Genomic DNA, 144,179 nt, shown 5'->3' on the forward strand with positions numbered 1-144,179 from the left:
AACAATGAAAGGCACCTGAAGGATCCGGGAAACAAAAGGTCCCTTACTGGCGATTTGAAAACACCTTGGGAGAAGCCACAGAAAGGTCCTTCCCTGGCATCAGGGTGGTGAACAGGGAGCCTCTGAGGAAGTCTTAACCCAGCCCCGAGTTGGCCCAAAGCCTCGGCTGCCCCACTGCTCGGTCCTGGGTTGGAAGCTCCTGGCCTCACCATGTCCCAGGGCTGAACAGGAGGGAGCCCGAGGCAGCAGCAGGTGGAAGGTTGGGTGCCGGGTCCGCGCAGTGGGTGTGCAGCCCAAGGGGCCTTGTGCTCATGGTTTAGGGGAGCCCTTGCGGCCCTCCAGGTCTTCTTGCCAAATCATGAAATTCAGCATTTCCAAGGCCATACTTTTGCAAGTACAAAAAGAAATGGAGCTCACTATCCCGATCCCTGATTGGAACAGATGGAGATTACATGAAACAAAGTACAAGATAAATATACAAAAGACAGCTCTTTTTCTTTATGGCCTTTTCCTATATTTGAATTTTAAGAAAGTTGTATATTGGCAAAAGATAGAGACACACAGACATATGGAAGAGCATAGAGAGCCCACAAATATACCTTCGCCAATACATCCAACTGCTTTTTGTCAAAGGGGTAAAGGCAATTAATTCATGGATAAAATCAAAATATGATGATGGACAACCAGGATGACTATATAGAAAAAAAAGGAATAGAGACACAAAATATACAGATTACCAAAAATGTCACTCAAAATATTTCAGCCTTAAATGATAATTAGAACACTATAAAAATTGTTGTGGAAAACATAGGAGAAAAACTATTTGACCTAGAATTTGGTGATGGCCTCTTACATCTAATACTAAAGGCATGACCCATGAAAATAACTAAGGTGGACTTTATTAACATTCACATGTTCTATTCCATGAAAGGCACTGTAAAAAAATAAAAAGACAAGCCACAAATTGGGATAATATATTTGCAAAACACATATCTAAAAATGAAATTGTGTCTAAAATATAAAAAATACCCATAACACTCAATGAGAATTTTTTAAAAAAAGTTGTTTATCTCAACAAGAACTCCTCAACAAGGAAAATATAAAAATGGCAAACCCTGTGTCCCCACTCTTTACCACCACTAATAAGGTGATCTAGAATGGCAGAGGTCCAGATAATGGTATCAACTGGATACAAAATCAAGGAACAGACAGCTCTATGACTAAAACCTAGTTTAAATACTTTAAAATATTAAATGTACAGGGTGCAAAAATGACTATGAGACAAAAACAACTGAAACATAATGGCCCATCCACAGAAAGAGGATAAAAACCCAGAAAACATCAATGGAGAAGACCAAACTGTGGACATACCACATGAAAAATTTAAAATAATGATCCTCTGTAAATTGAAGGAGGTGAAAGAAAATACAGAGAAAGAAGTAAAAGATATCAGGAAAACATATGAGAATTTGAATAAAGATGTAGAAATTTTAAAAAGGAACCAAACAGATGTACTGGAATTAAAGACAAAAAAAAAAACAAGCAAACAAACAAAAAAACTGAAATGAAAAATTCTCTAGAGGATTACAGAAGCAGATAGGAGCTGACAGAAGAAAGAATTAGGGAACTCAAAGACAAGACAATTGAAATGAGTCAGGCTGAAAGCATAAATTGAAAAAAATTAGAAAAAGCATGTAGTGGCCTGATGCCTGGCACCCTTCTAAAAGCCCATAAAAAACCTGCTTTAACCAAGGACACAGGTAGAGAAAGTTAATGCAAAAAATGGGACTGACTATACATTACTGTTAATACTAACTTTAGTAAAGATCACATCTTAGGCTTTTCTAACGATTAAACAGAGACCTGATGCCCTCATACTATATGGAATGTCCTTATTCTGAAATCATATATTGCCTCGGACTCCCCTTGTGGAGCACTAACGTCTGGCTGGCCATCACCGGAAAACATCTCCTCTTCGTAAGTTCCAATAAACCTATGTCCACTTTGGTGCCTGGTGTATTTTTCAGTCTAGCAGCTGCCACCTCCCAGACTGTACAAGCTTGGTCTCTGCCCAAAAGCAAAAACAGCCCAAGAGAGGAGGATCCAAGGTGACTGAGTAGGGAGAGGTTGGGTTCACTTTTCTCCCATAAAAAACTGAGAGACAGGAAGACTCTGTCTGGAACAAGAGTTCTGGGTCTGGAGACTGGAGGGAGGGCTGTGCAACACCCAGCAAAGTGCAGGAAGAAGAGGCAGAGAAGCTGCTCTGAGAGGTCACGATTACCCCTCATCCCTGGCTCCTGCAGCCACAACTCACTCTCAGGGCGGAAAGCTTCAGGGCATCCAGTCCCTGGTAGGTGGGCCACAGCAGACTAAGAGGGCTACGAAGGCTTTTGACCTGACCCTGTCTCCCCAGGGTGCTCTGGAACTGGTGTACGCCCCCTTCACATGCCCCACGCCCTGCCCTGGTTGGGTAATACTGAAAAACAACCGTTAAAGAAGAGCATTAACACAAAGCCAACCAATGACAAAATCTAAAAAAAGGGAGAATTTGGCCTTCACAGTAAACTTACCAAGATAATCCAATGTCCAAACATCAGCAAAAGATTATAAGCCATATTAAGAAAGAGGAAAATATGGCCCAGTCAAAAGAGGAAATTAAAAAGTTAGAGGAGAGGCTGTCATCAACATGGAGACATAAACAACTACAGAAAACTTCAATGAAAAAAGTGACAAATCTGAATTGTTTAAAACTCTGGAGGAGAACATACATTGGAGTAAGACCCTGCAAATGCAGAACTGAAGAAAGAGAAGAAATATCAGGTCCGAATTTTCTGTCCCAGACCAGCCAGTCGTCTTCATTCCCCTTCACTTGGTCTCCCTGAGGGAAAGACACAGAAGCACCTAACGGGACCTCTCCCACCAGGAACACAGATTTTAAAATCTTACAGCAGTGAAAAATACCCTCACTGTTTGAATACCCAGTGGACAGGGGAGGATATTTCAAGGCCCAGATCAGTGAGGGACAAAGAGACTGAGAAAACACAGACAGAGCTGCGTTTTCAGCCTGGGTCCGAAAGCACCTTCCCCCATTCTAGAAAGAAGCGGCAGTCAGCAGCCAAGCTCTGTGCACATTAGCATCTGAGGAGGACTAAGTTACGGAACAGTGCGATCTGCTGGCAGTCCTTTCTTAGGAACACAGAAGCAGGTCTATATGCCCTGTATGGAACCTGGCCCCATTTTGGCTGAGAAATAGGGAAGACCCAACTATTAAAGCAGGGACCCAAATCAAACCCAGTTCTTGCTAGCCAGTGGAAAACAGCACCACTGGAAGCCAGCAGATTTGTATTCCCACACACAGTGAACTTGCTGGGTGTCCAGTGCCTACTTCCCATCCCTGTGGCAGGCCAGAGTGGGTGTCTGATTTGGGGGAGAAGACTGGGAGGCAGAGCCAATCTGACAACTGGCCAGGGAGAGAAACAGAGAAAAGATAGAGATCAGAGTCAACCAACAAGAAAACCTTATGTGAAAGAGAGAAAACAACCTCCAGAATAAACCAATCAAGAAAACCACATGCCAGGACAGCAGAAGATCACAAGTCACATCAGGAAATGGGAAGATATGGCCCAGTCAAAGGAAGAAACTAACATTTCAATGAGATCAGGAGTTGAAACAACTAATTATAGATATTCAAACAAATCTTTTAAATTGAATCAACAAGGTGAGAAAGAATGTGACAAAAGAGATAAAAGATATAAAGAGACACTGGATGATCATAAGGAAGAATTTGCAAGCTTGAGAAAACAAATGGCATAACTTATGGCAATGAAAGGCAAAACAGAAAAGATGAAAAACACAATGGAGACATACAACAACAGACTTCAAGAGGCAGAAAAAAAATCAATGAGATGGAGGGCAGTTCATCTGAAATCCTGAACACAAAAGAACAGATACGGAAAATAATGGAAAAATATGAGCAGGGTCTCAGGGAACTGAAAGATAACATGAAGCACATGAATATATACGTTTTAGCTATCCCAGAAGGAAAAGGGAAAAGTGGCAGAAGGAATAATGGAGAAAATAATCAATGAAAAATTCCCAACTCTCATGAAAGACATAAAATTACAGGTCCAAGAGCCACAGCATATCCCAAACAGAATTGACCCAAATGGACCTACTCCAAGATGCTTACTCATCAGATTTTCAAATGCCAAAGACAAAGAGAGAATTCTGAAAGCAGCAAGAGAAAAGCAATCCATCACATACAAGGGAAGCTCAAAAAGACTAAGTGCAGACCTCTCAACAGAAACCATGGAGGCAAGAAGGCAGCAGTATGACATATTCAACATACTGAAAGAGAAAAACTGCCAACCAAGAATCCTAAATCCAGCAAAACTGTCCTTCAAAAATGAGAGAGAGTTTAAAATATTTACAGATAAATGGACACTGAGAGGGTTTGTGAACAGGAGACCTCTACAGGTAATACTAAAGGGAGTGCTATAGACAGATAGGAAAAGACAGGAGACAGAGGTTTGGAGAAGAGTGTAGAAATGAAGATATCAGGAGATAGAAAGAGGGTAGAGATATGGCATTTGATGTTGAAGTATAGAATGTTCTAGAGGATTGATTGTGTAGATCTAGAAATGGATAGCACAATACAGTGTGACAGTAGCACAATATTGTAAGTACACTGAAAAAAGATAACTGAATACGGTTGAAAGAGAAAGGTTAGGGGTCTGTATGATACCAGAAGGAAAGATAGAAGATAAAGACCGGGGCTGTATAACTTAGTGAAACTTATTGTGGTCAATGTGTGTGGTTAAACGTACAAATATAAGAATGTTTTGCATGAGGAAGCAGCAAGAAAGAATGAAGTTGTGAGGTATGCAGTGAGGTGAATAGGCCGTGAGGACAGTAGGTTGAGTGAAGTAAACCAGAATTGAAAGGATAAACATTGTAAAGCCTCACTGATATGGGCTAATAACTGTGTAAACTCTGAGAATTGAATCTGGGAGCATGGGCTATAAGGGGAAGGCTTGGGTGGAGGTTCCTAGATTCTAAGCTCCTACAGCAGTCACATATATTAACGAGTTGTAACAGTTATTTCTAAATTTTTGAGATTCTGAGGTTTTTGTGTGTGACAGGGTCAGTCTCTGGAGCTCTGGATGTCTGTGTGGCACCCAGAACTTGGGGCCAGGGTTCGCCAGCTGTGAGCATCAGCATTACCTCATGAATCAACTACTAGAGAGGCTGAAAAGGAGATCAGACTTTGAGTGAAGATGTGAACGAAATGGACTTGGTTAGATTGGGGTAGATCAGACTAAACGGTACAAGACGTTACTAACTGTGTTTTGGAACTTTGACTTCTGTGTGGAACCAAGGGAAGAGATGGTTATACGGTGCAAATTCTGTATTTTCTGTTGCACAATATATAATTTGACTAGTATGGTCAGTTTACTCAAATGCCATGATGGCATGAAACCTTGACAAGGGAGTGAGATCTTGTTGTTTGTACAGGTTAGCATGAAGCCTTGATACGACCCAGAGTAACCTGGGCAGAGAATAAAAAGTATTTACATAGCCCCCTTGAAGGACTGTGGAAAAATATGGAAATACTAAACTTCCCCAGCTGGGGAATTCCTGATATTCTCACAAGCATTGGGGACTGCCAGCTTGGTGGGCTGAGCCCTCGATCTTGGGGCTTGCCCTTACAAAGCTTGATACTACAAAGGAAAGGCTAATCCTACTCAGAATTGTGCCTAGGAATCACCCCCAGAGAGCCTCCTTTGTTGCTCAGATGTGGCCTCTCTATCTAAGCCAACTCAGCAGGTAAACTCACTGCCCTCCCTGCTACGTGGGACATGACTCCCAGGGATATAAATCTCCCTGGCAATGTTGAACATGACTCCCGGCAATGAGCCTGGACCCTACGTCGTGTGATTGAGAAAGCCTTTTGAACCAAAAGGGGGAGGAGAATTGAAACAAAATAAAGTTTCAATGACTAAGAGATTTCAAATGGAGTTTAGAGATCATTCTGGAGGTAACTTTTATGTGTTATATAGGTAACCCTTTTTAGTTTTTAGTTTATTAGAATAGTTAGGAGGAAATATATGAAACTGTTGAACTACAATCCAGTATCCTCGATTCTTGAAGGTGATCATGTAACAATATAGCTTTTATTGTGTGACTGTGTGATTGTGAAAACCTTATGGCTCACACTCCTTTTACCCAGTGTATGGAAAAATGAGTAGAAAAATGGTGACATGAAGTAAATGGATAATATGTGGGAGGAGTGGTATGGGACGTTTTGAGTGTCCTTTTTACTTTTATTTTTATTCTTATTTTTATTTTTTGGAGTAATGAAAATGTTCAAAAATTGATTGTGGCGATGAATGCAAAACTATATAATGATACTGTGAACAACTGTTTTACACTTTGGATAACTGTATGGTATGTGACTATATTTCAATTTAAAAAATTAAAAAAAATAAAAGAAAGCTAGAGTGATCCATGTGGTGGTAATGTATTAGGATTGGAGATGTGTATGAACTCATGATTGTCTTAATACAGGGTAGTTCTGTACAGAAATATTTACAGTAGTTACATGAACAAACACAACTTAGTATAACCACGTTAATTTCCCAGCACTACCAGATGAGAGAGTGAAGATTCAATGACAACCCTGGTGAGCTCTAACATCTAGGTTTTTTATAAAAGCAATTTTATTGAGATATATTCAGATATTATACAATTCATCCAAGGTATACAAATCAATGGCTTTTAGTATAATCACATGCATACACTCACACACACATTCACAAATATGTGTAAAAGAGGAGTGCACTAATATCTTCTTGACCAAAAGGGGATGTGAAAGGAAATGAAATAAGCTTCAGTGGCAGAGAGATTCCAAAAGGAGCTGAGAGGACACTCTAGTGGGCACTCTTATACACAATTACACAACCCTTTTAAGGTTCTAATGAATTGGAATAGCTAGCAGTAAATACCTGAAACTATCAAACTACAACCCAGAACCCATGAATCTTGAAGACAATTGTATAAAAATGTAGCTTATGAGGGGTGGCAATGTGATTGAGAAAGTCATATGGACCACACTCCCCTTTGTCTAGTTTATGGATGGATGAGTAGAAAAATGGGGGAAGGAAAAAAGCAAAACAAAACAAAACAAAAAGGCACCCAGTGTTCTTTTTTACTTTAACTGCTCTTTTTCACTTTAATTTTTATTATTATTATTTTTGTGTGTATGGTAATGAAAATGTCAAAAATTATTTTTGGTGATGAATGCACAACTGTATAATGGTACTGCAAACAATTGAATGTACACTTTGTTTTGTATGACTGCATGGCATGTGAATATATCTCAATAAAATGAATTAAGAAAAAAAAAAAGAGGAGCACATTGAAAGGTCTCCCAGGGGACAAAGCTTGAAAAATTTTAGCAACGAAATAAATCATGAGCAACTGCATTACAACACAAAGTACAATATAAATATGCAGCGAACAGACTGACTGAAAAGTTATATTGATGAACACATGGGGAAGAATTAGAAATATCCTATCTATTTGAGTTTTCTAGACTTATTAAGCAGATTCCATGAAACGAGTTGGCTTAACTCACTGGAATTTATAAGCTTATGGTTTTGAGACTAAAAGAAAGTCCTAATTAAAGTGAAATCAAAGCGATCCTTTCTTCCTAAAGACCAGATGCCAACAATCCTTGGCTCCTCTGTCACTCAAGGCACATGGCAGCATCTGATGGCTTCTCCCTTCTCTTCAGGGTTTCAATGATTTCAGCTTCTGACTTCCACGGCTTTCTCTTTCTCTGTATATATTCATTCTGTTTACAGAGACTCCAGCAGGAGGATTCAGACCCATTGAGAATGAGGTGGGTACCGACTCAAATGAAGTTGTCTCATCAAAAGGAACTACTTGCAACAGGTTCACAACAGCAGGAATGGATTAAGTTTAAAAATATGTTTTTCTGGGGTACATACAGCTTCAAACCACAACACCACCCCCAAATTTTCAATTTATTGATATAGATATTGAGCAAGGAGGTGGAACATAACTCCCCAATCCTTAAGGGTAGCTAAGTATGGTGATCTCCTTCCAGAAAGCACATACAGGGGGAAAAGAGTAATTTTGCATAGGAGAAACCTGACAGATAAAACCAAACCCAGGTTATGAAGGTAAAATCAACAGTGATAAGTCATCTTGAGAGTATGAACCCTTCACTTGGAGTGGTGGGAAAGGCACTTTATCACTGTGACCTTCCTCACAAAAAACATCAGAGCATAAACATGAGAAAAAAATCAGCTAAAGCTCAATTGGAGGACATTCCACAAAATTCCTGACCAGTACTCCTGAATATTGTCAAATTCATCATAAACCAGGAAGTTTGAGAAACTGTCACAGAGAGCCTAAGCAGATATCTGGACTAAATGCAAGGTGGAATCCTAGAATGGGATGTGGAATAGAAAGATAAAACTAAGGAAATCTGGAAAAAAAAAGTCTGTATATAATAATATTCGCTTATTAATTGTAACAAATGGAGCATGGTAAGACAAAATGAGACAAAAAACTGGATCTTGGTTACATGATAAATCTGTGCACTGTCTGGAAGATTTTCTCTAAATCTGAAACTATCTGAAGGTAAAAATTTATTAAACAACATTATTACATTTTCCCTAACACATAATTCTTGTACCTACTATTAATTATTAATTCACTCTGTTAACTAGTCCTATTGTTTTATAAATAATATTCATGACAAAAAATAAATAATACTGGATAATACATATTATCAAATAAGTCTATTATACATATTTTATGTTTGAATATCAATACATATGGGTATAATTACTATACATTATAATTGTGTACTTTTGATGTTCTACTTCTTTTACTGTGTCATTTGTCCCTGTCTAAAAATCTCGACATTATAGACCAAATACAAGATTCAGAAATCAAAGAATATATTTCACGTCATTGTTCAACATATTAAAACAACTGGTTGGTTGAAAAAATAAAACAGTATACATCCTTAATGTGTAAAGATGGGAGAGAGGAGTGAGATAAGGAATTACCCATTCAGGAGCCTCTCCTATGCCCGGGTAGCCAGGGACACCAAGTCACACCAAAGGAGAGAATCCCCCATCAAGGAAGAAGTGATGGGAGGGGAAACAGATGAGTCCAAAAAAATACATGGAAATTTAAGATTTGGCCAGTTCCAGTGGACTCCTCCTGAATCTGATGACTGAGATCCAGGTCCATTAGCTGACAGTTTTGGTGGGACCCTGCAGGCTTTTGCCCCTCCCTGCCTTGAATATACACCAAGGAAACCTTCAGTGGAGGGAGACCCCTGCAACCTTTGTATGCAGGATCAGGCTTCCAAAGGTTGAAGGAAACTCAAGTCAGGAGAATAAGCACACCCAGGGATGAGGGCACAGGGGTCCCACCATTACATACTAGCATGCTCCTGTGCAGGGGAGGGGTGAGGGCACCGCACTGTCTGATCTTCTAGGTTTGCTGTAGGCCAGGGTGGGGCACAGAGAGGCCAGAGCTCCTGGGCTTGTCTCCCCTGGCTGCTGTCAGCCACTTCCCCCTTCCTTAATGCACAGCCTAATGAACAGCATGTTCTGTTTCTACAGAGGGAGCAGCAAAGTTAGAGAGTCCTCTTTTAGAGAGCCTTGCTGTCTGCCCACCCCCCTGTCCAACTGACACTGTTCTGGTTGCCAGGCACTTGTCTGCTTTGGAGACGGCACCCTCCACAGCATTCTGGAGAGTCAGTTGTGGCCAGAAGGATACTGGTACTCAGAGGCAGAGCTGTGCTGAGCTCTGGAGCCATGGAGGGCCTGCTTATGGCCACCAAAGCATCTCTCCTGGCGATCCCTGAGAAGCCTTCTCGTGCTTTGTTGTTGATATATAAAAGCATGATACAACTCTCAGGTCTCTTTGGGTTTCCCTAGGAGATCCTGATATGTACTGCTTTGCTGGTTCTTGTAGTAAATTGTCAACATTTTGTGAGGAGGCAAAAACATCTAGCCAAAATTATTTTTTCCCTGTGTTGAAGAACATCAAAAAGACTGAGAGAAGGCTGCTGATGACATGAGCATCCAAAGCCCTTGAGTCCTCTGTGGTGGAGCCTGGTCCTCTGACACACAGACTCTGTGTCTGACAGCACTCAATACACATCTGAACAGTCCTTCACTTAGTAATACAGTAGACCATATGGGCCATCAGGGAAAAGAACAGAAAAGCTGGACCCCTAAATTTTCATCTCATAGAATGATGATGGCTTTCCTTCAAGAATAGTCTCAGTTACACTACAAGGCAGGAGACTTTCTCCAATCTAACAAGACTATTGCAAGAAATATTGTAACAGCATCACAGATAATTAGAGAACAATTTCAAAAGGAAATAATGGATGGTATGTTTGAAAACACTCACCTTCAGGAAAATCTACAAGTGATTGCCCAGGAAACTGTGAGATGGCAGCAAAGAATACGAGAATCGAAGGAAAGAGTAAAAGGAATAAAACTGATTCAACACTTCAATGCAAGACTGGAAGGAGCTATGCAGTATAAAGAGAACCAGATACAATCTCCATATGAAACTTTGTTATCGATCATAAACTTGCCTGATCAATTTAGAGAAGCTGGCATGGATGATGGCATCAGAAAATAGAGATCTCTTAAGTCTATGTATTGGCAACTGATCTGAGGAAACTCGTTGATATGGTGAACTTAAATATTTCCTCTAAAAGGCTGGAAAGAGAAAAAGAAGAAATAGTCAAGAAAGTATGTGAATAAATGCACAAAAGTGAAGAGATCACAGGGCAAATCAAAGGTCTCCACGATGAGAAAGAATCTTTGCAGTCTACAAAATCAAAGCTGGAAAATAAGATTGAAGTTTCAGATGAAACTTCAAAGATTTCCTGAGGTCCTTCAAAAACACATGATGCAACTTGAGAGAAATTCAACTGAGGAAGAATCATACTGCTCAAAAATGGAAAAAAAAAAAAAAACTTCATGAAGTGAATTGAAACATGAACATCTCATATCAGGAGCTCAACTTGTTTAAGAAGATGGCCCAAGACATGGACAAAGAATTAGAGACAGCCACCACCTTCTATTACAACCAAACTAAGTACTATGAGAAGAAAGTAAGCTGAATCTAAAATTTATATAGAAATTCAAAGCACCGTGAATATCAAAGGGAATCTTGATAAAGCGGAGCAAAGTTGGAGGATTCACGTTCTCTGACTTCCAGGCTCATTTTAAAGCTGCAGTAATAAAGTCTGTGGTACTGGCAAAAAGGTTGACAAATTGATCAATGGAACAGAATAGAGATCCCAGAAATAAACTTGACTTGTCAACTGATTTTTAAAAATACGGTTTTATTGAGATATATTCACACACCCTACAACCCTACAACCATCAACAGTGTATAATCTGTTGTTCACAGTACCATCATGGAGTTGTGCATTCATCACCAAATCAACAGAATCAAGTGTGGAACCTTTTCCCTACTCAAATAAATAAATAAATAAATAAATAAATAAAATAAAAATAAAAATAGTAATAAATAAAAGTAAAAAACATTCCACCCCCCCATCGTGCCCTATTTTTCATTTAATTTTTGTCCCCATTTTTCTCATCTGTCCACATTATTCTTGCTTGCCTGGAAAAATACAGTCCCAAACTAAGTAGAGAAAATAGAGGGCGTTGCAGTAAATCTTTGTATACATTCTAATTAGCAATGCTTGGCTTCCATTAACCACACTTCATTGCGGTATCTATAGCAATTAGGATGCTATGTAAAACCTTACGTGTCCTGTTTACGCAATTGATACTTTCATTTAGTGTACCAAATTGTTTTTACCGAGTTTTTATGATATGGTTTTCAGAAATCCTGTCTAACGTGGCATTCTCTAATCATTACTTAAAGGGTTATTGTTTTCAAAGACAAGAGACTGTCTAATTATATCAAACAAAACACTCCTCCCAGGTGGTTTCCCATCGAAGCTCGAACCAGACCAGACCCTGCGTCGCTTCCGCAATCAGACGCGAAGGGACGTGCTCAAGGCTGTGTTCGCGTAGACGCTGCCTGCCGCCGCCTGCAGCCTTCAGAGCCGGTGCTGCGCTTGGATACGCAGCGTCGCCCGGGCAGCTGGAGGGTCTGTGCCCCCAGATGCGGGGCTCCGGGCCGCCGGGCAGACCCACCGCCATCCTCAGGGGTCTGTACTGTCGGCGCAGGACACCCTCTGCACCCGCCCCTGCAGGACCCCTGCTTTCCCCAGTCCCCAAACTGGAACCGTAGCGCCCGCCGCCGGCCCGCGCAGCCCGCAAGGGCCACCTGCCCCTCCCGCCCTTCCTCGCAGGCCCTGCGGACCCGACCGAGCGCGCCAGGCCGGGCCGGAGTGAGCAGGAAGCCCGAGGCCTTCTTGGTGCCCGACGCACGGGAACGTATCTCCCCTAGAGCCGTCCCCTCACCTCGCCTCTGCTCCGGCGGAGTCCCGCCCCCCACCCTGCGCCCGCTTCAGCCCCTGCTGCCCGTGACACTCCTTCCACGGCTGACCTGGGATGGGCACACCTGTCCCTCGGCCCTCAGAGCCACCCGGCAACCGTCTCACTCGGAGGCCGACGCTTGGGGCACGAGGGTCCGGCCTGGCAGGCGGTGCCTTCGTGCCACACACACTCCCTGAGCGGTGGGCGTCAGGTCCCCTGGGCTTTCGGAGCAACACCGCGCCTCGGATCCCATCCGCTCTCGGGGGAACCCCAGGCAGGGCCCGAAACGGAGGCCAGCAGGTCGTGGGCGTGGGGGCATGCTGTCCGCAGGCATCGTCTCCTGGTGGAGGGGCTGCCACTGGTGCGGGCAACTGCGATCAGTCTTGGCCTGGCAGGTGGCGCGGGCTCTTGGAGGGGGGCGAGGCTCCCGAGTCTCGGTGGGTTTCCCTGAGCGGGGCGGGCAGCTGCCGCGCTGGGGTGGGAACTCTTCGGGGCCCGGGGCCGTCTGTGGGCTGGCACCCGAGAAAGGCAATTGCCGCGCAAAGGCGGCAGTGTTGGGGCTTTTGGCCGGGATAAGGGCGGACGCTGCCCCACCTCCCCAGCCCCCCTGTAGCCCTCGCCCGCCGCCTCCCCAGCCCTCGCCCGGCACCGCCCCAGCTAGGCCTCGGGGCCACAGTGGATTCTGACCTAGACAAGACGCGCCCCAGGGCCAGGGGAAGATGATCGGCGTGGTTTCCAAGACTTGGTGAAAGCATCCAGCCCATGGAAGAACCGTCGGGGGTTCATAGTCCTAGTGGGCTATCATTTGGTGGTGGGGCCGAGAGTGCGCCATGCGGATCACTCTGGCAGGGAAACACAACCTCTGCAAACCTCCTCTCTAGAGTGACCCCCTGGTCAGTTTGTTTAGTCCGTCTCAACCCACTCACCTCCAAGTTGCAGGATATCCCGCGACTCATCTTGCTACGCTCTTATTCATCCGGGACAGGAAATCCAGGCACCCGGTAGACCCTCAGCCACCCTGGGCCTTCCCAACCCGAGGTAAGGAAGTCCAGGGGTCCTGCCAGATGTGGTGGGGTCGAAGTCGTCAGACATGGGCTCTCTGTGCTGGTGGGTGACAGTTGCACAAGCAGAGAGCACGCTTGCTCAGAGAGGCTCTGGCAGCCCATAGATGGTGCTGGGCTATTACTCCTTTCTGTTTTGCCAGTGTTTGACTTACATTTTTTCTGGCACCTTGACTTGGAGCATAAATATTTATGATCATTATTTCTTCTTTGTGAATTGCCCCTTTTACTAATAGACAGTGTCCTTCTTTATCTCATATTTTTTTTTTTTTTTTTTGTATTTACAGTCTATATTATCTGATATTAGTATAGCTAGGCCAACTTTTTTTTTTTTGGTTGCTTGCTTGCATGGAGTATCTTTTTCTATTCTTTTGCTTTCAACTTATTTGTATCTTTGGGTCTAAAATGAGTCTCCTGAAAACAGCATGTAGATGGATCATATATGTGTTTTTTAATCCCTTCTGCCAATCTGAGTCTTTTGATTGGGGAGTTTAATCCATTATCACTCAGAGTCATTACTGTAAACACAGTTCTTACTTCAAACATCTTATCCTTTGGTTTTTATTTGTCAGAACTATTTTTTCTTTCTTTTTATCCTTTTAGTTACCCTGATCAATACTCTTCAATTCTGTACCTTCCTCCTGGCCTCTGTCTCCTGTCTTTTCTTTTTAGCTGGCAGAACTCCCTTTAGTAGTTCTATTTGGGCTGGTCTCTCATTAACAAGCTATCTCAGCTTCTATTTATCTGTGAATATTTTAAACTCACCCTCATTTTTGAAGAACTGCTTTGCTGGATAGAAAATTCTTGGCTGGCATTTTTTCTCTTTCAGCATCTTAAATACATTGTACCAGTGCCTTGTTTTCTCCATGGTGTGTGATGAGAAATCAGCACTTAGTCTTATTTGGCTTCCTTTGTATGTGGTAAATTGCTTTTCTCTTGATGCTTTCAGAAATTTCTCCTTCTTTTCATCATTTGACTGTCTCATTAGGATGTGTCTTCAAGGGGGTCTAATGGATTTACTCTGTTTTGAGTATGTTGGGCATCTTTGATTTGCATATTTATGTCTTTTGTAAGGGTTAGGAAATTTTCAGCCATTATTTCTTCAAACATCCTTCCTGGCCCTTTTCCTTTCTTTTCTCCTTCTGGTGCACTCAGAATGAGTTTGTTTTTGCACTTTGTGTTGTCAATCATTTCCCTGAGACCTTGCTCAAATTTTTCTATGTTTTTCTCCATTTGTTCTTTTCTCTGTTCAAATTTGGTTGCTCTGTCTTCTAACTTGCTCATTCTTTTTTTCTGCCTCTTCAGATCTGTTTTGTGTATATCCAGTATATTTTTAATTTCATCTACAGTGTCTTTTATTTCCATAATGTCTGTTATTTTTGTATGTATTCTGTCAAATTCTCCTTTATGCTCTTCTAGTGCCTTCTTAATGGCCTTTATCCCTTTATACACATTTTTCTTTATTTCTTTGAATTTATTCAGGAGATTTTTTTGAACATCTTTGATTAGTTGTCCCAGGTTCTATGTCTCCTCCAACTTTTTGATTTATTCCTTTGACTGAGCCATTTCTTCTTGACATTTAGTGTGCCTTGTGAATTTTTGCTGCTATCTGGTCATCTGATTATCTTCATCTGATTATCTGGGTGTATTCTGAAGGTGGGTTTCTCTCTTGTCTAGGATTTAATTGTTGCCTTGGTTTGTGTTAAGGCATTGCTTTGACAGTTGAGTCTTCAGTATTTCTCACCAAAAACAGGGCTGGGTACCTGTGCAGGAGTTGTAGACCAGGCCCACTCTCCCTGAGTTTGGGTCTGGAAAGGCTCTGCAGAGTCCTGAAGTTTCCCCTGCACTTTCTAGCCTGCCCCGGCTCTTCAGTTACTTAGTCCCCAGAAGATGTTTACCTCCTTAGAGCCCCAGAGAATCTGCGAGTAGGGGCTGAAACTGTGGGGTTCCTGTGCTCTCACTTCACCAGACAAAATGTGGCTCCGTACTTGCAGCAGAGGACCCCCACGGCCACCCTCGTCTGCCGTCATCCCCGAGGAAAGGACTGGGCTGCCCGCTGCTGTTCCCTCAAGGGTGGGGGAAGGGCATCAGGACCCATGGCTGGAATTACAGTCTCTGCCCCCGTTTTCTCAGACTCTTCATCCATCACTGACCTGTGCCTTGAAATGCTGCCCACCCCCCCCCCCCCACCGGTTCCCCAACAGTTGATTCAGCAGTTTCTGCTTGGCTACCTGCTGCTTTGGGGAGAGGACTATTGTGCTGGTTTGAATGTATTATGTCCCCCAGAAAAAGCCATATTCTTTGATGCAATCTTGCAGAATAGTGGGGATTAAGTTGGAATGTTTGAATTAGGTTGTTTGCATGGAGATGCGCCCCACCCAACTGTAGATGATAACTGATGGGATATTTCCGTGGAGGCATGGCCCCACCCATTCGGGGTAGGCCTTGATCAGTGGAGCCATATAAATGAGCTGGCTCAAGGAGAGGAAACGGAGTGCAGCTGTGAGTGACGTTTTGAAGAGGAGCAAGCTTGCTAGAGAAGAACGTCCTGGGAGAAAGCCATTTTGAAACCAGAACTTTGGAGCAGATGCCAGCCACGTGCCTTCCCAGCTAACAGAGGTTTTCTGGACGCCATTGGCCATCCTCCAGTGAAGGTACCCAATTATTGATGTGTTACCTTGGACACTTTATGGCCTTAAGACTGTAACTGTGTAGCCAAATAAAACCCCTTCTTATAAAAGCCAATCCATCTCTGGTGTTTTGCATTCCGCAGCATTAGCAAACTAGAACAACTATGTTCTGCCCTTCCCTCCCTAATCCTACATTTGGAAACTCTTCCTCGCTGCTCTTTTGTATTCCATCATCCCCAGAGGCTTGAGTCTTGCTGTGGGTCCCTCTGGGCTTGCATCTCTGTGTCCAGATATAGATGGGGATCTCTTACTCCTGTGAGAGGTTTTATAGTCTGTGTCCCTGGTAGGAGGTGGGAGGGATCCTGGCTGCTACCTCTGGGAACTTCCTGAGCTGTGTGGTACTGAGTGAGGTGGCAGGGAGAGGACTGGCAGGTCCAGTATGGAAGTTTCCTACCTGATTTTTCTCTTTCTTTGATTTAGTATTTGTGGGATACTTCTCCAGTCTTTACATTCCTCCAGAGTTCTGAACAAGTGAGAATTGCTCCCTTTTCTCTGAGTCCCTGGAGAGAGGTTTCAAGTAACTGTCCTGCATTGCCATGTTCTAGCCAGTATTGACCTTTAAATGATCAATTAAGTTTGTTAACTATTTCTCTGTTTCAAGTGTTTCTTTGTGTTATTGCTGGTTAGTTGGTTTATAATCTACCTTATTCAAAATAATTTAAGGAGGTTTAACAATTCCTTTTGTTATAGTTTTACATCCTTTAAAACTCCATTAATTTGTTTTACTAAAATAACTTTTATTGGACACATCTCCATGAGATGTGCCTGAGAAAATTGCACTGGTTTCAAACGCAAATTCTTGGGTTTTTTAATTTTAAAAAGTTCTAATATTTTTATTGTGGTAACATGCACAACATAATTTTCCCTCCTTTTAGCCACTTTCAAGTATAAAATTCAGTGGTGGTGTTTAAATTCATGAAGTTGTGCTGTCATCACCACCATCCAATACCAGAAGAAATGATTGTTTTATAAAGTGAGGCTGTGTATATTCCAGGAACTCTATAGTTGAACCTAGAAAAATTCTTCTCAAGTATACTCTTCATTTTACTTTTAGATACTGTAATAGACTCATCTATTTTGTGGCTTGAATAATAATTTTAAACAACCTGAACTTGGTTATAAAAGATATTCCAACCTGGCTCAGTCCAAGACTGAAGAACCCACAGGCATGGATTTAGGCATGAGTTTAATCGGACTTACAGACAGGAGAGAGTTCTTCCCGTTGGAAGCCGGTGGGGAAAGATGGAAGTTAGTGCTCCACAAAGAGTGCTAGGAAGTGGTTTATAAGAGTTAGAGCAGAGACATTCTGTGAGGTGCGAGAGCAGAGTTTTGCAGGGTCTTGTGACACAGGGGTGTGATTTGTTATCAACATTGATCAGGGAGGAGATTTTTAATGCTCTGGTTATGGTACAGTTTGTATGCTATCCCCCCGCCCTACCCCTGAGAGGTCTCATGACCTTTAACATCTCTCTGGGTCAAGTCGGCAACTACATGAAATAACTCACTTCCACTATGGAGGGGAGGGGGCATGGACCCTGGGTTCTCACACTGGGTTACCTCTAATCTGTGTTCTGGCCCTATTAATCTGGTTCTTCTAGATATTTCCTATAAGCAGAATCATGCAATATTTGTCCTTCTGCATCTGGCATATTTCACCCAACACAGTGATTTCAAGGTTCATCCATGTTGCAGCATATGCCAAAATGTCATTCGCTTTTACAGAAGAATAACATTCCATGGTATGGATAGACCACATTTTGCTTATCCATTCCTCTGTTGGTGGGCACTTGGGTTGTTTCCAACTTTAGGTTATTGTGCAAAATGCTGCTGTTGAACATTGGTGTGCAAGTATCTATTCAAGTCCCTGTTCTCAATTCTTTTGGAGTGTACACCCAGGAGTGGAATTGCTGGGTCATATGACAATTCTGTGTTTAACTTTTTTGAAGATCTTGCCAAACTGTTTTCCATGGCATCTGCCCCATTTTATACTCCCACCAGGAATGCACAAGGTTTCCAATTTCTCCACATATTTGCCAACACTTATTTCCATTTTTTAAAATAACAGCTACCTTAGTGTGTGTAGTATCTCATTTTGGTTTTGATTTGCATTTTCCTAATGACTACTGATATTGAGCATCGTTTCATGTACTTATTGCCATCTACATATATTCTTTGGAGAAATGTCTTTTGCTGTCCTTTGCCTTTTTTTAAGTTTCAATGCAATTTTATTGAGATGTACTCAAACACCATAAAGTATACAATCAGTGGCACGCAATATCATCATACAGTTGTGCATTCATTGCCATAATCAATTTTTGAGCATTTTCATTACTCCAAAATAAAGAAAAAGAAATATAAAAAATTAAAAACATAAAAAAGAACTCCAAAACTATCCTATACCCCTTGTCTTCCCTATTATTTATATGTTTTTTCATTGTTTTATTATTCATCAGCCCATACACTGGGAAAAGGTAATGTCAGTTACCAGGATTTCACTATCACATGATTACCTGATAAAAGCTATATAGTTATACAATCTTCATCAAGAATCAAGTCAACTGGATTACCATTCAACAGATCTTGGTATTTCCTTCTAGCTATTCCAATACACTAGAAACTAAAAAGGAATATCTACATAATGCATAAGAATAACTTCCAGATTGAAATCTCAACTCGATTTGAGATCTCTCAGACACTGAAATTTTGTTTCATTTCTTTTCCCCCTTTTGGTCAAGATGGTATTCTCAATTCCATGATGCCAGGGCCAGGCTCATCCCCGGGAGTCCCATCCCTCATTGCCAGGGAGACTTATACTCTGGGAGTCATGTTCCATGTAGGGGGGAGGGTCATGTGTTTGTTTGCAGGGTTGGCTGAGAGAAAGGCTTTGCCCATTTTTTTTGAGAGTACAAGAAATCATCAGCTTTTATTTCAGTGCATTTAAGTAGAAGCCTTTCAGATCTTGATAAATGAAATAATCTTAAGTACATTTCCTCTTTCTGATAAACAATACTATGTCCATTTTAGTTTTCTCAGTTGGCATATTTGCAAATCCAAAACAATAAATCTAGACTACTAATACTTATCTGAAAATGACATTAAGAAATAAAACAGACAAGAAAAGGCCATATGAAATGACATAAAATCTGCTTTCACTTGTAGGGAGCCTCCAGAATGAGAATATTATATTGGTATTTTTCCATTCTGTTTTAAAACGGATATCAGTATCTTGTCTGGGAAAGTATAACCAAGTTTTTGGTATATAATTTTGTCTTTACCTAATATTGCAAATAAGGTTTTCTCACTGAACATCTCTTCACAAAATACAAACAGAAATTTAAATTCAGATTTTTTGTAAATATTAAAACCTAGTTTTGGCAAAGGTTTAAATGACTAGCTCTACTGTGAATTAGACAAAATGTATCAGCAAATGTGTGCAATGCTGCCTTTTTTCCTTACAAACAGGCCTATTAACCATTACTTAATTGAAAGGCACTATGTTAACTCTCCCAGGAGTGCCAAAGTGACCTCATAATAGCCATATGTCCTTGTATATAGGTTGATTGACTTTGAAACTAAGAAATATAACAGATACGTTATCAAAGAATGTCTTCATAATTTTAGAAAGGCTTCAATTTCTTTGAGTTGTTTTGTTTAGAAATGAAATAATACTCTTTCCATAGACATACCTAGCATAGCAACTAATACAGAATAGGAAGTCATTACATGGTGATAAATAAATCTACCAAACATAACTATAAAGAATATAGTTTGCATTTGCAGCAGATTTGTTAATTTTTATGAAGCAGATTTATTTTCCTACAATGAAGATAATTGGGCAAAGTTCTGTCATTCTTTGGAAACATATAAAGATCCCTGTTTATAGGCAAAAATAAATTTTAGGTCTGCACTTGAAAAGGAAAAAGCAAACCAAAAACAAAACCAAGCAAACATAAAGCATAAAACAAAAAGCAAACTAGCAAGGAGAATTTCACATGATGACACATACTCAAAACTGAAAAAAGAGACATGTCCAACTCCTAAAGCGAAAATTAATGTCAGACAATCCAAGAAAATAAGGCAGATACCAGTAGTACTTAGTTTTCTTCAGACTGTAAAATGTATTTCAAAATGAAAAGATATCAAAATGTGGGCAGCTCCACATTAAAAATAGAAAACTATGTTTCCCCAACGAGACACAGAAACAACCCTAATTCTCCCCAACTCTAAAATATTTAAGTATTTTTGGGTTAATCTTGCTCCTACACTCCCTACTGCCTTGTAGGAAATCAACAACTGCCTTGGTTAGAGAACAAATGTTACCATTCTCAATCCACTTTTTTCATTTCATCACATTTTAAAACTACGTGGCTATGAGAGGCATAAAATGAACAGATACACAAAGTAGATACAGACATCTTAATTTTAAGAAGGTTTGATTTTTATTATTTTGAGTACAACAAAAAAATGGAAAGATAAATATTTTGGAAAATTTTCTAAGAAATAAATGTGGCAAAATTATTCTTGGTATCCTAAAAGACAGCTGTGTGCTCAGTGTTGTAAGGATTTCAGTTATTTTATGATTTGGTTTGTGATCATATGCATTACCAGTATTGACATAGAAAATAACTTCAGTGTTACCTACAACCTGAAATAAACAGCCACATTCCTGTTTTAGGTGAACAATCCATGAAGCAAATGCTTTCCAAACATCTCTCTCATATACAGATTTCTACCATTCTTTATTGTTGTTAAAGATTCATTTTACAAATTTACAAGTTTTTGTCTTAAATTTGTGAATATATCTTATGATATTGTAAAGAGGTTTTGGTTAATAATTAATTTTCAAAGCTAAGATATTATTTGTTTTCGCAGTGGAAAACTTCATCTAAATTTAAGATAGAGTACATACTTGCATCAGGCAGTAAGATCTATATTCAGAGACATTTTATGTTATATAATGATATCAGTGCATTTAAATAACTGATTTTGGTTTATAACATAATTCTATTCAATTATGCTTTCAATGAGGAAAGTTTAATAACTAACCAGAGAGATAATTTCTCAAAAGTGGAAAAAAAGTTTGAATGAAACTGGCTGACATTAAAAAATCCTTTCTAAACCTTAAGTTCTACGATTCTGAGAAGTAAATGTAAAATTTGTTTATATCTACTAAGATTTATCTTCACAAAAATATTTAATTTCTTATCTAATGCTGTAATTTGTTTGTATATTATAAATATTACTGTGTTTTCCATAGCTCATTCTTTTAAAAAATGTTTTGTTTTTAAAAGAAATACTTTTTTTTTTTTGCCTTTTCTGAACTGGAAGTAATAAAAAGTGCTGCTTACTATGAATTACAAAAAAAAATATACAGCATACAAACACACACACAACCTTGGGGACATTGAGGCACAAAATCCTTGACACACCAGAGGTACATGAAAGACATTTAACTAAAGGGGTTCTTTATATAATGTCACATCACAGCTTTTAAGATTTTCTTGGTAATACTCATGCAATATGCATAAACAATATGGTTGTAATTTGGCAAAATCTGATGAGATTGCAAGCAAGGAAAAATTAGGCAATCCTGTTAGGAAGAAAACTGTATGTCTTTTCTTCTTAACTTTTAAAAACCTATAAAAGCTGTAACTTCTTCCATATAAAAAGGCTGATGACCTAAAGCTCAAAACTAGTATAACAGTTTGCTGTTTTAGTTGGCTGTCAATTATTGACTGTTCCTTCATTTCACATAAGGGTTAACCTTGTTTAGTGACATAAATTTACATTGTTTTTCCATGCAAGTAAAAAAATGTTTATAAAAGTCAAATAAAGGCAGAACCAATTACATGCAAAACTGCAACACATCTTGCTTTTTAATAATTTGAACACATTATTTTGCATCACATATGTATATGTAGAAAATGTTTAAATGGAAATAAAGCATTCCCTTGAATTAAATTACAGAGTTTAGTATAAAAATTATCTCTTTGTAGGGAGCTCTCAACACCCAATATTAAGCAATAGCATCTGGTTTCTGCAGCACTCATCATGGGGGTGCATCTCCAGATAGAGAGGATAGGTGGAAGAAGGCTGTCTGTTTATAGGCCCATGTGTAAACACTGAGGACTACTGTCTCTTCTTCTTGGAGAACAGGCACCCTGGCACATCCATTAATTAACCTCCATTAAGGGTGCACTCCAAGTTTATAATCCAGCACTGTGTTCTATCTTACCACGACAGCTACTTCTTTTAGTAGTCTTTGACGCTGACTCTGGCATGAGGTTTACGGATATATTTGTATACAACCTATCAACCAATATTTTTGGTGTATATAAATTGTTCAATCTATCAATGTACTGGTGTTCTTTTGAATACTTTAATAATTTATACTGCCCTAAAAACTGGACTTCACCTTGATGGTGATGAGGAATAGACCTGTATTTTCCTAAAACCTCCTCTGGTCTTGTCACATTATATCCAGCATAGTGAATTCTATTCCAAAGGTCGTCATTTTCTCCTCCCCATCCCCAGAAGACATTAGGAAAGCAATTGCTCTTTCTAAATTGTTCCACTGTCAGTCCACTTACACCACCAAAAAACCCTTTATGTGGAAGAATATATATGTAAATATCCAGCTTTGCTGAAAAATGACATGGCATTTCTCCACATCCATAATAGTTTTGGTCATTTTCTTGTAGATGATCCACATTATGGAAAATTATGCAGCCCCAGACACTCTTTCATGGCCTCTTTGAAGCCCATGTTGACGAGTATTATGCAGTCAAATGGTTTGTGCCAGTCTGTTCAATGGCATAAAAGCCAAATTCCAACCTCTGTTTCTGGAACATTTGAATCAGGTGCAAGAAAAAAATTGGAAGATATTCATGGCAATTACGGAAAGGAATGAGAACTGCCGCCTTCCAACTGGATTTACAGTCTTTTGGCCTCCAGGGACCTCCTGCCTCAATATCTAAATCGTTGGAGAAGAGGTGATGAATTTCATCAAAACTGACTTTGCTTGCATTGACTTTGAGGAATCCCCACATGTAAGGCAGATTTTATGGGCAAGGGAGGTATGGTGAATATGTGAAATTTTCCAGAAGATACATTGTTCTTTGAACAAGTTAATCACTTGAATTATTGCATTCAGGATAATCTGCACCGTTGGGTGTAGTGTTTTTATTTGTGTACAGCCTGATCATATGTCCTATTGTCTTCACATTTTCTCTCAACATAATACCTCCAGCTTGTACCATAAAGAGGTATGTATCTGCGATGCCCAGAGTCACACAGATGAGCTAAAGACAAGACTGAGGAGAGGGAAAAGAAGGCGGCAAAGAGGGAACCACAGACTCACATCAACCACCACAGCACAGACATCTTCCTCTTCTTGACCAGTGGCTCAGGCTGTGCTCTCAGGTCAGACTCGGGAGCACTGCCCAGGCCCTAAACTTCCATGGATGTGCTAAGAACGCCAAGACTGCAGTGGGGTCCTCGCGGGAGGGCCTGGGGGACAGGTTCTGAGCTGGAAGGAGGCAAGGGGAGGGAGAGGGCAGAATGAATGGGAGGCTGGAGAGTCGGAGGAGGGGAGGTGTGGAAGGACCGAGGGCACGGGAGACAAGAGGTCATTCAGGACAGGGTCCCGGGGAGGGAGGGACATGAGAGGCCCGGGAAGGGCGAGGATGTGTGTTCCATCAGCCAGCCAGAGACGGGAGGACGGGCTGCAGGGGGAAGAGGCGCAGGCTGCTGATGGCCTGGAAGATTATGGGCTTCCAGGGGGTGGAGTCCCAGAAGCTACAGCCCAATGTGCGGATGCAACCAAACATGGAACACAACCACCATATCAGTATAAGCCAAGATTGGAAAAGGAGTTAAGCAGAAAGGATTTGTGGGAAGTCCTATTGTCTCATGGCTTTGACCCCTGTGTGCTTCATGAAAAGCCAATGGAATTTCTGCAAGATCTTTATAGACAGAGCCGTTGCCAGTCTGGACTGGAGGAGACGGACAAGGAACAAACTGAAGGAAAAATTTCTTCAAGGACAGAGCCATGGAGGTTGAGGTCTGGAGTCAAGAGGTCTCAGGCTGGGAGAGCAGAGCAGCCCACATGCATGGAAAGGGTGAGTTTGCCCTGGAGGTTGAGGGCGGGCCTTCTGCCTCGATGCTCAGGGAATGCTTTGCCACCCCAGGTCCCAAAGAGGGTGGAGCACATTCCCAGGGAATTGGGGAGAGCCTGGCTGCCACCACACTGTTCTGAAGGGATTGAGCATGTGCCCTGGAGATGGAAAGGAATCCGGGTGCTACCCCAATGTTTGAGGAGGGTGGGGCTGAGAAGGTGGTCTCCGCAATGTATCGATATGTTGGAGCACTCACCCAAGCATTTGGAGAGGAAAGGGCTGCCGCAAAGGCCCTTAGGAAGGGTTAGACTCCCGCTTTCTCAAGCCCCAAGGATGCAACCTCGCTTTGTTAATGACTCTCAGACTGAAATCTAATGGAGTTTGTCCTGCAGGTTTTAGGAACTGTTTTGGTCCCCTAAACCCTGTTTTCCTTACTGTTTCTCCTTATGGCAATGGGAATGTTTATCCTATGGATGTCCCTCCTTTGTATATTGGAAGCACATAACTTGTTCTACGTTCACAGATCCACAGCTAAAGGAGAAGTATGCGTTAGGACTGCCCACGCCTATAATTGATTTTGATGGGATCTTGTACTTAACTGTTGTTACTGAAATGATTTAAGTATCTGTGATATTGTTGTGGGATGAATGTATTTTCTATATGGAAAGATAATGTCATTTTGGGTTCCAGGGGGTGGAATGTGCCAGTTTGAATGTATTATGTCCCCGAAATGCCATTATCTTTGACGCAGTCTTGTGGGGCAGACATTTTAGTGCTGATTAGATTGGAATTCTTTGAGTGTTTCCATGGTAGGTGCCCCACCCCAACTGTAGGTGATAACTCTGATTAGATATTTCCATGGAGGTGTGGCCCCACCCATTCAGGGTGGGCCTTGATGAGTGGAGCCATATAAATAAGCTGACAGGCAGAGAGAACTCAGTGCAGCTGTGAGTGATGTTTTGAAGAGGAGCTACAGCCAAGAGGGACACTTTGCAGAAAGCACAGGAGCTGCAGATGAGAGAGTTTGGAAACGGCCATTGAAGGCAGACTCTTGCTCCAGAGAAGCTGAGAGAAGACAAATATCCCAAGTGCAACTAAGAGTGACATTTTTGAGGAACTGCAGCCAGAGAGGAATGTCCTGGGAGAAAGCCATTTTGAAACCAGAACTTTGGAGGAGATGCCAGCCACGTGCCTTCCCAGCTGACAGAGGTATTCCAGACACCATTGGCCATCCTCCATGAAGGTACCCGATTGCTAATGTGTTACCTTGGACACTTTATGGCCTTAAGACAGTAAGTGTAACCAAATAAACCCCCTTTTATAAAAGCCAATCCATTTCTGGTGTTTTGCATTCTGGCAGCATTAGCAAACTAGAACAGAAACAGATCAGTAAATATGACTATCCATGAATATATCAGCTGCATGGAATGCACCACACCAATTGTTGTTTTCCCCAGCTTTGGATGCAATGTGGTGAGGTCAACTTTTCCCTCACGTCTCCATTTCCCCCCATTTTCCCTCTTCCATGGGTCTCTGGCTGCCTGTGGCTGCCCAGTTAGGGGTCACATTGGCCACTTCGCCTTAACAGAGATTTGGAGCGGGGTCTGGGGAAGCATAGTGTTTCATTTTCCCAGGGACTTGTATGGAATCTGTGTCCCTGGACATCAGAGGGAATTGCTTCCATCAACACAGCACAGCCCTCCAGAAAACTGTGGAAAATGGCCAGTAGATCCATGTGTCCTCATGGAGATGGCCAAGATGCTTCAAAAGGATAGAGACCAAGTTGCAGAAGGAGACACAGAACAGAGCATAGCCCCATTTTGTTAAATAAGTAATGATAAAAGAACACCTACAACTTTCTCTGTTTCAACATATGCCCATAAATGCATAGAGAAGGGTCTGGAATACTGAACATCAAACTGTTTGTGAAGGGTTGAATCATGTTCCTGCAAAGACTCATTCAAGTTCTAATTCTCAGTCCAATGGGATGTAAGCCCATTTGTAAAATGGGGCCTTTGAAGACCACACTAAGATGAAGCCAAACTGAAGCAGGGTGGGTCTTATTCCAGTATGACTCGAGTCCTTCATGTGAAGAAAATGTGGACAAGGCTGTAGGAGGGAGCCAGAGACAAAAGAAGACAGATGACCACATGCTGGAGGCAGAGGTCGAGCCATCACCAGGGCCACAGACTTTGAAGAAATCATGACCTCTTGAGACCTTGATTTTGGACTTCCAGTCTCCAAAACTTAGACATAAATCCCTGCTCTTTAAGCCAACCATTGTGTGGTATTTGTCACAGCAGTCTTAGCAAACAAAGACACTGATGTTTGCAGTGGCCCCTGGGAGGGGAGTGGGATTGTGGGATGGGTGGGGGGGGGCTTTACCTTTCTGCATTATCGACAGATTTACCCATAACCGTGCATTCAGGGACAACCTGTCCTGGGTGGCCACTTACAGAACAACTTCCCACTCAGCACTGGCCACAAGCTGCAGTTCCCTCATTGTTCTCCTGGGAGAAAGATTGGGAGAAATAAATGAGAGGAAGGAAAATTTTTTGTCAAATATTTAGATTTCCTATTACCAGTATTGCCTGTCAGTTTCCACAGAGATGGTGCTCAAGCCCAGCTGCCAAGTGGTGAGAATCTGCATCTCCTTATCTGTGCCACTCAACACCAGCATCCCCACTGAGATCTGTGCACAAGCCTGCCCTTCTCTGAGAGACCAGCTGAGCAGTCCTCTGGGCCCTCTGAGCCACTAACTTCAACTTGGTCTTAATTCAAGCAAAGCCAGTTGGATGACTGCAGCATCCTCATGGGTCTCCCCTGTCCAGGTGCCTCCCTCCAGGCCACCTGCCACCCCAAGCCTGCAGGGATTTTATTAAGACACAAAGCACATTGTGCTCTGGCTCTGAAAACTCCCTCCAGAGGCTCCCACAGAAGATGAGTGTCCCCACTCTGTCTCCACCTTCCTGCTTTGCTCTGGCAGCCCACCTCCCAGCTCTCTTGCCTGAGGGAGTCAGCCTTTCCTGGCTGAATCTTGGGCATTGTTCAGGGTCGATGGTCACTTTCCCAGAGAGGCTAAGGCCAGTGTTGAATCTTTCTTGTTCACTATCAGAGAGTTTTAATAGTAGCAGGGTTGATGGGTGGATGGAAGGATGGAGGGAAGGATGGTGAGGTGGATGGGTGGGTGGGTGGAAGGTAGGAAGAAAGGAAGGAAGGAGGAATGGATGAATGAATGGATTGCAGGAAAGGAAAGAGGATGGAGAAATGGATGGAAGAAGGATGGATAGATGGATGGAAGGAGGGAGGGGTGGATAGAGAGAGCAAGGGAGAGAGGGAAGAAGGGATGGATGGATGGATGGGGAGATGCATGCATAGATAAAGAAAGCCTGTCTGTATTGGGAAGAAAGAGCAGCAGCAGATTGTGGCCATCTTTAAATCAATGGGAAGTTGTGTTGGGGAATATTGTGGGGCAGTGAGTTCTGGGGGTTAGAGCTGGGAGGCCCTGGACAGCTTTGCAGCCTGGCTGCTCTCTCTGTCTCTTGCTTTGCTGTCCCTGCTGCTCTCTGCCAGTGGCCTCTGAACCTCTGACACCCACTGGGCAGTGCCCTCTGCATCAGTTCTGGGGATTGGCCTTTGGCAGTTAATGAATGTGCCATGCCTGGTCAAGTTGCCCGCACTTGGATCAGTTGGGTTTCCAGGCACAAAGCAAGGTGTTGGGGTGAGGGTGGCAGTGGCCTGGGCAGGTCCATCTCAGAGGGGCTATTGAGGTAGCATTCCCTGTGCCTCCCATAACAATCCAGTGAAACTCCACAGCACCCACATCAAGCCCTAGGTGATGGAGTGAGTGCTGGTCCCCCAGCCCTCCACTGCTCACATATCTGCTGACCCTCTTGCCTGGTACCAGCGTGCCCAGCTCTTTTGAATGCCCAAGTGCCCAGAATTGTCCCCCTCTTGGTGACATCACATGGAGTAAGACAAAAGACAGCAAACAGTTGCCATCAGGATTTGCTTTCCCAGGACTACCATGGGGCATGTTCTGGTCCCCATGTACCCTGAGATCAGAATGCAGACGTACCACCCACTGGAAAGAAGCATTTGCATTGGCCTCAGCTGGTGACTTTAACCATCTTCTGCCTTTCCTCTCGCTTCTCCAGCAAATGTCAGTGGTGTGCCTTCTTTAGGCCAGACTGCTGTAAGCACTGGGGATGCATCAGCGGACTCATGTGGAGAAAGGGGCAGGTGATGCTTAAGCAAGGTGAGATGGAGAGTGAACAATGGACGGAGCCAATGAGTGGTGGTCTCCTTTGTCAGCAGGAAGGGGCTGGGCATGTGGGTGGCTGCAGGGTTAAATAGGGGCCATCAGGTTGGCCAGTGCAAAGGTGGGATTTGAGCAGAGACTTGGCAGAGGAGAGGGCAGGAGCCATTCGGGTGCTTAGAGAAGAGCAGCCCAGGTCCCAGGGCCGGCTGAGCCTGGAAGCTGGAGGAGCAGCAGGCAGGGCCGTGAGGCTGGGCAGGCCAGGGAGAGGCAGGTGGCAAGATAGAAGGGGCGGCTGCAGCCAGATTTTCTGGGCCTGGACAGACGGTGCACAGGCACTGGTTTTCACTCTGCATGGAAGGGGTGTGAATTGCGGGTTTTGTGCCATGTGTGGTAAGAATGTTTCAGGTTGCAAAGGATCACAGTGGCTGCTGGGTTGAGGACAGACTGCAGAGGGTGAGGGTGGCCGTGGTGCACAAGCCAGGAGGCTCCAGCGGGAATCCATGCGGGGGTCCTGGCCAGGAAGTGAGGCTTGGATGGGCCCCGATCTGCATTGGAGTTGGAGCGAGACCATTTGCTGGTGGCTCAAGGGTGGGGCTGAGAGGATGCTCCAGGAGGATTCCCAGATTGCTGCCTTGAACAATGTGTGTTTTAAAAGTAGCCAAAGTGGAGGGTGCTCCACCCTCATAAATCTAGGGTGGCCTCCCGGAGGCTGCCTGGACACCAGGGTCAGTTCAGGGTGTAGGGCTTGGAGCCCCTTGTGCCTTGCTGGAGGTTTTCAAGGGCAAAATGAAGCCCAGAAACTTGTTCCATGCCTGATCCCCACTTATTCATATCTAAGTGGAGGAGCGGGTCTACAAAGACGCCCCTCAGTCAGCCTTTGCAGTTTGCTCTTTCTTTCAGCTTTTGTAGAAGCCAGTGTCTGCATTTCCTCTCAAGGCAGTGACAAATGACCACAAGCTTGGTGGCTTTAAATCACACAGATTTGTAATCTTACAATTCTGGAGGCCAGCAGGACTGTGGTCCTTCTGAAGGCTCCAGGGAGAACCAGCTCTTGGCCTCTCCTGGTTTCCAGAGGCTGTGGTACCTCAGCTCGTGGCCTCTTCCTCACACTGCACCAACCTCTGTCTCCATCTTCTCATCTCCTTCTCTGACTCTCACTTTCTCACCTCCTCCTATAAGGCCCCTTGTGGCTGCCTCAGATAATCCAGGACAACCTCCTGTCTCCAGGTCTATCACTTCCTCACATTGGCCAAGTCCCTCTGGCCATGGAAGGCCCCGTATTTGTGGGTTCCAGGGATGAGGAAGTAGGCATCTTTGGGGAGCGTTATTCTGCCCCCACAGCTGGTTGACCTGCAGAGGGCAGGTCTAGGGGTGTCTGTGGGCCTGGAGTCTGGCCTGGGGCCCCAGGCACCCAGCTCAGCCTGTGCCACCTCAAGTCTGCACCATTGTCTGGGCCAGGACTTTGCAGAACTTTCTTCTCAGGAAGCAGAGCTGCATGGGGGGGCCTGTGAGTCCCCTTTCTGGAGAAAAGGGAAGGGAAGGGTGCAGGGGAGGGGGCCACAGTCCAGGAAGGAGATGTGTGCGGTGGCCATCAGCACAGCCTGGGGTGCAGCGGGTTATCAGCAAATGCCCACTCCTCCAAACCCCAAGTTCCACCCATGCTACCGAAGCCCAGGGCCCCACACGCCCCCTGCTCATGCTGCCACCATGCTGTCCCCTCTATCCAAAGGGCTCCTGCCCCTCTGTGGCCTCACTCGATGTGGCCCAGACACAGAGGGAAACCTTTCCTGAGTCCTGCCTCCACTGCTCTGATGGGCTCACGGAAAATGTATGGGATGTATGAATAAATAACAAATGCAGGTTGACATATGAAAGGGTCCCAGAGCAGGGGGTGGCCTGGGAGACACTGGGTATTGTGTCATGCTTCAAAGGCCTCTGGATCTCACAGGGGAGGCCCCCGTGGTCTCCTCCAACCAGCCACCACCTGGAGCTGGGTGTAAGGTTTGCTGAGTATAAGCCTTTTCTGTGGGCTGGGAGGGCTCCCCAAGTGCTGCCTTTCACCTAAGCCAACGACTGAGCAGCTCCCCTTGGCTTCCGCCACGCTTCTCTGAGGGAGAGGCCAGGCTTCCCTGCAGGCCAGCTGCCTTGATGATGGAGGCTGATGGCACCTCCAGGAAGCAGATGCTTCACAGATGCCAGGCAAAGGGGAAGGGCTGGATCTTGTGTGCTTTTACAGGCTGGTGCCCAGCACCCTGCCTGCACATTGGAGGTACCCGAGAAAAATCATGTCCTCCCTCCCGGCTCTTGCCCAGGGTCTGTGCAGTTATCAAAACAGGCCAGGGTCCAAAGGTGCCATGTTTACATGATGTACCTCTAAATCCTGGCCCCAGACTTGTGGGTGCAAGGGTGCCCTTTCCAACCAGCACTTCCTCTTGGGACCATCCCAGCAGCCAGCTGGCACAGACTGAGTCTGAGTGCCTCCATCTCCTAGTCTTGTGGACTCCTTGCTTGGGATGCGGGGTCTGTGTTGTCAAGAAGTCCAGCCTTCTTTTACCCTAGCAGACTTTGTTCTTTCTTCCTAATAAGGACAGGCTTTTTTTATCTATGCACCCTGCCATTTTCAGCAGGCTGAGCCACCCCCAACTCTGGGAGACCTACCACTTCCAGCCATGTGGGGAGATGTCTGGCCTGAGCAGGGCCAGAGAACAGCAGGTGTGTGCTGGCTGGATCAGGAAAGGTGCAGAGGCAGGTGTGAGGGGCTTCAGGCCAGGACTAGGAACATCAGTACAGGCAAAGTGTGGCACTTGGGCCAGTCGTGGGCTCTGGGTGGGAGGGCAGATTATGTCTGATGGCCTCGTCTGGGGGGCTGATTGTGTCCCAGCATCCAGAAGGTAGTGTGTGTGCCCACCCAGCCCCCAGCCCCTCATGCAGGGGTGAGGCTGGGACCCTGAGAGCCTGCTCCCCCTCCCCACCAGGAGTGGGCTCTGCCAGCCCTGGGGGGCTGTGGGCACAGGGTTGTTCTCAGGCACGTCAGATGCTGACAGACATGGAATGGGCAGTCGGGGTTGGGGTGGAGCAAAAAGACTCCTTCACTACTGAGGGCAGAGCATCTGCGCTGATGGGGGCTGTAGCTCTGCATCCATGCCAGCCTGGAGAAGACCTGCAAGTGCCCAGGTGTGATTTGCAGTCACAGCCAATAAAGCGGGACCTGATGATAATCAAGGAGGCCCTTGGTCAAAATGATCCATCCTCCTGGTGGAACAGTTGGAGCTGGAGGAGGAGGCCGGCAGCTGACAGCTGACGACTTGGTGTCATCGAATCCCACACAAGACTTGGGGAACACACAGAGGCTCCCCCAAGAGGGTTCTCAGGGCTGCGGCGGCTGCATCTCCCTAGGTCTGGCCGAGGCCACTTGGCTGCTCTGCAGACTCATGCTGTGGGGACTCACACCACAGGTCCAGTGGGCCCCTGAAGACAGACGGACAGACAGATGAATGAGCAGAGAGAGCCTGGACAAGCAGACACCACCACGGAATGGGGCCAAGTTAGAAAGAGCACCTGAGATGTGACACTGGCTTGCCCCGACACCCCCTGAGGGAGGCTCTAGGCCGGGTCTGTGCAAGGCCCTGGGAGAGCTTCCTGGAGCCGCCCTGTCCTGCTCGTCTGAGTGGGGCAGGGTTACTCCTGGGCTGCCCTTCTGGGTCCTTGCCCTGGGCACCTTCTGGCTTCATCTGTCTTAGCTGAGCGCCAGAGACGGGTAAGTACCAGGACATCCAGCACCACATCGAGGAGATGCTGGGCCTGAGTCCTGTGCGCCCTGGCCAGGAGCAGGCAGAGTCTGTGTCAGAGTGGGTCCCCCCTCCCAGGACAGGGCACATGATGGAGAGCTTAGGAGGCCCAGGGGCTGAGACTCGCCAGGTTCTTTTGGCCCCACAGCAGACACTGGGGCCCTCTGAAGGTGGAACCACATGGCCTGGAAGGGCCCAGGCTGTGACCGAGTCAGGGCCACCCCTGCTGGGCCACCTGTGGGAGGTGCTGAGCCCTCCCCCATACCCCTCCTCCACACCTCTCCCTCTCCACCTGCCCACAGGACCTTGTTCCCCTGACAACCCTCCCTCAGGTGACGGGGAAGGGGCAGTGCAGGAGCCCCCAGGCATAAATGTGGATTGTGTCCCACAAGCACCCACTGCCAGGCTGCTCATGGTGTGCCTGGCTACTGCCCATGTCTTAGTGGTCTGGATAGTTTGCTAGAGGACAGCAGTGAGGACCAGCGTTTCTAGGGCAGTTGCGATGCGCTCGGCCGTAGCTGAAACCTCGCATGCGACAGTCCTTCACCTGGCACCAGCCCCTGAAGATCCTTGCTGTCCTTTCTGCCGTTTTCTCTTAGTCATGTCTTAGTTCATTTCATGCTCTGGGCAGAAGGTGAAAGAATGTGAGGGGGGAGTCTCCTGCCCACCCCCAAGCCTGGTTGGCTTGGGGTTTACAGATGGGAAGATGTGCTGTCCTCGGTGGGGATGGATTCCTTGTCCAGGGCTCAGTGGCTTGGCTGAGTTGGGGCTGCTGTGCAAAGCCAAAGAGGGCAGGATGGCGAAATGGTTGCTGCTGCCTCCCTGCGTAAGCCTGGGCAGGTTGCACCCCTCAATCCCTTGAGGCCCCCATTTGACATCTTTCCCGCTGCTCTGAAATGAAATGATGGCTGTTCCCCTGGAGAGAGAGAGTCACAAAGCAATGGGCTGAGAGCCCCACTTGAGCCCCTGACTTACACACAGCTCAGCTTCAGCTGCAGAGCTTTGTCACTGACAGGGGAGTGGTGCATGCCTGCTCCCCACGAATGGCGGCTGGCAGTGGGGAAAACTGGAGAGAACTCCAGAATCAGGCATCACTGGAAATGAGAGCTGCTCAGGTGAAAGACCAGCCCACATGCCAAACATTGGTTGAGCCTCCACAGCTTCATCCACAGTGCACGTAGAATAAGCTCCCTCCAGTCTCTCAGTGAGCATGAGAAGATGGCAAAAACTAGGCTGAGAGGTAGGCCCTGCTCTGTGAGGGGGTCCTCCTAACCCCTGAACACTGCTGAAGCTCAAAGCCCTGCTCCAAGGTCATTTGTTTGGAAAACAAGGGAGTGGGGGCTTGAACCTAGACATCTGAACCCTGTGCATGTAGCAGCTGCTATTGTCCAGCCAGGGACCTTCAGCTGCAGAAGGGTGACTGTGACTGAGGTGTGAGGCCAGCCCCTCCCAGCACTCAGATGAGAGGTGCAACCCTAAGGGAACCTTGAAAGCCACCCTATCCTTGCCACCCATATGCTCATTGCTCAGGGAGGAGTGAAGAAAGTTTAGTTCCCTCTGAACCTCACCAGGTGGGCCCACAGGCTTGCCCCTGCTTCAAACCTTACAGTATTGCAGGTAAATACATATTTTAAGGGATATATGAAGTGGACTTGTGGGTTTGCAGGGGATCCTCTGAGAGAAGGGGGCCTGCCTACTACTGCACATTTCCTGGGGCAACCATGGCTGCTAGGAGAGGGGCTGCAGCATTCAGGCACCACACTTGTCAGGAGGTGGGCAGCTTCTCCACTTCTGCAGCAGCCTGAGAGATGACTGCCACCTGATCTGGCTAAACCTGAGGCTCCTTGGAGAGGGGGGTGGTGTCTTTCTCTTCCTTGTCCCTTTCACTTCTCTCTCCCCCTCCAGTATATGCAACATACACTTCCTTAGCAGTGAAGGCATGGCACACCCTCTGAGTGAATGAGGAAGGCAGCCCATGGGCACACTTGAAAGAACCTTAGCAGGGGGCCAGCCAGCCCTGGGTCTGAGCTGGACCAGGCCCTGGCAGCTGGGCAAGGGATCAGAGCTCTCAAAAGCCAGGTCTGCAGAGATTTGGGGTCCCCAGGAAGGAGAGGAGATGACATAGGCATGTTGCCAAGGAGCTTTACAACCAGTGAAGGATATAAGATCAGGGTTTGAAAAAACTGATGGGAGATGAGTTAAGAGTTCATTTCAGCAGACACACCTGTGCAACTTCCCCAGGATCCATAGATGGCCACGAGTCCACCAACAGTGGCTCCCCGGAAGGAACGAGGGTGAGGTCTGCCTACTGTGTGCCTTTGGAACTGTGTTCCATGGGCACCTTTTCCAATAATGAATAAACATTAAATTTATTATTTATTTTTAATTCTGGCAGAATAACATAACAAAATCATTTTTAAGTGGACAGTTCTTTAACGTAAAGAACACTGACAAGACTGTGTAATATTCACCACTATTTCCAGACTCTTTTCTTCATCCCAAACTAAAGCTCATACTCCTCAAGCCATAACCCCCATTCCTCCTACTCTCACCTCTAGTAACCACTATTCTTTCTGTCTCTGTGCTTTTGCTGATTCTAAGTATTTCACATCAGAGAAATCATACAATATTTGTCCTTTTGGATCTGGCTGATTTTAATCAACACAATGGCTTCAAGCTTCATCCATGGTGTAGCATTTACCAGCACTTCACTTCTTTTTATTGCTGAATAAATTCTGCAAGGCTTGTGTGTGTCTTGTTCTTCTATTACCCCTTGTGCTGGTCTGTATATATTATGTCCCCCAGAAAAAACATATTCTTTGATGCAATCTTGTGGTTGATTAGGTTGGAACCTATTGGTTGTGTTTCCATGGAGATGTGATTCAATCAGCTGTGGGTGAGACCTTTCATTGGATCATTTCTATGGAGGTGTTGCCCCACACATTCAGGGTGGGTCTTTATTGGATCACTGGAGTACTTTAAAAAGAGCCACACAGGCCCAGATGCAGAGAGTAACTTAGAGTGACATTTTGAAGAGGAGCTGCAGGTAAGAGAGGACAAAACACCTCAAGAGCAACATTTTGGAGAATGCCATTTTGAAATGCAACCTAGGAGCAAGCAGATGCCAGCCATGTGCCTTCCCAGCTAACAGAGGTTTTCCAGACACCATCAGTGCTCTTCAGTGAAGGTAGCCTACTGCTGATGCCTTTGTTTGAACATTTGCATGGCCATAAGACTAACTTTGCAACCAAGTAAACTCCCTTTATAAAAACTAATCCATTTCTGGTATTTTGGAAGAAATTTTAGGAGTCAAGAATAACCTATGTAGTTACCTTTTCCAATTTTCTTTATTTATTCTTATAGCTTTGACTTACTGCTTAGTGTCCTTTCATTTCATCCTGGAGGACTCCCTTTAGTATCTCTTTTAGAGTTGGTCTTCTGGTAATGCACTCTCTCAGCTTTTTCTTATCTTTAAATGTCTTAAATTTTCCTTCACTTTTTTTAATGAACTCTTTTTTTTTTAAATCAACTGTATAAAAAATAAAAAATTAAAAAAATTAAAGAAAACATACAGTAAAAGAACATTTCAAACAGATCATAACAAGGGAGTAAGAAAAAAACAACTAACCTAAAATAACTACTTTAATTCGAACATGATCCTACTCTACCCCAAGAAAGTAGCCTAATATAGCAACATTTCTGTGAACTTGTTCCTACTATACCCATCAGAAATTAACAGACCATAGCCATTCTTGGGCATTCCCAGAATGTTAAATTTACCCAAGATAGCTTATGTGTTCTTATTGGATTATCTTTCCCCCTTCCTTAATTGCTCTCTATTGCTAGTTCCCCTACATTCTACATTACAAACCATTTGTTTTACATTTTTCAAAGCTCACATTAGTGGTAGCATGCAATATTTCTCTTTTTGTGCCTGGCTTATTTCGCTCAGCATTAAGTTTTCAAGTTTCATCCACGTTGTCATATGTTTCATGACATCATTCCTTCTTACTGCTGTGTAGTATTCCATTGTGTGTATATACCACATTTTATTTATCCACTCATGTGTGAAGGACATTCAGGTTGCTTCCACCTCTTGGCAATCGTGAATAATGCAATTGTGAATAATGCAATTGTGAATAATGCTGCTGAGAACATTGGCATGCAGATATCTGTTCATGTCACTGCTTTCAGATCTTCCGGGTATATACCGAGAAGTGCAATTGCTGGATTGAAGGGTAACTCTATATCTAGTTTTCTAAGGAACTGCCAGACTGACTTACAGAGTGGCTGAACCATTATACAGTCCCACCAACAATGAATAAGAGTTTCAATTTTTCCACATCCCCTCCAGCATTTGTAGTTTTCTGTTTGTTTAAAGGCAGCCATTCTAATTGGTGTGAGATGACATCTCATTGTGGTCTTAATTTGCATCTCTCTAATAGCTAGTGAAGCTGAACATTTTTTCATGTGTTTCTTGGACACTTGTATTTCCTCTTCAGAGAACTGTCTTTTCATATCTTTTGCCCATTTTATAATTGGGCTGTCTGTACTATCATCATTGAGATGTAGGATTTCTTTACATATGCAAGATATCAGTCTTTTGTCAGGTACATGTTTTCCAGAACTTTTTCCCATTAGTTGGCTGCCTCTTTACCTTTTCGACAAATTCCTTTGAGGTACAGAAATTTCTAAGCCTGAGGAGTTCCCATTATCTATTTTTTCTTTTGTTGCTTGTGCTTTGGGTGTAAAGTCTAGGAAGTGGCCATCTAATGCAAGGTCTTGAAGATGTTTCCATACATTATCTTCTAGGAGTTTTATGGTTCTTTCTTTATATTGAGCTATTTGATCCATTTTGAATTAATTTTTGTGTAGGGTGTGAGGTAGGGGTCCTCTTTCATTCTTTTGAATATGGATACCCAACTCTCCCAGCCCCATTTGTTGAAAAGACCGTTATGACCCAGTTCAGTGACTTTGGGGGCCTTATCAAAGTCTAGGTTGTTCATGTGTTTCCAGGAAATTCTCCATTTCCTCTACATTATCCAGTTTTTTGGTATACAGTTGTTCATAGTATCCTCTTATAAGTTTTTAAATTTCTTTGGGATCCACAGTAATGTCACCTTTCTCATTCATTATTTTGTTTACATGGGTCTTCTCTCTTTTTGATTTTGTCAGTCTAGCTAGGGGCTTGTCAATCTTGATCTTTTCAAAGAACCAACTTTTGGTGTTATTTGTCCCCTCTCTCTCTCTCTTTTTTTCTCTATGTCATTTATTTCTGCTTTAATCCTTGTTATTTCTTTTCTCCTACTTGGTGTAGGATTGGTTTGCTGTTCATTTTCTAGCTTCTTCAATTGATCCATTAGTTCTTTGATTTTGGCTCTTTCTTCCTTTTTAATATATGCATTTAGTGCTACAAGTTTCCCCCTCAGTACCGCTTTTGCTGCATCCCATAGGTTTTGGTATGTTGTGTCCTCATTTTCATTCATCTCTATATATTTAGCAATTTCTCTTGCTATTTCTTTTTTAACCCACTGATTGTTTAGGAGCGTGTTGTTTAACCTCCAGGCCATAGATCTGGGGGTCTATCATTGAATTCTCAATTCAATTCCATTGATCAATATGTCTATCTTTGTGCCAGTACCATGTTGTTTTGACAACTGTGGCTTTATAATAAGCTTCAAAGTCAGGGAGTGTAAGTCCTCCCACTTCTTTTTTCTTTTTTAGAGTGTCTTTAGCAATTCGAGGCATCTTCCCTTTCCAAATAAATTTGATTACTACCTTTTCCAAATCTGCAAAGTAGGTTGTTGGAATTTTGATTGGGATTGCATTGAATCTGTAGATGAGTTTGGTTAGAATTGACATCTTAATGACATTTAGCCTTCCTATCCATGAACATGGAATATTTTTCCATCTGTTAAGGTCACCTTCTATTTCTTTTAGTAGAGTTATGTAGTTTTCTTTGTATAGGTCTTTTACATCTTTGGTTAAGTTTATTCCTAGGTACTTGATTTTTTTAGTTGCTATTGAAAATGGTATCTTTTTCTTGAGTGTCTCTTCAGTTTGTTCATTTCTAGCATATAGAAACATTACTGACTTATGTGCATTAATCTTGCATCCCGCTACTTTTCTAAATTTGTTTATTAGCTCTAGTAGCTGTATCATCGATTACTCGGTGTTTTCCAGATATAAGATCATATCATCTGCAGACAATGACAGTTTTACTTCTTCCTTTCCAATTTGGATGCCTTTTATTTCTTTGTCTTGCCAGATTGCCCTGGCTAGCACTTCCAGCACAGTGTTGAATAACAGTGGTGATAGCAGTCATCCTTGTCTTGTTCCTGATCTTAGAGGAAAGGCTTTCAATCTCTCACCATTTAGTACTATGCTGGCTGTGGGTTTTTCATATATGTTCTTTATCATGTTGAGGAAGTTTCCTTCAATTCCTACCTTTTGAAGTGTTTTTATCAAAAATGGATGTTGGATTTTGTTGAATGTTTTTTCAGCTTCTATTGAGATGATCATTTGATTTGTCTCTTTTGATTTGTTAATGTGTTGTAATACTTTGATTGATTTTCTTATGTTGAACTATGCTTGCATACCTGGAATGAACCCCACTTGGTCATGGTGTATGATTTTTTTAATGTGTCTTTGGATTTGATTTGCAAGTATTTTCTTCAAAATTTTTGCATCTATATTCATTAGGGAGATTGGCTGGTAGTTTTCCTTTTTTGTAGCATCTTTGCCTGGTTTTGGTATTAGATTGATGTTAGCTTCATAAAATGAGTTAGGTAGTGTTCCATTTTCTTCAATGTTTTGAAAGAGTTTACATAAGATTGGTGTCAGTTCTTTTTGGAAAGTTTGGTAGAATTCCCCTGTGAAGCCATCTGGTCCTAGGCATTTATTTGTGGGAAGCTTTTTGATGACTGATTGGATCTCTTTGCTTGTGATTGGTTGGTTGAGGTCTTCTGTTTCTTCTCTGGTCAGTCTAGGTTGTTCATATGTTTCCAGGAAATTGTCCATTTCCTCTATATTATCCAGTTTGTTGGCATACAGTTGTTCATAGAATCCTCTTATAATTTTTTTATTGGGATTCTTCAGATACCATACAATTATCCAAAGATCCAAGTGTACAATCAGTTGCCCCTAGTACCCTCTTACAGCTGTGCATCCATCACCACACTTAATTTTTGTTCAATTTTTAGAAACTTTTCATTACTCCAGACAAGAAATAAAGTGAAAGATGGAAAAAAAAAAAAAAAAGGAAAAAGCAAAGGAAACTCGAATCCTCCCATATCCCTAACCAACCCCCCTCAATTGTTGACTCGTAGCGTTGGTATAGTACATTTGTTACTGTTTATGAAAGAATGTTGAAATAGTACAAACTGTAGTATATAGTTTGCAATAGGTATATATTTCTTCCCTATATGCCCCTCTATTATTAACTTCTAGTTGTATTGTCATACATTTGTTCTTGTTCATGGAAGAGTTTTCTAATATTTGTACAGTTAATCATGGACATTGCCCACCATAGGATTCAGTTTTATACATTCCAATCTTGACCTCCAACTTTCCTTCTGGTGACATATATGACTCTAAGCTTCCCGTTTCCACCTCATTCACACACCATTCAGCTCTGTTAGTTATTCTCTCATCTTGCTACCAACACCTCTGTTCATTTCCAAACATTTAAGTTCATCCTAGTTGAACATTCTGCTCATATTAAGCAACGATTCCCCATTCTTAAGCCTCGTCCTATATCTTGGTACCTTATATTTCATGTCTATGAGTTTACACATTATAGTTAGTTCTTATCAGTGAGACCCTACAATATTTGTCCTTACATGTCTGGCTTATTTCACTCAGTATATTGCCCTTGAGGTTTTGACATCAACCCATTTTTTTAAAGATGGTTTTGTTCACACCCCATACATTCCATCCTAAGTAAACAATCGATGGTTCTCTGTATGGTCACATATTTATGTGCTCACCACCTTCACCACTATCTATATAAGGACATCTACATTTCTTCCACAAGGCAGGAGGGAGCATCAAAAAAGGTAGAGAGGGAAAAGAAGGAGGAAAAAAAATGACAGCCAGGAAGTAGCAAAAGAAAAAGCAACCCCAAATCAAAGTAAGGTAAAGAGTCAGACAACACCACCATGTCAAGTGTCCAACACGCCTTCCCCATCCCCCCTCCTATCTGCATTTACCTTCATATATCAACTTTGTTACTTTAAAGGAAGCATAATACAATGATTCTGTTAGTTACAGTCTCTAGTTTACATTGATTGCACCCCTCCCCCAATGCCTCCCCATTTTTAACACCTTGCAAGGTTGACATTTGCTTGTTCTCCCTTGTAAAAGAACATATTTGTACATTTTATCACAATTGTTGAACACTCTAGATTTCACCAAGTTACACAGTCCCAGTCTTTATCTTTCCTCCTTTCTTCTGGTGTCTCATATGCTCCCAATCTTCCTCTCTCAACCATATACATAACTATCTTTGCTCAGTGTGCTTACATTGCTGTGCTACCATCTCCCAAAATTGTGTTCCAAATCATGCACTCCTTTCTTCTCCTGTCACTCTGCAGTGTTCCCTTTAGTATTTCCTGTAGGGCAGGTGTCTTGCTCACAAAGTCTCTCATTGTCTGTTTGTCAGAAAATATTCTGAGCTCTCCCTCATATTTGAAGGACAGCTTTGCTGGATATCAGATTCTTGGTTGGCAGTTTTTCTCTTTCAGTATCTTAAATATATCACACCACTTCCTTCTTGCCTCCATGGTTTCTGCTGAGAGATCTGCACATAGTCTTATTAAGCTTCCTTTGTATGTGATGGATTGCTTTTCTCTTGCTGCTTTCAGGATTCTCTCTTTGTCTTTGACATTTGATAATCTGATTATTAAGTGTCTTGGCATAGGCCCATTCAGATCTATTCTGTTTGGAGTACGTTGCGCTTCTTGGATCTGTAATTTTATGTCTTTCACAAGAGATGGGAAATTATCATTGATTATTTCCTCTATTATTGCCTCTGCCCCTTTTCCCTTCTCTTCTCCTTCTGGGATACCAATGATACATAGATTCTTGTACTTTGTTTCATCTTTAAGTTCCCGGAGATGTTGCTCATATTTTTTCATTCTTTTCTCCATCTGCTCCTTTGTGTGTTTTGTTCTCCAGTTCTTGGGTGTCTTCTTCTGCCTCTTGAGATCTGCTGTTGTATGTTTCCATTGTGTCTTTCATCTCTTGTGTTGTGCCTTTCATTTCCATATATTCTACTGGTTGTTTTTTTGAACTTTCAATTTCTGCCTTACTTATGTCCACTGTTTTCTTTACAGCCTCTATCTCTTTTGTGAAATATTCTCTAAACTCTTTGAATTGATTTAACATTAGTTGTTTAAATTCCTGTATCTCAGTTGAAGTGTACGTTTGTTCCTTTGACTGGGTCATAGCTTCGTTTTTCTTAGTGTAGGTTGTAGTTTTCTGTTGTGTAGGCATCTGACCTCCTAGGCCACCCCAATCAGGTTTTCCCAGATGAGAACAGGCTCAGGTCACAGAAAGAGGTAATATTTCAGTATCTGGTTTCCCTGATGGCTTTTCTTAAAGGATTGAGACACTTGTGCTTTTCTGCCAGACAGATGCACCTGTCACTGCCTGTGTAAGAGGGTGTGGCCTGTGGCTCTCCTCCCCCAGGCTTTGGGGTCTGGTTCTGGAAAGACTGAAAGATGGACAGTAGAGCTGGACTCCTCCCTTTCCTCTTGGGAAGCTGTGCCCCCTCCAGAGATGTCATTTGCATATCAATAAGTTCTTTGTTTCTGTGACTCTGCTGATCTAAGTGTTTTGGTTTTAAAATGTCTGAGGCTGTCTTTGCTGCAAAGCGTTGTGGGCTGAGAACAGTTGAGGTTTTCTCCACAGAGAGAGAAGATGACAGAAAAACTCCCACATTCACCCATCAGCCAGAGATAGCACCCGATCCTCTGGGCTCCCTGTCCTGAGACTGATATGTTCCCCGACTCTCCCAAGGTCAGTTGTCACCAAAAGCCTCTGTCTGCTTATTGAGGATTCACTGTCTGTATCGAGCAGTTAATATTAAAACCTCACTTGGAGCTGGGCTGAGAGAGTGCTGCTCTCTAGCACCGCGCGGCTTCTGTGAGGGAGGGGCTCTCGGCTCTCGGCTCTCAGCGCAGGTCCGCAGTTTTACTTACAGATTTTATGCTGTGATCTCGGGCATTCCTCCCAATTCAGGTTGGTGGATGATAAGCGCAGTCACGTTTGTCTCCCCACTGTTATTCCAGGTTATTTACTAGTTTTTTTGGTCATTTATGAATTGTTCTGGGGGGGACTAAGTCTTCCACTCCTCTCTATGCTGCCATCTTCTCCAGTTCCTAAATCCCTCTTATAATTTTTTAAATTTCTTTGGGATCCACAGTAATGTCACCTTTCTCATTCATTATTTTGTTTACATGGGTCTTCTCTCTTTTTGATTTTGTCAGTCTAGCTAGGGGCTTGTCAATCTTGATCTTTTCAAAGAACCAACTTTTGGTGTTATTTGTCCCCTCTCTCTCTCTTTTTTTTTCTCTATGTCATTTATTTCTGCTTTAATCCTTGTTATTTCTTTTCTTCTACTTGGTGTAGGATTGGTTTGCTGTTCATTTTCTAGCTTCTTCAGTTGATCCATTAGTTCTTTGATTTTGGCTCTTTCTTCCTTTTTATATATGCATTTAGTGCTATAAATTTCACGCTCAGTACTGCTTTTGCTGCATCCCATAGGTTTTGATATGTTGTGTTCTCATTTTCATTCATCTCTACATATTTAGCAATTTCTCTTGCTATTTCTTTAACCCACTGATTGTTTAGGAGCATGTTGTTTAACCTCCAGGTATTTGTGAATTTTCTAAGTCTCTGATGGTTATTGACTTCTAATTGTATTCCATTGTGGTCAGAGAATGTGCTTTGAATAATTTGAGGCTTGTTTTACATCCCAGCATATGATCTATTCTGGAGAACATTCCATGAGCACTAGAGAAGAATGTGTATCCTGGTGATTTGGGATGTAATGATCTATAAATGTCTGTTAAATCCAATTCATTTATCAGATTGTTTAGGTTTTCAGTTTCCTTATTGGTCTTCTGTCTGGTTGATCTATCTATAGGAAGAAGTGATGTGTTGAAGTCTCCCACAATTATTGTGGAAACATCAATTGCTTCCTTTAGTTTTGCCAGTGTTTCTCTCATGTATTTTGTGGCACCTTGATTGGGTGCATAGACATTTATGATTGTTATTTCTTGTTGAATTGCCCCTTTTATTAGCATGTAGTGGCCTTCTTTGTCTCTCATAACATCCTTGCATTTAAAGTCTATTTTATCTGAGATTAATATTGCTACACCTGCTTTCTTTTGTCTGTAGCTTGCATGAAATATTTTTTCTATCCTTTCACTTTCAATTTCTTTGTATCCATGCTCTAAGATGAGTCTCTTGTATGCAACATATTGATGGTTCATTTTTCTATCCATTCTGTGAATCTATATCTTTTAATTGGGGAATTTAATCCATTTACATTCAACATTATAACCGTGAAGGCATTTCTTGAATCAGCCATCTTATCCTTTGGTTTATGTTCATCATATATATTTTTTCCTCTCTCTAGTAATATCCCTTAATGTACCAATAGTGAATCTCTTTAGTACTGAAATTTTCTCCTTGTCTCTCTCTCCTTTCTTTGTTTCTCTGTCTGTAGGGCTCCCTTTATTTATTTATTTATTTATTTAAAGAAGAAATAGAGAAATTGCTAAATATATAGAGATGAATGAAAATGAGAACACAACATATCAAAACCTATGAGATGCAGCAAAAGCAGTACTGAGGGGGAAATTTATAGCACTAAATGCATATATTAAAAAGGAAGAAAGAGCCAAAATCAAAGAACTAATGGATCAAGTGAAGAAGCTACAAAATGAACAACAAACCATTCCTAAACCAAGTAGAAGAAAAGAAATAACAAGGATTAAAGTAGAAATAAATGACATAGAGAAAAAAAAAAGAGAGAGAGGACAAATAACACCAAAAGTTGGTTCTTTGAAAAGATCAAGATTGACAAGCCCCTAGCTAGACTGACAAAATCAAAAAGAAGACCCATATAAACAAAATAATGAATGAGAAAGTGTGTGAGACCTTTGATTGGGTTATTTCCATGGAAGTGAGGATCCATCCATACAGGGTGGGTCTTGATTGGTTCACAGGAGTACTTAAGAGACCTCAGGGAGCCAACACAGATGCTGATACCTGGAGATGCTTGGAGATGCAGACAGGACATTTGGAGATGCTATGCTAAGAGAAGAAGCCCAGAGTTTGCCCCAGAGAAGCTAAGAGAGGACTCCAGGTGCTGAGAGTGAAACACCCTGGGAGAACAAGTAAAAATGCACAGAGGCTGAGATAGAGAAGATAAGGTGAAAGCCATTTTGAACCCAGTGCAAAGGACCAGCAGATGCCAGCTGTGTGCCTTCCCAGATGACAGAGATGTTCCAGAAACCATTGGCCTTTTCCTCAGTGAAGGTATCCTCTTGTTGATGCCTTGGTTTGGACACTTTTATGGCCTTGGAACTGGAAATTTGTAACCTAATAAATCCCCTTTATAAAATCTTTCCATTTTTGGTATGTTGCATAAGAGCATCATTAGCAAACCAGAAAAGCAATTAAATGGCAGAGTGAAGGCATGAACCATTTCTTTCTATGAAGCTGTGAAGTTTTAACTCTGCTGTACTGTCACATGTAAATTAAAGCTAGAAAGCTAAAATTGATTCAGGAGTGCAGCATAATAAGAGTTTTTATTTTGTCTTCAAACAATCAAAGTCTGTTGCACTTATGTAATATGGCAGTAATAGTTTGATAATGGGGTTGAAAAGGTTGTCTGATACATAGAAACTGTTAAGAAATTCTTCCTAAGATCGTGACCTTCAGCAAGAAACCAGTTTTACTAGATTAGAGCTATTTATAAATATTGAAGTGGACATTTTAGCCAACTTATTCATATGATGCTATCACTAAACTTTCAGTAAACAGCTTGGCATAAAACAGCATCAACAGGAGAAATAAAACTTCTTAACGAATTGTTTTAAATGGTCCTGAGGAGGCGGGGCAAGATGGCAGACTAGTGAGCTGTGTGTTTTAGTTGCTCCTCCAGTAAAGTAGGTAGAAAGCCAGGAACTGCGTGGACTGGACACCACAGAGCAATCTGACTTTGGGCATACTTCATACAACACTCATGAAAACGTGGAACTGCTGAGATCAGCGAAATCTGTAAGTTTTTGCGGCCAGGGGACCCGCACCCCTCCCTGCCAGGCTTAGTCCCGTGGGAGGAGGGGCTGTCAGCTCCGGGAAGGAGAAGGGAGAACTGCAGCAGCAGCCCTTATCGGAAACTCATTCTACTGATCCAAACTCCAACCATAGATAGACGGAGACCAGACACCAGAGAATCTGAGAGCAGCCAGCCCAGCAGAGAGGAGACAGGCATAGAAAAAAAACAACATGAAAAACTACAAAATAAAAGCAGAGGATTTTTGGAGTTCTGGTGAACATAGAAAGGGGAAGGGCAGAGCTCAGGCCCGAGCTCAGGCCCTGAAGCGCATATGCAAATCCCGAAGAAAAGCTGATCTCTCTGCCCTGTGGACCTTTCCTTAATGGCCCTGGTTGCTTTGTCTCTTAGCATTTCAATAACCCATTAGATCTCTGAGGAGGGCCCTTTTTTTTTTTTTTTTTAATCCTTTTTTCTTTTTCTAAAACAATTATTCTAAGAAGCCCAATACAGAAAGCTTCAAAGACCTGCAATTTGGGCAGGGCAAGTCAAGAGCAGAAATAGGAGAGCTCTGAGACAAAACGCAATAATTCAGTGGCTGAGAAAATTCACTAAACACCACAACTTCCCAAGAAAAGGGGGGTGTCCGCTCACAGCCATCATCCTGGTGGACAGGAAACACTCCTGCCCATCGCCAGCCCCATAGCCCAGAACTGCCCCAGACAACCCAGTGTGATGGAAGTGCTTCAAATAACAGGCACACACCACAAAACTGGGCGTGGACATTAGCCTTCCCTGCAACCTCAGCTGATTGTCCCAGAGTTGGGAAGGTAGAGCAGTGTGAATTAACAAAGCCCCATTTAGCCATCATTTCAGCAGACTGGGAGCCTCCCTACACAGCCCAGCAGCCCAGAACCGCCCTGGGGGGACGGCACTCACCTGTGACATAGCACAGTCATCCCTCAACAGAGGACCAGGGGGTGCACGGCCTGGAAGAGGGGCCCACTTGCAAGTCTCAGGAGCCATATGCCAATACCAAGGACTTGTGGGTCAGTGGCAGAGACAAACTGTGGCAGGACTGAACTGAAGGATTAGACTATTGCAGCAGCCTTAAAACTCTACGATCACCAGGGAGATTTGATTGTTAGAGCCACCCCCCCCCTCCCTGACTGCCCAGAAACACGCCCCATATACAGGGCAGGCAACACCAACTACACACGCAAGCTTGGTACACCAATTGGACCCCACAAGACTCACTCCCCCACTCACCAAAAAGGCTAAGCAGGGGAGAACTGGCTTGTAGAGAACAGGTGGCTCGTGGATGCCACCTGCTGGTTAGTTAGAGAAAGTGTAGTCCACGAAGCTGTAGATCTGATAAATTAGAGATAAGGACTTCAATTGGTCTACAAATCCTAAAAGAACCCTATCAAGTTCAGCAAATGCCACGAGGCCAAAAACAACAGAAAATTATAAAGCATATGAAAAAACCAGACGATATGGATAACCCAAGCCCAAGCACCCAAATCAAAAGATCAGAAGAGACACAGCACCTAGAGCAGCTACTCAAAGAACTAAAGATGAACAATGAGACCATAGTATGGGATACAAAGGAAATCAAGAATACCCTAGAAGAGCATAAAGAAGACATTGCAAGACTAAATAAAAAAATGGATGATCTTATGGAAATTAAAGAAACTGTTGACCAAATTAAAAAGATTCTGGACACTCATAGTACAAGAATAGAGGAAGTTGAACAATGAATCAGTGACCTTGAAGATGACAGAATGGAAATTGAAAGCATAAAAGAAAGAATGTGGAAAAAAAATTGAAAAAATTGAAATGGACCTCAGGGATATGATAGATAATATGAAACGTCCAAATATAAGACTCATTGGTGTCCCAGAAGGGGAAGAAAAGGGTAAAGGTCTAGGAAGAGTATTCAAAGAAATTGTTGGGGAAAACTTCCCAAATCTTCTAAACAACATAAATACACAAATCATAAATGCTCAGCGAACCCCAAATAGAATAAATCCAAATAAACCCACTCCGAGACATATACTGATCACACTGTCAAACACAGAAGAGAAGGAGCAAGTTCTGAAAGCAGCAAGAGAAAAGCAATTCACCACATACAAAGGAAACAGCATAAGACTAAGTAGTGACTACTCAGCAGCCACCATGGAGGCAAGAAGGCAGTGGCACGATATATTTAAAATTCTGAGTGAGAAAAATTTCCAGCCAAGAATACTTTATCCAGCAAAGCTCTCCTTCAAATTTGAGGGAGAGCTTAAATTTTTCACAGACAAACAAATGCTGAGAGAATTTGCTAACAAGAGACCTGCCCTACTGGAGATACTAAAGGGAGCCCTACAGACAGAGAAACAAAGAAAGGGCAGAGAGACTTGGAGAAAGGTTCAGTACTAAAGAGATTCGGTATGGGTACAATAAAGGATATTAATAGACAGAGGGGAAAAATATGACAAACATAAACCAAAGGATAAGATGGCTGATTCAAGAAATGCCTTCACGGTTATAACATTGAATGTAAATGGATTAAACTCCCCAATTAAAAGATATAGATTCACAGAATGGATCAAAAAAAAATGAACCATCAATATGTTGCATACAAGAGACTCATCTTAGACAGAGGGACACAAAGAAACTGAAAGTGAAAGGATGGAAAAAAATATTTCATGCAAGCTACAGCCAAAAGAAAGCAGGTGTAGCAATATTAATCTCAGATAAAATACACTTCAAATGCAGGGATGTTTTGAGAGACAAAGAAGGCCACTACATACTAACAAAAGGGGCAATTCAGCAAGAAGAAATAACAATCGTAAATGTCTATGCACCCAATCAAGGTGCCACAAAATACATGAGAGAAACACTGGCAAAACTAAAGGAAGCAATTGATGTTTCCACAATAATTGTGGGAGACTTCAACACATCACTCTCTCCTATAGATAGATCAACCAGACAGAAGACCAATAAGGAAATTGAAAACCTAAACAATCTGATAAATGAATTAGATTTAACAGACATATACAGGACATTACATCCCAAATCACCAGGATACACATACTTTTCTAGTGCTCATGGAACTTTCTCCAGAATAGATGATATGCTGGGACATAAAACAAGCCTCAATAAATTTAAAATGATTGAAATTATTCAAAGCACATTCTCTGACCACAATGGAATACAATTAGAAGTCAATAACCATCAGAGACTTAGAAAATTCACAAATACCTGGAGGTTAAACAACACACTCCTAAACAATCAGTGGGTTAAAGAAGAAATAGCAAGAGAAATTGCTAAATATATAGAGATGAATGAAAATGAGAACACAACATACCAAAACCTATGGGATGCAGCAAAAGCAGTGCTAAGGGGGAAATTTATAGCACTAAACGCATATATTAAAAAGGAAGAAAGAGCCAAAATCAAAGAACTAATGGATCAACTGAAGAAGCTAGAAAATGAACAGCAAACCAATCCTAAACCAAGTACAAGAAAAGAAATAACAAGGATTAAAGCAGAAATAAATGACATAGAGAACAAAAAAACAATAGAGAGGATAAATATCACCAAAAGTTGGTTCTTTGAGAAGATCAACAAGATTGACAAGCCCCTAGCTAGACTGACAAAATCAAAAAGAGAGAAGACCCATATAAACAAAATAATGAATGAAAAAGGTGACATAACTGCAGATCCTGAAGAAATTAAACAAATTATAAGAGGATACTATGAACAACTGTATGGCAACAAACTGGATAATGTAGAAGAAATGGACAATTTCCTGGAAACATATGAACAACCTAGACTGACCAGAGAAGAAATAGAAGACCTCAACCAACCCATCACAAGCAAAGAGATCCAATCAGTCATCAAAAATCTTCCCACTAATAAATGCCCAGGGCCAGATGGCTTCACAGGGGAATTCTACCAAACTTTCCAGAAAGAACTGTTGCCAATCTTACTCAAACTCTTTCAAAACATTGAAGAAAATGGAACACTACCTAACTCATTTTATAAAGCTAACATCAATCTAATACCAAAACCAGGCAAAGATGCTACAAAAAAGGAAAACTACCGGCCAATCTCCCTAATGAATATAGATGCAAAAATCCTCAACAAAATACTTGCAAATCGAATCCAAAGACACATTAAAAAAATCATACACCATGACCAAGTGGGGTTTATTCCAGGCATGCAACGATGGTTCAACATAAGAAAATCAATCAATGTATTACAACACATTAACAAGTCAAAAGGGAAAAATCAATTGATCATCTCAATAGATGCTGTAAAAGCATTTGACAAAATCCAACATCCGTTTTTCATAAAAACACTTCAAAAAGTAGGAATTGAAGGAAACTTCCTCAACATGTTAAAGAGCATATATGAAAAACCCACAGCCAGCATAGTACTCAATGGTGAGAGACTGAAAGCCTTCCCTCTAAGATCAGGAACAAGACAAGGATGCCCGCTGTCACCACTGTTATTCAACATTGTGCTGGAAGTGCTAGCCAGGGCAATCCGGCAAGACAAAGAAATAAAAGGCATCCAAATTGGAAAAGAAGAAGTAAACTGTCATTGTTTGCAGATGATATGATCTTATATCTAGAAAACCCTGAGAAATCGAAGATACAGCTACTAGAGCTAATAAAAAAATTTAGCAAAATAGTGGGATACAAGGTTAATGCACATAAGTCAGTAATGTTTCTATATGCTAGAAATGAACAAACTGAAGAGACACTCAAGAAAAAGATACCATTTTCAATAGCAACTAAAAAAATCAAGTACCTAGGAATAAACTTAACCATAGATGTAAAAGACCTATACAAAGAAAACTACATAACTCTACTAAAACAAATAGAAGGGGACCTTAAAAGATGGAAAAATATTCCATGTTCATGGATAGGAAGGCTAAATGTCATTAAGATGTCAATTCTACCGAAACTCATCTACAGATTCAATGCAATCCCAATCAAAATTCCAACAACCTACTTTGCAGACTTGGAAAAGCTAGTTATCAAATTTATTTGGAAAGGGAAGATGCCTCGAATTGCTAAAGACACTCTAAAAAAGAAAAACGAAGTGGGAGGACTTACACTCCCTGACTTTGAAGCTTATTATAAAGCCACAGTTGCCAAAACAGCATGGTACTGGCACAAAGATAGACATATAGATCAATGGAATCGAATTGAGAATTCGGAGATAGACCCTCAGATCTATGGCCAACTGATCTTTGATAAGGCCCCCAAAGTCACTGAACTGAGTCATAATGGTCTTTTCAACAAATGGGGCTGGGAGAGTTGGATATCCATATCCAAAAGAATGAAAGAGGACCCCTACCTCACCCCCTACACAAAAATTAACTCAAAATGGACCAAAGATCTCAATATAAAAGAAAGTACCATAAAACTCCTAGAAGATAATGTAGGAAAACATCTTCAAGACCTTTTATTAGGCGGCCACTTCCTAGACTTTACACCCAAAGCACAAGCAACAAAAGAGAAAATAGATAAATGGGAATTCCTCAAGCTTAGAAGTTTCTGCACCTCAAAGGAATTTCTCAAAAAGGTAAAGAGGCAGCCAACTCAATGGGAAAAAATTTTTGGAAACCATGTATCTGACAAAAGACTGATATCTTGCATATATAAAGAAATCCTACAACTCAATGACAGTAGTACAGTCGGCCCAATTATAAAATGGGCAAAAGATATGAAAAGACAGTTCTCTGAAGAGGAAATACAAATGGCCAAGAAACACATGAAAAAATGTTCAGCTTCACTAGCTATTAGAGAGATGCAAATTAAGACCACAATGAGATACCATCTAACACCGGTTAGAATGGCTGCCATTAAACAAACAGGAAACTACAAATGCTGGAGGGGATGTGGAGAAATTGGAACTCTTATTCATTGTTGGTGGGACTGTATAATGGTTCAGCCACTCTGTAAGTGAGTCTGGCAGTTCCTTAGAAAACTAGATATAGAGTTACCATTCGATCCAGCGATTGCACTTCTCGGTATATACCCGGAAGGTTGGAAAGCAGTGACACGAACAGATATCTGCACGCCAATGTTCATAGCAGCATTATTCACAATTGCCAAGAGATGGAAACAACCCAAATGTCCTTCAACAGATGAGTGGATAAATAAAATGTGGTATATACACACGATGGAATACTACACGGCAGTAAGAAGGAACGATCTTGTGAAACATGACAACATGGATGAACCTTGAAGACATAATGCTGAGTGAAATAAGCCAGGCACAAAAAGAGAAATATTATATGCTCCCACTAATGTGAACTTTGAAAAATGTAAAACAAATGGTTTATAATGTAGAATGTAGGGGAACTAGCAGTAGAGAGCAATTAAGGAAGGGGGAACAATAATCCAAGAAGAACAGATAAGCTATTTAACGTTCTGGGGATGCCCAGGAATGACTATGGTCTGTTAATTTCTGATGTATATAGTAGGAGCAAGTTCACAGAAATGTTGCTATATTAGGTAACTTTCTTGGGGTAAAGTAGGAACATGTTGGAAGTTAAGCAGTTATCGTAGGTTAGTTGTCTTTTTCTTACTCTCTTGTTATGGTCTCTTTGAAATGTTCTTTTATTGTATGTTTGTTTTCTTTTTAACTTTTTTTTTCATGCAGTTGATTTAAAAAAGAAGGGAAAGTTAAAAAAAAAAAAAAGAAAAGAAAAATAAGGAAAAAAAAAAGATGTAGTGCCCCCTTGAGGAGCCTGTGGAGAATGCAGGGGTATTCGCCTACCACACCTCCATGGTTGCTAACATGACCACAGACATAGGGGACTGGTGGTTTGATGGGTTGAGCCCTCTACCACAGGTTTTACCCTTGGGAAGACGGTTGCTGCAAAGGAGAAGCTAGGCCTCCCTATAATTGTGCCTAAGAGCCTCCTCCCGAATGCCTCTTTGTTGCTCAGATGTGGACCTGTCTCTCTAGCTAAGCCAACTTGAAAGGAGAAATCACTGCCCTCCCCCCTACGTGGGATCAGACACCCAGGGGAGTGAATCTCCCTGGCAACGTGGAATACGACTCCCAGGGAGGAATGTAAACCTGGCATTGTGGGATGGAGAACATCTTCTTGACCAAAAGGGGGATGTGAAAGGAAATGAAATAAGCTTCAGTGGCAGAGAGATTCCAAAAGGAGCCGAGAGGTCACTCTGGTGGGCACTCTTATGCACACTTTAGACAATCCTTTTTAGGTTCTAAAGAATTGGGGTAGCTGGTGGTGGATACCTGAAACTATCAAACTACAACCCAGAACCCATGAATCTCGAAGACAGTTGTATAAAAATGTAGCTTATGAGGGGTGACAATGGGATTGGGAAAGCCATAAGGACCACACTCCACTTAGTCTAGTTTATGGATGGATGAGTAGAAAAATAGGGGAAGGAAACAAACAGACAAAGGTGCCCAGTGTTCCTTTTTACTTCAATTGCTCTTTTTCACTCTAATTATTATTCTTGTTATTTTTGTGTGTGTGCTAATGAAGGTGTCAGGGATTGATTTGGGTGATGAATGTACCACTATATAATGGTACTGTAAACAATCGAAAGCACGATTTGTTTTGTATGACTGCGTGGTATGTGAATATATCTCAATAAAATGATGATTTAAAAAAAAAATAAATATAAATGGTCCTGAGCTAAAGACCACCAGGGAGGAGAATATGAAAGAATTTGTAAACTTGCAAGGAGGAAGTCAGTCTGAAAGTGGCACCTGCCCTGCTTTCTGGCAATTATCAGAGGTTCTCTGTGTAATAAACAGTCATAAATCACAAGAAAAAGGGAACAAGAAAACCAGAATTGGAAGTATGAGGGCACAGGTAATGTTCCTTGAAACAAGTTGAGAGTGGAAGGATAAGCAGGTCTAGTCATCTATTCCACATTTTCAACTCATCAAGGAAAATAAATCGTTTAAGCAAGTCCAGGAGAATATGTGCTGTTCACTAGGGTTTATTAAGAATTGAGCCTAGGGAACAGTAAGCATAGGGGCTTCAAAAACAGGTTAAAATTTCACAAATTATAATGACAGTTATGAAGAGGAATGCTAACAAGGAATTGGCTATGAATCAACATCCGTTAATTATTCAGAGTTTACAAACTCTGCATACATTTGCACATATGCATAAAACAATCTTTGTATATCCCAGCTTATTCACATTCTGAAATATGTTCAACTTGAATGGTAAAACATAGTATTTTACACAACACAGAAGACTCCACACATTTCATCTTATTCAGCTTCACAATATTATTAATCAATATTATTCCCACAAATAATACCTACTTTCTTACATTGAAAGGAAAGTTTCTAGCAGCTATTATTACCATTTTCTAGATCTGTGAACATTCATTGTGGTGGAATAAGTGAATGCATGCATCAACCAATCAGTACATCAGTCCATCACTTTTCCAGGTAAGGTCATCACTCAGCTATTCTTTCATCTCCAAATATTGAAATGCATATTGAAACTAACAAAATAATTATAGTTTAAAAAGTCAAATGTACAAATGGAAGCATAATGTAAAACAGAAATACAACCACTCTCCAGTTAACTTCCCCCATTGGATTATATTTTAAGGATTTCTGTAATATCTCCAGAGACCTTCATTTTGAAATATTTTTAAAATATTAAATCAATAGTATTATTGGAGTTATTTCTTGGAATCTTTTACTAGGGATTTCAATTATGCCACATGTTGCATTGAAGTTGGTGTTACTTCAATAACACATTGAGTGAACTTAATGTATTTTATAGTAAAATGGTGGAGATATAAGAAATAATCAAGTTCAATCAGTTTTAAGTATTATGGAATCTTTCATAAAAACATTGTGACTCAAGTGTTAACAGAAGCCAGAAAGTTATACTTCATATTTGACATCACCAAGGGTGATTTTATTTTTATATATAATGTGAGATACATCTTACTTACGTGTGAGAATTATGACAGCTACTGTCAATTTTCACCCCCAAGGGAAATTTTCACTTCAGGACAGAGGGAAATGGGCACAAACCCATAGACACATGCCAGCAAAATGGGGAGCCAAGAACAACACTACTTGCAGCAATAACTGGGGATGCCATGCCCAAAAAACTCAGTCTGCCTGCAATATTCAAATTTCTCCTGTGCTTGGAGGTTTTCCTTCCCTCACACCTGCTGAGAATCTTCCTGCCAACACAAACAGGAATACCAGTGATGGCAGCAGGAAAGGCAATGCCAGCCATGATGGAAACCCCCACTGGAGCACTGGTCAATGTGGTCAGTGGCCAAAGAATCTTCTGGCTGTCTGGCTTCTTACCCTAGAAGGGGCAGACAACAGGCTTCAGGTAATGCAAGTCTGAGATCTCTTTCAGACAAAGCCAACAAAATCTGCAGCCACATTCTGCAGAAATCATGTGACTAAAGCTTCTGTCATTCATTTTGGTGATGTCAGCATTGCATCCTGGGAAGGCTTGATACCATCTGGTCCAGATTCTTGCCCCTATCTGAGACCTGAAGGGTACATGGTCCTGAACTGTGAACTCAGACCTCCTGCTAATGGGCCTTATCACAGGTCTGTTTCAAAACTAGGTCTGCTTGTGGTAACAGAACACAGACTGGCACCCATTGCTCTTGCAGGTCAGCCTGGGGCAGCTGACACAGCCACAGGTAATAATATCATACACACAGGTGTGTGCTGGCCTATTGTCATAAGCATCAGAGGCCAGGTAGCAGCACAGCAAGAATAACACATACTAGTGAACTGGTGACCAGACTGTGAGCAGCAGGTGGGTGGAGCCACTGGCTGCTCTCAGTGTGGCTGATGTGCACCAGCACCTGCTGTTCTCCAGGCTCAGGTAGAGAAGGAGGAATCCCTACAGGAGCAGGGTGGGCAACTGAGGTGATTTCAGGGCCACCCAGGCAGCAGCAACCATGACCACAGTGCATGCTCAACCTCTGCAGTCTGGTGCCACCCTCCACAGCCTCCTTCTCAAACCACCTATGACCACCACCGCAGGTGCAGCTCTTGGTGTCTGGTGCAGCCCTGTGTAGGGATCTGGAGCTCAGAGACTTGGAGTTCTTCTTGGAGCCCATAACTGGGAATGACCATGGGTTAAGGGGTGCCCAGAACTGCCCCAGCTCCTGCCACCTCAGCCCCGCCAGCAAGCATCCCACTACAGCTGCTCCCTGAGCCACCCCCTGGAGATAGATGGTGGCAACAGAATTTTAATGCAGGGACTGAGCAAATGCCTGACCAGGATTGTGGGGATTTACATCCCTACATCCCCCAATACTCCAGGACTTACAAATTTATTATTCTAAATTTAATTTTAAATTCATTTTGAGTTGCAAGACCAATAATGACATTGCAAAGGGAAAATATCCATATCATCAGAAATGTCCCTGAACTGATCTATTACATTCTGTTCATTATTGCCATGTACATACCTGTTAACAGTATATAAGTATTATGACGCATCATCTTGGGTTGTACATATTTCAGTAAACATTCAAAGTTATTTTCTGATTTAATCTAGTCATCATAATTTTGTTTAGAGTTGTATGATAAATTTGAAGCTAACATTCTAGAATTTTCAACCACAGCTTTTACTTCAGAAATATCTGATTTCCTTGCCTAAAACTTATTATGAAAGTCTGCATTCAGCACTTCCAGATCACTTCACAATCCTACATTTTAATTTATTTTTCATTAATAGGTTATGAGGCAAAACTCCAAATTTGTGGCCAAATTGTGTTGTAAAACTGTTAGATTCTTTTCCCAGTCTGATATTGCTGATATGCACTCCAGCTGAACACTTTCTCCCTGTGATTTTATGGTTGATATTTTCTCAGTATGAGAAATTTAACATTGATGAATAAATTAAAAACCACCAAAGACTTTTTTCTTCCTTCTGTACACACAGTGGATATTTCATGAATTGTGAAACTTCACATATATTCCACACATTGCTTTGTAAATAAATGATTTCTCACATTTTTTTTTCATAGAGTAACTACTCCATCAACAATTATCTCTTGTTATCCTACTGTTTCCTCTTCCTGGTAAAGATTTTTCTATCCAGTTTTCTGATTTAGGAGTTATTCCTACTTTGGGCTATGCTTGCATACAAAGGCTGGAGCTCAACTGAAATCTAGTATAGGACATTACAGATAAAGTATTCCTCCCAAGATAGTACAATAATGTAGTTTAGGGATAGATTGTAAATAAAGGCACTTAGACATTTATTACTTTGACAGAAAATTACACTCCTGTGAGTTCTTTCAATTTTTAAAGGTTAGATGGGTGGCTAGATTTTCCATATGCACACACATTTAATGAGTTCTTTGATGTTAGCTAATGGCAGAATAATATCTCAAGGTTTTCCACATAGATGACAGACTGTTTTCTCCCTAGTGTTGGTTATCTCATGTTGTTTGAGGGTGGCACTATCAGTGAAGTCTTTCCCACATACATGGCAGACAATATGGTTTCTACCCAGTATGAGTTCTCTCATGTTGCCTAAGGTGAGAACTTTGACTGAAGGAATTTCCACAGAGAAGGCAGACATACGGTTTCTCTCCTGTGTGTGTTCTCTCATGTCGCCTAAGGCTATTACATATACTGAAGGATTTCCCACACAGATGGCAGAGATATGGCTTCTCCCCAGTGTGAGTTCTCTCATGTCGCTTAAGGTTACCATATATACTGAAGGATTTCCCACACAGATGGCAGAGATATGGCTTCTCCCCAGTGTGAGTTCTCTCATGTTGTCTAAGGCTACCATATATACTGAAGGATTTCCCACATAGATGGCAGACATGTGGTGTCTCCCCAGTGTGAGTTCTCTCATGTTGCTTAAGGTAATAAATATGACTGAAGGATTTTCCACATAGATGGCAGTCATGTGGTTTCTCTCCAGTGTGTATTCTCTCATGTCGTCTAAGGTTATCAAATTTACTGAAGAATTTTCCACATAAATGACAGACATATGGTTTCTCTCCAGTGTGAGTTCTCTCATGTTGCCTAAGGTTACTACATCTATTGAAAGTTTTCCCACATAGAGGGCAAACATATGGTTTCTCCCCAGTGTGTGTTTTTTCATGTCGCCTAAGGTTACTGCATTTACTGAAGTCTTTTCCACATAATTGACAGACATATGGTTTCTCCACAGTGTGATTTCTCTCATGTTGTCTGAGGGTAGAAATATCAGTGAAGTCTTTCCCACATTGATGCCAGACATATGGCTTCTCTCTAGCATGTGTTGTCTCATGTTGTCTAAGGATAGAACTACTTCTGAAGACTTTTCCACATAGATGACATTCATATGACTTATGTCCAGTATGAATTTGCTCATGTTGACTGAAGAATGACTGATAATTGAGAGCTTTTTGAAATTGTTTGTTCAAATAGAGTTTCTTTCCCATGTCAGTCAATGTGGAATGAATGGTATCTTCCTCCAAATCATTATTTTCAAAAGGATCCTCTCTGGAGTAGGACATCAGATACTACAATTAAGAAGAGAGACTGTTAATGGTGTGTCCACATATATTCATTAATTCAATTCTCTAGACTAATCATTCAGTGAGCCTCCAGTTAAAATTTATCATAACAGTTAATGAACATGGTAGGATACTTTCTTGTGTGCAGAGATTTTCTATTTTGTAGCATCTCATATGCACAGCTATTTAATTAATTTTGAAAACTTCATTATGTTTCCAATAACAGATATGGGAAACATGTTTATGCAATTATGCAATTGCCCTCTTATAAGACTTCATGTTATGGTTTTTAGTCAGGTTAATTTTTCCCTTAATTGAAACTATACAAAAATTTTTGATGGGAGTGTTTAATTCCATCCTTAATTCCAGTTGGATGATTGTGCTGACTCCTAAATTATTCAACCCAATCTCTAATTGGAAGACCAGTGCTCACACTCATGAAGCTTACCTTTGACTGTATGGTAGATGTGTCCTTCTTGCATATATGTTGCATGGTTATAATTTCTTCTATTTTATGATCATTTTTCCTGCCTGAAATAATTTTAAGAAAGTTATAGAGTGGTATTCACAGAATGAAGTATTTGAAAACCCCCAATGCTCATGTGGTTATGTTTAAACTATTGTCAGTTAGATAGGGAAAGAATGTAAAATTGAGTTGTACTTTAGGAAGTAGCAACAGTTTTGCAGAAATTGACAACTAAAATATTTTCAGCATTAATGTAAGGGAAAATAAAAAGATGGGTTGCTGGGTGGTAAAGAGAGGGAATATCCTCAAAGAGGAGGACCAGAATAATGGGCACTATGTGAAAGTTTAACTCCTATAAGTACCCAAATATCCCTTTCCCTAAGCCAAAGACATTACAGATGGATTCTTAACTAGAGATTAATACTTGTAGGGAATAATTATAGATTTGAGGAGTCTTCCCCCAAATTCATAGCCTACATTTCAAAGAATATCACTCAATTAAGGAAATCTTCCATTGATATTTCTAAGGACCTGCTCATTCATTGATCATGCCCTTCCTCATATTGAAGCACAGAGTCTTAGAACTCACCTGGGCTCTGTCCTTGGAGAAACTGGAAACCTTCTCTCCATAGTTCCTCTCCTTGTTTCAACTGGGAAACTACTTGTGATTTGCAGAGCTGATGCCCTTTTTATGAGAAACAGAAGCATATATTTTTAGTTCTGTGCTGATATAAGTTCATGATCATCAATTCTAGGGTAGGCTGTGAGAACAAAAAGGCAAGCCCTGAAGAGCAGCACAAGGACATGTAATTTAAGCCCAGTATATTGAAAATCCTTTTCTAGCAAAGGATGACTCTTGAACATCAGTCAAAGACATTAAATACATTTTGATGCACAAGCCTACATTCATTGACTACAGTATCTTCAGTCTTTTCACACAAGGAGAAATTATGACCCCACAGTTTTTGTAGAGTATTTTATAAAAGAATCCAATAAACATAAGCTCCAGTAAAACAATCTAGGTTCTATGTGGAAAAGAGTATGTCTTCTTTTTTTTGACAGCTCCTAGAGGATCATAATTATCTAGAAAATAATTATTTTATCCATAGAAATAATATTCATTGAATTCTGACATTGTTCTGAATGTTGGAGATTGAGCAGAAAGAAACAAATGAAATTTTAGTCAGTAAGATCACATGCCACTGGTGGGACAAATGAGACATAAAGAATAAGTGAAAAGACAAAGCTTCTTACAAGAAGTCAAAACAGTTATGAAAGAATCAAAGCAGAGATCAGAGTGGAACATGGGAGAATTTGACTAGAAACTTGAATAAATTGATGACAGTTTAGATAGATGAATGGATGGATGGATAGATAGATAGCTGTGTAGAGAAAACTTTGAGAAACTCACCCACAAACACCAGATGATTGATATTCTCCAGCATAACATCTCTGAAGAGCTTCCTCTGGGTTGTGTCCAGCAAGGCCCACTCTTCCCTGGTAAAATTTATGGCTATGTCATTGAAGGTCACTGATTCCTAAAACAACATGGGCATTTGGGTTCAGGCAAGGCTATCCCTACCAATATCCAGAGGAGGTTGGTTGAAATGACAGCACTAAGGATGGGGGTTGTGTGTATAAAAAGCTCAAACTCTGTTTGGGATTCCAGTTAGATCACTCATACAGTGGGGGAGCAAGACAATAGTACATGAGAAAAGTACTTGATTCCTCACAGATCCTAGGGAGAGAGGGGTGCCATGTGGTGTCAGTGGGCATCTATCAGATACACTCACAGAGACATATGCACTCTGAATACATACAATGTCACTATAAGGCAATATTGCATAGCACATGGTGTGATATGACCTGAAAATTTGCCAAAAACTCATAATAATAATTTCCCTATGGTGACCATAAAATTTTCTCTTGAGAATCCATAACTAAATCTCCTCCATCAAATCCAAGTAAATCCAGCCTCATCATAAGGGAAGCATTATTCATGATCTGCCACTTTTTTTTAACATAAGGATTCTTCAAATATTCCCCTCTGTCCTATCAAAGTATTTTTGTGTTCTGCATTAGCATCCATCTTATTTTGGCCAAGCCACTTGCCTCAACACTGACCTTCAGCCTAGCTAAGAATTTTCCATTCCTGCAGCCTAAACTCCCCAGAATTCATACTTATATCTTTGGTCATCAGCCACATCACTGACAGGCACAAATCAGAACCTACAGGTGGTTCCAAATGGTAAGGTAACCATCCCCACAAACCTGGAACCCTGAGTACCCTTCACTTTTCACATGTTTTTGCTTCAAACTAACCAATCACTGATGCTTATGGAAAAGCAACTAACCTATATCCTTGGACCACATTAAAAGCACAAGACCAAGGGTCTCTTTTGCTCAACTTGCAAGCTGCCTACACAGAACCAGGGCTGTTCATGCCTCCCACCAACTCCACATGGCACCCCTCTCTCCCTAGGATCTGGGAGTAATAAAGTACTTTTTTCATGTGTTATTGTCTCACTTCCCCATTGTGTGATATCTGACCTCCATCCAGACATAAATTTAAAATCCAACTTAACCAATTTGAGGCACCTGCAATGACCTCAGTTTCCTTGTCTATGAAATGGTTTAACAAAATGCTACAAGTTTTGAAAAATCCCATGAGCTGCAGATGCTTATCTAACCAACACTTTTTAGGAACAAGTGATAAAGCTATTATTCATAAAAATGGCAGAAAGACTTGACGCAATGGACATAATTCTACAGAAGTGTACAGGATTTATACAGAACTTGGGGAGAGTAGATTCTTCCTCTTTCAACTCCAACTTTACAGAACTCAGGTTTTTATTATGAGATATGAGGGTAGGCTGTTCAGTATCAAAATCCAGGGCCCCCTGAGACTGCTATACTAAAGGACTAAAGTCCTAGGCTGACTCTTCCTGTGGTAGGAGGCCTCCCATACTCAACATTCACCTGGACCTCCAAACTGCAGCTTTCATTGTCTTTTGTATACTCATCTTGACTCTCTGTTTAAGGATAAGTAGACTTGCTATTGGTTCAGTCTCTCTCTTGCTAGTAATTCAAATATTTTTAATGGTCCTACAACTTTACTATACCTACAGTTTGCCTCCTATGTGCACAGCTTGAAATAAGAAACATTTCCTGTTCATTGCTTCCACTTACCAAAGTTGTACAAATGTTGTATAAAAGAGAGAAAATGGTTAACTGGGAACAAGATGGTAATGAGAATTTCAAACATATTTTCAAAAATGTGAAAATATTCTATCAAAACTCTAGGTTTACTATTGAACAAAATGAATACATTACTTATAATTACATTTTCTGGCCTCTTTCTTGTTTTCCCCGAACATGGCATAGCCCTGACCCCAGCACGCATAACACTGGACTGATTGAACTCACCTGATGAACCATCTGCCCCCCTATTGGACTGTGAAGTCATGCAGTTAGTCATCTCTATCCCTTGTATTCACCATAATCCTGAGCAGAGAACTACCACTAACATAGTGACTGAGTGAGTTACTTCCACACTGAGGCCATACGATGCATGAGGAAAATAAATCCTTTCACATCTCTTCTGTGAATACACAAACTTAATAGAGGCTGGACAAACTAGTGTAAATGATGGAGAGAAGATTATTTCTTCTCACTTCCTGGATCACCATAATTATTTCAGAGTCCTGGGTATATATAAGTGGATCTCAAATATGTGAGTATCTCATGAGTGTACTTAGAATGTGCCAGACCAGTAGGGGAAATCTGCATTTCTTGGATAGAGTTTAATTTCAATAGAAATAGCAATTCCCTACTCACCAGTGGTTGCATTGTCAGCAGTTCTGCCACCAACTGTCTTCCTCCAGATTTTCACACTCAGACAGTCTGAGCACTGAGCAGCCAATGCTGAGGATGGAGAAAGAAGCCATGAAAATCAAAACTGGTCCAAAGTTTCCAGATCCACCTGTAAAATATACCCAAACCTTCACCTGGAAGTATCCCCCAGTCCAACCAACAGAAACATGTAGTCTACTTTCAGAGGAACAGGGGAAGTCTCTCAACTCCCAAATTCAAATATAAGTAGGCTATGGGTCATGTTGTTAATAATGAAAATGTCACTACAGTTATATTATAAACAAGAACATGAAAATCATCATATTCCATGTGTTAATTATCCCATGGTGCTCAGTTTTTCAATCCCCTCCTTGAGTCAAAAATAGGTATCTCTAACTCATAGCACATGTGGAATTTTGTCTTCCCCTGAACATAAATATTGTGCAAATTCTCATATTTATGTATTCTTGGTTTATGCTCTAGCATTGGTTCTCCAAGAGCTATCCATGTCCTCTGGAACCTCACTTCATTCCTGCTCTATCCTGCCCCTGCCCTTCTGTATGCACTTGCCCTAAATCATCTTGATTCAACTCCTTGGGGTTCTGAGAAGATCACTCCCTTAACCCCCTCAACCATGAATTTCAGAACTTTCCCTAATGGATTTGGATATTGTGCCATATTGAAACTGTTATGGACTCCAGAAAAGCCATGATCTTTTAATCCAATCTTGTTGGGTGAGAGTTTTGATTAGATTATTTCCTTGGGGGTGTGACCCCACCCATTCAGTGTGGTCTTAGTTAGATAACTGGAGTCCTTTAGATAGCGGAGATCCCACACAGACCCAGACAGTTAGAGATGCTTGGAGATGTAGACAGAAGTATGTTTGGAGATGCTAAGCTAAGAGATGAAACACAGAGTTTGCACCAGAGATGCTGAGAAAAGACCCCTAGATGCTTAGAGAAAAATGCCCTGGGAGAACAAGCAAGGATGCACAGGAGCTGAGAGAGAGAATCTAAGAGAGACAAGCCCAGAGACATTTTGGAGAAAGCCATTTTCATACCAGAACCCAGGATCAGACCCCAACCATGTGTCTTGCCAGCTGACAGAGGTGTTCTGGATGCCATCAGCCTTTCTTGAGTGAAGGTATCCTCTTGTTGATTCTTTAGTTTGGACACTTTTATGGCCTTAGATCTGTAAATTTGTAAGCTAATAAATCCCCTTTATAAAAGCAAATCCATTTCTTGTATTTTGCATAATGGCAACTCTAGCAAACTGGAATAGGTATCTGTCATGCAACTTTAAAATTATTTCATGATGGGGTTAATAAATTCAAGGACTAACTTCATTTGGAAGTATCAGTGATTTCCAAACTCCAAATCAAGACCTCAAAATCTCCTGTATAAGAAAGTGATAGTACTACATCATCATAAGTTTTCCGTTGTGTTCCACTATCCTCAGAAGGTGAGGAGGCTCAGAAAATATAGAATGAAGGGGTTTGTGAGGATATCAAGTTGCTCCATCAATAATTTAGTAAAGTGGTTGCTGTAGTCCTGTCCCATATTAATAATCTTCATTTGTGGGAACATCCTGGCATTCCTCTTTCTCTCTCTGTATATGTGGTATGTGTGTTTGCATCTGTGTGTGTGTGTGTGTGTGTGTGTGTGTGTGTATGTGTGTGAAAGCATTAATCTTTATAACCAGTAAATTATTCCCTAAAACACTGTTAAGAATTGATGTATTTCATGGGCAAATGATAATTTGTCATAAACAAAGGTAGGCTTAATTCACCAATTTGTATCTGAGGCCCAGGAAAAAGAGAAAAAAGGTGTATATTATGTGTGATTCTTCTTGATGATTAACTGTATTTGTTTATTTAATCCTCAAATAATTCTGTTGTTTATGGTTTATTTACCAAGTTAACAAATGACAAGGTCAGAGTTTCAGAAAATTTTAGTATTATGACAAAATTACATGGCTAGAAAATGACACAGCTAAAATTAGAATTTTGCTCTGCTTGTTCCCCAAGCTTAAATTCCTGGGATTTTACACACCACTTGCAGGTTTTTACTTGGAATGTCCTCACATCAAACATCAGAGTTCCCAATCTGTGGCTACAACCTCCTCTCCTAGTTTCTCCACAAAAATACTCCTTCTACCTGCAGCTGTGTACTGTACTGATCACTCTCAACAAACATCATCCTCTATCTCATTTTTATTACCCAGTTTAGTCCAGAGTTTGTAATTTCAACAGACACTACTGTATTAGTTAGGGTTCTCCTTGGAAACGGAATCAATGAGAGATGTCTCTGATTATCAAATTGTAAAAGTGACACACGCAACTGCGGGAGCGCACTAGTCCAAATTCTGCAGAGCCGTCAACAAGCTATCAACTCCAAGGAAGACGTCCAACAAACTCCTCGGGAAACGAACCGACAACTTTGATGAACTCCTCAGGAAACGAATCGGCAACTTTGACGAACTCCTCAGGAAATGCTTCACTGAGCAGCTGAAGAAAGAAGTGAAGGTTCTCTAACCGTCCGGCTTATAAGCCTTCAAATGATCACCTGGACCAAATCCAGCCAATTGCATTCTCTCACTGTGGAAGCCCCTTGATGAGTCATCAGTCAGCTGCAGTCAATTGACTGATGATCCGACAAACCAGCCCATTGGATTATTAACCAGCCTCAAATATCCTCACAGCAATTGTCAGGCCAGTGCCACCTAGCCAAGTTGACACATGAACCCAACCATCACAACTACCAAGAACAATATCATGTCCCTCTGACTACCACATTTACTAATCAAAACCTCAATACTCAGTGAATTCAAATACCTGTAATTTTCCATGACCACATCTTGCACAGTACTTGAGTAAGATATTGATCCTGGAATAAGCACGGATTCACAAGTCCTAGAGATTTTCAAATATACGTGGCAACTATACTATGTCATGCTAATTAAATCATTTCTGCACACTCCAAAAATACTCCAAATTTTCTCCAGACTTTTTGAATCTCTTACACTCTATCATTTCTTCTCATTTTCAAAAAATGAGATTACCTTCTCCTAAACAGATGGATTATGTAATTATCCGAATTATACTATAATAACATAATATCTTCAAATATCCCTGAATGCATACACATTAGCTACTCCTCTCCTATTAAATATAAAATCATGTTACCTCTGGCCAAGTTCAATGCCTTCAATTGATCTCAATCTCATGTTTTGTTGTGAACTGTAATATTGATTATAAATTAAATCTCCTTTATCAGAAAACTCTCCCTCTCTCCACAATCTGTCTCATTATTTAAGCTCATTTTTGACTCTTCCATTTCTCAAAAAACAAGGGAAATCTCCTGTGAATGCATTTTCTCTCAAGTGTTTGCTCTCCAGATATTCCCTTGACAAACTGAAAATGCACCTAGCATATCCTCACAGGCACCTCACCCTTTGACTTGCAAAAATCAACACTGATGTCCTCATTCATAAAACTTGGAGACACTAATGATCTCCCCATAAATAAATCCTTATTTGGAACAAAGAATTGGATGACAAGCTCCTTTTCAGAACTTTCTTTTTCCTTGCTTTCTCTGACATCACATCTCCTGATTGTATTAAACTTCTGTAGACACTCCCTCATGTCCGCTGCAAAGAACTCCCCAAACAGCGCTATTGGAACAACTTGAAACTAAATCATAGCCCCACTTCTCTCCTCATTTGATTGCTATACTGGTCTGTTCACATATTTATTCAATTTCATTAATTTCTTACATTGCTATCTCTAAATAGAAAGTGACAAAAGACTTATCTGTATTTGATTTCTGAGCTATCATGGCTACTTGCTTAATTGTATGCACCTACAATAAAATATATCACATTATCTTATCAACACCCAAGATATAAATATTATTCCTCCCCAGTCTCCAATCTTAGTTAAAAGCTCCACCAGGTATTCAGGGATTAATCTTATACATGTCCTCTTGAAAACACTAAGCAGTATTAAACATTGCTACTATTTCTACTGAGGACTATTTTCACCCTTAATTTCCATCCCAGTCCACCAACATACCTACCCATACCACACTCATTTCCTTTCAATCTTAGTTTAAATGTCAACCCCTCAGAAATCCCTTCACTAAATTCCAACCAAAGTTAGCTTTGCCCTTTTACTCCCACTTAATTGCTATCCTAGCACTCCTTCAGGCAATCATCAAATTTGCATTACAAAATCAATCAATCTATCCCTTCATCAAATGACCTACTGATGCACTCTCTCCCCTACCAGTCTAAATGAAGAAAATCAATGTCTGAATGGTAAGACCTGGCAATATTCACTTTGACCACTATGTATACATTTTAAATGCACAGAAATATCATGTTATAACCTCCAAACCTACACTCAGAATGCCTGAAAAAAAATGCCTAAGTCATATTAAATGATTACCTTCTGATTAAATTTTAATTTATGAAAAAAGGGAGGTCTGTCCCTCATGGTAAAAATTCTCTCCAACAGTGACCAGAATGCAAATAAATTGGGAAAGAAAATGAAACAAAGTCTATGTTCCCATTTGCTAATGCTTCCGTTATGCAAAATACCAGAAATGGATTGACTTTTATAAATGGGATTTATTTGGCTACAGATTTCCAGTGCTAAAGCCATAAAAGTTTCCATGCAAAGGCATCAACAAGGGGGCACCTTCACTGAAGAAAGGCCAGTGGCATCCAGAAAATCTCTGTTAGGTCACAAGGCTGGCATCTGCTTTTTCCTATGTTGCATTTCAAAATGGCATTCTCCAAAATGTCTCTGGGTTTAGCTGCTGAGAGCAAACCCTGGGCTAGTATCTCCAAAGCATCACCAAAAGTCTGCTTTGAAAGTCCATCTCCAAAATGTCTCTCTCAGCCACAGCACTGAGCTCCTTCTGTCTGAGTTCTTATAGGGCTCCAGTAATTAAATCAGGACTGATGCTGAATGGGTAGGGCCACACCTCAATGTAAATCTAATCAGAGTTATCACCTATAGTTGGGTGGGTCACATCTCCATGGAAACAACGTAATCCAAATGTCCCAAACTAATCAAGATAAAATACATCTGCTCCCACAAGATTGCAATAAAAAGCACATGGACCCGCTGGACCCGCTGTGAGGTGGACCTGAGCTAAAACTCCATCGATCACCTGACCTTCATAAGCCCCAACTCTGACTGGTGGGCCAGAGTGACGTTTTGGGTCTCCTGGAATTAATGTCACTTCTGAACCAGTGTCTAATAATTCACAAAATACCTGATCATTTCCTTTTCCCCAATTCACAGTTACCCTGGTAAAAGGCCGTAGGTCCCCCTGGGGAAGGCTGGGAGGAAATTAATGGTATAAATTTTTGGCAGTGTAATAGGGTCCTTCCCCAAGGGTACCCAGCCTTCCCTTCATTCAAGGGGCTCTGGATTTATAAAGTGTCTCAAGTCTGGGAATTGATTAAGAGGTCGTGACTCTGGTTTTGTAATTCAGGGGAGACTTTTGTTCAAAGTGATCCAGAATTCTTCTGCCTATATAGTTCAAACAAGAATTTAGTCAATTGCCCATCTATTTTACTAGTTGGTACTCCATGATCCACTAGCCAATGCCATAAGTCTCTGTGAGTCATATTATTTTGATTGCTGCTTTGAGCCTGTTTTCCATTATGGTAGCCATGCCAACCTTGCCTGTGGCTATTAACTGCAGCCACTTGGCTTCTACCAACTAGGGACCTGATTATCCCCATTGTGTTTAAGGATTCCAGCTCAGTGATAGCAGTTCCTACAGTAATATCTGACCTATGGAGAAGGGCAACTACAGAGCTCTTCAGGGATGATGGAGCTAGTCTCACAAATTTATTCCTTACAGTCCTGGTAAAAGGTGTGTCCTCTGGACATTCCAGGGCTGTGTGAGCAGGTCTTCCATGATAAATCCACTCTAACATTCCATTCTCTCTAAGCCTTTGAATCTCCTCCTCCACATTGTACCAGTTCTGGCATTTCAACCTCTGGTAATGCTGGCCACCTTTTGATCCATGTTTCAGCCAGCCACCCAGACTGTTAACACCCTTTTTAACCCTTCAAGCTACAACATTGAATGCAGAATCTCTGCTTAGTGGGCCCATATCAGTAAATTCAACCTGATCCAACCTTATATTCATTCCACCATTATCCCACACCCTTAATATCCATTCCCACACATATTCCACTGGTTTCTGTCTGTATAAGTTGGAAAACTCAGAGTTCTTTTGGAGTATAGCATAATTCCTCATGGGTCACACTTTGCACCTCACCCTTCAGGGCCTGTTGGGACTTTAGTCCAGTTTAGGTCTTGAAGCAAAGACTGGTGGTGGGTGTGGGTCATGAAAAGAGTTAGAATTATCCCTCAAACCATTTACCTCAGGACATTCTGTTGCATTTTCATCTCTTAAAACAGGATTAATCTCTCCAGACAGAGGAGTGAGGGCTGCTTCCTCAGGGGAGGTGATTACAGGATTAGCAGGCACTGAAGGGTTAATCTCTTTAGGTGGGGGTTGGATGGTAGGCTCCTTAGGGCAGACTGGAGGTGGGGAAGCTGTTTCCCCAGGACAGCCCTCTACAGGTAAATCTAACAACAACCCAGCAGAATCCAGGGTTCCAATGTCCTCAATGCCATTATTATCAATCCATATGTCCTCATCCCAAGTTTCCAGATCCCATTCTTTTCCAATCAGTCCTTTACTTTAACAGCAGACACCCTGAGAGGTTGAGATTTTAGTTAACATTGTAAATCTGCTACTTGCACAATGAGAGTCTGCGTCTGGTTTTCAGAAACCTCAAGTCTGCGGGCACAGGAAATAAGATTTTCTTTCAGGGCACACATAGAAACATTTACATCTGTCATATGGTATTTAAGTTTTGAATTTGAAGCCTTTACCTTGTCCCTTTCTCTTACAACTTTATCCAACGTATACAAGAGCAGCCAGCCAACATCATTACACCTCTTAATTCTACAAAACTCTGTAAAGGTGTCAAAAACACTGTCACCCAGAGCCTTGCTTCATACAAGAGTATGATTAGGAGAATCAAATGGTGCTATTTTGTGTATCTCCTTTGCCAACTCATGCCATGGACTGTCAGTGCCCTCTTGATTATCGGACATAGAGTCATTAGTGCCTTTGAATCTAATCAGAGTAGAAAACAAACTGTAGAAGCCCATTTTAAGATTCTGTTTCTCAAGAACCACTCCCGGTACCAAGTTGTATTAGGGTTCTCTAGGGAAACAGAAACAATGAGAGGTAGCTATGAACATAAGATAAAAGTGACTCACGCAACTGTGGGTATGCACAAGTCCAAATTCTGTAGGGCAGTCAGCAAACTGTCAACTCCAATGAAGATGTCCGATGAACTCCTCAGGAATCCCTTCACTGGGCAGCCGAAGAAGAAGTGAAGGTCCTCTGTCTATCTTGCTTATAAGTCTTCAGCTGATTAATTGGATTAAATCCAGCCAATTGCATTCTCTCATTGTGGAAGACACACCCTTTGATGAGTCATCAGTCACAGCTGCAGTCAATTGACTGATGATTTAATAAACCAGCCTGATGGTTTATTAACCAGCTGCAAACATCCTGGCAGCAATTGTTAGGCCAGTGCTTGCTTGACCAAACAGCTGGGCACTACCACCTGGCCAAGTCGACAGATGAACCTAACAATGACAATCACCCTCATCACTACCTCTACCCAAAGCACCCCATACATACCTAAAAACATGTAGATAGTGAGGGTGTGACAGTAAGATACCCTGATTGGTTTTGGAGCTTAGTATATAGAGACTTAAGTGAATAGTTTGATTCAAAACCACATCAATGAATGGTTATTTGGGGCTTAAAGAATATAATTTAGTGCCTTTGTTTGACACACTTTCATTCACCAAGAGCTGAATTAATAACTGGCACCTTGTAAGCAAAGTTTCAGGCAGACCAATAATCATCTGGACAAGTTTGTGATTCTCTGCCTACCTTTCTGATTATTTATTTTCTAGTCATTCTCTTCTAGAGAGTCTCCTTTTCCGGGCTTCTCTTTTTATGCTGCTTCAGCCTCTCTAATCTTTCCTCAGGTTTTTTCACTGACTTAAATCCCATTCCCTAGGATTCTAGCCTCACCTGGCTCCTGTAATGCCCTTCAAGGGTGCTCTCACTCTTAATAGATTTCTTCTTGTCAGCTAACAACTTCCAAATGTGTACCTATGGTTAGACCCTCTCTCCTGACTGCCAGACATGTATGTCCCATTGTCTTCTGGTGGACATCTCCAGAAAAGGTTCCATAGGCATTTTTCTCAAAGACAAGGTCCCAGGATGGACTCATCCTTTCTCCCCCAACAATAAAAATATATTTCTTTTCCTCATTTAACCATACAGCAGACATGTATATGGCAGATTCTGTGCAGTCTCTGGGAATACACAGGTGAACAGAAAGCTTCCTTTTTCTGTTGAGGCAGACACACATACTTGGATAATTTATTCTAATGAAATAATGTGATATGTGTAAGATATTCTGGGGGCAGGAAGGAGCATATCATAATGCAGCCTGGCCATGGGTTCAGAGAAGGCTTGATAGAGGAGGGTGAGCCTCGAATAATCTCCTCCTGCTCTTCTTGCCTTCCACACCTGAGATGACCCAATCTCCAGCCCATCTTTCAAGGACCCTGGAGTGATCTTTTGATCTTGTCACTCTACCACTTAAAATCAACTCTATGTTTTCCTATGGCCTACAGGGTCAAGTCAGAAATCAGAATGACATTGCAATAACCCTGTGATATGGTCTCAACCTTGGGTCACATGTTCTAGCCCTGCCATTTAATCTATTGAATACCTCCATGCACTCTTTTTCTTCTGCCTCTTCATCTTTTTGAAGATTCTGTGAGGAAAGATTTCTTCAGTTCTCTCCATTCTCTAGAACCTTTCTTCAACTCTGCATCTGCTCTCCTCCCTTTGGTACGTTCCCTCGGCTATCTCCTCCAGTAGAATGAGGCTACATTATGGCAGAGGCTTTGGCTTTCTTATTCCTTCTGAGCTTAACACAGGTGCTCAGAGGTCTGTAGAGTGAATGAACGCAAGGCAGTTGGGACAGAGAACTTCTAGGAAAAGCTAAGGATTAATAGAATAATCCCCTCCTGCGCCAGTCTGAATGTATTATGTCCCCCCAAACACCATTATCTTTGATGTAATCTTGTGTGGGCAGACCTATCAGTGTTAATTAGGTTGTAATTCTTTGAGTGTTTCCATGGAGATGTGCCCCACCCAACCGTGGGTGATGACTCTGATTGGATAATTTCCATGGAGGTGTTGGCTTGTCCATTGGGTGGGTCTGAATTAAATTACTGGTGCACTATATAAGGTCAGACAGAAGGAGCAAGTTTGCTACAGCCAAGAGGGACACTTTGAAGAAAGCACAGGAACTACAGATGAGGGACAGTTTGAAGACGGCCATTGAAAGCAGACTCTTGCTCCGGAGAAGCTGAGAGAGGACAAATATCCCAAGTGCAACTAAGGGTGACATTTTTGAGGAACTGCACCCTAGAGAGGAATGTCCTGGGAGAAACCCATTTTGAAACCAGAACTTTGGAGCAGACGCCAGCCACGTGCCTTCCCAGCTAACAAGTTTTCCGAACACCACTGGCCATCCTCCAGTGAAGGTATCAGATTGCTGATGTGTTACCTTGGACAATTTATGGCCTTTGGACTATAACTTTGTAACCAAATAAACCCCCTTTTATAAAAGCCAATCCATCTTTGGTGTTTTGCATTCTGGCAGCATTAGCAAACTAGTTTGCAGGGAAGGCACATAGCTGGCGTCTGCTCCAAAGTTCTGGTTTCAAAATGGCTTTCTTCCAGGACATTCCTCTATAGGCTGCAGTTCCTCAAAAATTTCACTCTTAGTTGCACTTGGGATATTTGTCCTCTCACCTTCTCCAGTGCAAGAGTCTGCTTTCAACGGCCATCTTCAAAATGTCTCTCATCTGCAGCTCCTGTGCTTTCTTCAAGTGTCTCTCTTGGCTGTGGCCCCTTTTCAAAATATCACTCACAGCTGCACTGAGTTCCTCTGTCTGTCAGCTCATTTATATGGCTCCACTGCTCAAGGTCCACCCTGAATGGGTGGGGCCACGCCTCCATGGAAATATCTCATCAGTATTATCACCTACAGTTTGGTGGGTCACATCTCCATGGAAATCTAATCAGCACCAAAGCATCTGCCCCACAAGACTGCATCAAAGAATATGGCTTTTTCTGGGGGATGTAATACATTCAAACTGGCACACCTCCTGACTGCAGAAGTAGACTCTTAACATATGGACCTTACAGCTTCTCAAATTAGAATGATTGCAACTTTTAGTGGGGGCTGAGGATGATCCACCATTAGAGCTACTCTTCTGGCATTTACTTTATCAGCACCTTGCTAAGGAGGCTTTCATTTAATCCTTACACCTACCCTGGGTTATTGATGTTTTAGTGATGAAAAAGACTTATTTGACCCAAGATCAAACAGGTTAGTAAGTTGTAGACTAGATATTCTAAATCTGTCTGGCTCTAGAATGCATACTCTTAATCATTGTGCTTCTCTATATTTGCAGCTTTACGGTCCTCTAACCCCCCTACCCCCTTTCATAGGGTGGGAATGGAATGGGGTAAGAAATGTCTCTAGGCATATTTTTTCTTATCTAAGTCTAACTGGAAAGATATACATTTCATATTTCTTTCTGGATCCTTTTCCCATAAGTAAATCTGGATAAGTAGGTTTGAAGATGAATGGTTTGTGTCCTTCTGAGTTTTTTGTTCACTGTGGTAGAAAGAATACAGAAGCTTTGGAACTTGACACCTTGGTTCTCATACAAGTTTTGCCATGCACTTTGTAACCTTGGGCAAGATGCTTAAACTCTCTAAGCCAGTCTCCTTTGTGAATGGGTGTACTTAGTTTTTAAGGTGATGTGTATTAAAAAAGAACCTAGGAAATCATCTAACCTACCACAGTGGTGCATATGTATTCTTTGTCTTAAAAGAATGAAGAATTCTGGTTAGTTTCTAGGTCTTGCAAGTGTCTGGAGGAAAGGTATTTTAAACCTTAACTATTAATTACTTATGTTCCAGTTTTCTAATGCTGCTGTTATGCAAAATACCAGAAACAGATTGGCTTTTATAAAGGGGGTTTATTTGGTTACAAAGTTACAGTCTTAAGGCCACAAAGTGTCCAAAATAAGCATCAATGTCAGGGTACCTTCACTGGAGGATGGCCAATGGCGTCTGGAAAACCTCTGTTAGCTGGGAGGCATGTGGCTGGCATCTGTTCCAGAGTTATGGTTTCAAAATGGCTTTCTCCCATGACTTTTCTGTCTAGGGGGTCTGCTTGTTCCTGGGCTGCATTCTCTGTAAGCTGCAGCTCCTGCAAAATGTCACTCTCATTTGCTGTCCATTCCTTCTGTGTGTGAACCCCTTTCTAGGACCCCAGTGATCCAATTAATACCCACCCTGAATGGGCAGGGTAGCACCTCCATGGAAATTATCCAATCAAATGTTTTACTCACAGTTGATTGAGTCACATCTCCATGGAAATACTCAATTAAATAATTCCAATCTAATCAACACTAATACATCTGCACCCACAAGACAGTATCAAAGAACATGTCATTTTGGGGGACATAATACATCCAAACTGGCACAACTTATATTACTTGCTAAGATATTGAAGTTTTCATTGCTGACAGGCCAGTGTAATTGATTATATTCTCTTTCTACTGGATAGACAGATTCTAAGAGGTTTACTTGTCCAAACCAGTGCTGCATCTGGAAAATCTTAGATTGAAGTCTGGTATCTTTATTCTGAGTTCTGTTTGTCATTGTTCTGGTGTGCTAATGCTGCCATTATGCAAAATACCAGGAATAGATCGGCTTTTATAAAAGGAGTTTATTTGGTTACAAATTTACAGGCTGAAGGCCATGAAAATGTCCAAATTAAGGCATGAGCAGGAGTACGACTTTGCCAAAGGAAGGCCAATTGTGTCCAGCATACCTTTGTCAGCTGGGAAGGCATTGTAGCTGGCATCTGCTGATCCCAGGTTGTGTTCTAGCTTATCTCTCTGTTCCTGTGCATTCTTGGTTCTGTCTCCCAGGACACTTCTCTCTCAGTGCCTGGGGGTCCTGTCTTAGTATATCCTGGGGCAAGCTCTGGGCTAGCAAAAGTCTGCTTTCAACAGCCGTCTCCAAAATGTCTCTCTCAGCTGCAGCACTGAGCTCTTTCTGTCTGAGCTCTTATAGGGCTCCAGTAAACCAATCAAGACCCATGCAGAATGGGTGGGGCCACACTTCCATGGAAATAATCTAATCAATACCATGGTTGAGTTTGTCACATCTCCATGGAGACAACCTAATCCAAAGATCCCACAAAATTGGATTAAAGATTATGGCTTTTTGTGGGGGACATAATATATTCCAACCCGGCACAGTCATCATGGGGATTAGATGACAAAGGGTCCAGAGTAAGAATAGGACATGCATTTAGGGAGAGGGGTTTGCAAATCAGTCACCCATTTGATATTTTCATTCAAAGCCTAGCCCTTTCATTCTAATCATCTCACATGTGGTCTTTGTAGGTTGCTGGTCCTGGTTCAGTCTGTCTGTGAATATCAGACACTTTGTTTAGGTTCAAAAAATGATTTTGATGACATTCTTGAATACAGTACTTGGAATTAACCCCACTGGGCCTGCCTGGGTTGTCACTCTATAATTACACACCAATTCAAACTCCAACGCCTCTAGCTTGGAGGGTGAGGGGTCTGTTATAATAGACACTGGTGGGGAAGCATTGTTGTCATTAGTTTTGGATTTAAGGTAACATCTTGTCAATTTTAAGCTGCTCTGATATTTAAAACAAGGCTGAGGCACTGGGGTTCTGCATGCACTAGCATCATAAGTGCTGAAAGAGACTTAAGCCAAATTCAGGCAGTGCAGCCTTTAATATGACACTGGAGAATTTTTTTTAAAGGAAAGAAACAAATAAAAGGAAACTTTTTTTTTTTTTAACAGAGGAATTACTCAGGTGAGTGTTTTAAAAAAGACAGTGGCTGTTTATCATTTGAAGTCTTTTTGGTTTGAAAAGCCAGTTTTGTGTGTGGGTGTGGCATTACGAATTGTGATTTCTGCAATTAAAGTCATTTAAAAACAAGTGGCTCTTGTTCTGTAGCCTCTCCTATCTTTACCTTTTACTGACCACAGTAAATAATACCAAGGCAGCTCCATTAGAGGCTGGTGGGAGGGGGAGGTGGTACAGAGATGAACCAAATGTCTCCTGAAGGAGGGACTAGCCTAAGAGTGTCTAATAGTTTCAGGCCATGAGACGGAGGCAGTGTCATTGGCTTGGGCATTAACAGGCTCCATTTCCAGCTTTGTTTCTTTCTTTCTTTTTCTTTTTTTTTTTTTTCCCTGAGATAATCTTTCTCTGGGCTAAATGGGGATTCTTATTGTTTTAAATCATTGCATTGCCTGACAGATTCTTGGTTCTGGAGAAATTGGGAGTAGTGGCCTTATAAAGAAAGTACAATTTGAAATTGGATGCAGGTACATAGGATCAGATAGGAAAATTTGCCCAGAAAACATGAAAGGAAAATTCCTAGTTAGTCACTGTGCTGGTTTGAATATATATTGAATATATTGTGTCCCCCAAACGCCATTATGTAGTCTTGTGGGGCAGATGTTTTGGTGCTGATTAGATTTGCTTGGAATTTGCCCCACCCAGCTGTGGGTGATGACTCTGATGAGATATTCCCATGGAGGCATGGCCCCACCCATTCAGGGTGGGACTTGATCAGTGGAGCCATGTGAATGAGCTGACTCAAAGAGAAGAAACTCAGTGCAGCTGTGAGTGGTTTTGAAGAGGAGCTACAGCCAAGAGGGACACTTTGAAGAAAGCATAGGAGCTGCAGATGAGAGACAGTTTGAAGATAGCCATTGAAAGCAGACTCTTGCTCCAGAGAAGCTAAGAGAGGACAGTACACCAAGTGCAGCTGTGAGTGACATTTTGAAGAGGAGCAAGCTTGCTAGAAAGGAACGTCCTGGGAGGAAGCCATTTTGAAACCAGAACTTTGGAGCAGATGCCAGCCACGTGCCTTCCCAGCTAACAGAGGTTTTCCAGACGCCATTGGACATCCTTCAGTGAAGCATCAGCAAACTAAAACAGTCACAATGAGTATAAAATTAATACCTTCTCCCCCTGGAATTTCTGGGAGCTGGGATTCTAGGATGCCAGAACCTGGTAGGATTTTCTTTCTTCTCTGAGCACAGGCTATTGTAGATTTTTTTTTCCTGTCCAAACATTCAATAGCCTGTCAGTCAGAGGGATAGAGAAGGGAAGTTACCAAACTTTGAGGAGAATGAACCTATCCTGATTATTTGTAAGGAGAAAATCAAGTATTTGTGTGTGGTTTTCTGTCTCTCCCCCTTTCCTGTCCCATCCACTGATATAATCAAATATTTAGAAACATATCTTGAAAGCTAACAGAGCTATTTAGTTTCTTAAGTATTTTAAACTGACAATGTAGCATAAGAGGAACTCCTCAGTTTTCTGGTTTTCTTCTGCAGAGGACTAACTAGAACGACCTTTGGGAGATTTATATATTTATATGCATCACCTTTCAAAACCCTTTTTCTCCTCTTGATGAAACCCATACTCCTAGCACAGTGCGTGGAACAGTGTTTTTGTTTGTTTTTTGTTTTTTGTTTTTCCTTTATAGCAGACAAAACAACAGTAAACATTTATTATCTCACAGTTTCTGTGGGTCGGGGATTCTGGATGAGCTTAACTGGGTGGCTCAGGGTTTCTCAAGGGGTTGCAATGGAGATATTAACTGGACAGGCGGTGGGTGGGGCCTAGGGGCTCCCTTTCCACTGTGGGGTGCCCAGGTCTGCAGAAAGGCTTTCCCTCCCCCCCCCCCCACGGCCTGCGCTCTGAGAACTCACCGAAGACAATTGCAGTAACTGAGCACATCTGAAGAGCCCCGCGCGGGTGGCTCTGGCAGGCTCCACCTTACAGGGAGTGAGCGCGCGCGTCTGAGCTGCCAAGGGCCTGAGGCACGCGAGCTGCCGCGCAGGGTGGCAGGCGCCCACCCCGCCCTGCCGGAGTCTGCTGCGAGCCATGCCCGAGCCAGGCACTGCACGGAGCCGGACTTGCCTTGTAAGCCGTGGAAGGAACCGTGGTCAGTAAAGAAATCAGCAAACCAATCTTCACAGCTTCAGGGAGTGAAGCGGAACCAGCTGCCTCTCTGGCCCTGGAGATGAAATACTCCCTGGATCCCAATAGACAGATTAAAAAATGAAATAAAGACCTGCAGGTGCGGTGCAAGGGTATCTGCGAGGTTCAGAAGGAGCAGAGGGACCTCCAGCTCTCTGCAGGACAGCCGAGCGAGAAGAGGGGGGCCAAGCTGGTGTCTTCCAAATCCGCTTATCGCGAATGCATGACCATGCCCACGCATATGTCCATCGCCAGCGTGACCTAGAGCACGCGGGTGGAGATCTCGCTGGATCTGAGGCGTTACCGGAAACTTCCCTCTGGACCGCAAAAAAGGGAAATCTCGAAAGCATCCCGGCTGCAGATTCCTTCAAAAGTCAAAACAGTGGGTTTCTAATCAATGCTAAAGAGGAGAGCCAGGGGAAACACAAAAGGGACACCCAGCCACGTGGTGCAGTGGAGGAGTAAAGGAGGATGGCCTTGGTTTTCCATTCCAATGAGCACGTGGACACAGCGGACCAGCCTACCGGGGTCCACTGTGCAGAGCTGTGTAAGAACCCTGATGTGCACAGCTGCCAAGAAGGTCCGCTCCAAAACTCAACTCGGCGCCCTTGCAAGGAGCCCGACTGCAAGACACACAGGGCAGCTCAACAGGATGGAGGGATTCCAGGGACGAAGGAGTCTGTCTGCTCGATGGCCCTCGTGAGTCTATTTGAAACGGAGGTCACAGTGATGTATACACCAGCCCCCAGTGCAGAGGGCTCTGAGGCTGCCTTGTTAAATTCCGCGGCGGCCAGGGAGTGGTCCCTCTGGCTGTAGGGGGCAGGGGAGGAGGGGAGGAGAGTGGTGCATCTGAACAGGCTCCAGGACCATTCAGGCAGCATCTTGTCCCCTGAATATGGTGAAAAGGCCCAGCAAGCTCCAGCTCCATCCAGGGAGGAAAGCCAGCTGTGTCTGACAGGAGTCGCTATGGGTGAAGAATGCCAACAAATCGTGCCTCAGACAGAAGTGGTGGACCTGAAGCACAGCTTCAGATGATGGGGAATTTGGTCAGTTCAAACCAAGAAACTAGCAAAGTGCTCTTGAGTGTCATTCAGGAGCTAGAAAAAGGAGAAGATCATGGAGAAAATATAGGTCTGGTGCCAAATATACATCTCTTCTCTTGGTCTCATATGGAAGTTGGAGTTTTAACACACAGGCAGTATCGTCCTTAAACCTTTGGCCTGATTTGCCCTGGTCCTAACCTGATCTGCTTCATTCATATCTCTAAGTGAAGCCTGGAGACTTTTACAGCGTTTTTTGACAGTTGCTTTATGCACTAATACTGACATTCACATCTGCCAAGCTCTAGCTCTGAGTTTCAGATGTCACACAGATACCCAATGTTCCAGAGACCAATCAGGTTATACAGAAAGGTACCAGCATCTCAAAATTTAGAGATAGCCATTACAATTCAGGAATAGATGTGCCTGCTATAAGAGCTTACAATCTAGGGACAATTACAACAAGCATTCCCCTGATAAGCTGTGCTCTAATATTCAATTCTGAGTCTACACATTGTAGTTAGTCCGTATTGGTGAGACATTATAACGTTTGTCTTTGTTTCTGGCACAGTACACTCAAAATGCTATCTACAGGATCCACTCACTTTGTTGCTGATCTCACAACTTCACCCCTTCTCGAAGTTGCTCAATAAACCATTGTAGCACACACAACAGTTCACCACAGTTCACCATAATTGTCTTGTTCCTCATCTTAAAGGAAATGCTTTCAGGAATTCTCCATTGAATATGATAATAGCTGTGGGTTTTTCATATATTCCCTTTATCATGCTGAGGAAGTTTCCTTCTATTCCTATCCTTTGAAATGTTTTCTTCAAGAAAGTATGCTGAACTGTGTGAAATGCCTTTTCTGCATTGATGGACACGATCATTTGTTTTTTCCTATTTAATTTATTGATGTGATGTATTAGATTAAAGGATTTTGTGTTGAACCACACTTGCATACCTGGAATAAAACAATGTGGTCATGGTGTATAATTATTTCAATGTGCTGCTGGATTAGATTTGCAAGTATTTTGTTGGGGATTTTTGCATCTATATTCATTAGAGATGCTGATCTCTAATTTTAATTTCTTATAGTAAGTTTCACTTCAGTATTAGGGTGACATTGGATTCATAGAATGAGTTAGGTAGCTTTCCTCCTCCTCAATTCTTTTGAAGAGTTTGAGCAGGATTTGGTACTAATTTCTACTTGAATGCTTGGTACAATTCACATGTGAATCCATTTAGCCCTGGGCTTTTTTTTCTTGGGAGGTTTTTGATGACAATATCTTTACTTTGATTGGTTTGGTTAGGTCTTCTATTTCTTCTTGAGCCAATGTTGGTTGTTCATGCTTTTCTAGGAAGTTGTTTATTTCATCTAAGTTGTCTGGTTTGTTAGCATATAGTTGCTCATAGTATCCTCGCATTGTCACCTTTATTTCTGTGGGGTCAGTAGTTATGACTCCTCTCCCATTTCTGATTTTATTTATTTGCAGCTTCTCATGTTTTACTTTGTCAGCCTAGCTATGGGTCCATGAAATTTATTAATTTTCTCCAAGAACACACTTTTGGTTTTGTTGACTTTCTCTATTGTTTCAATGTTCTCAATTTCATTTATTTCTGCTGTAATCCTTGTTATTTCCTACTTTCTGTTTACTTTGGGGTTAGTTTACTGTTCTTTCTTTAGTTCCTCCAGGTAAGTAGTTAAGTCTTTGATTTTTACTCTTTCTTCCTTTTTAATATATGTACTAAGGGGAATAAATTTCTTCTCAGTACTGCCTTCCCTGCATCCCATAAGTTTTGTTATTTTGTGTACTCATTTTCATTTGCCTCGAGATATTGACTGATTTCTCTTGTAATATCTTCCTTGACCTATTGGTTGTTTAAGAGTGTGTTCTTTAGTCTCCATATATTTGTGAATTTCTCAGCTCTCCCCTTGTACTTGATTTCCAGTTTCATCCACTATGATCCTAGAATGTGTTTTGTATAATTTTAATCTTTTAAAATTTATTGAGACCTGCTTTGTGACCCAACACATGGTCTGTCCTCAAAAATTATCCAGAAGCACTTGAGAAAAATTTGTGTCCTACTGTGGTTGGGTGCAATGATCTACAAATATCTGTTAAGCCTAGTTCATTTCTCATATTATTCAAGATTTCTGTTTCCTTACTGATCATCTGTCTAGATCATCTTTTCTATCCATTGATGAGAGTGGTGTATTGAAGTCTCCAACTATTATGGTAGATGTGTCTACTTTTGCCTTCAGCATTGTCAGTGTTTATCTCATATATTTTGTGGCAATCTTGCTAGGTACATAAATATTTATCTTTGTTATGTCTTATTGATGAATTGTCCCTTTTATTAATACATAATTTCTCTCTTTTTACTCTTTTAATTGAATTATATTTGATTTCTAATTTGTGTGATATTAGTATAGCTATCTGTGTTCTATCCTGGTTGTGGTTTTCACAAAATATATTTGTCCAGACTTTCACTTTCAAACTATTTTTGTCCTTGGATCTAAAGTGAGTCTCTGGTGAACACAATATAGGCAGAACCTATTTTTACCAATTTTGCTAGTCTATGTATCTTTTTTAACATTTTATTGTGAAATATAGCATATATACAGAAAAGTGATAACTTTCAAAGTATGATTTCACAAGTTGATATGGAGCAAATTTCAAAGAATGTTATGGGTTATAGTTCCACCATTTCAGTTACTTCTTTCTAGCTATTTTAATAACCTAGTGACAAAAATATGTAAATATTCAGTATTCATAATCCTTGTTAATTACTATCTTGTCTATTGCTACTCCTCCCTTTATTCACTGTGTCGCTCTTCGGGGATATCTGGGCTGTGACAACCCTAACTTGTTCATATTGAAAAGGTGTGTTGACATTATGGAGAAGGGAGTGCATCTGGTTGATGTTCTTGCAGAGGCTTTTGCCTCGGGGCTTTGGGACTTATCTGGCATAGGAACAATATGGAGGTTTTATGTTTCTGAAAAATAAGCTTAGTGAGAGATATTTTTATAGAGTCTCAGATAAGGACCTGGTATTCTTTAGGATTTTCAGGACTAGTGTTGATTTGGGGTGGCACAGTGTGGCCATTTGGAGTATCTAGGTGAAGCTTGCGTAAGAGTAAATTCCAGGAGTTTCTCTCAACTATATTTGAAGTCTCTTAGCCACTGATCCCTTATTTTGTTACCTTTCTTTTCCCCTTTTTGGTCAAGAAGGCATTCTCAATCCCTCAATGTCTGGGCCAGGCTCATTCCTGGGAATTGTATCCCACATCACCAAGTATAGTCACCCCCTTCAGAGTCGATCCCATGTAGGGGGGAAGGTGATGAATTTATTTGTAGAGTTCTGCTTAGAGAGAGAAAGGACACATCTGAGCAACAAAAGAGATTCCCTGGAAGTGACAATCAGGAATAATTATAGGTAGGCTTAGCCTTCCCTTTACAGCCATAAATTTCACAAAAGAAATCTTCAAAGTCAAAGGCTTGACTTATTAAGTAGGGGGTTCCTAATTTCACATAGCATATATTCTGTCAAGATAAACAGTCAATGTCTCATGTTATTTTCTCTTTGTTTTTCAATCATCATCATGCTCAGTTTTTAAAAATATCATAACACAAAACACCCCAAAGCTCTTATCACCTGCTTATTATTCATCCCTAGTACTACTGTGGTACTAGTAAGGTATTCCCATTACATATGGTCTATAATATTCAGTAGGTAGTTTTTCCCATATACCACTCTGTTGTTAACTCTTTGTACCAGTGTTATAACTTAGAAATAGATCATCCAAGCACTTATTTATATTTGTGGGGCTGATCTGTGGGATACATGCCTTTAAACAACCCCTTTCAATCATGTTCACCTTCAATATGGCACTTATACTTATAACCCCATTAACGAGCTATCTTCAACCCTGTCCATTCCCATACCTTTAAGTTCTACCATGTTACAGGTCTGTACATAATAGGTCATCATTCCCCCTTCTCTAGCTTCTGTTCGTCTCTAGGTCCTCTATATTCTACATTTTAATACACTGATTTTACATTATTCAGGAAGTTCATATTAGTGATAATATACAATGTCTTTCCCTTTGTGTCTGACTTATTTCACTCAGCACTATGTCTTCAAGTTTCATCCATGTTGTCATATGTTTCAGGACCTCCTCCCTTCTTACTTGTGCATAGTATTGCTTCATATGTCTGAACCACATTTTATTTATCCACTCATCTGTTGAAGACATTTGGATTGTTTCCATCTTTTGGCAATTCTTAATAATGCCACTATGAACATCAGTGTGCAAATGTCTGTTCATGTCACTGCTTTCAGATCTTCTGGGTACATGCACAGTAGTGGATTTGCTGGATCATAGGGTAACTTAATATTTAGTTTCCTGAGAACCATTAGACTGTCTTCCATAGTGGCTGTACCATTATGCATTTCCAGCAGCAGTGGGTAAGAATTCCAGTTTCTCCACATCCTCTCCAGGATTTGTAGTTTCCTGTTTGTTTAATGGCATCCATTATTATTGGTGTAACATGATATCTCATTGTCATCTTGATTTGCATTTCCCTAATACCTAGTGAATATGAACATTTTTTCATGTGGTTTTTGGTCATTTATATTTCCTCTTTGGAAAAATGTCTTTTCATATCTTTTGCCCATTTTATAATTGGGCTGCCTGTACATTTGTTGTTGAGTTGTAGGATTTCTATACATATCTTGGATACCAGTCTCTTATCAGATATATGGTGTGCTGGTTTGGATGCACAATGTTCCCCCAAACACCATGTTCTTTGATGCAGTCTTGTGGGGGCAGATGTGTTAGTGTTGATTGGGTTGGAATCCTTTGAGTGTTTCCATGGAGATGTGACCCAATCAACTGTGGGCAAGACCTTTGATTGGATGATTCCCATGGAGGCATTACCCCACCTATTCAGAGTGGGTCTTAATTGAATCACTGGAGTCCTATATAAAAAGCTCACAAACAGAAGAACCTCAGGGCAGCTTAGAGAGACATTTTGAAGACAGCCATGAAAGCTGATGCAGAGACACTTTGAAGAATGTACCAGAGCTGAGAGTGGAGCTGGAACACAGCCTGGGATCAGCAGATGGCAGTCAAGTGCCTTCCCAGCTAACAGAGGTTTTTCAGACACCATTTGCCTTCCTTTGGTGAAGGTATACTTGTGTCGATGCCTTCATTTGGACATTTACATGGCCTTCAGACTGTAATTTTGTAACCAAATAAACCTGCTTTATAAAAGGCAATCCATTTCTGGTATTTTGCATAAAAGCAGCATTAGCAAACCAAAACATATGGTTTCCACATATTTTCTCCTCTTGAGTTGGCTGCCTCTCCACCTTGTTGGCAAGGTCCTTAGAGGCACAGAAGCTTTTTATGTGAAGAGTTCCCATTTACCTATCTTTTCATTTGCTGCTTGTGCTTTGGGTATGAGGTCTAAGAAACTGTCTCCTATAACTTGTTCTTGAAGAGGCTTCCCTACATTATCTTCCAGGAGTTTTATGGTCATGGCTATTATATTTAGCTCTTTGATCCACTTTGAGTTAATTTTTGTATAGGGTGAGAGGCAGGAGTCCTCTTTCATTCTTTTGGATATGGATATCAAGCTCTCCCAGCCACATTTGTTGAGGAGATTATTCTGTCCCAGTCCAGGATTTGAGAGTCTTGTCAAAAATCAGCTGACATAGCTCTGGGGGTCTATTTCTGATCTCTTGATTCCATTCCATTGATCAGTATGTCTGTCTTTGTGCCAATACCATGCTGTTTTAACCACTTAGACTTTACAATAGGTTTCAAAGTCAGGAAGTGTAAGTACTCCTATTTTATTCCTAACTGTTTTAGAAAGCTTTTTGCTATTTGGGTCCCCTTCCCTTCCAAATAAATTTCATATTTAACCTTTCCAAATCTCCAGAGTAAGTTGTTGGAATTTCGATGGGAATAGCATTGACTCTGTAGATCAGTTTGGGTAGAATTTACATCATAAAGATCTTTATCCTTCTTATCCATGAATACAGAATATCTTTCCAACAATTTAGGTCCTCTTTGATTTATTTTAGTAAAGTATTGTAATTTTCTGTGTAGTGATTTTTTACATTCTTGATTACATTTATTCCTAGATACTTGATTATTTTATTTGCTATTGTGAATGGAATATTTTCTTGATTTCCTCTTCAGTTAGGTCATTACTATTGTATAGGAACATTACTGAATTTTTTGCATTAATCTTATATCCTACCACTTTGCTAAATTTATTAGCTTAAGTAGCTTTGTCATTTATTTCTCAGGATTTTCTAAATATAAGATCATATCATCTGTGAATAATGACAGTTTTACTTCCTCTTTTCCAATTTAGAAGACTTTGATTTCTTTTTCTTTCCTAATTGCTCTTGTTAGAACTTCCAACACATGTTCAATTGTTGTGGTGACAGTGGGAATCCTTAACTAATTCTCAATCTTAGGAGGAAGGCTTTCATTCACTCATAATTGAGCACAATGCTAACTGCGTGCTTTTCATATATGCCCTTTGTCATATCAAGGAAGTTTCCTTCAATTCCTTCCTCTTGAAGTGTTTTCATAAAAAAGGATGTGGAATTGTGTTGAATTCTTTTGCAGCATTAGTGTATATGATAATTTGATTTTTCCCTTTCAATTCTTACTGTGTTGTAATACATTGATTGCTTTACTTATGTTGAATCACTCTTGCATGCCTGGAATGAAACATACTTTGTCATGGTGCATACTTATTTTATGGTGTCTTTTGGTTTGATATGCAAGTATTTTGTTGAGGATTTCAGCATCTATATTCATTAGGGACATGGACCAGTAGTTTTCCCTTCTTGTAGTATCTTTACCTAGTTTTGGGATTAGAGGGATGTTAACTTCATAAAATGAGCTAGATAGTGTCCATTTTCCTTCAATCTTTTGAAAGAATTTGACCAAGAATGATGTCATTTCTTTTCAGAGTGTTTGGTAAACTTACCCTGTGAAGCCATATGTCCTGGGCTTTTTTGTAGGAAGTTTTGATGACTGATTGGGTCTCTATACTTATGATTTATTTGTGACGTCTTCTATTTCTTCTTGAGTGAGTCTGGGTTGTTCAAATATTTCCAGGAAACTGTCCATTTCCTGTAAGTTGTGGAGCTTGTTGGCATTGTAATATCTTCTTACAATTTTTAAAATTTCTCTGGAATCCATAGTGTTGACCACTCTCTCATTTCTGATTTTGATTAATTGGGTCTTCTTTCTTTATTACTTTGTCAGTCTAGCTGTTTGTCAATCTTGTTGATCTTCCCAAAGAAACAACTTTTGGTTTTATTCATTCTATTTGTTTTTAGTTGTCCAGATAATTTATTTCTTCTTTTAACTTTGTTATTTCTTTCATCTACTTGCTTTAGGTTCAGTTTGCTGTTCATACTCTAGCTTCTTCTGTTGTTCAGTTAGGTCTTTCTTCCTTTTTAATGTATGAATTTAGATCTATAAATTTCCCTCTCAGCACCACTGTGCCGTTTGGAAATATTATATCCTCCCAAATGCCATTATCTTTGATGCAATCTCATGGGGACAGATGTTTTAGTGTTGATTAGGTTGGAACCTATTGATTGTTTCCACAGAGTTGTGTCTCAATCAGCTGTGGGCAAGGCTTTGATTGGATAATTTCCATGGAGGTATTATTCTGCCTATTTGAGGTGGGTTTGAATTAAATCACTGGAGCCATATAAATGAGCTGACAGAGGGAACTCAGAGCAGCTAAGAGTGAGAGTGACATTTTGAAGAGCAGCTGCAGCTGAGAAACATCTTGGAGACAGCCATTGAAGGCAGAATTTTGCTAGCCCAGAGTTTGCTCCCAAGAAGCTAAGAGAGGACAAAACACCCCAAGAGCAACACTTTGGAGAACACCATTTTGAAACACAACCCAGGATCAGCAGATGCCTGCCGGGTGATTCTGAGCTAACAGAGGTTTTCCAGATGCCAATGGCCTTTCTCCAGTGAAGGTATCATTTTTTGATGTCTTACCTTGGACACTTTATGGCCTTAGTACTGTAACTTTGTTACCAAATAAACCCCCTTTATAAAAGCCAATCCATTTCTGGTGTTTTGTACAAGGGCAACATTAGCAAACCAGAACAACCACCTTCACTGCATCCCATAGGTTTTAATATGTTCTGTTCTTGTTTTCATTCATCTGTAGATATTTACTGATTTTGCTTGTAATTTCTTCTTTGACCCATTGATTGTTTAAGAGTGTATTGTTTAACCTCCATATATTTGTGAAATTTCTGTTTCTTTTGTGGTTATTGATTTCCAGTTGCATTCCATCAGATAATGGTCAGATAAGGTGTTTTGAATATTTAAATCTTTTTAAATTTATTGAAACTTGTTTCACACCCCAACATATTATCCATCCTGGAGAATGTTATATGTGTACTAGAGATGAATATATATATCCTGGTAATTTGGGATGCATTGATCTATATATATATGTTAAATCTAATTAATTTATCACATTGTTGAGGTTCTCAGTGCCCTTATTGGTCCTCTGTCTAGACGTTCTATCTATAGAAGAGGGTGGTGTATTGAAGTATCCCACTATAATTGTAGAAACATCTATTGTTCCCTTCAAGTATTGTTAATGTTTATGTTACGTGCTTTGAAGCTCCTTGACTGGGTGCATAAACAGTTATGATTATTATTTCTTCTTGGTGACCTGTCACTTTTATTAATATATAGTGTCCTTCTTTGTCTCTTATGACATATTTGTATTTGAAGTCTATATTTTCTGATATTAATATAGCTACCATTGCTTTCCTTTGGCTGCAGCTTACATGGAATATTTTTTTCTCCTCCTTTCACTTTCAATCTATTTGTGCACTTGGGTCTAACATGAGTCTCTTGTAAACAACTATCAATTGATCATACTTTTTAATCAATTCTTCCACTCTGTATCTTTTAATTGAGGAGATTAATTTGTTCACATTCAAAGTTATTACTGTAAAGGCAATTCTTGGACCAACTATCTTATCCTTTGGATTTTGTCAGATCTATTTTTCCTCTGTCTTTTTATCCTTTAAATTACCTTTACTAATACTATTCTATCCTGTACCTTTCTTCAGACTTCTTTCCTGTTTTTTTTTTATTTTTTTATTTTTTAACTGTTAGATCTCCCTTTATTATTTCTTGCAGGGCAGGTCTGTTGTTAACAATCTCAGCATTTTCCTGTCTGTGAAAACTTTAAATTCTCCTTCATTTTTGAAGAATAGCTTTGCTGGACATAGAATTCTTGGCTGACAGTTTTTGTCTTGCAGAATCTGAAATATGTCATGAGACTGCCTTCTTGCCTCCATGGTGCCCATTGTGTAATCAGTACTTAATCTTATGTAGTTTCCCTTGTGTGTGGTGAATCAGTTTTCTCTTGCTGCTTTCAGGACTTTCTCCTCTTCAGCATTTAACAATGTGCCTTGAAGTGGGTCTATTTGGATTTATTCAATTGCAGTTCATTGTGTTTCTTTGACTTGTATATTCATGTCTTTTACAAGGGTTGGAATATTTCCCCTAATTATCTCCTGAAATATTTGTCCTAGCCCTTTAGTCTTCTCTTCTCCTTCTGGGTCACCAATGATTCTTATATTTGAATGCTATATGATGGCCATCATTTCCCTGGGATCCAATTCAAAAATTTCCATCTTTTTCTCCATTTGTTCTTTTGTGCATTCATATTCAATTATCCTGTCCTGAAGTTCACATATACTTTTTTCTGCCTTTTCAATTCTGCTCTTGTGTGTCTCTGGTATATATATTAATTTTATTGAGATTGTTCACATACCATACAATTATCCAAAGATTCAAGTTCTATAATCAGTTGCCCACAGTACCATCATACAGCTGTACATACAAGACCACAATTAAGTTTTTCCCAATTTTTAGAAAATTTTCATTACTCCAGAAAATAAATAAAGACAAAAAAGAAAACTCAGTTCCTCCCCTACCCCTAAACCCCCTACGTTATTGACTAATAGTATTGGCATATCACATTTGTTATTGTTGATGAAAGAACGTTAGTACATAGTTTGCAACACATATATTTTTCCCTGTATGCCCCTCTAATATTAGCTGCTAGTTAAAGTGTCATACATTTGTTCTAGTTCATGAAAGAGATTTCTAATATTTGTAGAGTTAATCATGGACACTGTCCACCACAAGATTCACTGTTTTACACATTTATCTCTTTTAACCTCCAACTTTCCTTCTGGTGACATACATGACTCTAAGCTTCCCCTTTCCACCACATTCACACACCATTCAGCACTGTTAGTTATTCTCATAATAACATGCTACAATCACCTCTTTCCACTTCCAAATACTTAGGTTCAACCTAGTTGAACATTCTGCTCATAATAAGCAACTGTTCCTCATTCTTTAACCTCTTGCTATATCCTGTTAACTTATATTTCATGTCTATGTGTCTACATATTATAATTAGTTCATATCAGCGAGACCCTGTAATATTTGCCTTTATTTTTCTGTCTTAATTCACTCAATGATGTGCCCTCAAGTTTTCTTCATCAAGTTGTTTTTCTTTTAAGATGGTTTATTTCACCCACCATAGATTCCATCCTAAGAAAACAATCAATGGTTCTCTGTTTAGTTACATATTTATGTATTTGCCACCATCACTGCCATCTATATAAGGACATCTGCATTTCTTCCACAAAGAAGGAAGAGTCAAAGAAGGTAGAGAGTAAAAAGAAAAAGAAAAAGAGAGAAAGAAAAAAAGAACAAAAAACCTGACAACTAAAAAACCACAAAAGGAAAGATATAATTAAACTAAACTAGAATAAAAGAGTCAGACAACATCACTAATGCCAAAAGTCCCATACACCTCCCCTATGTCCCCTTCTTAAAGGCATTTAGCTTTGGTATATTGCCTTTGTTACAGTAAAGGAAGCGTAATACAGTTTCTGTTAACTATAGTCTCTAGTTTGCATTGATTGCATTTTTGCCCCAATACCATCCTATTTTTAACACCTTGCAAGGTTGACATTCATTTGTTCTCCTTCATGCAAAAACATATTTGTATATTTTATCACACTTGTTGAACACTCTTGGTTTCACTGACTTATACAGTCCCAGTCTTTATCTTTCCTCTTTCTTTATGGTGTCCCACATGCACCTTTACTTTCCTCTTTCAACCATACTTGCCGTCATCTTTGTTCAGTGTACTTACATGGCTGTGCTACCATCACTCCAGGTTGTGTTCCAAACCTCTCACTCCTGACTTTTCCTATCAGTCTGTAGTGCTCCCTTTAGTATTTCCTGTAGTGCAGGTATGTTGTTCACAAACTCTCTCATTGTCTTTTTGTCAGAGAATATTTTAAACTCTCCCTCATATTTGAAGGGCAGTTTTGCCAGATAAAGGATTCTTGGTTGGCAGTTTTTCTCTTTCAGTATCTTAAATATGTCACACCACTTCCTTCTTGCCTCCATGGTTTCTACTGAGAAATCTGCACATAGTTTTATCAAGCTTCCTTTGTATGTGATGGATCACTTTTATCTTGCTGCTTCCAGGATTCTCTCTTTGTCTTTGATGTTTCATAATTTGATTATTAAGTATCTTGTCATAGGTCTATTCAGATCTATTCTGTTTGGGGTACACTGCACTTCTTGGGTCTGTAATTTTATGTCTTTCATAAGAGATGGGAAATTTTCATTGATTATTTCTTATATTATTGTTTTGCCCCTTTTCCCTTCTCTTCTTCTGGGACACCCATGACATGTACATTTGTGCATTTCATGTTGTCATTCAGTTCCCTGAGATGTTGCTCATATTTATCCATTCTTTTCCCTATCTGTTCTTTTGTGTGTAAGATTTTGGGTGTCTTGTTCTCCAGTTCCTGAGTGTTTTCTTCTGCTTCTTGAGAGTTGCTGTTGTATGTCTCCATTACATTTTTCATCTCTTGTGTTGTACTTTTATTCCCATAGATTCTGCCAGTTGTTTTTTTCAAACTTTCAATTTCTACCTTATGCCCAGTGTTTTCTTTATAGCCATTGCCTCTTTTGTTATATCTTCCTTAACTCATTGATTTGGTTTAGGGAATTTGAAAATCTTTGCTAGATTGTTTCATTAAAGTGAAATAATATCTCAGCTGTATCTTGATTGAGGTGTAAGTTTGTTCCTTTCACTGTGCCATATCTTCATTTTTCTTAGTGGAGGTTGTAGTTTTCTGCTGTCTAGGCATCTGGTTTCTTTGGTTACCCAAGTTAGATTTTCCCAGACCAGAAGGGTTCAGGTCTCAGAATGGGGTAATATTCAGGGTGTATCTTAGAAGAATGACAGACCTTTCTGTGAAGTTTCCAGTCACTCTGCTTTTCCTAACCTGCCCAGCAGGTGGCACCTCTCATCCTGTCCCTCCTGACTGGTGTAAGGAGGTGTGGCCTCCTCAGTTTCTGGTTTGGCTGTTTTCCCCCAGGCTCTGGGGTCTGGTTCTGAAGGGAAAGCTGGGCCCCACCTTCTTACTTTTAGGGAAGATACACACCCTAGGGAGTTATAATCTGAATTTGAATAGTCTCACTGTCTCTGTTATCTCCACCCCTGTCTGGGTCAGAGTGCTGGAAACTGAAAATGGCTGAGGCGCTTTCTACTGTAAATGGCTCCAGCTCTCTCCTCTGAGCCCCTCAGGATGAGAGAGAGAAAGATTATTTACTTTCTTGACCTTTATCCTTGGCTATAGTGGGTTTGTTACCAGCATTTTGAAGGGGCCACATCTTGGGAACCATGTAATTAGTAGAACAATTTCTTTCCTTCTCCTTGTCAGCCCCTAGTTTCACATCCTTCTATGTTTGTATAGAAGTTTATTTTAGAAGAAACATCAGTACCCTAGGAGATATTGTGTAGCTTGTTCCTTGTTTCCTCCAAAGACGTATCTCCCACCTGTCCTTGACTCTTGGTCATTTTGCTCCATAGGATTCATACATTTTATGTAGTTAGCATAGTCTAGTTTAATTAAATGTTCAAATATTCCCATAGTTCTATGTCATTAATTTTCACAAATCATAATAGTCATTTGTGAATTTTAAATACCCACTGACTCTGAGAACTGGGAACCTCCCTGTGCCTGTGTGGAACTCTGGTTTCAGCCTCTACAATTCCAGGTGGTGGAGATGAGTGTGCTGGATATGTGTCAAAGGGGTGGGCCCTTGGCCTGCTCATACCATTTGTTCTGCCTTCTCATCTATCTCTTCAGTTTCATGTCTGTCCTTCCTGTTGAGTTCTGTCCTCTGATTTCTCTTTTTCCTCACAATGTTGTCTGAGAGCTTCATGGTGGTCTGCATGTGTACCCTCCATGTTCCCTCAGAAAATCCAACATTCCAAGTGTCCAAATCCCATGTTTTCCCCATGGCATCCACCCCTGTGAGTCCAGTGGTGTTGGGGTTCATGGAGGAAGCCCTGTCATATCACCTGTGCAGTGAGCATTTTCCCAGCAAGATGGTCTGGCAGCCAGCATGGTTGGTGCAGATGGGGATGCCAGGCTGTGAGGACCCAGGTCCAGGCACCCTCCCCTCCATAGTGATTTCACATAGCTTTCTACTTCACTGGGACAGACACTAAAATTCATCAGGCCTCCCCAGAGGAGGAAAAAATGTATTGTAAACAAAGCATTGAAACTACCCTACCCTGATCACTGTTGATAACAAATCTCCACACCTTTGTGTCACAAGGGCCTGCCAAAACTGTTCTCAGACCCTCCTTGTCCTAACCCTTATAAACCACCCCCTTGAACCCCTTGCTTTTGTGAAGTGCTAACTTCCCTCTGACCTGGCCTGCTTCCACCATGGAACAAATCATCTGCTGTAAGTAAGTCCTACTAAGCTCATATCTAACTCCATGCCTGGAGTGCTCTTCAGTCCTAGGGCTAAGCTGGGTTGAGACATGGCCCTGCAGAGCTGGCCTTTGTCCTGTGAAGGTGCCCACTGGCCTTTTGCTGCAGTTGTAAGCTCTGGTATCCTGCCGGACTGACATCTTCTACCACATGCTCTTTGTTTTCTGCTTTGGGGAGCTGCCCTGCTGCACTGGCCTGAATGGTGAGACCCACATCCAGGTACAGGGTGGCGGCAGTGGTTGGTAGTGCAGACTCATTTTGCAATGCACTGTTTCACCCTTCCTGGGTTTTTTATTCTGTTCTCAATATTTTCTTATTCATATTCTTGAAAGCTGCTTGGTGCAGAGGGTTAAAATTCCAGCAGTAAACAATGGTATACTATATGAATTTTCCATTCCTGTCATTGCTGCCCCATAAGCCAATAAGTTCCATTTCCCACCCAACCACTGTCACAACTTCACATGTGTCCTTTCCAGGACATTGTTTCTGTGTAACAAAATGATGCATCTGCTATGCCTATACAATGTACTAGAACAGTTGTAATCCTCAGTTTTTGGATTAACCAGTTGGTACTAAGTGTGGGTTTGTGAGGACCCAGAGCCCTACCTCTCCTCCATTTTCAGTGCATGCAGCTGCCTACCTGAACAGGACAAATATTTGGGGGGAAGCAGAGTTCCCACCCCCTTAACATCATTAACATCCAAGTCTCACAAGAACCTGCTGAAACTCTGTTGTCACACCCTATGGATCTAAGTCTTTCTAAGCCACCTCTTCTGGCAATCCTCTCCCTCTTTTCTGTGTGGTTCACTTTCCACAGCCAGACACAACCATGAAACAATCATCTCTTGTGAAGTCCCAATTAAGCCCAGTCCGCATCTGTGCCTGTGTGTTCTTTGGTCTTAGGGCTAAGCTGGGTTGGAACAATTGGCAAGCCAGGCAGGAGGCCAAAAAGCCACCAGCCATAGTGGGCCTGGGTCCTGGGAAGGGGGAATCCATGGGGGAGATCCCAAATTTGCCCCTATCATCAACATGAGGAGGGATGGATGCTCTCTTAGGTATATGGGGACTGCTGCAAGAGTATGAGAATGCTCTGGAAACTCTGGTGGGGCTGCTAACTGTTTTGCAGTGGATAGCAGGAAAATTAAATTTGAGGAAGAAGAAAAAGGATTGCAAATAGTGGCAGTCATAGCAAGAACCCTTTTAGGAGACTTGCAGATAGCTACTGAGGCAGAATAAGCAGTGAAAGCTACTGCAGCTGTTTAGAGGATAAAGTAAAACTGGAAAGAGATATGCCCAGGTCAAAATGAAGGGGTCTTTAGCTGATTGCCTTCTCTGAGTGGACAATCAGCTAAAGACTCTAGCATGTAGGTATGCCCAAGTCAAAGGCTGTAAGTTACCTCAGGCTTGAGTCTGGAGGATTTTGGCTACTCCAGGATGGTGTCCCATGGACTCTAGACTCCTCCCCAGAAGAGGAAAGGGAGGAAGAATGGGAGATGGAGGAAGCTGAGCCCTGACTGATGTGCCCCACAGTAAAACAGAAATGGAAAACATCACAAGATCAACCCTCTGGGCTCAGCAATTCCAGTCTCCTGAACAGAAATTACACATTACTACAAGAGACTATACCATGGCAGAATTGGACAATTTGGGGCAGTGGTATAGACAAAATCTGGAGAGTCCCTACCCAATTGGCTTCTGAGATTATGGGACACCAGAGCAGAGGGAATAGTGCTTTATGGAGTAGAGATGAGTAAATTGGCATCTATTACCACCCACCCTTTACTATGACAATGCTTGTGTGCTACCTCAGCTAATTGTGAGAACCACCTTCTTATTGGTGTGGCTGATTGACAGGTGTAAGTCTGCATGGCCTAATGAAGGTGATATACCACAAAATATCCCCCACTGGAGAACTATAGAGGAGCCTCAAGACATTTTAAGGGGGCTGGGAATAAAACATGCCATTTACACTGCAGCTTTTGTAGGTCCTGACACTGAGGCTTTTACTGCATGACTGAAAATCATGGTATTGCATTCTGCCCCAACCATTCCTATTGGTCTCTCATGTCCACTCTAAGTCCACTACTAGGACAGTTAATTTACCTTGCTGCTCAGGCCACAGCTAACCTCAGAGAGGTGAAGAGGCTGCAGAGAAGGGGGTGGGAGTAAGGGCAATGGAAAATGCTCCCTGTGAGCATGACTGCTGTAATCAGGGTATCCCACAAGAAGATGAGGGTGGATCCCATCACTGTAGGCATAGAAATGGAAACCATAGATAAGCAACCTGATGCAGTCCCGGTAAAGCCATGGAGCAAACTGCCTAGGGTCCAGAGATTTACTAAATTGAGCTCATAAACCTCGAAGGGAGAGAGAAAGTTAGAGCCCTCTGTTCTCCTAGAGGAGGCATGGAAATCCCCTTTCCCCCTTCCTTTGGAGGGAGGTCAAGATCCAAGGTGCAAACAATACCTAGGGACCCCCAGGATTGGAGGCTACATATAGAGGCAATCACTTATTTGTCCCCTACTAACCAACAGAAAGTGTTAGCACTAGTAGGTATGGGAGACAAACACACTCCGGTTTATGGAAGCGTAGCCCAATTTAACAGACCTGTGATGGCCATAGATGGCTATTGGGGAAAAACAGTCAGAGCGAAAAGGCACAATTTGATTTTTCAAATTGAGAGATCCCCCCCATACACACACTAAGTGTATATGGTATATATTTCCACTAAAGCAGAATACATTTTGGGAATTGATCTTCTACAGAATGCCGTGTTGCAGACTACTGTAGGAGAATTCTGCCTCCCATGTAGAATGATTAAATCAGTCTTAAAGGGGAAGGCTAAATGGTCCCCTGTAAAACTGCCCCTAGCACAGATGGTCATGAGTACAAAACAATGTAAACTTCTGGGAGAGAGCCAAGAAATCTCAGCCTCTAACAAAGAGTTGGAGCTGGTGGGTATAATAATACCCACACATAGCCCTTTTAATAGACCTGTATGGTCAGTATGAAAGTCTGATGGAATGTGGCATGTGATAGTAGATATGAGTTAAACTAGGTAACACCACAACTCTGTGCCACAGTCCCAAACATCACTGGCTTATTACAAGAAATTAGTACTCAATTGCATCAGCATCATTTTGCATTGGATCTTGCTAATGCATTCTTTTTTTTTTAACCTAAGATAACTACTTTACTTCCAACATGTTCCTACTCTACCCCAAGAAAGTAACCTAATATAGCAACATTTCTGTGAACTCGTTCCTAATATACCCATTAGAAATTAACAGACCATAGTCATTCCTGGGCATTCCCAGAACGTTAAATTTACCCATGATAGCTAATCTGTTCTTCTTGGATTATTGTTCCCCTTCCTTAATTGCTCTCTATAGCTAGCTCCCCTACATTCTACATTATAAACCATTTGTTTTACATTTTTCAAAGTTCACATTAGTGGTAGCATATAATATTTCTCTTTTTGTGCCTGGCTTATTTTGCTCAGCATTATGTCTTCAAGGTTCATCCATGTTGTCATATGTTTCACGACATCGTTCCTTCTTACTGCCGCGTAGTATTCCATTGTGTGTATATACCACATTTTATTTATCCACTCACCTGTTGAAGGACATTTGGGTTGTTTCCATCTCTTGGCAATTGTGAATAATGCTGCTATGAACATTGGCGTGCAGATATCTGTTCATGTCACTGCTTTCCGATCATCCGGGTGTATACCGAGAAGTGCAATTGCTGGATTGAAGGGTATCTCTATATCTAGTTTTCTAAGGAACTGCCAGACTGACTTCCAGAGTGGCTGAACCATTATACAGTCCAACCAACAATGAATAAGAGTTTCAATTTCTCCATGTCCCCTCCAGCATTTGTAGTTTCCTGTTTGTTTAATGGCAGCCATTCTAATTGGTGTGAGATGGTATCTCATTGTGGTCTTAATTGGCATCTCTCTAATAGCTAGTGAAGCTGAACATTTTTTCATGTGTTTCTTGGCCATTTGTATTTCCTCTTCAAAGGACTGTCTTTTCATATCTTTTGCCCATTTTATAATTGGGCTGTCTGTACTATTGTCATTGAGTTGTAGGATTTCTTTATATATGCAAGATATCAGTCTTTTGTCAGGTACATGGTTTCCAAAAATTTTTTCCCATTGAGTTGGCTGCCTCTTTACCTTTTTGAGAAATTCCTTTGAGGTACAGAAGCTTCTAAGCTTGAGGAGTTCCCATTTATCTATTTTTTCTTTTGTTGCTTGTACTTTGGGTGTAAAGTCTAGGAAGTGGCCGCCTAATACAAGGTCTTGAAGATGTTTTCCTACATTATCTTCTAGGAGTTTTATAGTACTTTCTTTTATATTGAGATCTTTGGTCCATTTTGAGTTAATTTTTGTGTAGTGGGTGAGGTAGGGGTCCTCTTTCATTCTTTTGGATATGGATATCCAACTCTCCCAGCCTCATTTGTTGAAAAGACCATTATGACCCAGTTCAGTGACTTTGGGGGCCTTGTCAAAGATCAGTTGGCCATAGATCTGGGGGTCTATCTCTGAATTCTCAATTTGATTCCATTCATCTATATGTCTATCTTTGTGCCAGTACCATGCTGTTTTGACAACTGTGGCTTTATAATAAGCTTCAAAGCCAAGGAGTGTAAGTCCTCCCACTTTGTTTTTCTTTTTTAGAGTGTCTTTAGCAATTCGAGGCATCTTCCCTTTCCAAATAAATTTGATTACTAGTTGTTCCAAGTCTGCAAAGTAGGTTGTTGGAATTCTGATTGGCATTGCATTGAATCTGTAGATGTGTTTGGGTAGAATTGACATCTTAATGACATTTAGCCTTCCTATCCATGAACATGGAATATTTTTCCATCTTTTAAGGTCCCCTTCTATTTCTTTTAATGGAGTTATGTAGTTTTTTGCATAGGTCTTTTGCATCTTTGGTTAAGTTTATTCCTAGGTACCTGATTTTTTTAGTTGCTATTGAAAATGGTATATTTTTCTTGAGTGTCTCTTCAGTTTGTTCATTTCTAGCATATAGAAATATTACTGACTTAAGTGCATTAATCTTGTATCCTGCTACTTTGGTAAATTTGTTTATTAGCTCTAGTAGCTGTGTCATTGATTTCTCAGGGTTTTCCAGATATAAGATCATATCATCTGCAAACAATGACAGTTTTACTTCTTCCTTTCCAATTCGGATGCCTTTTATTTCTTTCTCTTGCCAGATTGCCCTGGCTAGCACTTCCAGCACAATGTTGAATAACAGTGGTGATAGCAGGAATCCTTGTATTATTCCTGATCTTAGAGGGAAGGCTTTCAGGCTCTCAGCATTGAGTACTATGCTGACTGTGGGTTTTTCATATATCCTCTTTATCATATTGAGGAAGTTTCCTTCAATTCCTACCTTTTGAAGTGTTTTTATCAAAAATGGATGTTGGAATTTGTCAAATGCTTTTTCAGCATCTATTGGGATGATCATTTGATTTTTCCCTTTTGATTTGTTAATGTGTTGTAATACATTGATTGATTTTCTTGTGTTGAACCATCCTTGCATGCATGGAATGAACCCCACTTGGTCATGGTGTATGATTTTTTTAATGTGTCTTTGGATTCAATTTGCAAGTATTTTGTTGAGGATTTTTGCATCTATATTCATAGGGAGATTGGCCGGTAGTTTTCCTTTTTTGTAGCATCATTGCCTGGTTTTTGTGTCAGATTGATGTTAGCTTCATAAAATGAGTTAGGTAGTGTTCCATTTTCTTCAATGTTTTGAAAGAGTTTAAGTAAGATTGGTGTCAATTCTTTTTGGAAAGTTTGGGAGAATTCTCCTGTGAAGCCATCTGGCCCTGGGCATTTATTTGTGGGAAGCTTTTTGATGACTGATTGGATCTCTTTGCTTGTGATTGGTTGGTTGAGGCCTTCTGTTTCTTCTCTGGTCAGTCTAGGTTGTTCATATGTTTCCAGGAAATTGTCCATTTCCTCTACATTATCCAGTTTGTTGGCATACCGTTGTTCATAGTATCCTCTTATAATTTTTTAAATTTCCTCAGGATCTGCAGTAATGTCACCTTTCTCATTCATTATTTTGTTTATATGGGTCTTCTCTCTTTTTGATTTTGTCAGTCTAGCTAGGGGCTTGTCAGCCTTGTTGATCTTCTCAAAGAAACAACTTTTGGTGTTATTTATCCTCTCTATTTTTCTTTTTTGTTCTCTATGTCATTTATTTCTGCTTTAATTCTTGTTATTTGTTTTCTTCTTCTTGGTTTAGGATTGGTTTGCTGTTCATTTTCTAGCTTCTTCAGTTGATCCATTAGTTCTTTGATTTTGGCTCTTTATTCCTTTTTATATATGCATTTAGTGGTATAAATTTCCCCCTCAGTACCGCTTTTGCTGCATCCCATAGGTTTTGGTATGTTGTGTTCTCATTTTCATTCATCTATATATTTTTAGCAATTTCTCTTGCTATTTTTTCTTTAACCCACTGATTGTTTAGGAGCGTGTTGTTTAACCTCCAGGTATTAGTGAATTTTCTAAGTCTCTGATGGTTATTATCTTCTAATTGTATTCCATTAAGGTCAGAGAATGTGCTTTGAATAATTTCAATCTTTTTAAATTTATTGATCCTTGTTTTATGTCTCAGCATATGTTCTATTCTGGAGAAAGTTCTGTGATCACTAGAGAAGTATGTGTATTCTGGTGATTTGGATGTTTTTTAAATCCAATTCATTTATCAGATTGTTTAGGTTTTCAATTTCCTTATTGGTTTTCTGTCTGATTGATCTATCTATAGGAGAGAGTGATGTGTTGAAGTCTCCCACAGTTATTGTGGAAACATCAATTGCTTCCTTTAGTTTTGCCAGTGTTTCTCTCATGTATTTTGTGGCACCTTGATTGGGTGCAAAACATTTATGGTTGTTATTTCTTCTTGTTGAATTGCCCCTTTTATTAGTATGTAGTGACCTTCTTTGTCTCTCAAAACATCCGTGCATTTGAAGTCTATTTTATCTGAGATTAATATTGCTACACCTGCTTTCTTTTGGCTGTAGCTTGCATGAAATATTTTTCCATCCTTTCACTTTCAATTTCTTTGTGTCCCTGTATCTAAGATGAGTCTCTTGTAGGCAGCATATTGATGGTTTATTTTTTTTGATCCATTCTGTGAATCTATATCTTTTAGTTGGTGAGTTTAATCCATTTCCATTCAACATTATAACCGTGAAGGCATTTCTTTAATCAGCCATCTTATCCTTTGATTTATGTTTGTCGTATATATTTTTCCATCTCTCTATTAATATACTTTAATGTACCCATACTGAATCTCTTTAGTACTGAACCTTTCTCCATGTCTCTCTCTCCTTTCTTTGTTTCTCTGTCTGTAGAGCTCCCTTTAGTACCTCCAGAAGGGCAGGTCTCTAGTTAGCAAATTCTCTCAGCATTTGTCTGTGAAAAATTTAAACTGTCCCTCAAATTTGAAAGAGAACATTGCTGGATAAAGAATTCTTGGTTGGAAAATTTTCTTACTCAAAATTTTAAATATGTCATGCCACTGCTTCCTCGCTTCCATGGTGGCTGCTGAGTAATCACTACTTAGTCTTATGCTGTTTCCTTCGTATGTGGTGAATTGCTTTTCTTTTGCTGCTTTCAGAACTTGCTCCTTCTCTTCCATATTTGACAGTGTGATCCGAATATGTCTCAGAGTGGGTTTATTTGGATTTATTCTATTTGGAGTTCGCTGGGCATTTATGATTTGTGTATTTATGTTGTTTAGAAGATTTGGGAAGTTTTCCCCAACAATTTCTTTGAATACTCTTCCTAGGCCTTCACCCTTTTCTTCTTCTGGAACACCAATGAGCCTTATATTTGGATGTTTTATATTATCTATCATATCCCTGAGGTCCATTTCAAAAATTTTTTTTTTTTCCCCATTCTTTATTTTGTGCTTTCGTTTTCCGTTCTGTCATCTTTCAGGTCACTGATTCATTGTTCAACTTCCTCTAATCTTGTACTATGAGTATCCAGAATCTTTTTAATTTGGTCAACAATTTCTTTAAGATGATCCGTAAGATCATCTATTTTTTTATTTAGTCTTGCAAAGTCTTCTTTATGCAGTTCTAGGGTCTTCTTGATGTCCTTTTTATTCTGTGCCGTGCTCTTCTTAATGCCCTTAATATCCTGTGCCATGGTCTCATCATTCATCTTTAGTTCTTTGATTAGTTGCTCTAGGTACTGTATCTCTTCTGATCTTTTGATTTGGGTGCTTGGGCTTGGCTTATCCATATCATCTGGTTTTTTCATATGTTTTAAAATTTTCTGTTGTTTTTGGCCTCTTGGCATTTGCTTAACTTGATAGGGCTCTTTTAGGATTTGTAGACCAATTGAAATCCTTATCTCTAATTTGTCAGGTCTACAGCTTCGTGGAGTACACTTTCTCTGGCTAACCAGCAGGTGGCATCCACGAGCCACCTGTTCTCCACAAGCCAGTTCTCCCCTGCTTTGCCTCTGTGGTGAGTGGGGGAGTGAGTCTTGTGGGGTCCAATTGGTGTACCAAGCTTGAGTGTGTAGTTGGTGTTGCCCGCCCTGTATAAGGGGCGTGTGTTTGGGTGGTCAGGGAGGGAGCGGCTCTAACAATCAAATCTCCCTGGTGTTCCTGGAGTTTTAAATCTGCTGCAATAGTCTAATCCTTCAGTTCAGTCCTGCCACAGTTTGTCTTTGCCACTGACCCACAAGTCCTTGGTATTGGCGTGTGGTTCCTGAGACTTGCAAGTTGGTCCCTGTTCCAGGCCTTGCACCCCCTGATCCTCTGTTGAGGGATGACTGTGCTATGTCACAGGTGAGTGCCGTCCCCCCAGGGCGGTTCTGGGCTGCTGGGCTGTGTAGGGAGGCTCCCAGTCTGCTGAAATGATGTGTGAATGGGGCTTGTTAATTCACACTGCTCCACCTTCCCAACTCTGGGACAACCAGCTGAGGGTGCAGGGAAGGCTAATGTCAATGCCCAATTTTGTGGTGTATGCATGTTATTGGAAGCACTTCCATCACACTCAGTTGTCTGGCGCAGCTCTGGGCTATGGGACCGGCGATGGGCAGAAGTGTTTCCTGTCCACTAGGATGATGTCTGTGAATGGACGCCCCCCTTTTCTTGGGAAGTTGTGGTGTTCAGTGAATTTTCTCTGCCACTGGATTATTGCCTTTTGTCTCAGAGCTCTCTTAGTTCTGCTCTTGTCTTGACCTTCCCAAATTGCAAGTCTTTGAGGCTTTCTGTATTGGGAGATTTCGCTGATCTCAGCAGTTCCACGTTTTCATGAGTGTTGTATGATGTATGCCTAAAGTGAGATTTCTTGGTGGTGTCCAGTCCAGGCAGTTCCTGGCTTTCTACCTACTTCCCTGGAGGAATAACTAAAACATACACCTCACCAATCTGCCATCATGCCCTATATTTGCTAATGCATTCTTTAGTATCATCCTAGAAAAATCAAGCCAGTCTGCATTCACCTTCACTTGGGGAGCAACAATGGCCTTTCACCATGCTTCCCAAGGCCATGTGAATAACCTGACCATCTGCCATGATCTGATGGCAAAGGATCTGACTAAATGGAAAAGTACCACAAGTGTGGCTTTATTTCACCATATTGATGATATCATGTTACCAGTAACTCTTTTTCAGAACTAAAAGGAGCCTCATGTTCTTTGCTATCTCACCTTAAGAGTCAAGAATGGACTGTCAATTACAACAAATTGAAAGGCCCTGGCTCCTCTATCAGTTTTTTTGGGTGTTATATGGTCAGGTAAGACAAAGAATATAACTTCTGCTGTGACTGATAAGGTGGAATGTTTTCCCATGCTGCATATGTCAAAACAACCAATGGCTTTCTTGGGATTGTTGAGGTATTGGAGACCTTTTGTTCCTCACTTAGCCCAAATGTTAAAACCTTTGTGTATTTTAACAAGGAAAAGCCATCCTTGGGAATGGGATGCCCTCCAACAGACTGTGATTGAAAGGTAAAAAGAGCAAATAGCACAAGCACAAGTACTGGGTGCATAGATCCAAACCTGCCATGTGAGTTGTGCATAGCCAGCACTGATATTGGCTTTAGGTTGGGTCTCTGGTAGAAGCACATTCTAAAGCCCCTTGGCCTTTGGTCACAATTAGGAAAAATGGGCAGAACTGAGATAAGCAATTGTGTGCTGCATGTAATGCCTTATTACAAGTGGAGGGACTGATGCAAAGATGTCCAGTCACCTGTTAAAATTTGCCATACCTATTCAGGGCTAGATAACAAACATGACTTCTAAACCATGCTCTGGCAGTGCCCAACTAAGCACACTGACCAAATGAAAAGCCTGCTTGCTACAGTGCAGAATTTTCTATACCAGCCCTGAGTGCAGAAATGTATGACTTTCACAGACCAGTGTCCTATTTAGAAGATTCAACAGATAAAGTCACTACTCCTGAAATAGCTGTTGAAATGCCCACTATTTAGGGCATGGGTACCATTCCTGAGTCTGCTTGGTACACTGATGGATCCACTAGTAGACAGCTTCCCACATGGACAGCTGTGGCAGTGCAACACAGTACTGACGCTGCATGGTGGGAGACTGGCACTATGAAAACCATCAATGGGCAGAGCTAAGAGCAGTGTGAATGGTAAGAGTGTATGAATCAGGAGATGCTCTAAACATCTGTACTGACAGCTGGGCTGTTTACAAAGGCCTCAGGACCTGGATGACAACATGGAAGCAAGGACAAAGGGCAATCATCATTTGCCCCCTCTGGGGACAAGAATTGTGGAAAGACATCTGGGATGCCTGCCAATGACAAAAGGTAATAGTTTTTATAATGTCTGTTCTGGTTTGCTAATGCTACTGTTTTTCAAAACACCAGAAATGGATTGGCTTTTATAAAAGGGGTTTATTTGGTTACAAAGTTACAGTCTTAAGATCATGAAAATGTCCAAGGGAAGATATCAACAATAGGGTATTTTCACTGAAGAAAGGCCATTAGCATCCAGAAAATCTCCATTATCTGGGAAGGCATTTAGCTGGCATCTGCTTGCTCCCAGATTGTGTTTCAAAATGGCCTTCTCCAAAATGACAGCATTAGTTTTCAACAGCCATCTTCAAAATGTCTCTCTAAGCTGCAGCCAGCATCAGGGGTCCACAACTCCAAGGATCTCTGAGCTATGCCAGTTAGCATCTGAGTCTGTGCCAGCATTTTTAAAGGACCCTGGTCATTAAATCAAGACCTATACTAAATGGGTGGGGCCACACCTCCATGGAAATAATTCAGTTATCTCCCACAGTTGATTGAGTCACATCATCATGGAAACACTCACTCAAAGGACTCCAACCCAATCAACACTAATACATCTGCCCCCACAAGACTGCATCAAAGAACATGGCACTTTGTGGACATGATACATCCAAACTGGCACAATGTCTCTGCCCACAATCCCAAAACAATTTCTGGGAATGTGGAAGCAGATGCATTTGTATGGCTTTGGAGCAGCACAGCTGAAACCAGGGAAATGGTGGAATGGCTTCACCACAAAGAAAATGAGGGTATCAATTCCTGTGACATCTGGCTCATCAGTGCCAGTTTCCAATCATGTGCCAGCCTCTAGTGGACATCACTCAAGAGTGCCCTTCGTGCTCTCTGGGACACATCAGTCTGTCACAAACCCTGGTGGCCCAGTGGGAAATGGACTACATCAGTCCTCTTCCACTCTTGGAGGGGGTGATGTATGCTTTTACTGCTGTGGAGATGGCTACAGGGCTCTTGTTTCCTTTCCTGGTGGGGAAGGTGAACTGGCAAGCCACTATACACTGTTTGCAAAGAATGAGCACTCTGTATGGCAAATAGACAATGATCAGGGCACCTGTTTCACTGGACCAATGGCCCAAGCATGGGCTATGGACTATGATGAAATGTGGACTTTCCATCTACCTTATAACCCCACAGGTGCAGGCCTTATTGAGAGAGTGAATGGTTTGTTAAAGGAACAGCTAAAAGATGATAAAAAGTCCTTGCAGCAGTGGACTAAAAGGCTCTTTCAGGCCTTAATTCATTTGAATGCAATGCAGTGCACTGCTGCATCTGGCCCCATTGAAATGCTAATGGCAGGACCAATGCGAGCACTGAGAATCCAAGTTAAATGGTCAGCTACCTTATAGCCTAAGCAGGGAAACAGTAATAACTTGTTGCTTATGCCTCAGACCATACAAAATGGGGAAAATGAGGTCCTTTGTCCTTGGTGCTGGTATATGTCACCATGTTGGTTAGGAATCCTAAGCTCCTTGGAATAGGAGTTACCCAAAATATTATAATAAGACCTCAATTTATTCAGAAAATGCTTGCTAAAATCTTTATCACCAATCTTGTGCCTCCTATTCTCATGGGAACTTGATGCATGACTATGTGGACCCTTCTTATGCACAGATTAACAATTGATGCAATGGTAGAGGACTCTCAAGATTTGCAAGGAGAGAATACCTGGTATTGAAAACCTCATAATGTTCCTCTGCCTGGTACCTTGTCAACCAATGGAACTCTAGCATATGTATTGTTAGATCAGCAGGAATTACCCCTTATTGTTCCCCATAAACATCATTCTTTTCACCCATGGCACCCTAGCAAACAACTTCCTGCCCTGGGCTTCAATGGTAACTCAAACCCACAATTGAGACCATTGTTGGGTTTGTACAAACTTGCTACCTTCAGGCACTACTGGCCTTCCTTTGACTGTGACCCCCTTTGAATTGGACACTGTGGAACACCCTGCTGGCCTGGCAGAATTCAATGCATCAGAAAATCTGGAAAAAATTTCATTTAATACTAAAATCCACCTAATATCCTTTAACAAAACCAGGCCTTACATCTCATCTCTTGTACAGAAACAGATGAACAAGCCTTGACCTTTATTGGGGTATGCTGTATATGATGGTTTAGGGTGGCTGATGACAGAAGCAGTAAGAGTAGACCACATTGTCCCTGTCTGTATAGAAAGGCTTACTAGAATTCATGATGTGGGGTGGCTACTGCCCAAACTGTGTAATTTCACTGTGAAGCTACAAAACAATAGCCTTTTCTACTGGCAAAAATCTCCAACCAACATAGGGCATATCCTTCTGCAAGGGGATGGCTATGGACTTGTGGGCAATATGGTTGGCCCGATTTGCCCTATAACTGGACAGGACATTGTACATGGGGAAAGTCCTACATCCCTGCTACCTTATAGGACTCTTTACCCCATACTCCTAGCATCTGAGATATGGTTAAAGCTAGATATAGAGTAAAATGCACTCCCTGGTGGTATTATCCACTAGCCATTCTTGCACCAGGTGGAGCTGCAACAGTTACTGAAGAACGTGTGGCAGCTTTGGCCAATCCCACTGCCCAAGCACTTAATGATTCCAAAATGGCTATATCCTTGCTAAATGAAGAAACCACAGAGCTTAGGGAACTGGTTTTACAAAATAGAATGGCCTTAGATATCCTCATGCAGCACAGGGTAGCACCTATGCCTTAATCAATGTTAGGCATAATTACCTAAAGGTCTAGATTTGCCACTGACGAAGTAAGTTTCATAAAGGCAAGCTAAAGCTCTAGGTCTTGGCTTAATCAGCTGTGAGTCCCTAGTGCCTGAGAGAATATCAGGAATCCCCCAAGTGTGGAAGTTTAATGGTGCAATGTTTTCCCCCAGTCCCTCATGTGGAGTTTGAAATACTTTTTTTTATTTTCTGTCCAAGATACTCTGAAATTCATCTGGGTATTTAGCATACACACTAACCTGTACAGAATAATAGGATCTCATTCACTATTCTAGGTTCCATGTATTTTGTATGTTAAAACTCACCAGACAGGTTAAATTAGATAGTGTGCTACAGAAAATTTAAATTGGGGATCAAATAAACATCTCTTCCTTTGTTCCCACACAGAAGTTGAAGTTTTAAAATACAGACAATATCATCCTTTACCCTGTATTCTGATTTACTTCAGTCCTAACTAGACCTATTTCATTCATATCTCTAAGAGGACTCTGATTTCTTATTCAGCTTCTTTAACAGTTGCTCTATAGAGTAATGCTGACTTTCAGAGCTGCAGTATTCTGAGTCTCAGGTGTCACACAGATACCCAGTGTTCCAGGAGACCACCAGGTTATACACAAAAAGCACAGCATCTCAGAGTTTAGAAATAATAGTTAAAATTCAAGAATAGATGTGGCTCCTGTAAGAGCTTATAAACCAGGTACCTTTAGAGTGAAACTTATTCTGTCTTCCTTAAACTTATTCTATCTTCCTTAAACATTGATTGCCCATTCTTTGTCCACTTTCTTTCCCTGATAACCTGTGCACTTGAATTCAATTCTCAGATTTGGCTCATTATATTTGGTTTATATTAGGGAGGACCATACATTACCTGTCATTTTGTTTCTGGATTATTTCACTCAAAATAATGTCCTCAAGGTTCATTACCTAGTTGCATGCCACATGACTTCATTCCTTCCTGCTGCCACTCAATAATCTATTGTATGTATACTCCATGATTTGCCCTTTCTGTATTCAGTTGAAGTACCCCTTAAGCCACTTACATCCATTGGCAATCATGAATAATGCTGCCTTAAGCACCAGTGTGGAAATTTCTTTTTGTGTCCCTGCTCTCAGTTCTTGCAAGTTGCTGTTTAATAACAGGGCTGCAGGATCATGTGGCAAGCATGTACACAGCCTCCTGTGGACCACCACACTGCCCTCCATAGGGTCTGTACCATGTCACTTCCCCACCAAGAGTGAATAGGTATATCTCTCTCTTCACCTCTTCTCCATCCCTTGTGTCCCTCTGTTTATTTTTTAAACATTTTTTATTCACACACTATACAATCCATCCTAAGTATACAATCAAGGTTTCTCAATATAGTCACATAGTTATGCACTCACCACCACAATCTATATGTGAATATTTCCATTTCTTCTGCAAAGAAAGAAGAAGAGAAAACAGTAAAAAGACAAGAATCTCATACTCCTCCATTAAATTCCCTTTTATGGACATTTAGTGTTGGTAAATTGTCTTTGTTACAATTAGTGGAAGAACACTACAGTTAGACTGTTAAACATAGACACTGGTTTGCATTAAGTGTATTTTTCCATATGGCATACAATTTTTAACACCTTGAAATGGTGACCTTCTATTGTTCTGTGTAAAATAAAAACTTTCTTATATTTGTACATTTAATCACCATCCTTGTTCACTCTAGGTTTCACTATTATTATGCAGTTCCAGTTTTTATACTGTATTTTTCCTTCAGATGTCAGAGATGCCCCTAGCCTTCCTCTTTCAATCATACCCACATTCAGCTTTGTTCACTATGCTTAACAATATTGTGCAAACATCACATGTTATGCTATCCATTTCTGGATCTTTAAAACCAATCCTGTTGAATAGTTTGTTCTCCTTCAGCAACAAGTGATCAAACTCTACCCTCTTCCTATCTCCTTATATCCTGTGTTCTCAACTTTGACTCTCAAACTTTGGTCATTAGAGTTAGGTCATATTAGTGAGACTGTACAGAATTTGTCCTTTCATTTCTGGCTTATTTCATGCAATAGTATGTCCTCAAAGTTCGTCTGCATTCTTACATGGCTCATGACTTTATTCTTACAACAGTGTAATACTCCATTGTATGTACATACCACAGTTTGTTTATCCTCTTGTCTGTTGACAGATTTTGGGCTGTTTCCACATCTTGGCAAACATGAACAATGTTGCCATAAACATCAGTGTGCAAATGTCCATTTGTGTACCTGCTTTCAGTTCCTCCTGATACATACCCAGTAATGGGATTGCTGGATCATATGGCAATTCTATACTTAGCTTCATGACAAACCTCCTAAATGGAATTCCAGAGCATTTGCGCAATTATACATTCCCACCACAGTGAATGAGTGTACCTGGTTCTCCATATCCTCTCCAACACTTGTGTTTTCTGGATTTCTTTTTTTTTTGTTGTTGTTGTTGTTTTGTTAATGGCCATTCTAGTAGTTGTGAGACTATATCTTGTGGTTTTAATTTGCATTTCACTAACAGCTAATGAAGTTGAGCATCTTTTCATATGTTTTTGTGCCACTTGTAATTTCTCTTTGGAAAAGTGTCTGTGCATGTTTTTTGCCCATTTTAAAAACTGGGTTGTTTGTCTTTTTGTTGTTGAGTTGTAAGATCTCTCTATGTATTCTGTATATTAAACACTTACCTGTTTTGTCATCTCCAAATATTGCCTTTAATTGTGTAGGGTGCCTTTATACTTTCCTGACAAAGACTGTTCATGCACAAAAGTGTTCAATTTTGAGGATATCCCATATGTCTATTTCTTGTTTCATTGCTCACACTGTGTAAGGCTAAGAAAGCACTTCCTATCACAATATCTTTAAGATATTTCCCTACATTTTCTTGTAATATTTATATGGTCTTACCATTAGTGTCTAGGTCTTTGATCCATTTTGAGTTAATTTTGTATAAGATGTAATACAGCAGACTTCTTTCACTATTTTGGATATGGATATCCAATTCTCCAAGCACCCTTTGTTGAGGAGGTTGCTCTCTCCCACTTGAGTCAACTTGATTGTGTTATCAAAGATCAACTGTCTGTGGATGAGAGGCTCCATTTAACTCTATTTGATTCCATTGGTCAGTAAATCTATCTTTATGTCAGTACTGTGCTGTTTTAGCCATTGTAGCTTTGTAATATGCTTTAAAGTCAGGTAGTATTTGACATACCACTTCATTCCTCTTAAGATATTTGTTGTTATTTGGGGCACTTCCAAATAAATTTGAGTTTTGATTTTTCTATTTCTGCACATAAGCTACTGGTATTTTAGTTGGTATTGCATTGAACCTATAAATCAATTTGGGCAGAATTGACAACTATATTTAGTGTTGTAATCTATGAGCTTGGTATGTCTGTCCATTTATTTAGATCTTCCTTGATTCTTTTTAGCATTTCTTATAGTTTTCTTTGTATAGATCTTTTAAGTCTTTCATTAAACTTATTCCTAAATATTTTATACTTTGGTTGCTATTGTGAATGGAATTCCATTTTTGATTTCCTCCTCAGATGCTCCTTACTAGCATATAGAAACACTACTGATTTTTGCGTGTTGATCTTGTATCCCATCAATTTGCTGTGTTCACTTATTAGCTCTAGAAGATTGGCTGTAGATTTTTCAGGATTTTTTACATATAGGATCATGTTATCTGCAAACAGTGAAAGTTTTACTTCTTCCTCTCCAGTTTGGAATCCTTTTATTTTCTTCTTGCCTAATTGCTCTAGCTCAATCTTCCAGCACAATGTTGAATAATGGTGGTGACAGTGGGCATCTCTGTCTTGTTCCTGATATTAGAGGGAAAGCTTTCACTCTTCCCCATTGAGTATATGGTTAGCTGTGGATTTTTCATATATTCCCTTTTGTCAGGCTGAAGTTTCCTTCTATTCCTATCTTTGAAGTGTTTTCATGAAGAAAGGATGTTGAATTTTGACAAATGCCTTTGATGCATCAATCAAGATTATCATGTGATTTTTCACCCTTGATTTATTGATATAGTGTATTACATTAATTGATTTTCTTGCATTGAACCATCCTTGCATACCTGGAATAAAACCCACTTGGTCCTGGTATATAATCTTTTAAGATGTTGCTGATTTTGTTTTACAAGTATTTTGTTGAGGATTTTTGCATCTATGTTCACTAGTAAGAGTGGCCTGTAATTTTCTTTACCTTCAGTATCTTTGTCTGGCTTTGCCATTAGGGGTGATGTTGGCTTCTCATCATCTCCATTTTTTTATGCTAGAAGCCACACTTAATCTTATCAAGCTTCTTTTGTGTGTCATGGATGATTATTCTCTTGCTGCTTTCAGAATTCACTTTGTCTTTGCCACTTGACAATCCAATTAGTTAATATCTTGGAAGTAAACCTATTTGGATCTATTCTTTTTGGGTTATCTATTCTGTTTGAGTTAGGTAGCTTTCCCTCTTCTTCAGTTTTTAAAAGTGTTTGATCAGGATTGGTACTAACTATTTTTTGAGTGCTTGGTAGAATTCACATGTGGAGCCATTTGTTCCCGGACCTTTCTTTCTTGGTGGGTTTTTAATGACTGATTCATTCTCTTTACTTGTGATTGGATTGTTGAGGTCTGATATTTCTTCTGAAGTCAACATCCATTGTTGATGCCTTCCTAGGTAGTTGTGTGTTTCATCTAATTATCTACTTAGTTACTGATAGTACCCTCTCATTGTCATCTTTATTTCTGTGGTGTCAGTAGTTTGGTCTCCCCTCCCATTTCTGATTTTATTTATTTGCGTCCTCATTTCTCTCTTTCTTTTTTTTTGTCAGCTCAGCTAAAGGTCTATCAATTTTTTCAAAGAATGAACTTCTGGTTTTGTGGATTCTATTGTTTTCATGTACTGAATTTCATTTATTTCTGCTCTAATCTTCCTTTCATTTTCCTTGCATTGGTATTAGGATGCTGTTCTTTCTCTAGTTCTTCCAGGTGAGCAGTTAATTCCTTAATTTCTACTCTTACTTCTTTCTAAATACAGGAATTAGGGCAATAAATGTCCCTCTCAGCACTGCCCTTGCTGCATACCATAAGTTTTGATATTTTTTGATCTCATTTGCCTTGAGATATTTACTGATTTCCCTTATAAATTCTTCCCAGACCCACTTGTTGTTTAAGAGTGTGTTCTTTAACTTCTATATATTCATAAAATTGCCAGGTCTCTTCCTGTAGAAGTTTATTTCCAACTTCATTCCCTTATGATCCAAGAAGTGTTTTGTATAATTTTGGTCTTTTAAGATCTATTGGGAGCTGCTTTGTGACCCAACATGTGTTCTCTCCTGGAGAATGATCCATGAACACTAGAGAAAAATGTGTGTCCTACTTTAATGGGGTGCAATATTCTTTAAATGTGAAGTCTAGTTCATTTGTTAAGTCATTCAAAATCTTTTTCCTTATTGATTCTCAGTCTAGATGTTCTATCCATTGATGTAAATGGTGTATTGAAATCTCCAACTATTATTGTAAAGGTGTCTACTTTTCCCTTCAGTGTTGTCAGTGTTTGTCACATTTATTTTGGGGTACTCTGGCTTGGTGATTAGATATTTATGGTTATGTATGCTTGATGAGTTGTCCCTTTGGTTAATACATAGTGTCCTTCTTTGTCTATTGTTTTACATTTGAAGTCTAGTTTGTCTGATATTAGTACAGCTACCCCCACTCTCTTCTGGTTGTTGTTTACATGAAATATCTTTTTCCAGCTAATTTTTGTCATTGAGTCTAAAGTGAGTCTCTTGTAGAAAACAAATAGATGGATCTTGTTTATTTTATCCATTCTGCAAATCTGTGCCTTTTGTTTGAGGAGTTTAAGTTATTAACATTTAATGTTATTATTGCAAAGGCAGTAGTTTCTTCCACCATTTTGTCTTTTGGATTTTATGTCATATCTTCCCCCCACCCTTTTTTTTTTACCTTATTTGTTACCTTTCCTGATATTCTTCATTCTTATGCTCTTCTTCAAAAGTTTATCATCTATTATCTTCCTGTAGTGTTCCCTTTAGTATTTATTGTAGAGCAGGACTCATGATGAATTCTATCTCTTTATCTGTAAATGTATTAAACTTTCTCTCATTTTTGAAAGACAGTTTTGCCAGACATAGAATTCTTAGTTGGCAGTTTTTGTCTTTCAGTGTCTTAAATATATCATACCATGCTTCCTGATCTTCATACTTTCTGCTGAGAAGTCCACACTTAGTCTTCTTGAGCTTCCCTTGTTTCTAGTGGATCATTATTTTCTTGCTGCTTTCAGAATTCTTTCTTTACCAGTTAACAATCTGCTTAGCAATTGTCTTGGAGTAGACCTATTTGGATCTATTCTGTTTGGGATATGCTGCTTTTCTTGTAATTTTATATCATTCATAAGAGTTGGGATATTTTCAGTGATTTTTTCCTCCATTGTTCTCTCTGCCCCTTTCCCCTTCTTTTCTCATTCATTGACAACCATAACACATCTATTCATGCACTTAATGATGTCATTGAGTTCCCTGAACCCATTTGTTTTTTTAAGCCTTCAAGTTCTTCTGTATGGACACAACTTTCTTCTTTATACACTTCATCTCTTCTGCAACATTTCCTTCAACTTTTTGATTTAATTTAGAAGATTTGTTTAAACATCTTCAATCAGTCTTTTCAACTCCCATATCTCAGCTAAGTGTTAGTTTGTTCCTTTGGCTGGTCCATATCTTCATGCTACCTATTACTCATGATTACTTTGCTGTCTAGGCATCTGATTTTTTTTAGTTTATTCTGGAGATCATTTTCTCTCTTTTGCCTAGGGTTTGCTTGTGGTTTTGTCTTGATCTCTTTTCTCTCATATCTCTTGATGTCTAGTTGCCAGATTAGCTCTGTCCTTCATTCTCAGCCCAAAGCCAGGTGCCTACAGCAAGTAACCATTGGGGCATAGACACTGTGCATTGTAGCAAGATCTATGTGTAAAGGAAAAACAAGTCTTCCGGCTCCCAGTGCAGCTATGAATTTTTGCTGACCAGCAAGCCCAGAGTTTGTTTTAGAGCACTGATTTAACCATTGGGTCATCCATATTGCTCGGCTTAAGCAGGGCTGTTTTCCCATGCAGGGGGTGTAGACCAGCTCTAGTGGGCCTGGGATAAGTTCTGAAGGAGTTCTGGTAAGTCCTGCAATTCTCTTGCACTTTCTGGTATGCCCAGAAGATGGTGCTGTGTGGTGATTCAATCATGCTCAAAAGGTGTTTACCTTCTTGATCTGAGGCTTCATCTAACCAGGTGGGGCTCAATTACCTCTTGCATCCCAGGCTGACTCTAGCTGGGCAGTGTGAATTACATCTTGGAGCCCTGGCTATGTCTGGATGGAGCTGTATTGACTCTTGGAACCCAGGCTCCTCCTGGCTGGGTAGAACTCAGTTATCTCCTGGAGCTTCTGTCTGACAGGGTGGGGCTGAAGCTTCAGGGTTCTTGTAACCTATATTTGCTAGGCAATATCTGGCTCAGTGTAGGGCTGAGTCCCCTACTCTGCCTGTGACAGAGGGATCCCCAGCTGCCAGTTGTTAGCCCTCCCTAGGCAAGTTTCCAAGCACTTCTAGGGTGGGGGGAAAGGCTTTCAGACCCTGGGCTGGAAACAGTCTCTGCCCACATTTGCTTAGACTCTTCATCCCTCACTGATCTGGGCCTTGAAATATCCTCCCCTATCCACCCCCCCCACCCCAGGTCACCTAACAGTGGGAACCTGTCTCATGGCTGTGAGAGATTTTATAGGCTGTGACCCAAGTGGGAGATGAGAGGAATCCCAGCTGCTGTGTCTGTGCTCCTCCCAGCTGCATGAAACTGAGTGAGGGGGAGGGGAGAGGACCAGTTGGTCTGGAAAGGAGTTTCCTACCTGATTATTTCTTTTTCTTCATTTTGGCATTTTTAGGGTCCTTCTCCAATCTATACCATCTTCCCAAGTCCTGAACAAGTCAGGGTTATGCCCCTTTTTTGCTGAATATCTGGGGAGATGTATTCTGTGGCTGTTTATGTCACCATGTTGATGACATCACTCCTATCCATTCTAAAATGTTATTATTGAAATTTATTACTGTATCATTGAACCACCTATTTCACATTTCAAATGTGTCATTATTCTTTTCATTATTGAGAGTTTGTGTTTCTGTGCACATATGTATTTGTAACTGTTTTTTCATAGTGTTGAATTGATCATTTGGTCAGTATATAGTATACTCATTTACCCTTTTAACAGTTTTGGCCTTGAAGACTATTTTATCTGCTAATAGTATAAAAGTAGCCAACCATTTGTTTCAGGAGACTGAATAAAACTTAATTAAATTAATAACTGTAATATTTTTAAAAATGTGGTTCCAAGTCCTCTGCTGTTCTTTTCTCAATTGTTTTATTTACATTCACCTACCACACAATCATCCAAAGTGAGCAATAGTTTGCAATATCATCATATATGTTGTGATGTTGTGTATTCAGCACAACAATAAATTTTTGAACATTTCCATTACTCCAAGAGAAACAAAAATAAGAATTAAAAATTAAAAAGGGTACCCAAAACATCCTATACCCCTTAGACTTTCTTACCATCTTTTGTCTTTGTTTTCTTACTCATCTGCCTATACACTCAATAGAGAGTGTCAGTCACAAGGTTTTCACAATTACACATTCACACCAGAAAAGCTATATAGTTATACAACCATCTTCCAGTATCAAGGCTACTGGATTACATTTCAACAGTTCTGGGTATTTCCTTCTAGCTATTCCAATACACTAAGAACTGAAAAGGGATCTCTATTAATACGAATAACCTCCAGAAGGACCTCTTTTATGGATTCAAAATTTCTCAGCCAATGAAACTTTTTGTTTCATTTCTCTTCCCTTTTGGTCCAAGGGGGCTTTCCATGAGGAACTTTTTGAAAATTAAATTCAGTTTTATTGAGATATATTCACATACCATACAGTCATCTATGGTGTACAATCAACTGCTCACAGTACCATCATATAGTTATACATTCATCACCCCAATTTATTTTTGAACATTTTGCTTAAACCAAAAAAATCAGAATAAGAATAAAAAGTAAAAAAGAACACCCAAATCATTCCCCATCCACCCTATTTTTCATTTTGTTTTTGTCCCCATTTTTCTACTCATCCATCCATACACTTGATAAAGGGAGTGCAATCCACAAGGTTTTCATAATCTCACTGTAACCCCCTGTAAGCTACATTGTTATACAACTGTCTTCAAGAGTCAAAGCTATTGGGTTGGAGTTTGATAGTTTCAGTTGTTTACTTCTAGCTATTCCAATACATTAAAACTTAAAAATTGTTATCCATATAGTGCATAAGAATGTCCACCAGAGTGACCTCTCAACTCCGTTTGAAATCTCTCAGTCACTGAAACTTTATTTTGTTTCATTTTGCATCCCCCTTTTGGTCAAGATATTCTCAATCCCATGGTGCTGAGTCCAGATTCATCCCTGGGAGTCATATCCTATGTTGCCATGGAGGTTCCCCCCAGGGAGCCAGGTACCACATAGAGGGAAGGGCAATGAGATCACCTGCTGAGGTGGCTTAGTTAGAGAGAGAGGCCACATCTGAGGAACAAAGAGGCACTCAAGGGGAGACTCTTAGGCACAATTACAAGCAAGTTTATCTTCTCCTTTGCAGCAACAAGCTGTATAAGGGCAGGACCCAAGATAGAGCACTCAGCATACCAGACTGTCAGTCCTCAGTGTTTGTGAGAGCATCAGCAACAATCCAGGTGAGGAAGTCCAACTCTTCCACATTTTCCCCAGCTCCTCAGGAGGGCCCTGCATATATATTTTTATTCTCCACCTAAATTACTTTGGGATGTGTTACTATTTCACTCTAACCTATACAGCCCTACCATATCTCACTTCCTACTCAAAGTTCCATGTAATTGTGATGTTTGAACAAATTGACTGTAGAAATTATACTGTTTAGAGAAGGTAGATCCTATACCAAATAAACATCTCTTCCCTTGGTCTCACATGGAAGTTGAAGTTTTAATACAGTTAGTTTCAACCTTTACCCTTTGGCCCAATTTGCCCTAGTCTTAACCAGATCTGTTTCATTCATAACTCTAATTGAAGTCTGGGCTCTTTTTCAGCTTTTTTTTTTTTAACAGTTGCTGTATGTGTTAATACTGACATTCATATCTGCCAAGCTCTAGCTCTGAGTTTCAGATATCACACAGATACCCAATGTTCCAGAGACCAATCAGTTTATACACAAAGGGATCAGTATCTCAGAGTTTGGAGATAACCATTACAATTCAGGAACAGATTTGACTGCCGTAAGAGCTTACAATATAGAGACCATTAAAATAATCATTTCCCTGTTAGGCTGTGCTCTAAGATTCAATTCTGAGTTTACACATTGTAGTTAGTCCATATTGGTGAGACATTATAGTGTTTGCCTTTGTTGTTGGCATACTTCACTCAAAATACTGTCTACAGTATCCATTCACCTCATTGCCTGTCTCTCAGCATCACTTCTTCTGGTAGTTGCTCAATATTCCATTGTGTGCACGCACAACAGTTCACCATTCTGCTCCTCAGTTGATGTACCCTTAGGCCACCTCCACCCACTGCAAATCATGAATACTGCCTCCATAAACACCAGTGTGCAAATGTTCATTCATGTCTCTGCTCTCAGATCTTCCATGTACATACCCCATAATGAGGTTGCAAGACCTTATGGCCCCCACATACTTAGCTTCTCATGGAATGACCACAGTGACCTCCAGAAAGGCTACACCATTCTGCCTCGTCAACAGTAAATAGGTACATCCCTCTCTCCATTTTTTCTCTAGAACTTTAACCCCTATTTATATTTTTTCCTACAATCTTATAGAGATATATTCATATACCATGCAGTTATCTACAGTGTACAGTCAGTTGTTCATGGTCATCATATAGTTGTACATTTATCACCACTGTCAGCACTTGAACATATTGATTACTATAAAAAAGGACTTTTTTAGGCAAATGATAAGATAATAAAAAAAATAAAATGTTGTACAACAGTAAGGACAGAAAACAGCACCACTACCCAGAATCCCATATCCCTCCCTTATATCCCCCTCTCATACACATTTAACTATGGTATATTGCCTTTGTTACATTTAGTGGAAGCATATTACAATGTTACTGTTGACCATAGAGTCCAGTTTGTTTTGATTATGATGTTTTCCCAAATACGATCCCTTTTTTCAACACTCTGCATGGTTGACATCCGTTTGTTCTCTCACATGTAAAAAATTTTTATATTTGTACATTTAGCAAACAGTCATTGGCCTCTCCAGTTTTTGCCAAGTTATACAGTCCCAGTCTTTATCATCTATCTTTACCCTTTCCCACTTCTTTCAGCTTTACTCACAGAAATCTTTCTTCAGAGTACTTACAATATTGTGCTACCATCACATGGTATTATGTTATCTATTTCTGGATCTATACAATCAATACTGCTGAACATTCTGTAGTCCTTCAACATCAAATGCCCAATTTCTACTCTCTTTCTATCTCCTGGAAGCCTGTGTTATCAGCTTTTAACTCTCAAAGTTTGCTCATTAATGTTAGTTCATATTAGTGAGACCATACAGTATTTGTCCTTTTGTTTCTGACTAACTTCACTCAACATAATGTCCTCAAGGTTCATCCACATTATTATCTGTTCCATGTCTTTGTTCTGTCTTATAGCTGCATAATATTCTGTCATGTGTATATACCACAGTTTGTTTATCCACTCATATGTTGATGGACATTTGGGCTCCTTGCATCTCTTCGGAATCATGAATAACGCCACAATAAACATCAGTTTACAAATGTCCATTTGTGTCTTAACTTTCAGTTCCTTTGAGTATATACTTAGGAAAGGAAAGCTGGGTCATATGGCAAATCTATATTGAGCTTCCTGAGGAAACTTCACACTGTCTTCCAGAGTGGTTGCACCATTCTACAATGTAAGACTAAGTGTGGACCCTTCAATTCTTCATCTTTGTAGGGTAAGGCCTCCTAGGAGTGCAGGTTCCTGGGCTTGAGCTATTCCCATGTTATTTATGTGTATCATTTACAAATATGCCATTGACAAACAATACTGGGGCCTAAAAAGCATGGGTTTTGCAACAAACCTATCATTAAACAACCAAACTTACTGTTTTTTTTTTAACTCAAAAGTATATAAATTTTAACATTTAAAATAAAAAGTGTGGAATAGGGAGTGGGGCAAGATGGCGGAGTGGTGAGGTGTATGTTTTAGTTAATCCTCCAGGGAAGTAGGTAGAAAGCCAGGAACTGCATGGACCAGACACTGGAGAGCAATTTGACTTTGGGCATACTTCATACAACACTCATGAACATGTGGAACTGCTGAGATCAGCAAAATCTGTAAGTTTTTGCAGCCAGGGGACCTGTGCCCCTCCTTGCCAGGCTCAGTCCCATGGGAGGAAGGGCTGTCAGCGCCGGGAAGGAGAAGGGAGAACTGCAGTGGTGGCTCTTGTCGGAAACTCTTCTACTGATCCAAACTCCAATCATAGATAGACTGAGACCAGACACAAGAGAATCCGGGAGCAGCCAGCCCAGCAAAGAGGAGATAGGGATAGCAAAAACAGCAAGAAAAACCCAAAAATAAAAGAGGAGGCTTTTTGGAGTTCTGGTGAACATAGAAAGGGGAAGGGCAGAGCTCAGGCCCTGAGGCTCATGTGCAAATCCAGAAGAAAAACCATGTCTCTGCCCCCTGGACCTCTCCTTAATGGTCCTAATTGCTTTGTCTCTTAGCATTTCAATAACCCATTAGATCTGCGAGGAGGGCCCTTTTTTTTTTAAATCTTTTTTTCTTTTTCTAAAACAATTACTCTAAGAAGCCCAATACAGAAAGCCTCAAAGACTTGCAATTTGGGCAGGTCAAGACAAGAGCAGAACTCAGAGAGCTCTGAGACAAAAGGCAATAATCCAGTGGCTGAGAAAATTCACTAAACACCACAACTTCCCAAGAAAATGGGGGTATCCTCTCACAGCCATCATCCTGGTGGACAGGGAACATTTCTGCCCATCACCAGTCCCATAGCCCAGAGCTGCCCCAGACAACCCAGTGTGATGGAAGTGCTTCCAATAACACACACACACCACAAAATCAGGTGTGGACATTAGCCTTCCCTGCACCCTTAGCTGGTTGTCCCAGAGTTGGGAAGGTGGAGCAGTATGATTTAACATGTCCCATTCAGCCATTCTTTCAGCAGACTGGGAGCCTCACTACACAGCCTTGCAGCCCAGAACCACCCTGGGGGGATGGTACTCACCTGTGACATAGCACAATCATTCCTCAACAGAGGACCTGGGGGTGCATGGCCTGGAAGAAGGACCCATTTTCAAGTCTCAGGGGCCATACGCCAATACCAAGGACTTGTGTGTCAGTGGCAGAGACAACCTGTGGTGAAGCTGAACTGAAGAATTAGACTATTGCAGCAGCTTTAAAACTCCAGGAAAACCAGGGAGATTTAATTGTTAGAGCCACCCTCCTCTTGACTGCCCAGACATATGCCCCATATACAGGGCAGGCAATACCAACTACACATGCAAGCTTGGTACACCAATTGGACCCCACAAGACTCACTCCCCCATTCACCACAAAGACAAAGTGGGGGAGAACTGGCTTGAGGGGAACAGGTGGCTTGTGGGCGCCACCTGCTGGTTAGTTAAAGTGTACTCCACAAAGCTGTAGATGTGAAAAATTAGAGATAAGGATTTCAATTGGTCTACAAATCCTAAAAGAACCCTATCAAGTTAAGCAAATGCCAAGAGACCAAAAACAACAGAAAATGTTAAAGCATATGAAAAAACCAGATGATATGGATAACCCAAGCCCAAGCACCCAAATCAAAAGATCAGAGGAGACATACTCCCTGGAGCAATTAATCACAGAACTAAAGATGAATGATGAGACATGGCACAGGATATAAAGGACATCAAGAGGAGCATAAAGAGGACATTGCAAGAGTAAACAGAAAACAGATAATCTTATGGAAATTAAAGAAACTGTTGACCAAGTTAAAAAGATTCTGGATACTCATAGTAGAAGACTAGAGGAAGTTGAACAATGAATCAGTGACCTGGAAGATGACAGAATGGAAAATGAAAGAACAAAAGAAAAAATGGGGGAAAAAATTGAAAAAATCAAAATGGACCTCAGGGGTATGATAGATAATATAAAACATCCAAATATAAGACTCGTTGGTGTTAGAGAAGAGGAAGAGAAGGGTAAAGGTCTAGGAAGAGCATTCAAAGAAATTGTTGGGGAAAACTTCCAAAATCTTCTAAACACCATAAATACACAAATCATAAATGACCAGCGAACTCCAAATAGAATAAATCCAAATAAACCCACTCTGAGACATATTCTGATCACACTGTAATACAGAAGAGAAGGAGTAAGTTCTGAAAGCAACAAGAGAAAAGCAATTCACCACATACAAAGGAAAGAGCATAAGACTAAGTAGTGACTACTCAGCAGCCACCATGTAGGTGAGAAGGCAGTGGCATGACATATTTAAAATTCTGAATGAAAACAATTTCCAACCAAGAATACTTTATCCAGCAAAGCTCTCCTTCAAATTTGAGGGAGAGCTTAAATTTTTCACAGATGACAAATGCTGAGAGAATTTGTTAACAAGAGACCTACCCTACTGGAGATACTAAAGGGAGCCCTACAGACAGAAAAACAAAGAAAGGAGAGAGAGGCATGGAGCAAGGTTCAGTACTAAAGAGATACAGTATGGGTGCATTAAAGGATATTAATAGAGAGAGGGAAAAATATATGTGACAAACATATACCAAAGGATAGGATGGCTGATTCCAGAAATGCCTTCACGGTTATAATGTTGAATGTAAATGGATTAAGCTCCCCAATTAAAAGATATAGATTTGCAGAATGGATTAAAAAAATGAACCATCCATATGTTGCATACAAGAGACTCATCTTAGACACAGGGACACAAAGAAATTGAAAGTGAAAGGATGGAAAAAAATATTTCATGCAAGCTACAGCCAAAAGAAAGCAGGTGTAGCAATATTAATCTCAGATAAAATAGACTTTAAATGCAAGGATGCTATGAGAGACAAAGAAGGCCACTACATAATAATAAAAGGGGCAATTCAACAAGAAGAAATAACAATCATAAATGCTTATGCACCCAGTCAAGGTGCCACAAAATACATGAGAGAAATACTGGCAAAACTAAAGGAAGCAATTTTAACAGACATATGTAGAACATTACATCCCAAATCACCAGGATACACATTCTTCTCTAGTGCTCATGGAACTTTCTCCAGAATAGATTATATGCTGGGACATAAAACAGGGCTCAATAAATTTAAAATATTGAAATTATTCAAAGCATGTTCTCTGACCACAAATGGAATACCATTAGAAGTCAATAACCATCAGAGACTTAGAAAATTCACAAATACCTGGAGGTTAAACAACACACTCCTAAACAAACAGTGGGTTAAAGAAGAAAAAGCAAGAGAAATTGCTAAATATATAGAGATGAACGAAAATGAGAACACAACATACCAAAACCTATGGGATGCAGCAAAAGTGGTACTGAGTGGGAAATTGATAGCCCTAAATGCATATATTAAAAAGGAAGAAAGAGCCAAAATCAAAGAACTAATGGATCAACTGAAGAAGCTAGAAAATGAAAAGCAAACCAACCCTAAACCAAGTAGAAGAAAAGAAATAACAAGGATTAAAGCAGAAATAAATGACATAGAGAACAAAAAACAATAGAGAGGATAACTAACACCAAAAGTTGGTTCTTTGAGATCAACAAGATTGACAAGCCCCTAGCTTGACTGACAAACTCAAAAAGAGAGAAGACTCATATAAATAAAATAATGAATGAGAATGGTGATGTTACTGTGGATCCCGAAGAAATTAAAAAAATTATAAGAGGATACTATGAACTGTATGGCAACAAACTGGATAATTTAGAGGAAATGGACAATTTCCTGAAAACATATGAACAACGTAGACTGACCAGAGAAGAAGCAGAAGACCTCAACCAACCAGTCACAAGCAAAGAGATCCAATCAGTCATCAAAAAGCTTTCCACAAATAAATGCCCAGGGCCAGATGGCTTCACAGGGGAATTCTACCAAACTTTTCAAAAAGCACTGACACCAATCTTACTTAAACTCTTTCAAAACATCAAAGAAAATGGAGCACTACATAACTCATTTTACGAAGCTAACATCAATCTAATATCAAAACCAGGCAAAGATGCTACAAAAAAAGGAAAACTACCAGCCAATCTCCCTAATGAATAAAGATGCAAAAATTCTTAACAAAATACTTGCAAATCAAATCCAAAGACACACTAAAAAAATCATATAGCATGACCAAGTGGGGTTCATTCCAGGCATGCAAGGATGGTTCAACACAAGAAAATCAATCAAAGTATTACAACACATTAACAAATCAAAAGGGAAAAATCAAATGATCATCTCAATAGATGCTGAAAAAGCATTCAACAAAATCCAACAACCCTTTTTGATAAAAACACTTCAAAAGGTAGGAATTGAAGAAAACTTCCTCAATATGATAAAGAGCATATATGAAAAACCCACAGTCAGCATAGTACTCAATGGTGAGAGACTGAAAGCCTTCCCTCTAAGATCAGGAACAAGACAAGGATGCCCGCTGTCACCACTGTTATTCAACATTGTGCTGGAAGTGCTAGCCAGGGCAATCCAGCAAGACAAAGAAATAAAAGGCATCCGAATTGGAAAGGAAGAAGTAAAACTGTCATTGTTTGCAGATGATATGATCTTATATCTGGAAAACCCTGAGAAATTGACAATAAAGCTACTAGAGCTAATAAACAAATTTAGCAAAGTAGCGGGATACAAGATTAATGCACTTAAGTAAGTAATGTTTCTATATGCTAGAAATGAACAAACTGAAGAGTCACTCAAGAAAAAGATACCATTTTCAATAGCAACTAAAAAAATCATGTACCTAGGAATAAACTTAACCAAAGTTGTAAAAGACCTATACAAAGAAAACTACATAACTCTACTAAAAGAAATAGAAGGGGACCTTAAAAGATGGAAAAATATTCCATGTTCATGGATAGGAAGGCTAAATGTTATTAAGATGTCAATTCTACCCAAACTCATCTACAGATTCAATGAAATCCCAATCAAAATTCCAACAACCTACTTTGCCGACTTGGAAAAGGTAGTAATCAAATTTATTTGGAAAGGGAAGATCCATCAAATTGCTAAACACACTCTAAAAAAGAAAAACCAAGTGGGAGGACTTACACTCTCTGACTTTGAAGCTTATTATAAAACCACAGTTGTGAAAACAGCATGGTACTGGCACAAAGATAGACATATTGATCAATGGAATTGAATTGAGAATTTGGAGATAGACCCCCAGATCTATGGCCAACTCATCTTTGATAAAGCCCCCAAAGTCACTGAACTGGGTCATAGTGGTCTTTCCAACAAATGGGGCTGGGAGAGTTGAATATTCATATCCAAAAGAATGAAAGTTGATCCCTACCTCACACCCTACACAAAAATTAACTCAAAATTGATCAAAGATCTCAATATAAAAGAAAGTACCATAAAACTCCTAGAAGATAATTTAGGGAAACATCTTCAAGACTTTGTATTAGGAGACCACTTCCTAGACTTTACACCCAAAGCACAAGCAACAAAAGAAAAAATAGATAAATGGGAACTCCTCAAGCTTAGAAGTTTCTGTACCTCAAAGGAATTTCTCAAAAAGGTGAAGAGGCAGCCAACTCAATAGGAAAAAAATTTTGGAAACCATGTACCTGATAAAAGACTGATATCTTGCATATACAAAGAAATCCTACAACTCAATGACAATAGTACAGACAGCCCAATTATAAAATGGGCAAAAGATATGAAAAGACTGTTCTCTGAAGAGGAAATACAAATGGCCAAGAAACACATGAAAAAATGTTCAGCTTCACTAGCTATTAGAGAGATGCCAATTAAGACCACAATGAGATACCATCTAACACCGATTAGAATGGCTGCCATTAAACAAACAGGAAACTACAAATGCTGGAGGGGATGTGGAGAAATTGGAACTCTTATTCATTGTTGGTGGGACTGTATAATGGTTCAGCCACTCTGGAAGTCAGTCTGGCAGTTCCTTATAAAACTAGGTATAGATTCACCCTTTGATCCAACGATTGCACTTGTCGGTATATACCCGGAAGATTGGAAAGCAGTGACACGAACAGATATCTGCATGCCAATGTTCATAGCAGCATTATTCACAATTGCCAAGAGATGGAAACAACCCAAATGTCCTTCAGCAGATGAGTGGATAAATAAAATGTGGTATATACACACAATGGAATACTATGCGGCAGTAAGAAGGAACGATGCCGTGAAACATGACAACATGGATGAACCTTGAAGATATAATGCTGAGCGAAATAAGCCAGGCATAAAAAGAGAAATACTATATGCTACCGCTAATGTGAACTTTGAAAAATGTAAAACAGATGGTTTATAATGTAGAATGTAGGGGAACTAGTGATAGAGAGCAATTAAGGAAGGGGGAACAATAATCCAATAAGAAAAGATAAGCTATCACGGATAAATTTAATGTTCTGGGAATGCCCAGGAATGACTATGGTCTGTTAATTTCTGATGGGTGTAGTAGGAACAAGTTCACAGAATTGTTGGTATATTAGGTAACTTTCTTGGTGTAGAGTAGGAACATGTTGGAAGTAAAGTAGCTATCTTAGGTTAGTTGTCTTTTTTTTACTCTCTTGTTAAGGTCTGTTTGAAATGTTTTTTTATTGTATGTTTTTTTAAATTTTTTTTTATTTTTTATTTTTTATACAGTTGATTTAAAAAAGAAAGATTAAAAAAAACTAGGAAAAAAGTATGCAGAGCCCCCTTGAGGAGCTGGTGTAGAATGCAGGGGTATTGGCATTGGATGGTTGCTAATGTGCTCACAGACATAGGGGACTGGTGGTTTGATGGGTTGAGCCCTCTACCACAGGACTTGCCCTTGGGAAGACTGTTGCTGCAAAGGAGAGGCTAGGCCTCCCTATAATTGTGCCTAAGAGCCTCCTCCCGAATGCCTCTTTGTTGCTCAGGAGTGGCCCTCTCTCTCTAGCTAAGCCAACTTGAAAGGTGAAATCACTGCCCTCCCCACTACGTGGGATCTGACACCCAGGGGAGTGAATCTCCCTGGCAACGTGGAATGTGACTCCCGGAGAGGAATGTAGACCTGGCATCATGGGATGGAATACATCTTCTTGACCAAAAGTGGGATGTGAAAGGAAATGAAATAAGCTTCAGTGGCAGAGAGATGCCAAAATGAGCCAAGAGGTCACTCTGGTGGGCACTCTTATGCACAATATAGACAACCCTTTTTAGGTTCTAATGAATCGGGGTAGCTGGCAGTAGATACCTGAAACTATCAAACTACAACCCAGAACCCATGAATCGTGAAGATGATTGTATAAAAATGTAGCTTATGAGGGGTGACAATGGGATTGGGAAAGCCATAAGGACCACACTCCCCTTCATCTAGTTTATGGATGGATGAGTAGAAAAATGAGGGAAGGAAACAAACAAACAGACAAAGGCACCCAGTGTTCTTTTTTACTTCAATTGCTCTTTTTCACTTTAATTATTATTCTTGTTATTTTTGTGTGTGTGGTAATGAAGGTGTCAGGGTTTGATTTTGGTGATGAATGTACAACTATGTAATGGTACTGTGAACAACTGAATGTATGATTTGTTTTGTATGACTGTGTGGTATGTGAATATATCTCAATAAAATGAATATATATATATATAAAGAAATAAGGCAAACACACACACACACACAAAGTGTGGAAGATCCTCAATACCAAGTCTTTACTCTTTTTAAGATTTCTGGGTTTGGCAGAGTGATGTACCTCAGGAAAACACGTTCTGAATCTTAATCCATTCCTGTGGGTGTAAACCCACTGCAAATAGGAACTTTTGATGAGATTTCTTCAGTTAAGGTTTGACCCAACCCAATTAAGATGGGTCTTAATCCTATTTCTGGGTACCTCATAGAGAAGACCACAGAGAAGAAAGCTATGGAGAGCAACCATAAGCCAGATGTCAACAGAAACCTAAAGAGAAAGGTGAAGAGACTGCTACATGCATTGTTATATGACAGAAAACCCAAGGAACCCCAGAGATTTCTGGCCAGCCAGAAGATACCAATTCCAGGAGGAAGCAAGCCTTCTAGCCTCTGAAAACTGGAGGTGATAAATTCCTGTTCTTAAGCCAACTGCACTGTATGATATTTGTTTGATAGCTAGGAAACTAAAACTATGCTTTTTTCTTTCTTTCCTTTTTTTTTGTAGTAGCTGTTATTACACAGTATAGACAATTTTATCCCTGATTTCATTTTCAGGGATGTGTCTCCCATGTTAACAGAACCAATGCTTTTTGTGCTATGGTATACAATGTGCCGTGGGTTATATATTATTGTGTAGGTGGCCTCTTTCTATTGATGTATTTGAGTGTAGAGTTGATGTCTTTCTCACTATCATAGAAGTGCTTCTATTTTCAATTAATGTCTTTGAGATCTAGCAATCTGACAAAGATTCTGAAAGACAGTATTGTGTGGGATCTTAATACCCAACCAAAAAATTTTCAGATGTGCATGTTCTGTCGCTAGGAACTGGGACTGATACTAATTGATCCATGTAAAGCCTAGATTATACACGTTTCTAACAGACCTCCCTATACCAATATTTCTCTTTCCACATGGGAATTATGGACTCTTCTTCCCTTGGTTCCAAACATGCAGCCTGGAAAGACTGTCACCTCTGAGCTGTTAAAGGGGTGGACCAGCATGGGCATGGTGGAGATGTGTGAGAGCAGCTGCACCTTCCGAAGTTCAAGCTGGAAGTGAGTTGCAATTTCATTGGCCCTTGAGCAGTAGAGGGACGAGTGACACCTTTAGCCAGAGTGAAGCAATTCTCAGGATTAGCTGTGGAGAGAAACTTTTTTTCTGTCGAATGTTTTCCACAAGTCTTTTGTGGAAATCAATGAACAAGTTACAGAGGCTACATCTGGCACTGGGAGTGAGGTGAGCATGCAAATTAGACTCTTCTCCCTTGAGTTCAGCACAAGTCACCATTCTTCTTAGTTACCAGGCACAGCAAAACCAAAAGCATTCTCATTATGGAAGATTCTCTCCCATCACACAAGATCATCTTACAGTGAAAAAAAATGGATCATGAGATGGAAAAATACAGTTATAACAAAATCAGCTTGTCGTCTGGACCTTTTTCATGTTTGAACGTTAGTAAATAAATCTTGAAATAATACATTCTAGAAATTCTGTCATATCCATACAGCTAGTGAGAATGACAATTGTTTTACTTTATCACTTAACATTTTGTCTTAATGTCACCTTTATTTACGTTTTTCTGTTACTCAGTTGAGTGCCTTATAATTCTTGAGCTACCTGTTCACTTATATTTCACATACATCATTCAGTGAAGAAAAACCTTGACCAAGGCCTGATTTCTCAGGTGCATCGATATAATGTACAGTTAAAGTGATATGATATTGATAAACAAGAAATTTCTCAAGAATGTAATTTGTAGGTTCATGAATTACCCAAGTAAAACTTAATCTCCCTTTTCTGCTATTCAACTATTTTAAAAATACTTATGCTGACATTAATGGAAAATCTAGCCAAATTCAAATGAACTCTTGTATTTAGTTAATAGTAATGTACTCATGTTGGCCTCTTAGCTACGATAAAGTTACCACGGAAGTATAAGATGTTAACTTCAGGGGAAGCTGGTGAGTGGTTCATGAGAACTCCATATATTCTCTTCGCAACATCTGTGAATCTAAAATTCTTCCAGAATGTAAATTGTGTTAAAATTAATGACTACTATGTGTAAAAGTTTAATCACACTAACAACCCTGCTTTTAAATATCTTATAAAATAGAAGAGTAAATTTCCAATGTGTATAAATATGCTGTTAGTTATAAGGAGATGTTCTTAGTAACAGTAAGATTTGAAGAAAACTGTTTTTCTAATTTCTTTAAAAAACCCTAATACACAAATGCTTATTGGTGGTCTCATCAGTGGTTATTCTAATTTAGAGGCTGTTGCTTTTTCCATAGTCACCTAACAAAATTAAAGGTTGGCTCTGATATGAACAGTGTATGAATCAGTATAAAAAAATCTCATTTCTGAATCAAATCTTGGTCCTACAGTATAGGGTAGAAGAATGGTTCTATGCCTTAGCACTAAAGGTAGAAAACTGTCAGTTTGTCATTGTTCTAGTCTGCTAATGCTGCTGGAATGCAAAACACCAGAGATGGATTGGCTTTTATAAAAGGGGGTTTATTTGGTTACACAGTTACAGTCTTAAGGCCATAAAGTGTCCAAGGTAACACATCAGCAATCGGGTACCTTCACTGGAGGATGGCCAATGGTGTCCGGAAAACCTCTGTTAGCTGGGAAGGCACGTGGCTGGCATCTGCTCCAAGTTCTGGTTTCAAAATGGCTTTCTCCCAGGATGTTCCTCTCTAGGTTGCAGTTCCTCAAAAAGGTCACTCTTAGTTGTTCTTGGGGCATTTTTCCTCTCAGAGCTTCTCTGGAGCAAAAGTCTGCTTTCAGCAGTTGTCTTCAAACTGTCCCATCATCTGCAGCTCCTTTCTCAGTTCCAGTGCATTCTTCAAAGTGTCCCTCTTGGCTGTAGGTCCTCTTCAAAATGTCACTCTCAGCTGCACTGAGTTCCTTCTGCTATGTCAGCTCATTTATATGTCTCCACTGATCAACTTAGACCCACCCCAAATGGGCGGAGCAACACCTCCATAGAAATTATCCAATCAGAGTTATCACCCACAGCTGGGTGGGGCACATTCCAAAGAAACACTGAAAGAATTACAATCTAATCAACACTGATAACGGCTGCCTGTACAAGATTACATCAAAGATAATGGCGTTTGGGGGACATAATACATTCAAACTGGCACAGTCATCAATATGCCATTTTATCACATTTTAAAGAAACATTTTGCCTCTATTCATAATATCTTGCATCAAGTAGCAATGAAAGTAACCGTCTGTGCTTGTAGTCATTTAAAAGTCATTAAATATGGTGTATCATTATGAACTCAAATGAGAATTATGATATTCATGAATAGAGAACATGGAAACCAAACCAGAGTAGTTAGAGCAGCATAGCACTATCTCAGAGGCTGACAATCAGAAAATGTCAGACATAATATATTTCAAACAAATAATTAAAAAGAAGAAAGGATGTTCCTATAAACTTCAGCTCAGTATGATTCATTCAGACCAAAGTGTTTACTGAGCAACTGGCTGTATGTTCAAAACTATTCTGGGTGAACAAGGAACTTCCCCGCAGAAATGGACCTGGTCCTTCATTGCCAGATGTCACGAAGCTTGCTTTACTCACCAGAGGGGAAAATAGACTCAAACTGGGACTTAGTGCAAAGAATGATTGCAAAATAAATTGTAATCATCTGGAAGATGTGTGTGTGTGTGTGTGTGTGTGTGTGTGTGTAAGAGGGTGGAAGTGGGGAATTTTGCTGATGTTACATCTCCTCCCTTTGTGCAAATGTTTAAACTTTTTGAAAGGGTCACAACCTTAGGAATAGTAGCTAATAATCATGATCTGTTAAACTCATTTGTTCCCGGTGTGTGGGGGGGATCTACTTTAGAGTTGTCTCAGTTCCTGTAGGGGACTTTTTAAAAAAATTTTATTTTTCAGGTCTCCCTTTACGTATGTTTCAATTTATGTAAAATAATATATAGATGGTTTCACATATGCATATTTTAGTGTACACAAAGTGGGGGAGAAAGGAGAGGAATATTTCACTCTTTGCTTCCTGTAATTCTGGATTGCTTGATTTTGTTACAAGGATGTATATTACTTTAGCAACATCATGAAAATGAAGCATGTTTGGAACAATTCAGGCTGAGCTCTGGCTTGGAAGGAGAGAGACTTGCCATTTGTAGATTTAAAAATATGATCGAGGAGTCCAGTTGTAAGACGGTAAACTGAGCTCATGTTAAAGCCTTCCCATCCAAATCCCTAGAAACTGAAAAAATATTTGTAAAACATCAATAAATCCTTAATGCCACTGGAAAACCAGAAGGAAACCTTTGGGGCATGAGTAAAACACTCAATAAGGACTAAAAAACTGAAAATTGTGGTCAGCTGGAAGGACATCACTAATCAAAGGTTTCACAAGGGTATTCTGCTATCCTAGGTGAGAACAGCTCCAAGAAGACTCTAGGCTGGTCCTGGGTTATGGGTACAGGGCCCCTGGCCTCCAGCAAGATATGGGAGGATGCTCAATTAGGGACCTGTCAGCAGGAGCAGACAGGAAGTTCAGCCTCCTTTGAACTTTGGGCCAGACTCTCCCAATGAGAACAGCAAAACTTTGTAATATTTACTCGGACTACTTTGAGAATAGTAAATGACAAGCAAAACTTCACAAGGTGTATCTGGTATTTAAAGGATCTGCATGGGATAATGAGAACGCTGCTTTTTTCCATGATGTTTCATGATATCTTGCCTTTATTTTGAAAATTGGGGTACAACAGTCTAAGGTGTAGCTAAGATCACAAATATCTAAAAACCTGAGCAAAGTAGAAAGCTGGGCTTCAGTACTTCCGTGGGACCAACTGCCCCCCACTCCCAGACTGTGACTGGGTGGATCTCAGTGGTGCAAGGTTTTTACCTTGCCAAATTCAGGGGCTGCTCTGGCAGTGGTCTGAGTGGCATGGGGTGGGCCTGCAAGTCAGATGTGGTGTGAGATATGCTTCCCCTTTTAAGTTGCTGTTTCTGTTACTGCCAGATGGCTCAACCATTTGAGGCCAGCATCCCAGGCTGACCTTGGCCCCTAGCCCGGTGCTGTGCCCACCTGGGTTGGCTGCTGCCTCTCCATCGAGTTTTCCAGCCCCCTCCGGCCTGACCTTCCATCCTCCCTCTGGATGGCCGAGGGTCCTGCACTATCCCAGCTCTGAGGCACACGCTGAGGCTTGACCCCTCTCCTGGAAGGTATGTTCTGGTGAAGGCCAACACTGAACAAAGAAAAATGATTACAGATGACGATTAATGCTGCACAGGAAATAAACAGGGCGCTGTGGTGGGAACTAGCAGGGTGTGAGAAGTGTCGCTTGTCCCTTTTTTGTCCAGCCTGGACCCAGGGGTGAATCCCCCTCCTAGGATTTGCTGCTCACAGCTCCCCAAGCCCCTAGTCCCCAGCCTCGTTCTCCTGAGCCCCTCCGCCCGAGCCACCTGGGGCCCAGGTAGAAAAGAGAGCGCTCCCTCAGGCAGGAAGGTCAGGTTGGGACTACCGCAGTCCCACCGCGATGCAGAATTAATGCAGAGCGCTGCGGAGTGAAACCTGAGCGGGGGCCGGTGGGGAGAGGTGCAGGGGGAGCGCGGGCTCCTCCGAGGCCCGCGGGAACGGGGGAAGGGATCGGGGCCCAGGGCTCCTGAGAGAGGGGGTGCGTGAGGGTACTCGGGCCAGGGGCTGTGCGGGGACCAGGACCCGAGGCCAAGGGAGGAAGGACATGGGGCCGGGGGCGGGAGAGCGGGGGTCAGACCGGAGGCTAAGGGCAGGGGTGCAGGTGGGTGCGCCGTGAATACTGATACGGCCGAGTGCCGGGTGTCAGGGGCTTAGCGCGGAGGGAAGGGCTCTCGAGGAGCCCCCTGGCCGCTCCTCACCCCGCACACCCTGGGCGGGACCCGGGGCCGGGATAGCGCTCCGCGCAGAGCCCGGTTACTTCCAATTCCGCTCCTTTTCTCCTGCATCCTTTCCTATCCCCACCCGCACCTGTCCCCCGCCTGCCAGGGCAGTTCCCTGCAAGTCCTCGGTGACTCGCTTCCCTGTTTGCTGTCAGCTCTGATTCATCCTCTCTTGCTGCGCTTTGGCTCTGGGCCACCAAGGCGCTGCACCCCGACCCCGACACCGCCTCACATCCTCCCCCCATACCAAAGTTCCCCTCCCCTGGACTGGGAACCCCCTTCCCCACTGGCACAACCCCCACGGACGCCGGCCCCAAGGTCACACGTTCTGTTCCCCCCCAGCTCCAGGAGTGGGAAGGCAGAGTTCAGAGTTAGTGTTCTTTCTGCAGGCTCTCTCCCAGGCCTCCAGTAGGCACCATTCCCAACCCTCCTTTCCCCGTAGCCTGATCCTTTCAGGCTCAGGCACTGAGGATTTGAGCATCTGGCTCCGCTTCCATGCCAGCTGTCCCTACTCCATCATCGTGCCCATCTCTGCAACCTTCAGTGTCCTAGGGATGACTGCCGGTCACTCATCAGGTCCTGCACCTGCTCAGTCCTAAGCACAGATGCTGCCACTCAATGTGACCACTCCATTCCCATCGTCCCAGGGCCCCAACCTCTCTCCAAAGTGCTCAACCCTGCCTTTTGCCTTTCTCCTCTTCTGTTTGTTGTTGATAACTCTTTCCTGATCCTTTTCATGCCTCTCTGGCTCCCCTGGTGGACTTTTTCTGGCTCCTGTTTCTCCACCCACCCCTTAGAGATTGGCATTTCCTTGGAAACTCTCACCATGCCCATGAATTCTGCTGTGTCCATTTGCTGATGACTCCCAGATTAACAACTGGTGTCTTGACCTGTCCCCTGGTCTTTCCATGAAACTCAGCATGTCAGGAATGAAATTCATTCTCTGCCAGATTCATTTGCCTTCCTGTTTCCCACCATCCATTGCTGGCCCAAGTCAGTAGGCTGGGAATCTAGCTGGATTCCTCCTTCCTTCCCCTCTGCTCCATCCAGGCCCTGGGTCCCATCTGCCCTTCCTAAAGAGCCCTTCCCTCTGTTCGCTGGGCATTTATGCTTTGTGTATTTATATTATGTAGAAGGTTGGGGAATTTTTCCCCAACAATTTCTTTGAAATACTCTTTCTAGACTTTTACCCTTCTCTTCCCCTTCTGGGACACCAATGAGTCTTAAATTTGGACGTTTTATTTTATCTGTCGTATCCCTGAGATCCATTTCAATTTTTTTTTTGATTTTTTCCCCATTCTTTCTTTTGTTCTTTCATTTTCCATGGTCATCGAGGATGCTGAGTTGTTGTTCAACTTCCTCTAATCTTGTATTATGAGTATCCATAGTCTTTTTAATTTGTCCAACAGTTTCTTTTATTTCCATAAGATCTTCTATTTTTTTATTTACTCTTGCAATTTCTTCTTTATGCTCTTCTAGGGTCTTCTTTATGTCGTTTATATCCTGTGCCATGCTCTTCTTCATGTCCTTTCTGTCCTGTGACATGCTATTTATTTATTTATTTATTTATTTATTTTTTATTTTTTTAATCTTCGTTTTATTGAGATATATTCACATACCACGCAGTCATACAAAACAAATCATACTTTCAATTGTTCACAGTACCATTACATAGTTGTACATTCATCACCTAAATCAATCTCTGACACCTTCATTAGCACACACACAAAAATAACAAGAATAATAATTAGAGTGAAAAAGAGCAATTGAAGTAAAAAAGAACACTGGGTACCTTTGTCTGTTTGTTTCCTTCCCCTATTTTTCTACTCATCCATCCATAAACTAGACAAAGTGGAGTGTGTTCCTTATGGCTTTCCCAATACCATTGTCACCCCTCATAAGCTACATTTTTATACAACTGTCTTCGAGATTCATAGGTTCTGGGTTGTAGTTTGATAGTTTCAGGTATCCACCACCAGCTACCCCAATTCTTTAGAACCTAAAAAGGGTTGTCTAAAGCGTACGTAAGAGTGCCCACCAGAGTGACATCTCGGCTCCTTTTGGAATCTCTCTGCTACTGAAGCTTATTTCATTTCCTTTCACATCCCCCTTTTGGTCAAGAAGATGTTCTCCGTCCCACGATGCCAGGTCTACATTCCTCCCCGGGAGTCATATTCCACGTTGCCAGGGAGATTCACTCCCCTGGGTGTCTGATCCCACGTACTGGGGAGGGCAGTGATTTCACCTTTCAAGTTGGCTTAGCCAGAGAGAGAGGGCCACATCTGAGCAACAAAGAGGCATTTGGGAGGAGGCTCTTAGGCACAACCATAGGGAGGCCTAGCCTCTCCTTTGCAGCAACCGTCTTCCCAAGGGTAAAACTTATGGTAGAGGGCTCAACCCATCAAACCACCAGTCCCCTATGTCTGTGGTCATGTTAGCAACCATGGAGGTGGGGTAGGCGAATACCCCTGCATTCTCCACAGGCTCCTCAAGGGGGCACTACATCTATTTTTCCTTGTTTTTCTTTTTTTTTTTAACTTTCCCTTCTTTTTTTTTAAATCAACTGTATGAAAAACAAGTTAAAAAGAAAACAAACATACAATAAAAGAACATTTCAAAGAGACCATAACAAGGGAGTAAGAAAAAGACAACTAACCTAAGATAACTGCTTAACTTCCAACATGTTCCTACTTTACCCCAAGAAAGTTACCTAATATAGCAACATTTCTGTGAACTTATTCCTACTATATCCATCAGAAATTAACAGACCATAATCATTCCTGGGCATCCCCAGAACGTTAAATAGCTTATCTGTTCTTCTTGGATTATTGTTCCCCCTTCCTTAATTGCTCTCTATTGCTAGTTCCCCTAAATTCTACATTATAAACCATTTGTTTTACATTTTTCAAAGTTCACATTAGTGGAAGCATATAATATTTCTCTTTTTGTGCCTGGCTTATTTCGCTCAGCATTATGTCTTCAAGGTTCATCCATGTTGTCATATGTTTCACGAGGTCGTTCCTTCTTACTGCCGTGTAGTACTCCATCGTGTGTATATACCACATTTTATTTATCCACTCATCTGTTGAAGGACAATTGGGTTGTTTCCATCTCTTGGCAATTGTGAATAATGCTGCTATGAACATTGGTGTGCAGATATCTGTTCGTGTCACTGCTTTCCGATCTTCCGGGTATATACCGAGAAGTGCAATTGCTGGATCGAATGGTAACTCTATATCTAGTTTTCTAAGGAACTGCCAGACTGACTTCCAGAGTGGCTGAACCATTATACAGTCCCACCAACAATGAATAAGAGTTCCAGTTTCTCCACATCCCCTCCAGCATTTGTAGTTTCCTGTTTGTTTAATGGCAGCCATTCTTATTGGTGTGAGATGGTATCTCATTGTGGTCTTAATTTGCATCTTTCTAATAGCTAGTGAAGCTGAACATTTTTTCATGTGTTTCTTGGCCATTTGTATTTCCTCTTCAGAGAACTGTCTTTTCATATCTTTTGCCCATTTTATAATTGGGCTGTCTGTACTATTGTCATTGAGTTGTAGGATTTCTTTATATATGCAAGATATCAGTCTTTTGTCAGATACATGGTTTCCAAAAATTTTTTCCCATTGAGTTGGCTGCCTCTTTACCTTTTTGAGAAATTCCTTTGAGGTGCAGAGACTTCTAAGCTTCAGGAGTTCCAATTTATCTATTTTTTCTTTTGTTGCTTGTGTGTTGGGTGTGAAGTCTAGGAAGTGGCCGCCTAATACAAGGTCTTGAAGACGTTTTCCTACATTATCTTCTAGGAGTTTTATGGTACTTTCTTTTATATTGAGATCTTTCGTCCATTTTGAGTTAATTTTTGTGTAGGGGGTGAGGTAGGGGTCCTCTTTCATTCTTTTGGATATGGATAGCCAACTCTCCCAGCCCCATTTGTTGAAAAGACCATTATGACTCAGTTCAGTGACTTTGGGGGCCTTATCAAAGATCAGTCGGCCATAGATCTGAGAGTCTATCTCTGAATTCTCAATTTGATTCCATTGATCTATATGTCTATGTTTGTGCCAGTACCATGCTGTTTTGGCAACTGTGGCTTTATAATAAGCTTCAAAGTCAGGGAGTGTAAGTCCTCCCAATTCGTTTTTCTTTTTTAGAGTGTCTTTAGCAATTCGAGGCATCTTCCCTTTCCAAATAAATTTTATAACTAGCTTTTCCAAGTCTGCAAAGTAGGTTGTTGGAATTTTGATTGGGATTGCATTGAATCTGTAGATGAGTTTGGGTAGAATTGACATCTTAATGACATTTAGTCTTCCTATCCATGAACATGGAATATTTTTCCATCTTTTAAGGTCCCCTTCTATTTCTTTTAGTAGAGTTATGTAGTTTTCTTTGTGTAGGTCTTTTACATCTTTGGTTAAGTTTATTCCTAGGTACTTGATTTTTTTAGTTGCTATTGAAAATGGTATCTTTTTCTTGAGTGTCTCTTCAGTTTGTTCATTTCTAGCATATAGAAACATTACTGACTTATGTGCATTAATCTTGTATCCCGCTACTTTGCTAAATTTGTTTATTAGCTCTAGTAGCTGTATCGTCGATTTCTCAGGGTTTTCCAGATATAAGATCATATCATCTGCAAACAATGACAGTTTTACTTCTTCTTTTCCAATTTGGATGCCTTTTATTTCTTTGTCTTGCCGGATTGCCCTGGCTAGCACTTCCAGCACAATGTTGAATAACAGTGGTGACAGCGGGCATCCTTGTCTTGTTCCTGATCTTAGAGGGAAGGCTTTCAGTCTCTCACCATTGAGTACTATGCTGGCTGTGGGTTTTTCATATATGCTCTTTATCATGTTGAGGAAGTTTCCTTCAATTCCTACCTTTTGAAGTGTTTTTATCAAAAACGGATGTTGGGTTTTGTCAGATGCTTTTTCAGCATCTATTGAGATGATCAATTGATTTTTCCCTTTTGACTTGTTAATGTGTTGTAATACATTGATTGATTTTCTTATGTTGAACCATCCTTGCATGCCTGGAATGAACCCCACTTGGTCATGGTGTATGATTTTTTTAATGTGTCTTTGGATTCGATTTGCAAGTATTTTGTTGAGGATTTTTGCATCTATATTCATTAGGGAGATTGGCCGGTAGTTTTCCTTTTTTGTAGAATCTTTGCCTGGTTTTGGTATTAGATTGATGTTAGCTTCATAAAATGAGTTAGGTAGTGTTCCATTTTTTGCAATGTTTTGAAAGAGTTTGAGTAAGATTGGTGTCAGTTCTTTCTGGAAAGTTTGGTAGAATTCCCCTGTGAAGTCATCTGGCCCTGGGCATTTATTTGTGGGAAGATTTTTGATGACTGATTGGATCTCTTTGCTTGTGATGGGTTGGTTTAGGTCTTTTATTTCTTCTCTGGTCAGTCTAGGTTGTTCATATGTTTCCAGGAAATTGTCCATTTCTTCTACATTATCCCGTTTGTTGCCATACAGTTGTTCATAATATCCTCTCATAATTTTTTTAATTTCTTCAGGATCTGCAGTTATGTCACCATTTTCATTCATTATTTTGTTTATATGGGTCTTCTCTCTTTTTGATTTTGTCATTCTAGCTAGGGGCTTGTCAATCTTGTTGATCTTCTCAAAGAAGCAACTTTTGGTGATATTTATCCTCTCTATTGTTTTTTTGTTCTCTATGTCATTTATTTCTGCTTTAATCCTTGTTATTTCTTTTCTTCTACTTGGTTTAGGATTGGTTTGCTGTTCATTTTCTAGCTTCTTCAGTTGATCCATTAGTTCTTTGATTTTGGCTCTTTCTTCCTTTTTAATATATGCGTTTAGTGCTATAAATTTCCCCCTTAGCACTGCTTTTGCTGCATCCCATAGGTTTTGGTATGTTGTGTTCTCATTTTCATTCGTCTCTATATATTTAGCAATTTCTCTTGCTATTTCTTCTTTAACCCACTGATTGTTTAGGAGTGTGTTGTTTAACCTCCAGGTATTAGTGAATTTTCTAAGTCTCTGATGGTTGTTGACTTCTAATTGTATACCATTGTGGTCAGAGAATGTGCTTTGAATAATTTCAATCTTTTTAAATTTATTGAGGCTTGTTTTATGTCCCAGCATATGATCTATTCTGGAGAAAGCTCCATGAGCACTAGAAAAGTATGTGTATCCTGGTGATTTGGGATGTAATGTCCTGTATATGTCTGTTAAATCTAATTCATTTATCAGATTGTTTAGGTTTTCAATTTCCTTATTGGTCTTCTGTCTGGTTGATCTATCTATAGGAGAGAGTGATGTGTTGAAGTCTCCCACAATTATTGTGGAAACATCAATTGCTTCCTTTAGTTTTGCCAGTGTTTCTCTCATGTATTTTGTGGCACCTTGTTTGGGTGCATAGACATTTACGATTGTTATTTCTTCTTGCTGAATTGCCCCTTTTATTAGTATGTAGTGGCCTTCTTTGTCTCTCAAAACATCCCTGCATTTAAAGTCTATTTTATCTGAGATTAATATTGCTACGCCTGCTTTCTTTTGGCTGTAGCTTGCATGAAATATTTTTTTCCATCCTTTCACTTTCAGTTTCTTTGTGTCCCTCTGTCTAAGATGAGTCTTTTGTATGCAACATATTGATGGTTCATTTTTTTTGATCCATTCTGCGAATCTATATCTTTTAATTGGGGAGTTTAATCCATTTACATTCAACGTTATAACCGTGAAGGCATTTCTTGAATCAGCCATCTTATCCTTTTGTTTATGTTTGTCATATTTTTCCCCTCTCTCTATTAATGTCCTTTATTGTACCCATATCGAATCTCTTTAGTACTGAACCTTTCTCCAAGTCTCTCTGTCCTTTCTTTGTTTCTCTGTCTGTAGGGCTCCCTTGAGTATCTCCAGTAGGGCAGGTCTCTTGTTAGCAAATCCTCTCAGCATTTGTTTGTCTGTGAAAAATTTAAGCTCTCCCTCAAATTTGAAGGAGAGCTTTGCTGGATAATGTATTCTTGGCTGGAAATTTTTCTCACTCAGAATTTTAAATATATCGTGCCACTGCCTTCTCACCTCCATGGTGGCTGCTGAGTAGTCACTACTTAGTCTTATGCTGTTTCCTTTGTATGTGGTGAATTGCTTTTCTCTTGCTGCTTTCAGAACTTGCTCCTTCTCTTCTGTGTTTGACAGTGTGATCAGAATATGTCTCGGAGTGGGTTTATTTGGATTTATTCTATTTGGAGTTCGCTGAGCATTTGTGATTTGTGTATTTATGTTGTTTAGAAGATTTGGGAAGTTTTCCCCAACAATTTCTTTGAACACTCTTCCTAGACCTTTACCCTTTTCTTCCCCTTCTGGAACACCAATGAGTCTTCTATTTGGACGTTTCATATTATCTATCATATCCCTGAGGTCCATTTCGATTTTTTCAATTTTTTTCCCCATTCTTTCTTTTATCCTTTCATTTTCCATTCTGTCATCTTCCAGGTCACTGATTCGTTGTTCAACTTCCTCTAGTCTTGTACTATGAGTGTCCAGAATCTTTTTAATTTGGTCAACAGTTTCTTTAATTTCCATAAGATCATCCATTTTTTTATTTAGTCTTGCAATGTCTTCTTTATGCTCTTCTAGGGTCTTCTTGATTTCCTTTGTATCCCGTACTATGGTCTCATTGTTCATCTTTAGTTCTTTGAGTAGCTGCTCTAGGTGCTGTGTCTCTTCTGATCTTTTGATTTGTGTGCTTGGGCTTGGGTTATCCATATCATCTGGTTTTTTCATATGCTTTATAATTTTCTGTTGTTTTTGGCCTCTTGGAATTCGCTGAACTTGATAGGGTTCTTTTAGGATTTGTAGACCAATTGAAGTCCTTATCTCTAATTTATCAGATCTACAGCTTCGTGGAGTACACTTTCTCTAACTAACCAGCAGGTGGCATCCACGAGCCACCTGTTCTCCACAAGCCAGTTCTCCCCTGCTTAGCCTTTTTGGTGAGTGGGGGAGTGAGTCTTGTGCGGTCCAATTGGTGTAGCAAGCTTGCGTGTGTAGTTGGTGTTGCCTGCTCTGTATATGGGGCGTGTTTCTGGGCAGTCAGGGAGGGGGGGTGGCCCTAACAATCAAATCTCCCTGGTGATCCTAGAGTTTTAAAGCTGCTGCAATAGTCAAATCCTTCAGTTCAGTCCTGCCACAGTTTGTCTCTGCCACTGACCCACAAGTCCTTGGTATTGGCGTATGGCTCCTGAGACTTGTGGGTGGGTCCCTCTTCCAGGCCGTGCACCCCGGGTCCTCTGTTGAGGGATGACTGTGCTATGTCACAGGTGAGTGCCGTCCCCCCAGGGAAGTTCTGGGCTGCTGGGCTGTGTAGGGAGGCTCCCAGTCTGCTGAAATGATGGCTGAATGGGGCTTTGTTAGTTTACACTGCTCCACCTTCCCAACTCTGGGACAATCAGCTGAGGTTGCAGGGAAGGCTAGTGTCCACGCCCAGTTTTGTGGTGTGTGCCTGTTATTTGAAGCGCTTCCGTCACACTGGGTTGTCTGGGGCAGCTCTGGGCTATGGGGCTGGCGATGGGCAGGAGTGTTTCCTGTCCACCAGGATGATGGCTATGAGCGGACACCCCCCTTTTCTTGGGAAGTTGTGGTGTTTAGTGAATTTTCTCAGCCCCTGGATTATTGTCTTTTGTCTCAGAGCTCTCTTAGTTCTGCTCTTGTCTTGACCTGCCCAAATTGCTAGTCTTTGAAGCTTTCTGTATTGGGCTTAGATTTCGCTGATCTCAGCAGTTCCACGTTTTCATGAGTGTTGTATGAAGTACGCCCAAAGTCAGATTGCTCTGTGGTGTCCAGTCCACACAGTTCCTGGCTTTCTACCCCAGTGATTCTTTAATTGGCTGGGTCTCTTGGGCTTGGCTACTCCCCACCGTCATTTCCGCAGCCTAGGAGCCTTTATCTGTGTCTTCGGTGGAGGCTGGGGCGCCAAAGTGGTGCCACCAGTGGGGTCGCGGGGTCGCAGGCCTTACAGTGTGGGCTGCGCCTGCACTCCTGTCCCGCAGGAGATGGCCGGCCCCGCCCCTCGGCTCGGGTCCCAGGGCTTCCGGTGCTGGGAGGGTCCGGGGCCGGGGATGCGCTTGGCAGTTTGTCGAGCCATTGGAGTTGGATTTCGGTCTGGAAGGGGTCGGCCACTTCCCGCCAGAGCCCGTGGACACGGCGCCCTCTCTCTGTCCCCACCCTGCGAAGCACTGAGTCCTCCGAGGTCAGGATCCTGGATGGGACGGGGGCCGGGGGACACCTCGTAAACCCAGACCCCAAGGATGAGGCTGGATGGGTCTCAGCAGAGGCCCTTCTGGGGATGCTTGTTTTTCCACCTCAGGTGATCCCTGATCAAGGAGTCGGAGGGCACCAGGTGGCAGCAACCTCCTGATCCGGGGAACTGCAGGCAGTCTGTGCCATGCTCTTGTTGTTTGATTTTAGGTCTTTGATTAATTGTGCCAAGTACTGTGTCTCTTCTGATCTTTTTTTTTAAAAAAACAAAAACCCAGGAGTGGCTGCAGATATGGCAGTGAGATCCGCACAGTGAAGCACTGCATGTGCAGGCTGTAGCCAACACCTCGGCATCTGGCATGGAGGATAGCCCTCCCCATACCTGCTCCTGATTGTCTCAGGTCCAGGGGTATAGAGGGGAGCCAAAAGGAGAAAACCACTCCCCTTGCAGACATCTCCCTGGCAGGCTGGAAACACTCCTGTCTGGGGACGGAGCCATAGCCCAGAGCCGCACCAAGATTGTTTCCCACAGTGCCATGCACACGCCACAATATTGGCCATGGACTGTGGCCTTTAGTGCACCCACAGCTAATTGTCCCGGAGTTGGGAAGGCGGAGCTGTGCAAAAAGGGGGAAATTAACATGACCCATTCAACCATCTTTAAAGCAGGCTGGAAATGCCCCTGCATGGCCCAGCAGCCCAGGGCTTCCCTGGAGGCCAGTGCACACTTGTGATGTGGAACAGCCTTCCCTCAGCAGAGGTCCTGGAAGAGCACAGCTGGGAAGGGGAACCCGCTTGGAAATCCCAGGGACCCTACTCCAATACCAAGGACTTATGGGTCAGTGGCAGAGACGATCTGTGGCAAGACTGAAATGAAGGCTTAGACTCTTGCAACAGCCTTAAATCTCTGGGAACACCTGGGAGGTTTGATTATTAAAGCTGCCCTGTCTCCCTAACCACCCAGACACATGTCCCACATTCAGGGCAGACAGCACCAGAAACACACCCAAACTTAGTGCACCAATTGAAACCCACAAGAATCGGATCCCCACACACCACAAAGATAAAGTCAGGGAGAACTGACTTGAGGGGAATAGGTGACTCACAGATGCCATCTGCCGGCTAGTTATAGAAAGTACACGCCACCAAGCTGTAGAGCTGAAAAATTAGATATCGGTATTATATCCAGAAAGAACTCTATCAAGTAAAGCAAATGCCTAGAGGCCAAAAACAACAGAAAATCTTAAAGCATATGATATGGAGAACCCAAACCCAAACACCCAAATCAAAAGATCAGAAGAGGAGCCTGGAAGGAGAGCTGTGGGTAGGTGTCCAGAAAAATATGTCCCTGCCTTGGTTCCTAACCGTTCACTAAGATATTTGAGGAAACAAGGCAGGTTCCTTGCCTGCGTCTCAGAACACATTGGAAAGAATTTGAGCTGAAGCTCATCATCTATTCAAATGGAATCTGCATTCTAACAACAGTCACAGATGATTTGTATGTGCATTAAAATCTGTGACCACTGCATTGTTACAGTTCAGTGAGTCTCAGTAGATGAAGGCATGTACTTCTGTCTATTCTACAATATACTAGAAGCAAAAAAAGGCATCTAAGATTCAATAATCATAATCACTTGTTGTTATTAGTTAGGGTTCTCTAGGGAAACAGAATCAACAAGAAATATCTATAAATATAAGATTTATAAAAGTGTCTCATACAGCTGTGGGGATGCACAAGTCCAAATTCTGTAGGGCAGGCAGCAGGCTCGCAACTCCAATGATGTTCGATGAACTCCTTAGGCAGCAAACTGGCAACTCCGATGAACGTGTTCAGTGAACTCCTCAGGCAATGCATTGGCAACTTCCATGAACTCCTCCTCCTCAGAAGTGAAGGTCCTCTATCTGTCTCACTTAAAAGTCTTCAACTGACTGGATTAAATCCAGCTGATTGCATTCTCTCATTGTGGAAGACATATGCTTCATTGATGTCATCAGTCACATCTGCAGCCAATTGACTGATGATTTAATAAACCAGCCTTCTGGTTTATTAACCAGCCACAAATGTCCTTGCAGTAACGGTTAGGCCAGTGCTTGCTTGACCAGACACTTGGGTACCGTTACCTGCCCAAGTTGACACATGAACCTAACCATCACACTTGTTAACTCCACTTCTCAGTCACAGTGTTCCAGTGGGCAATAATCATTCTGTTATTATTATTAGGTTAACAAGTCAGATGGGAAGATGCAAATTTCATGTGAGCCATTGGATTAAAGAGGGACCTGAGATAATAAAATCTAATAGGTGAGATAGAAGTGAGCATCATTGCTTTGTTTCATGATTGCAATCTAGAGAAAACACCCAAGTATCAGATTTGGGAGACCAAATGCCATCTAGAACTTGTGCACCTAATTATCAGATTTGGGAGACTAAAAGTCACTGGAACTGCTGCTCTTTTCTTTGTCCCTCCCCCAGAATTCACCACTATATCCTGTGATCTCTTGCCCCCAAACTACCCCCTTGCATCCCAATGCCTGGGCCTATGCTTGAGCCCAAATTACCTGTGCTCGGGGCTACTGAAGCCCACTCCTAGGTGGCCCTTCCCGCTCTCTTCTGCATGCATTCTGTCCTAAATGCCATGTCAGAGTTGAGAAGAAAAGAAGAAGGAAAGGAAGGAAGGAGCAAAGGAAGTATGAATAACAAATCAGAGTTGAGTTTGCAGACTACATAAATTTATTCAAGACACCAAAATTTTCTGCAACAAAGGA

At 41.1% G+C, this 144,179-nt stretch overlaps 2 pseudogenes; one reads left to right on the top strand and one right to left on the bottom strand.

The window, feature by feature from the left end:
• Positions 1-12,648: 12,648 nt before the first annotated feature.
• Positions 12,649-33,472, bottom strand: LOC119544549 (annotated as a pseudogene).
• Positions 33,473-33,662: 190 nt separating this feature from the next.
• Positions 33,663-78,655, top strand: LOC119544550 (annotated as a pseudogene).
• Positions 78,656-144,179: the final 65,524 nt, after the last annotated feature.

Source organism: Choloepus didactylus, chromosome 9 (genome assembly GCF_015220235.1).
Source record: "Choloepus didactylus isolate mChoDid1 chromosome 9, mChoDid1.pri, whole genome shotgun sequence".
NCBI classification, from domain to species: Eukaryota; Metazoa; Chordata; class Mammalia; order Pilosa; family Megalonychidae; genus Choloepus; species Choloepus didactylus.